Consider the following 144179-nt stretch of genomic DNA (forward strand, 5'->3'; position numbering starts at 1 on the left):
GGTTGCATGCCTTCTCCATTTTTCTTATTGTCTACAAGTAGATTGCATAGGAAGTACAAAAGATTCGATCTTATCATTTTAATCCTTTGAGATTCATCATATGTCAGCCATGAAAATAGTTTACATCTGAATTAGTAAAGTTACAAAATCATATGTACATTTTGTGTTACTTAGCACTTACTCATTCCTGATGCTCGACACATATAATAAACTAGCTTACTCGGCTCTTGTTGCATTTCTATTTTTCTCAACATCGTCTATGACTCTACAGTTAAATATCACTCGGCTCCTGTATCATGCTCAGCACCTAAAGTCACTCAACACTTGATCTTCACTTGAAACTTGATCTTCACTCGGCACTTGAAGGCTGCTCGGCACCAGAAGATCACTAGGCACCTGTTGGATTTCCTAACTCAACACATATTATGGATCGGCATACATAGTGTGCTTGGCTTCAATGTAGAAAATGGTTAAGTGTATTGGCACTCAAATGTCAAAACCATTTTGAGACAAACTATAAGATGTGACCCTATTAAAGGATTTAAGAACATTCAACTTAGAATGTCACCCTATTAAAGAATTTACATAGAGCTATTAGGCTCACCCAAGTCCATGGGATTTTCAGTCACCTTCTCAAAAGAATCTTTCATCCCTCTCTAAGGATCTCCTCTCTAAGGATCTATTTATCCTTCTCTTGAGGATCTCTTTATCCTTCTCTTAGGGATCTCTTTATCCTTTTCCTGAGGCTTATCCACCTAGCTGTTAAGCTAACATAGCAATGTAGGATCTCAATATCTAATACAATGGTTAGAAAGTATTTGAAGGGTTTTGACCTGATACAAATTGCAAACCTAACTATACAGATTTCAGATCACTCTTCAATTCTTTTTTTTTCTTGGCTTTCCTCCCTTGTAGTTTTGATAGATTGTTCACCCTTCAAGATCTATCTCCTTGAGTTCTTCCACTCATTATGCCAAAGCACTCTATGGTCACTTGATCAACTCAGAGTCTTGATGCTCTATTCTTACTCCTCTGGGCTTCTTCACATGATCACACTTAGGACCAATTTCCTCTCAAGCATCCACATTTGATCTCTAACCTATAATTCCCTATAAAGAAGTTATGTTCTTTATTTCCTGTTCAAATCTTAATTTGCTCTTGAGAAAATAGTATTGTTTTCCCTCCAAATTGTTTCTTCTAGAAACTTCATGATAAATCCATTAGCATTCACCTTAAAAATAGTTTTCATGGATTACATAGAATTCTGTGACATCTACTCATCATCCATATCATCCAACTAATTCACAAAATTTGATGTTACAACCTTATCAATACTGATTTGGCGAATCTTTGACTTCAACAAATAATGCAGCAACTCGACATCATTGGTTTACTGATGCTCAAATTCTTTTGTGTTACTCAGCTTCTATTCTTATTTTACTGGTGCTCAACACCTATTATTATTTTACTGGTGCTTGGCACCTAAAAAAATTTTGTGTTACTCGGCACCTAATCTTCACTCGGCACCTAAAAGCTGCTTGACACTAACTAGAACTTATTTAATCCTTACATCTTTGATGTGTCTTAGTGTGTCCATCCTCTGTGTCTTAGAGTATGTCATCAATACACTATTTCATTAGTGGCTCAACTAATCCTTATACTTCATTACAACATCATTACTTCAACCTTTCTCTAGGTACTCTAGTTACATCTTATTGATTGCCACCTCCTTATCAATCAACCAATGGATAGTATTTGGATCACTAAAGCAATTTTCATTCCTACAAGTAGCAAGTTTGACATCAATGACAAAAAAATGATCGAAACATTCTTTACCAGTTCCATTATTCATGATTTTTTCAATCATTTCTAACATTAACATGGGATGGTGTTACATCACTGGTTAAAGAAGCTCATCATAATGGAGATCCCAATGTTATGCCAATGGTTCTTGATCTAGCATATGGCTTAAGAGATACAAAGGTATGCAAAAGTTTACTAATTATCAGCCATAAATTTAATATCAACTCACAGATTGATGGAAATAATCTTAAAATGTTTGAATAATTGTAGGTCAAACACCACAAAGCTATGTATTACCATGGCCTTAAATTTTGCATAAAAAAGTTAGATGAAACAAAGAAAACTTGTGATTTTGCGATAAGTCCAATCTTTGCAGTCACCGATATTTTGTCTAGAACTAACATACATTCTCAACAATCTAAAAATTTATGCTATAAATAGTTTTCAACCTGTGTCAACTAACAAGTTGGCAAATTGTATATTTGAGGCATGTAAGAGAAATTGTGTTTTTGTGTGTGTGATAAAATCAATAAGTGAAGTGGAAGAGCTTTTGATAGATTACAATTTGAATTGTGTAGATACAAACAAATTCCCTATTATGGGACTAGCAAGTATAACATTTAAACTAGTTGTAGGTGAGTATGCACCATCTCACACACCTTCTTTAGGGAAGGTAAACCTTGATTATTGTAATTGTTCAAATTATATAGAAAAAAATGTTGTATTATTATGTTCTTTTCTTTATGGATTTGGAGTTATTTTAATGAAATTTTATTGATATTAAATTTTACTGATATTGAATTTTGTTTATAGACACATTAGTTACATGCTTGATTTAAAGGATATCCCAAACTCTCTACACGTTGAGAACACCTTTCTTAAATGATCAAAATGGTCTTCTACATTCTTTGAATACAATGTGATATCATCAAGGTAAACTAATACAAACTTTCCAATCACATTTTTTAAGGCTATCTCCATTGCCTTCTAAAATGTAGCACCCACATTGGTTAGCCCAAATGGCATCTTACAATAAGCATAGATACCCAATTTGGTAGTGAATGCAGTCTTGTACCTATTAGACTCTTTGACCAGTACTTGATTGTAGCTAGAAAATCCATTAAGAAATGAAAACCTTTTTGAACCACTAACCTTGGACAAAATTTGCTCCATGGAAGGGAGAGGATGGTGACCTTTAAGGGAAGCTTGGTTAAGGTCCCTAAAGTCCACAAACAATCTAATTTCTCCATTCTTATTCCTAACAGGGACAAGGTTTGCTACCCATGATGAGTGATTGATGGAGAAAATTATATTGGCCTCAATCAATTTGGATAGCTCCTTTCTCATTAAGGGTTCAATTTTGGGATTCACTAGCCTTTGTTTTTGTCTTACTGGTTTGACATTATCAATTAAATCTATGGTATGCTGAAACAACCTTGGGTCAAAACCCTTTAAATCATCATACATCTAGGTGAATATATCATTAAATTCTTGACATAGATGAATAAAAATTTCTTGCTCAATCTCAGAACATACCTTTCCCATGTTTAAGGATTTTCCATTAGCAATTGTGACTAGGGTGTGATAATCTTCATCAGTAGCTAAGTTCATGACTCTACCTTTTGCTTGTTCATTAGGAATAAAAATACTCTTTAAGCTAATGAGACCCTTAGGCAATTTGTTGGAACCAATATTAATGATTTGATCACCATACTGATCCTGTAGTCTTGATTGATTTCTATTTGAAAACTCTGCTTCATTCTGCAAGAAGCTTACAATTTTTTCATCAGATTCAAACACTTGCCAATGGATGTTTTTGTCAAGGATGGTAGGCCTTTCTACCATTTTGATTTTTTGCTTCTTCTTCTCCTCAAGATTCTCTGACACATCATGAGATGCACCTATTGTTGCAAGCCTATCTGCATGTCTATTTTCTTTTCTAGGGATGCTTTGAATATTAAATGCATTGAAACCCTCAAGAAAATCCCATACCCTATGTTTATAAGACTTGAGCAAACCATTCTTGGTGATATTCTAATTTCTCACTTGATTAACCACCAACTCACTATCTCCATATATGCTTAAACCCTGCATTCCTATTTTTTGATCAAGTAGGAGACCCAGAATCAAGGATTCATACTAGGCCACATTATTAGTGCGACTAAACTAAAGTATAAAGTTGAAGTAGTACATTACTTATGCAAGAAAAATCAACATTACACTATCCCCTTATCCATTCTTATTCCTTGATCCATCAAAGTACATACTCCATATCCCACTCACATCTTCTTTAGTCCCCATAAGATCGAGAACTAGAGCATCCTTCTCTAATATACAATATGTACTGAGGCTCATCTCAAGGGTTTCTAGCATAGGATCAAATTGATAAGCATTAGCCCATTCAGCTAAGAGAAAATTAGGTATCTCTGCGAAGGGAGCAATAGGCTCATTCATTATGTCATTCTCATCCATTTCTAGGATAGTGCAGTTCATGTTGATGATATTAGGGGTGCAAGGTTCAATATGATGGAGGGCTAGAGGCTCTACTTTGATTGAAGCTTTGGACCCATACATTTTCCTAAAAAACATGTATGACCAATCAAAAGATATGTAACCACTTATTTGGGTAGTGAAGTCTCTTGCCAGATAGATGGCAAAATGTGGGCTGACTTTAGCAACGGATATATCTTGAGTTATAGTACAACCACGACATGCATGTAGGGCCATCTCAACATTCCTAAGGATCTCTATAGTCTTGATAGTAATACCATCCAACTGTAATACATAACTAACAATGGGCTCATATTTTATTTCTAAGGCATCAACAACACACCTAGGCATCACTGAACTACTAGCCCCTGAATCAATCATGCAATTGTGGACTAGTTTATCCCCTATAATAAGAGAAACATAAAATTTAGGGGGTCTAACCTTTTCATTTTTTTCTTCCTCTCTTAATGGTTGTAGTAGGCTTGTGGCACCTTCCATGTTGGGTGGTTGATCCTTTGGTTCAATACTTTCAATTTCTTGTTGCAGCAACCTCTTTTGCATGGGTATAGTAGCATCAACATCCCATATGGAAATATTCACATTTGTCTTCTTCATTTTTTCCTTCACATTGAATGGTACAGTAGGTACTTTGGTAGAAGCCTTGGTAGCTACATTTGTAGGAGGTGGAGATGGAAAAACCTGAGGATCACTTACATCTTTTCTCCCATTATTTTGCCTCTGCTGCTGAGAAGTATTTGATTGATCATTTACTACTTGTTCATGAGGTATTGCATTTGAAGTTGAGTCCTCATTAGGAGGAGGAGGTGTAGAATCTTCAATAGCTCTTCTTTTCCTCCTAGTGTTGTGAGCAATGGAATCCTAGTTTACATTAAAATGTTCCTCCACCTGATGATTCATAAGGGAGCAATCACCTTGTCCTTGCATGTATGAGGCATTTTTAAATTGGTCCTCCTTGTATGATTGTCTTGTTGTAGGCTCTTGGATGGTCAAGGCCAAATAAGATTCAGCCTTTTAACATATGCAATGGGCATAGGAGGAGTTACTAGAGGGCAAAAATTCTGATCTTGGGCCATGTTGTTTTGAGAAACTATGGCCCCACTTTGGTCTACATTTGAGGTTGAAGCATGGCTATTCTACCTATTCTGATCAAAAGAATTATTCCCATAATTATGATTTGGAGGCCTACCACTCTTTAGAGTTTAATGTTGTGATTGATGAGCCTTACTACCTTGAGCTTGCTATCTCTCTAAAGTCACCATCTTGTTGCTCACTTTTTGCATCAAAGAGAAGCTATCTTCAAGCTTCTTCTCTTGGCCCTATAATCTTTTATCTATGTTTACGATCATAGATTACATCATCTCCTTGATCTCATATATTCAATTTGTAGATGTGGAAGCTTGAGGGACTAGGGAAAGGGATTGTGATGTGGAAGTTTTGGGGAGAGGAGCCATTGCTGGTTGGTGATTTGGAACATTAGGGACGAAAGGAATAGGAGGCCTTAGAGCTAGCTTACCTCCCTGTAGTAGGATGTTTTCTAACTTTATTTCTATGTCAGAAGCATTAGGTAAGGTGTCTCCTCCCATAGTTTGGATTGTAGTGGAAATGTCACTGTTAAAAGCTTTGTGGTAATGCAAGAAGGCATTACCAGGGGTAGGTTTTACTGAAATAGGTATTCTATCCCATGTCTTTTGAAATCTATAGTTGAAATTAGTCATACATCCATGGGGGATGTTTTTATAATATTCAATTGTTCTAAAAGTGACAAATGGTCACTTTTGTCTTCAAAGTGTTTACATAGTCCTACTCCTAATCCATCCCAATCTACTATAAAACCATCAGCCAAACCTCTATACCATTGTAGTGCTTTTCCTTTCAAGGATGAGGCTATAAGTCTAACTGCAACATCATCCTCTGTAATACCATGGATATTACATACATTTGCAACTTCTTGAATGTGTTCTAATGGAGAGATAGAAGTTTCATCAATAAACTCCGGTATATTTGTGAGTGTAGTTATTCGTATGTCATGTCTTTGGGCCAATAAAAGAGGACTCCCACCATTAAAGGTGGGAAAAGTATGGGCTCTAGGCTGTGCCATATAGACAAGTGATCTATTGAGATGTGTTGATGGCAATCTAGGATGAGATCTAATAGCAGGAGGAGTAGGGATGGATCTTCTAGGTGTATTTGTTACTGTCGCACTCCTAACTGGTGATAAAGATACTCTAGCCTTCCTTCTTTTAGGATTTAAAAATGAATTCTCTTGGTACTAAAATTTACCTCTAGAAGATGCCCTTGTTTCAACTTTGGGCATGAATTACTGCAACTTTAGTCTAGAACCAAATGAATTTGAAGCTTAGAGTTGCCAAGTACTTGAAGAATTAGCCTCTTGAAGGCTTGAACACTGAATCTGGTACTATCTCCTCAATATTAATCTTGAAATCTTCCTTTTTACACTAGTAGACTTGAAATTTTTTGAATATTGTCCCACCAAGCGTGCCAAAAATTATTGTCACAAGGGTTTGCACCCTTATCCAAAGTTTTTACCTAAGGATAACCTTGTAAAACATGGAAACAACCTCCAAGCTATGGGACTTGAACTATGAGGTTGAGTCTCTAGAGAAGGCCAGCTTGTCTTACTATCAGGGCGCACCTAGCTACTCTTGGAGAGGAAAAGGGAGAAGGAATGCATGAAAGAAAATGTACCTACTCTAACCTAAAGGGGGTGATGCACCAAAATAGAGTGTTAAAACCAATCTCTGCCCATACATGCACTATTGAACCATCATAACACCAAATATATACATATCTAAACTTGCTTTAGTCTAACAATCACATGTAGATCAGAAAAACCCAAATGAATGACACAAGGAAAGAGGGGATTCACTTATATATCATTCATAGGCCAAAAGAGATACAGTCATGCAAGATTGCAGATCCCTATAATACACCAATGAGAGGCAAATAGTTCTTGCACTTTACATCAATGGCTAGAGGATATAAGGAAAAATGTCATATAATTCAAAGGCAAAAGGAATTTACACATGAAATTGTAGAGCAATATCAGAGAAGTCAGAGAAGAGTCAACTAGTAAAAAATCTACAAAAATTTCCTTTATAGCTTAGGCATAACTAAGGTATTTTCTCCCTAAAGTTACTCCACAACCACTACCATTAAGTCCTTAGAAAGATCTGGAGAAAATATGATATTTTGTTAAAATAGGGTCCTGATAGAAAGGGTGCCATTAAACCATTTTGACCAAGTAGAGTGATAAACTAGGGTGGTGGAGTGTTATCCTTCATTCACTAAGTTTAGCATTCATCCAAGAGTGGTTGGCATTGATCACAGGGATTAGATCGCATGAAAAAATTTGATCTCCTTCATTTTTGGCTCATGAATCAGCAAAATCAGTAGGTCAAACTGAATACTGTAACTAGAACGGGCTAAATGGACCAATAGCCTTTCATTTTTTTGCCACCTCACAAGGTCTCCACACAGTTGACCAACTAACTGAGCCACCTTGCAACTCCCTAACCATGATGTCACATAACTGCTAGTCTTTACTGCCAATGCTAACTATAGCATTGTCTCCCTGGGCCTACAAGGACACGTATCACTGAATCGCTATCTCACTATACATAACTTTTGATCACTTTTCTATAGTGAGTTAGTGACAATCATTTTTCTTTGATCTTTTGGATGAAATTTGATACAACCCAATAAGAACAGTGGTGGGTCCCTCACTCACTACCTCACTATACATATCTTTTGCACATCTTTTCATAGCGAGTTATCGAGTATCATCAATTGATAAAAAAATCCTACGATCATGGGAAACAGAGAAAAACAACCTGGCATTCCTCTTGACAAGCTGGCTAGTCAATCTAATGAAAACTTCCCACGTACCCTTTTCTTCACTATTGGCATTTTTGAACTGGACCCACAAAATTTTGAGGACACGTGTCACTGAATCACTATCTCACTATACATATCCTCTGAGCAACTCTTCATGGTGAGATAGCGACAATTGTAGATCCAAGATTGATCTAACTACATAAAGTATTTAGAAGAGTGGTGGCTCCCATACTTGCTATGTCACTATGAGTAAACAACATGCAACTTTCCATAGTGAGATTGTGAGGATCGTTGATTCCAAGCTTGATCTAATGATCAAAACTCCTTATGTATTTTATAAATGGGCATGGGTCCAGGGCACTAATGAAGAAGAAAATATGCACTGTTGGCATAACATGTTGGCACACATAATGACATTATTTTTTGACCTTGTCGTGTTTGTCATTTTCAGGCATGTCACTATCTCACTATCGGTGAAAATTACAAATTTCCCAATAGCGACATAGCAAGCACCAATGGTTTCAAAACTGTCAGACTATAAATGTTGAGTAGGATGTTGCCATGTCTTTTAGTCTACACAACTCATTCTTGATTAATCATCTGCCTAAGGCCCACCATTATCTAAAATGTTGCTGCAAGATTACTTTTCATCAAGGCGCTATGTCACTAATGGTGAGAAACACAAATTTTCTGATAGTGACATAGCAAGCTCTAGCGAGTTACCAAAAATTAGTGCCAGACTTCATTTCTTAGTACCATAGTAGAATTTTGGTTGTTGCTATATCACTATGGCAAACAACCGCACAACTTTTCATTGCGAGAATGTGACATCTGTAGATTTTAAGAAGATCCAGCAGAGGGAACGTTTCAGGCCAGCGAAAAATTAAAAAAGAAATATCATAAGGTTTAATCATTTTATTGTATTTCCAGGGCATTAAAAATAATACTAAAGATGGGAAGTGGCCATTGGGTGGGTCAAGTATTCAAAATTCAAATTTTTGCAAGGGTAAAATTGGGTAACATTTATGGAAACTCAGAGGGGATGGAAGCCAGCTATGTGTGTGACCAGTGACCTTATGCATCTATTGGGGTATAGAGCTGAAAAAGATTTGGATCAGTGCACTATGAAACCCTAACCTTACCTTTGTGGGAAAAAAACTCTGAAAACTTGCCCTCTGCCTCTGGAACTGGAACTAGAGACCAAAAACCTTTCTGCAACCTTCAAAACATAGAAAAAATAGCTGGCTATCTCACAGAGAGAAACTTGTGCTCATGGACTTCTTGGTAAGTAGGAAACCAATAGAAAGAAAACTAAGCTACATATGTACATGAAACCTCAAACCCTTTTAGAAACATGGTTTGAGCTAGATCCCATTGACTGGGATAGGAAAAATTTCACCACCAGGCTTGCTTAATTGAAAAGCATTGGCCTGCTTGCAACTGACAATCAGATAGGGACCACGCCATAGTGCATCAAATTTTGAGTGTCTCCCTAGTTTTTCCCTGTGTACATCCCATTTCAAAACTAAATCACCTTCTCTAAAGGTTCTAAACCTAGCCTTCTTTTCAAAGCTCCTTTTCACCTGATGTTGATGTATTTCTAGGGTCTTCATGGCCTAACTTCTTTTCTCTTCTAGCTCCATCAGCTCTACCATTCTTACTATCATGGCATCATCTTCAATTAGCTCCAACTAATGAGCTAGTTCTAGGGATGGAAATTTTAATGAAATTGAAAGCCTTGCTTCTCTACCATATACCAACATAAATGGTAAATTTCCTATTTACCTCTTAGGTTTTATTCTGTTAGCCCACAGTGTAGTCCTCAACTTTTGATGCAAACACCTCTGGTCATCCTCTATAGTTCTTTTCATAGTCATAATAAAGTTTTTGTTGGATGACTCAGCCAAACCATTGCCTTGAGGATAGTAGTTTGAGGATGTGCTTAAGTAGATATTATGGTCAACTGCCCATGCACAAATCTAAGCTCCGAAAAAATATTTTTTATTATATGAAATAATGGTTGAAGGGGCACCAAACCTAGTCACAATTCCATCAAGGAACTCAATGAATGAATATTTTGTGGTGTCCTTCAATGTAACTACCTCTGTCCATCTAGTAAAGTAATCTATAGCAGCTAAAATCCATTTGTGACCAGAACTAGAAGAAGGATTGATAGGGCCTATGAAATCCAATCCCCATTGAGAAAAAGGTTGGTCCACCTGAGTGGAATGAAGAGGAAGAGCTGCAATCTTTTGCTTATCGGAAAAGAAGGCACATTTTTCACATTTCCTCACATACCTATGACAATCATGGAATAGGGATATCCAATAGTAACCAACCGTCATGACCTTCATTGCAATTGTCCTTGTTGAGAAGTGACCACCATCAGGACCATCATGAAGCTCTTTGATCATTCTTTTAGCTTGGTCTATGTCAATGCATCTTAATAAGGCTCCATTAAAAATTTTCTCTGTAATCTATACTATCTCCTTTTAGTTTTATCTAATCCTTGATGGTATCCTTTTCCTAATAAGAAATTCCTCATATCATCCATCCAATTCCTTCATCATTTCTTGCTTCTTGTTGTTCTGTTAGTATTATAGCAACTTCCTCATCTAATTCCTGAGATGATATCATCTGTTTACACAACCCCTTCCCTCTTACTAGCTTGTTGATCTGGATGTCAACATTATATTCCATTACTTTAGTAATCCAACCAGCTCTCTTGTCACTAATATTTTTACTCAAAAGGAAATCCTTCACACTAGCATGAGGTACTAACAAATGAATTTTATTATGAGATAGGAGGTGTCTAAATTTCTTTAAAGCTCTGATGACTGCAATGACTTTCTTCTCTACATAGTTGTATTTGTCTTCATACTCTTTAAGACCTTCACTAAAGAAGGCTATGGGCTACTCTTCATCTTTATCATTTGTTTGAGTCAAGACAATAGAAATACTTGACTCACCACCTAGGGTATAAAGGATGAAATCCTTTTCAAAATTTGGATTAATGAGAGTGGGGGCCGAGGCTATGGCTACCTTGATCTCTTCAAAACTTTCCTTCCCTTCGTTGGTCCATGCAAAGACCATACTTTTCTTGAGCATAGCTGTAAGGGGTTCTATAATGGTAGCAAGATAAGGGATAAATCTTCTCAAAAAATTTATCCTACCAAGGAAACTTTGCAAGCCTTTCTTATGTTTAGGAAGAGGGAGAGCAAGTATTTCTTTTTTCCTTTTTAGATCAATGGCTAAACCATCCTTAGATATAATGTGTCCTAATAATTTTCCTTAATTGGTAGCAAAGACACACTTGCTTGGCTTAAGGGATATCCCAAACTCACTACACCTTGAGAACACCCATCTTAAATGACCAAAATGTTCTTCTACATTCTTTGAATACACTGTGATATCATCAAGGTAAACTAATACAAACTTTCCAATCACATTTTTTAAGGCCATCTCCATTGCCTTCTAAAATGTAGCACCTACATTGGTTAGCCCAAATGGAATCTTAAAATAAGCAAAGGTACCCTATTTGGTAGTGAATGTAGTCTTGTACCTATAAAACTCTTTGACCAATACTTGATTGTAGCTAGAAAATACATCAAGAAATGAAAAACTCTTTGAACCATTGACCTTGGAAAAAATCTACTCCATGGAAGGGAGAGGATGTTGATCTCTAAGGGAAGCTTTTTTAAGGTCCCTAAAGTCCACACACAATCTAATTTCTCCATTCTTCTTCCTAACAGGGACAAGGTTTGCTACCCATGATGATTGCTTGATGGGGAAAATTATATTGGCCTCAATAAATTTGGATAGCTCCTTTCTCATTAAGGGTTCAATTTTGGGATTCATTGGCCTCTATTTTTGTCTTACTGGTTTGACATTATCAATTAAATCTATGGTATGCTAAAACAACCTTGGGTCAAAACCCATTTAAATCATCTTATGCCCAAGTGAATATATCATTAAATTCTTGACATAGATGAATAAAATTTTCTTGCTCAATCTCAAAACATACCTTCCCCATGTTTAAGGATTTCCCATTAGCAATTGTGACTGGGGTATGGTCATCTTTGTCAGTAGCTAAGTTCATGAATCTGCCTCTTGGTTAGTCATCAAGATTAAAAACACTCTCTAAGGTAATGAGACCCTTAGGAAATTTTTTCGAATCAAGATTAATGATTTAATCTGGTCTAGTCTCGACTAATTTCTATTTGAAAACTTTGCTTCATTCTACAAGAAGCTTACAATTTGTTCATCAGATTCAAACACTTTCCAATGGATGTTGCTATCAAGGATGGTGAGCCTTACAACCATTTTTATTTCTTACTTCTTCTTCTATTCAAGATTCCCTGGCACATCGTGAGATGCACCTATTGTTGCAAGTCTACCAACATGTCTATTTTCTTTTCTAGGGATACTCTGAATATTAAATGCATTGAAGCCCTCAAGAAAATCCCATACCCTATGTTTATAAGACTTGAGAAAATTGTTCTTGGTGATATTCTGATTTCTCACTTGATTAACAACCAACTCACTATCTCCATATCTGCTTAAAGCATGAATTCCTCTTTTCTAAGCAAGTAGGAGACCCTGAATCTAGGATTCATACTCAACCACATTAGTTCAACTAAACTGAAGCCTAAAGGAGAAGTAGTACCTTACTTGTGTAGGAGAAATCAACATCACACTAGCCCCTAATCAATTCTTATTCCTTGATCCATCAAAGCACATACTCCATATCCCACTCACATCTTCTCTAGTCCCCATAAGATTTTGGAACTAGAGCATCCTTCTCTAATATACAATATGTACTAAGGCTTGTCTCAAGGGTTTCTGGAATAGGATCAAATTGATATGCATTAGCCCATTCATATAAGATAAAATTAGGTATCTCTGCTAAGGGAGTAATAGGCTCATTCATTATGTCATTCTCATCCTTTTCTAGGATAGTATAGTTCATGTTGATGAGATTAGGGGTGTAGGGTTTAGTATGATGGAGGGCTAGGGGCTCTGTTCTGATTAAAGCTTTGTTCCCATACATTTTCCTAAAAAACATGTATGACTAATTAGAAGATATGTAACCACCTATTCAGGTAGTGAAGTCTCTTGATAGACAAATGGAAAAATATGGCCCGACTTCTACAATAGATATATCTTGAGTTATAGTACAACTAGGGAATGCATGTAGGGCCATCTCCATATTCTTAAGGATCCCTATAGCCTTGATAGTACTACCATCCAACTATAATACATCCCTAAAAATGGGCTCATATTTCATTTCTAATGCATCAACAACACACCTAGGCATCACTGAACTACTAGCCCCTGAATAAATCATGCAATTGTGGACTAGTTTATCTCCTATAATTAGATAAACATAAAATGGAGGGAGTCTAACCTTTTTAGTTTTTTCTTCCTCCCTTGATGTACTATGCTAGGCTTGTGGCACCTTCCATACTGGGTGGCTAATCCTTTGGTTCAATACTTTCCAATTCTTACTGCAGCAACCTCTTTTGCATGGGTATAGTAGCAACAACATACCACATGGAAATATTCACATTTTTCTTCTTCATTTGTTCTACCACACTGAATGGCATAGTAGGTACTTTGGGAGAAGCCTTGGGAGCTACATTTGTAGGAGGTTGATATGGAAGAACCTGAGGATCACTTACATCTTTTCTCCAAATATTTCAGCTCTACTGCTGAGAAGTATTTGATTGATCATTTACTGCTTGTTCATGAGGTATTGCATTTGAAGTTGAGGCCTAATTAGGAGGAGGAGGGGTAGAATCTTCAATAGCTCTTCTTTTTCTCCTAGTGTTGTGAGCAACGGAATCCTAGTTTATATTACAATGTTCCTCCACCTGATGATTCATAAGGGAGAAATCAGCTTGTTCTTGCATATATGAGGCATCTTTAAATTGGTCCTCCTTATATGATTGTCTTGTTGCAGGCTCTTGGATGATCAATGAAAAATAAGATTCATCCTTTTGACACATGTAACAAGCATAGGAGTAGTTATAGGAGGGAAAAAAATCCTAATCTTGGGCCATGTTCTTTTGAGGAACTATGGCCTAGCTTTGGTTTACATTTGAGGTTGAAGCATGACTATTCTTCCTATTCAAATCAAAATAATTTTTCCCATAATTATGATTTGGAGACCTACCACTATTCAGAGTTTGATGTTGCAATTAATGAGCCTTACTACCTTGAGCTTGCTATCTCTCTAAAGTCACCACCTTGTTGCTCACTTTCTGCATCATAGAGAAGCTATCCCTCAACTTCTTCTCCTAGCCCTACAATATTTTATCTATGTTCAACATCTTAGATTGCATCATCTCCTTGATCTCATATATTCCATTTTAAGATGTGGAAGCTTGAGGGACTAGGGCAAGGGATTGTGATGTGGAAGTTGTGGGGAGATGAACCATTGCTGGTTGGTGATTTGGAACATTAGGGAAGTAAGGCATAGTAGGCCTTGGAGCTAGCTTACCTCCCTATATTAGGATATTTTCTAACTTTATTGTTATGTCATAAGCATTAGGTAAGGTGTCTCCTCCCATAGTTTGGATTGTAGTGGCAATGTCACTATTAAAAGCTCGAAGGTAATGCAAGAAGGCATTACCAAGGGAAGGTTTTACTAAAATAGGTATTCTATCCCATGTCTTTTGAAATATATAGTTGAAATAAGTCATACATTCATTGGGGGCTCTTTTTATAGTAGTCAACTATTCTAAAAGTGACAAATTGTCACTTTTGTCTTCAAAGTGTTTACATAGTCCTGCTCCTAATCCATCCCAATCTATTGTAGAACCATGAACCAAACCTCTATAACATTTTAGTTCTTTTTCTTTCAAGGATGAGGCTAGAAGTTGTAGTACAACATCATCCTCTATAATACCATGGATATTACAAACATTTGCAACTTCTTGAATGTGTTATACTGGAGAGATAGAAGTTTCACCAGTAAACTCTGGTATACTTTTGAGTGCATCTATTGGTATTTCATGTCTCTGGGCCAATAAAAGAGGACTCCCATCATTAAAGGCAGGAAAAGTATGGGCTCTAGGCTATGCCATATAGAAAAGTGATCTATTGAGATGTGTTGATGGCAATCTAGGTTGAGATCTAATAGCAAGAGGAGTAGAGATGGATCTTGCACGTGTATTTTTTACTGTTGCACTCTTAACTGGTGACAAAGATACTCTAGCCTTCCTTCCTCTAGGATTTGACAATGAAAGCTCTTGGTACTAAAATTTACTTCTAGAAAATGCCCTTGTTTCAGCTTTGGGCATGAATTACTACAACTTTGGTCTGGAACCAGATGTATTTGAAGCTTAGAGTCACCAAGTACTTAAAGAATGAGCCTCTTGAAGACTTGAACACCAAAGCCAGTACTATCTCCTCAATATTAATGTTGAAATCTTCCTTTTGACACTAGTAGACTTGAAATTTTTTAAATATTGTCCCACTGGGCATGCCAAAAACTATTGTCACAAAGGTTTGCACCCTTGTCCAAAGTTTTTACCTAAGGAAAACCTTGTGAAACATGGAAACAACCTCCAAGATGTGGGACTTGAAGTATGAGGTTGAGTCTTTGGAGAAGGCCGACTTGTTTTACTATCAAGGTGCACCTAACTACTCTTGGAGAGGAAAAGGGAGAAAGAATGCATGAAAGAAAATGTACCTACTCTAACCTAAAGGGGTTGATGCACCAAAATAGAGTGGTCAAACCAATCTCTTCCCATACATGCACTATTGAACCATCATGACACCAAAGATATACACATCCAGACTTACTTTAGTCTAACAATCACATACAGATTAGAAAACCCAAATGAATGACACAAGGAAAGAGGGGATTCACTTATATATCATTCATGGGCCAAAAGAGATACAGTCATGCAAGATTACAGATCCCTACAATACACCAATGAGAGGCAAATATTTCTTGCACTTTACATCAATGGCTAGAGGAGATAAGGAAAAATGTCATACAATTTAGAGGCAAAGGGAATTTACACATGAAATTTTAGAGCAATATTAGAGAAGTCAGAGAAGAGTCGACCAATAAAAAAATCTACAAAAATTGCCTTTATAGCTTAGGCATAACTGAGATAATTTTTCCTTTAAGTTATTCCACAACCACTGCCATTAATTCCTGATAAAGATCTAGAGAAAATTTGATAATTTTTTTAAAATAGGTTCCTGACAGAAATAGCTCCATTAAACCATTTTGACCAAGTAGATGGATAAACTGGAGTGGTGGAGTGTTCTCCCTCATTCACTAAGTTTAACATTCATCCAAGAGTGGTTGGCATTGATCATAGGGGTTAGATCATGCAAGGAAATCTGATCTCCTTCATTTTCAGCTCATGAATTAGCAAAATCAGCAGGTTAACCAAATATTGCAACCAAAAAGGGCCACGTGGACCAATAGCCTTTTATTTTTTCACCACCTTGCAAGGTCTCCACACGGTTGACCAACTAACTGAGCCACCTTGCAACTCCCTAACCGAGATGTCACATAACTACTAGTCTTCACTACTAATGCTAATTGTAGCATTATCTCCCCAGGCCTGCAAGGACACGTGTCTTTGAATTGCTATCTCGCTATACATAACTTTTGAGCACCTTTCTATAGTGAGTTAGTGATGGCCATTGATTTTTCTTTGATCCTATGGATGAAATTTGATACAACCCAATGAGAACAATGTTGGGTCCCTCACTCACTACCTCACTATACATATCTTTCACACATCTTTCCATAGTGAGTTAGTGAGTGTCGTCGATTGATAAAAAATCCTAAGATCATGGGATACAGAGAAAAAAAACCTAGCATTCCTCTTGACAAGTTGGCCAATCAATCCAGTTAAAACTACCCACGTACCCTTTCCTTCACTGTTGGCATTTTTGAACTAGACCCACATAATTCTGAGGACACATGTTGCTAAATCACTATCTTTCTATACATATCCTCCAAGAAACTCTTCATGGCCAAATAGCGATGACTATAGATTTGAGATTGATCTAACTACACAAAGTATTCGAAGGAGTGGTGGGTCTCATACTCGCTATGTCACTATGAGTAAACAACATGCAACTATCCATAGTGAGATAGTGAGGATTGTTGATTCCAAGATTGATCTGATGATTAGAACTCCTTATGTATTTTATGAATGGGCATGGGTCCAAGTCACTAATGATGCAAAAAAGTATGCACTGTTGGCATAACATGTTTGCACACATAATGTAATCATTTTTTGAGCCTATCATGTTTGTCATTTTTAGGCATGTCACTATCTCCCTATCGATGAAAATTACAAATTTCCCAATAGTGACATAACAAGCACTGGTAGTTTCAAAACTTTTGGCCTATACATGCTAAGTAGGATGTTGCTGTGTCTTTTAGTCTACACAACTCATTCCTAATGAATCATCTACATGAGGCCCACCATCATCTAAAATGTTGCCGCAGAATTACTATGTCGCTAATGGCAAGAAACACAAATTTTCCAATAGCAACATAGCAAGCTCTGGCGTGTTACCGAAAATCCATGCCAAACTTCATTTTTCAGTATTGCAAAAAAATTCCAATGGTTTCTATCTTGCTATGGCAAAAAACCTTGCAATTTTTTATAGCGAGAATGCGACATCCGTAGATTTTAGCAAGATCCAACGACAGGGAATCTTGCAGGCTAGCAAAAAATTTAAAAAAAATATATCATAAGGTTTAATCATTTTATTGTATTTCTAGGGCATTAAAAATAATACTAAATATGGGAAGTGGCCATTGGGTGGGTCAAGTATTCAAAATTCAAATTTTGGTTGGGGTAAAATTAGGTAACAATTACAACATGTCAAATACTTCCATTTTACTGTTGATTGCTAAGTATTAGTAATCTTTTTTATAGGGTGACATGGATAGACCACCATGCATAGGCCAGGATGCACCATCTCACACACCTTCTTCAATGGAGGTAAACCTTAATTATTATAATTGTTCAAATTATATATAAACAAATGTCATATTATTATGTTCTTTTCTTTATGGCTTTGGATTTATTTTGATGGAATTCTATTGATATTTAATTTTATAGATATACACATTAGTTACACCAAATTTTTCTTTGAAAACCATATGTGCATACATAAACATTAACTACAACATGTCAAATACTTTCATTTCACTACTGATTGCTAAGAATTACTAATCTTTTTCACAGGGTGCATGGGTACACCACCATGCACAGGGGAGGATGCACGATCTCACACATCTTCTTCGTCAGAGGTAAACCCTAATTATTGTAATTATTTAAATTATATAGAAAAAAATGTCATATTATTATATTTTTTTCTTTATGGCTTTGAAGTTATTTTGATGGAATTTTACTGATATTGATGTCACAAATGATAGGAAAAAGCTAGAATGACAGTAGATCAAATGCAATCTAAATATAGGCTTCATTTTTACATCACACGACCCTTAGTGTTGGCCCTATGTTAATAGCCTAGTAACTCAAAGAAAGATACAGTGATGAAATTGTTAATGTTATCATCGAGTGTGGCACAGGTGAGGAGAAAGAGGTACTGAAAAAAGAATTGGGCCATAGGGTCAATTCTTTGAAGGTAAGTAGTAATTAATCAAAAGTAATAATAGAAGTTCAATAGATGTTTATATTTTATAGTATCTTATGGATTATGATAAAAAATATTATGTGTCCTACAGAAATATGTGACAGCTGTGACATTTCATGGTGAATACGGTGAGAGTTGTAGCACATAATCTTCATGTAAGTAACACTTTATTTTTACTTATAATTATAGTATTATTACACCATTGAGTTTATTTAAGGTAATTACTAAGTGTTTAAATAGGAAATCTAATGTTGAAAGTGAAACTGGTGCAATAATTTTTTGTTTTCATCAACATTATAACACTTAACTTTTATTTTTGGACACTTCTAGCTAGTATCCCATTTGATCTTTATCCATTGCAAATGTCTTTTTTAATAATATTGTATTCTTTAGCTCATGATGAGGTGCTTACACCTCCTTTGGTCAGCAGTATAATATTGTCGAGTGCATTATCATCAACAATGAGCATGAAAATATCCTCGTCTGCACCCACTGCAGCTAGTAAAACCTTGTTTTGCTATATTTTGTAATGTTCCAATCATGCATTTTTTTTCTTGTTGGGTGGATTTTATACTCATGTACATATTTTTTGTACTAATAGATAGACCTTCAGTTGATAGAGCAATAGAGACCAATACTACTGAAGCTGATCTGTTTCCTAGAGAAGTCCATGTGACTAGTACTAGTTAATTTGTAGGGATGTTATTGTTGAACAAGAAAACTATGTTTTCATTAAAATTATGAAAGCTTCCAAGTGCTTTAAAATTGTTATTATTTAAAGTGCAATTTTAGTTTATTTAGACATAACTCATTTTGTATTGATAATCCCTTTATGTTTTTGTAAGAAATAATATTTTATTTGATCATATTTTTTGATATCGCATTGAGGCTATTTGCAGCCACCATACATAAAAGGTATATAGTTTCATATCATTGCTACAATATTTTTATTTTCTTCCATTTATTGTACTATATTAAAGTTATTGATCTAAAAATTTAGTTATTTAAAAAAAAGGTAAACTGAACAATGTTCTAAATTAAAAAATTGGTTGATTACATCTTTTGAGGACCTATTTGGAAAAAACATTTTTGACACTGCCCTACTTCTCAAAAGAACATCAAGACATATAAATATGATGGGGGATCAATATGGAATGGGTATAAAGAAGAACCCAAAGTATGATTTCCCTCCTATGATTCCACCGATGGATTGGAAAAAAATAATAGAAGATGCAAAGGAGAAAAGGCTACATGATAATAAAGGAAATGAACCAACATAAGGAAAAAGAAGGTATATCATGATAGTATTAGGTAAAATGTAATTATGCACTAATTAGTGATCTTTCTAAATATATAATCTAGCATGTTTTAAACTGTTCATATATTGTAGGACACATCAGTGGCTATAAAAGTGAGACTAGAAAAGGTTGGCTAACACAAACTTGGCTATAGTGGCTATATGAATCTTTAGTCTTGACTTGTAAGTAGTAACAATGGAATTTCCTATAATTTTTTAAATATAATGTTGCAAAAAAAAGTTTAATCAAACCATACATGAAAAATTGTCAATATTAAGCAAAAAATATTGGGCACAAAATTCAATATGGAGCTCATGGATGAAGATAAAAAAAATTGCCTTGAAAGAAGGCTATAAAGTCATGGCTGCATGCTTACACCAAGAATCTAAAAGCCCTTGCCCAAGATTCTGGTGCACTACATGAGACACATGTAAATTGGTCAAATGAAAAGTAAATGAAATTGAATAGTTGAGAAATTTCTTTTTTGGTGTTAGTTTTGAACATAAATTGACTACATAATATTTTACTGCAGCTTTCGTATCCTATCACAAAACTTGCTCATGATGAAGGCCATGATGTGCATTATGGTGGTGGAGGTATTAATTTTCTATTGGAAATTAATTATGCAGTTATGAATACAATTTATCATCTTCAATTATAATTTGACATGTAACCTTTTTTTGAATATTTTAGAGCATGTTGAACATCATGATGAAGGACTGGAGCATGTTCAATGTGTTCAACATGTTGAAATGGTAGTGGATCAAAATGTTAATGTACATGATCTGGCATTTTCTGGTGAGAAAAATGCATGTTATGTTGTACTACTTAATTAAACACTTGTAACAGTTTAAAAAAAGAAAAAGAGTATGTCAATTAAACCCATTTACTTGTTCTTGCAACAAAGCCCCCTTTAGTGCAGTAGCCTCCTATTCCTCCAAATAGGAGGTGGCATCATAATTTGATATTACATGTACTACAAGAGGAGGAGAATGAGGAAGATATTGCTGCTCCTACTAGCCTTTTTCTTAACAAATCTAAGAAAAAAAAAATGAAGAAATGATTTTTTTAAAGTGCTCTTTGATAAACCTTGTTTGATAGACTTTGTTGGATAATGAAAGAAATTTGTTTAGAGTAATTATCTATGAACTTTGCATATCAATAATGATTTTTATTTCATGTTAATGAATACTATTATTTGTTAATGAATTCTTGATTAGTATTGTGTATTAATGAATTTTATATCATATTAATGAATGTTATGTGATTATATTGATTGAATGTTATAGTTCATAAATGGATGAATGAATGAATGAAGTATGCAATTAGATGATAATGGGTAATTTAGATTGATGGTAGGGGGAGCGGGTTGAGGCTAGATGAGCTTCCACCTTCATGTGGTTGGCCATTTTAAGTAGAGAATATTAAATTATTCTCGAAACCAAGTGAAGCTCAAACTGACATACCAAGGAATCTTAAACACAATCCATATACCTCTCATCTTCTCATCCCTGTAAGTCATCTTTTCCACCACTTTTTGCATATTCAATATTTTATTATTCATAATCTTGATAATGGAAGCCTCCATCTCATTGGTATGTTGTTCCATCCTATCCTTTTATTTTTAAAAATGCATCTATTCCTCTCCTACCTTAACTCCCATATGACAATAGATGGTGTTGCAGTCCACAAGCCACCATACAAATAGTCCTTATTTTGAATAGGCCAAATTTGAAACATGCTTAGGATTGACCTTGGTATTGCTGAGTTCCATCCAAGTTTGCTATGTAACTAGCTCCAACATTGGTGAGAGTATTTGCAGGTTCATAATATGCACCTTCTTGGACCTACATATCCTTTTTCTCTATATGTATTAGCTATAAGGATTTTATTTTTTAGTGTAGCCATGAGAACAATCTTGCCTTAGGTAAGAACATTTTATCCCAATATAGTCACAATTAAATGTTTTTCCTTGGCCTTAGTTGTTTTCTAATTAGGTAATTATAGCCCTCCTTAGTGTTCTAGTTTCCAATAGTCATTTGACACTTGCCCTGAACACCTGACATCCTCCATAAACACCATTAACCTTGATCCCAACAAAAAATTTCAAACCATAGCTGACAAGGACTGCTAGAGCAACCTTCATTACTACATCTAAACCAAGGTAACCTATTTAATTTTTATTTTTACACCATGGAAAGACATGTAAACTTATATCCATATTCCAATTTTATTAAACTAATTTCCCCTCTTTCTCTTTTGGTGCTCAGAATTGGTACTGTTATTCAAAGACAATGGCAAAGAAAACAACATTAAGTATGAAAAGTTTAAAGGTAGCCTTCATTTGATAACATTTTAAATTTATTTTAATTTGAATAATGAGCATATTAACCTATAATTGGGTGACAATTTTTTTACTAATGTTGTTCTTGAAACTAGATTTATATGAGGCCATAATATGTCATCAAATCTTGAACATCATCTCTTAAATGGAGGCCATAATTATTTGCAAAAAAATAGGGCTCTATCACTACTAACTCTTCAATATTCTTCTAAGAGAGGTGGCATTATATTATCAATCAACTAAAAGTCTAGTCCAAAAAACTATTCTTTATTGCATTTTCCATTCAATGTGTTTGTAAAATGAATGAAAATAAAAATCACATCGCATTTTAGGGGTTTATTCACCTTTTATATGTTTGGAAGAGCAGAAAAAGGTCATGATATGTGTGATGGTCTAAATTCAGATCCAATTTGGAAATTTTCATTCTTGGGTTTAGTAGGTAAAACATCTGATTTGGCAACATAGGATACTTGTAGTCATTTATGAATATTTAGAAATTTCTTGAATTTGGGGCAATATAATTTTTTCCTAAATTGAGCTAAAAGGTGGGCAAAAGGTAAAGAATGGAAGCTTTATTTTCATCAAAGGGAATAACTATGGAAAAAAAATATAATATATAGAAATTAGTCAAGATTTTAACTTTGGCAATATACTAATGAAACTGAACTTTCAGTCTGAATAATTTTTAGGAGCTAAGTGAAGACTTGATTAGTGGGAATAATATTGTAGGAATTTACTTTTAGGAGCTGAGTCAAGTTATCTATCAAGATGTATTGTAGGAATAACACTAGTGTCAATATTTGTAAAGTACAAGACTAGATATGATTATATTCTTTCCTCTATCACAAAGAAATCACTCAATTCCAACAAAGTTCACATGTTAACAATTAAAAATATCAAAATGTCAAAAACTTCATCCTAGCTAACAAGGATGGGTTTCCTAACTTACTAAATTCAACCAAGTTCAAGATCATTCCTTGTTAAGTCACTACCATACTACAATCATCATCAAACTTAAGATGAATCAATATGCATTTATGTTTCATTATGTCTAACGTGGAAATGAATTAGTGTAGTGAAAAAATATATTCTAATCAAACAAGAAAGATTCAACATAGAAGTTCAACAAGTTTAATAGTATTTGGTAAAAATACTCAACAAGTTTCAGGAGGAATTCTCATATTCAATTATAGATGGGATGTTTGGAAGGTAGTCTGTAAGTATAATTAAATTTTCCATCAAAGAGTATTGTTATCCTATAGATGATTGTTGTTCTTCTAAAGAAGAATTCCCTCAATACCATTATAGTTACATAGTCAAGAAGAAAACCATTTTATTTTTATCTCATCTTAACCATATATTTAACAACACAGAGTTAACTACCTAGATTCCACTACCTCAAACTAATGTGTTAGCTCAAGTGTTTTTTAATTCAGAAAGGAAGATATCTTATGTTCCTTTGGAGTCCTTTACCTTCAAGGACATCGACGAACGTTCAATTAGTGGTATAGTTGAAATAAAAGGTAGAGATATGGTCTAGCAAAAGAATATGAATTTTCAAGCATCCAATCATTATAATACATTCAACGTGAATAAGAATACTTAAAATCTCATGAAAAGTTTGATGGAGAAGAATCATTGGGATGAGAAGCATAGAGAGCCATATAGGAACCATTGAATGGTTTGGACATAAAATATATGGATGTATCAATAAATGTCCTTATTTGAATGCAACCATAATCTATATTTTGTGGAACATTTAAAGTTTGAATCAATTTTGTTTTTGAACCCTCTGATCAAGTAGACACCCCTATTTTGTAGGATATTTTTGGGAAATATATCAATAATGAATAATGGAAATAATATAATGAAGGAATCCAATGAAGTTAACTATCATGATGACCATATCCCAAGCTAGTACTTGAAATCATTAGATGATGATCTTCTCTATTAAAAAGGTGTCTACCTCAGCTCTTTGTTTTTACAATACAGTTCTAAAAACTAGAAAGGATTCCAAGGTTAAAAAAATTCTTTGTTCTTCAATTTGATTTCCAATTGAGAAATAAGTTTGAAGTTTCATTAATAAAAGAAGAAAAGATTAGAACAAAGAATGATCCTATGTTCTGGGAAGCTGATAATTAGAAACTAGACTCATTATTTACATTAATACAAAATTCTCCATATCATGAATTATATGACGGATGCCCAATTTGTGGTTTGATTTCTTCCTATCCAAATAATGAAACTAATATTGAAATAGAGGATATTGGTATGCTTGAAAAGATTCTAGAAATTAAGATCAATAATGTTCAAGGTGGTACTAATGTGATCCAACAGATCTTAGAGGTTTAGGATGAGATATGTTGTGTGATCTATTATTAATAAATCCCTCTTATCTCACATAGGTCAATTGTTATAAATAGTGATTACTAAGGGTGGGGGGGGGGGGAGGGGGTGAATCAGTAATCTACAAATTTTAGTTACCAACTAGATATTATTACTTACTTTAAATCATGCATAACAAAGTAATAAAGTAATGCTGACAAGTAATAATAACAATGTACAAAGATAACTTGGGACACCACAATTTGTTAACTAGGGAAACCTTGGCCAAGCGAAAAACTAGTGGGGATGATACCCACTTGATAATATACTGATATATATGTTCCTTGCTAGAAGATGGACCCTGTTAGGAGTCAATGAGAAATTTAGTATAACAATTCCTATTAGGAGACTTTGAATCCCTGTTAGGAGATTCCAACCTTGTTAGGAGTTGTGGAGTAATGTATGCAAGATGAGCCTACTGACCAAACATGAAATTTCAACTACAAGAAGAGCTCACTGCTCAAACAAGTAATCTACTATTATTTTCCTTCCTTTTTTTTATCTATGACCTTTGGATTAATCTCAAATCACTAGATAGTTCATAAAAAAATTCGCATATATGTCTTACACAAAAGGTTTCTTACTTCATAATCTTACTTGATAGCACTTTAATACAAGCACTACACAATCACTCTTCTTATCACAAGAAGTTCTTTACATAAATACCATGCCTTTAAATAAAATACTACTGGGTCGGCTAAGACCACAATTCACTTTTCCAAGTTAGAGTAAACATCTAGGATGTCAACCCTAATTGGACAAGTAATTGTTTTGCAACCAAAACAATCATTTCCTTCAATTCCATTGTCTTGCTTTATTAAAACATGATTAACTCTATTTTGTATAGTCCATACAAACTTTCAAGGTTATATGCATCATCACCAACATGTACATCATGTGTTTCCATTAATGGCAACAATTACATATGACAATTAGCCTATTGTCAATTCCCCCTTTGGCATTGATGGCAATAAAATAGGTGACATAGTGCAAGGTAGGAATATCCCCAAAGGAGATGTCCTATCCCCTAGGCATATAACCATGTAGCGAAAACACAAAAACAAGAAGCAATAATGCAAGATCTGATACCAAATTACAATAATATATTCATAGAATATAACTTATTACATGCAATGTGTTGGGATGTAAGGCCTTCCCAGTTACAGCCAAATACAAAGCAAGTAATAGTTTTTTAAGATCCCTAGGGACCTAATCCAAATCCTAGCTAGTCTAGATCCACACTCTAATAGAAACCCCAACGAAGATCTCAACTTGTGCTCACAAGCCCATCAAGCAATCTCCTTGTTTTCCAAGCTGCAACTACTAGCTCTTCTCAAAATTTGTTCTTCCAAGCTCTTCCACTTCTCCAAGCTAGATGAATCATGACTTAAGACTTCCCCACAACCCCCACTTATACCAATATAAGCCACAAGTCAGGCTATAATAAAAATTAAATACAAATACATAAATTAAATGCCACAAGTTAGCCAACAACAACAATTAAATGACCAAAATTGATGTCTTAAGAAAATTGTGATATCTCCTAACTCCAAATGAATTACAACTCATGCTTCAAATTTTAGTTGGTACTCTATACCCTCTTCAATCCCTAAAATTTACATCCTCTAACTCATTGCAAAAAATTAGTTATACAGCCTACAACAAGCACCAAATTCCTAAGCAAGGCCAAGCTTCTCCTAGACCATGTTGAGCAACCAAAGACCATTTCGAGTAAACCAAATACCACACCGAGTCCCAAGACCATGTTGAGCAACCAAATACCATGTTGAGTAACCAAAGAGCATGTTGAGTCCCAAGACCATGCCGAGCAATCATAGACCATGTCAAGAAACCAAAGACTATGCCGAGTCCCAAGACCATGCCGAGTAACCAAAGACCATGCCAAGCTCCATAGACCATGTCAAGCTCCCAATGTATGCTAAGCTCCTAGTGTATCTTGAGCACTAGTACCTACCAAGCTCCACAACAGTTAACCAAAATCCTTCCAAACATGTAAGATTACAAGCAAACACAAGATTCTCTTGCATCAGACACTCCATGTTTGAAAAGATGTTCTAGTAATTGGAAGAACATCTTCTCAAATATAGCACCTAAATCCCAAACTAGTTCTTCACATACATGTCCTCCATGTCTTCAACTTGCACACTCTTTCCCCTATTTTTTTCTTCTTCTTCATATCCACCATAGGTGTTCCATAGGTCTTATTTCCATGCTGATCTCCAACCTTCTCAAAATCTTCCAACTTAACTCGGCAACCAATACTTAGGTTCCTCCTATCAAGCTCTTGATTCTGCAAAGGAATCAAGGAAAACTTCCTACCACCTTTGTCAATAGTAAACACATTTCTAACACAATCATTCATATCCCTACAATCATACTGCAAAGGTCTACCAAGAAACACATGACAACTGTTCATATCCACAATATCACACAACACTTCATCCTTATATTGCCCAATCTGGAAATCAAAAAGGCATTGCTCCTTCACTTCCAAAGCATGCTCCCCTTACAACCAGCCAATCCTATAAGGATAAGGATGTCTCATTCTCTTCACACCAAGTTTCTAAACCATCTCTTCAGAGACAAGGTTATTAGTACTACCACCATCCACAATCACTTTGCAAACTTTACCATGAGACTTACAATGAGTTTTGAACAAACTAGTCCTTTGACAAGAATCCAATGTCCTCTCACCAACTAGTACTCACTGAGCTAGAAAACTTTCTCCTTGCTCAAGCTGACTATCCTAGGCTTCAACCTCACCCACAACCACAACTGTCCTACCAATCAGACATTCAAAAGATCTATTCCCTTCTTGACCACACTTGAAACAATTTCCACTAAACCCACCTCTACCTGTCCTCCTTTTTTTATCAACAAGTTTTGGTTCATCCTCTACTTTTGGTTTAGCTTGTGCTGAAATATCTTGCTTTTCCTTCCCTCAGGAACTACCTTGATTCTTCCTCTTCAGCTTCTCCTCTACTCTCAAAGAATACTAATAAGCATCCTCCACTAAAGAAATATTCAACATACCAACATCATCCTAAATCTTGAATCTCAAACCATTAATATACTGAGCTACCTTCTCTTTTAACAATTCTCAATGCCCATACTGAATAGTCAACCTGTAGAACTCCTATGTATAATCTTTCACAATCATATGCTTCTATTTTAGATTCTACAACCTTTTAAACAACTCAAGTTCATAATTAGTAGGAATGAACTTAGCCTTCAACTTAGTCACCATCAATTGCCATCTAGTGATCTTCATTTCACCTTCCTCTTCTCTATCTCTTTGTAGTTCCCTTTAGCTTAGTCTGTGCCAACCTTACTCTGAGTGGATCCTTAATATCCTCAAGCTCAAAGTAGTCTTCCAATTCACCAATCTAGTTAATTAGGTCTTTAGGATTCAAAGTGCCCAAAAAATTAGAAACCTCCATCTTATGCTTCAGCTTCAACTAAGATCCAAGTTGAGAAAATTGGCCATCCCTAATTCGAATAGCTCTCTCCATATGATCAGATCTATCCTCACCACTAGATCTAGCAACTTCAAAGTCTTCAACAACTTCCTCATAACTACCCTTAGTACTCACATTCCTAGGTACACCACCTAAAGCACTCACAATTTCAGCAATCATAACACTCTTCATTGATGTTATTTGAGATCTAAACTCTGCTCTAACATCCTCAAACTCAGATCTAAAATTTGCTTTAACCTTCTCTGAAATCTCTCTTCTATAAGATGAGTAACATCAGTAATTTCCCTATGGTCCAACTGTTTTGGAGGCATCTTCCAAAATTTTAGCAAATGCTAAGCAAAAAATCCACCAATCAAAAGAACAATCAGCCACGAGATCAACCTTCATCAACCCAAGTCTTGGTGCAAACTACCTCAGCTTCGGCAATCTGTATACACACTCAGGAATAACCTTCACTTTGATACCACTTGACATAGTGCAAAGTAGGAATATCCCTAAAGGAGATGTACTAGCCCCCAACTATATAACCATGCAACAAAAACACAACAACAAGAAGCAATGATGCAAGATTTGATACCAAATCAAATTAATGTATTCATAAAATATAATTGATTGCATGCAATGTGTTACGCTATAAGGCCTTCTCAGTTATGGCCAAATTCAAAGCAAGTAAAAGTTATACAGATCCCTCAATACCCAATCCAAACCTTGGCTAGTCTAGATCCATACTTTGATAGAAACCCCCAAGGAAGATCTCAACTTGTGCTTGCAAGCCCCCCAAGCAATCTCCTTGTTTTTTGAGCCACCGCTACTAGCTCTTCTCCAAATTAGATCTTCCAAGCTCTTCCACTTCTCCATGATGGATGAATCATGATTAAAGACTTCCCTATAATCCCTACTTATACCAATCCAAGCCAAAATTTGGCCTAGAACACAAATTAAATACAAATACAGAAATTAAATGCAACAAATCGGCCAACAACAATAATTAAATGCCCAAAATTGATGTCTTAGTAGATTGTGGTATCTCCTAGCTTTGAATGAATTAGAAACCATGCTTTGAATTGAATTTGTTACTCTAGGCCCTCTTTAATCCCTAAAATTTATATCCTCTAATTCACTATAGAAAATTAGTTATATGGCCTAAAACAAGCACAAAATTCCTAAGCAAGGCTAAGCTCCTCCCAAACCATGCCAAGCAACCAAAGACCATGCTGAGCAACCAAAGACCACACCAAGCCCCAAGACCATGCCAAGAAACCAAAGACCATGATGAGTAACCAAAGAGCATGCCAAGTCCCAAAACAATGCCAAGAAACCATAGACCATGTCGAGCAAGCAAAGACCTTGCTAAGTCCCAAGACCATGTCGAGTAACCAAAGACCATGCCGAGCTCCTAGTGTATGTTGAGCTCCCAGTGTATGCCAAGCACTAGTACCTACCAAGCTCCACAAAACTTGACCAAAATTCCTCCAAACATGTAGGATTGCAAGAAAATCCAAGGTGCTCTTGTATTAATAGGGAAAATTGGCTAAGTGACAAAAAACAAAGTAAATAACACCTTACATTAATAGTTAAATTTTTATACATGCTCCCCCTTACAATATACTTCATACTACTCATGTATTTCTCCCAATAATCTTCTTCACATTTTTGTCTGCTATTACTCCTCCTTTGACATCAATGCCAATGGTCACAAAATGTTAAGATTCTGTCCAAAACTGTCAAAATAGATGTCCTTGCCTTTATGCTGAAATAATATTCATACAATCTTCAAAAATAGTTTTCAAGTTGTCCATGTCTCTTTTGTAGAATCTACTAATGAGAGAAGTGCACATAATGCATATGATGTAATCTCAACTGCATTTATATCTAAATAAAAAAAATTAGTATATGAGTCCTTGGCCTTGACACATTCTTCTAGCTACTTCTCAACAAATGATAACTTCAGAGAAATGGATTCTCTAAAATCAGATGTTCTCTTTAATATCCTCTCTTTCCAAAGTTCTAGTTTCCTAATCTCTCTATGAACATTGGCAACTTGATTCTCAATATCATCAAATTTACTAGATGGGTGTTGGATTAGGCTAGATAAAGCCTCTAACTCATTCAACTTTTCCTCTAACTAACTATCCAAATCCTTAGTTACTTTGTATGATAAGCTACAAAGCTTTCCCTTCCTACTGGCATCTCTAAAGTTCTTTTATGCAAGTATCAAGATTGACTAAGTCATTCTTGATATTCTAGCAGATGGTGCTAAACAATTTAACATCATGGGAAATTTGAGCTTTTGCCTCTGTAACTCTAGGAAATTTGTAAACTCTTTATCAAAAGACTTTAGCACTACGTGTGCTCTCTATTCAGGATCTGGTTCTAAGTGATGAACTATTAATTTACTATTTAGCCTATTTGTCACTACCACCAGTGTTCTTTATAAACTCTTTACTTTCCTATCTTTTTCAATTAGCTTGGTCAACGATGAGATCAAATCTATTTGATCATCATCATCAGAAGATAAACTAGCAAGAGAGAGTGGAGTAGATGAACTAGATAATTTAGATTCATCCTACCTCTATTTCTTTGCTACTTCCTTTTCTTTCCTTTCTTCCTCTTCTTTCCTTTCTTTTTCTTCTCTTTCCTTCTTCTCTTCTAATCTTTTGCTTTCATTCTCAAGAAATTGTTGCTTGGCTTCCTCTATCTTTTGCTTTTCAATTTCTATAAGCCTCTTCTCTTCCTCAATTTACTTTAGCTTATCTTTAACATCCTTAGTATTAGGTACACATGGTTTGGAGCCACCAAATGGATTTGTATCATCAATGTTCAAAGTAACATTGGTTTGATCATTCTTCATGGTATGACCACTTATTGATATTTCTATGGTTCTAGGGGTTGGAGGAGTTATTGTCTATGATTCTGACAACATCATGTTGATAGCTACTATTGTCTCTTTCCTCAACTTATCCTTTTCACCAACCATGAACAAAAATGGCCTTAATTTGTTCGTCAAATATGGTGTGAGGTTATTTAGTAATCTCTTAATCTCATCTTCATCGTTAGTCTTACAGATGGTCCTTAGCATAGACATCCGAAGTTCAAGGTCTTATTTCCTTGCTAGAGTCTTCTTCTCAATAACTCTCTCATAGACCTTTTTGTTCACTAGTCCTTTGGTATCTTTCATACTTAGATAATTTTATATGATATATCTTATAGCAGGTATATCAATTTTATCCTTCTTGAAATTATTATAAAGATCATAAAACTTGTTCATTTGAACAAAATTTTCCTCATTTGCAATAGCTTTTTTTATCTTTTCAATATTTGGCTTCCATGGATGCCAAGCTTTTCCTACTGCTTGTTTAGGTCGAGCCACCTTCTTAGCTTTCTTGATTTCCTATTTCTCAACTTCCTCATCACTACTAGATTCAATTGTTAACAATGCCTTTGCTTCTTTCTAGGTCCTAAAGCCATCTGTTTGACTCTTTTTTCCTTTGTAGGCACCACTTTAGCTAATCTTTCTAATTTTCTCTTATGTTGAAGGGGCTAAACATTGGATACTATTGCATAAGGTATAATCTATCTCAAAATTGTCTCAACAACTAAAACTAACAAGGGTTGAATATTCAATACACCTTATTTCAATGTTTGTCTTATAGCCTTAGATTCAGTCTTTGACATTCTAGCCTCAGATAGTACCTTCTTCATAATTGATTCAACCTTCTTTTTAGATGCCTTTTCCAAGGTTTCTTGATGAGAGCACTATGTGATCTCATCAAATGTACCAAATCTATACTTAGCTTTATCTATCTTATAGATGAACAATAAATCATTGTAACAAACTACAACATCATCACTCAACTCATAGCTCAAAGGATCCAAAAATGTTTTCCAAGGTTCCTCTACTTGAATGTATGTATAGTTAGTATAAACTAAAATACATATGTCCTCCTTGAATCTATCCAAAATTGCAAGTGAGATCCTAAATCTTTGTTTCATCTCATTTTGGAATGTTCTCATAATTAGATTACCATTATCCAATACCTTATGTACAAGGTGTCTTCTACGTACCTCTGATATCTTTTCCATAGTGCATCTATCACTACTCATAATATCTATTACTAACAAGTAAGGAAATATCTTCATTACATGAAAGAACATGTGATTAATCAATGATTGGAACCCAAAGACACCATTCTTTGTCCTTTTAATCTTCTCAATCAGAATTTCACTCAAATTCACATGTTCTTTCTCGACACAAATCTTGTAAGCTACACAAATAAATCTAGCTGAGAGTTCATCTATCTTAGAACTTGCACATACTGAATAAGCTATTAATCTCACATCATCCTACTTGATGGAGCTATTTAACATAGCTTTTCCATTTTAAATTACCTTAGTGTAGATTTCTACTTTCTTCTTGACCAGTTTATCTCAGGTATGGGTATACTACTTGTTTGCTAAGACCAGTTACCTCATTTATAAGGTCAATAGAAATGTCTACTAATATTATCTTGCATCCATAACTTTCCATCATGTATTCTACATAGTTTAATTTGTGTCCATTCATCTATATCTATTTCATGGTAAAAAAGATACTTAAACAAGTCCAATTCACTAAATTGTTCAATTCTAGGCTTCACTATCATGTCATGGTTAAAAACTATTCCCATATCCTTATTCATATATTAACTTCCAATGGACTCAAACTTGCAATTACAATAGTTTTTGACATCTTCAAAATAGACTAAGTTGTTTGGGGTGATAGACAATTTAGAATTAGGGTTTCTATCACTAGGTTTTACTAAAACTACCCTAAACATAGGTCTATTATTATTCTCAACACTGTGAGGAACATACATATTCATAATTCTTATCAATAATATCCTTTACCAAACAAATATTATAGAAAAATAATAAAATACCTCTTCCAAAAAATAGTGTTTTCTTCAAAATCACTATGACAAGTCACTTTTGAATGCACTTTGCTTCAAATGTGTTCATAATGAAGTAAAAAAAAATTCTTACTCCATTTATTCATCAACTTGAGCTTGCATTAATTGTGTACTTCACAAATATGAAAAATTTTCTATTTGCCTTCTGTAGTTAAATAACTACACAAACTAATCTATCTGATCTTTAGATGTCACTCAAGGTTTACCACAACCTCCTTTCATCACGAAAATCATCCTTAAAACTTTACATCATGAAATTCTCTTCAAAAATGTACTTTTCATCTTTCGTTACAGAATCAACTCTTACTATAATACCAGTAACTCTAAAATTCATCATAAATTATTTCTATGAGCTCTAACAAACAAGTGAGCTTAGGTACCATCTAAACATGACTATATACACCTTTTCCCAACTTTGCTACCTCTACTTTGGTCTCTACATGAATTTGAAAAATTTTGATGCTGTTAACAAGCTTAATTCAACTTAATTGAATCAAACTCAACAACTAACTTCAACTTTTTGTTTCATCATCTCACTTTTCTTTTGAGATATTTGTTCCTTTCATAAATGCTTCATTAAGTTCTTCTCAAAGTTCACTCACAATGTTTCTTTGTTCTTCATTGTTAGATCTAAAGTTCCTTCTATCGTTCCTTCTATTTCCAAAGTTTGTTCCTTCAATCGCTAAAGTTTCTATCCAGGTGTTGTGCTTCTAGGATTCTACTAATCATCAAGTGCATGACAATTCTAAGCAATTTGTCCTAAGTTGTTACACTTATAGCACACAATCTATCTTCGATCATCATAAGATTTTTTTTTCTCTTGATGTCCTTTAATTAGATCTTCTTCTATCTATAGGGTTAGTATTTCTAGGCATTCTACTATTTTTTCCACCATTATCATACTTAGGTTTCCTACAATTAATTGTATTATGACCCATACCATGATAATTATGAAAATAAAAGTCCTTGACATGATTAAATGACTTATTAGTACAATCTCTTTTCATATGACCTATTTCATTATATAAAAAAGACTTACCTCTAAATTCATACTTGGTTGTCTTGGAAGTCTCCACTTTCTTCGGTTCATCCAAGATTTCAAATTCATTAGGTTTCTTAGAAGAATGACTAGATTCAATCTTATCATTAGATTTGTCTTTTGTTTTTGGATCTGATCTAATCTCAAGTTTCTTTATAGACATGTTAACTAGATAACCAAGACTAGTCTTATCATAAGAAGGTCTCTGTATGGACATTGAACCATCAAGCTTTTCTCTGCTAGAATAAAGCTTCTCATGTTGTTACTTGCATTGTGTCAATTCACCTTTTACAATAGTATTGTACTTATGGAGTTCTTCACGATCTTCTTTCAATGTTTCAAGTTTGAATTTTTTATTTGGTAGACTTGCTCTTAGATCTGTATTTTTAGCTTTCAAATCAGATTCAATTTTGTTATGATCATTTCTCAAAGTTAACTTTAGATTTGTTATCTTCAATTCATGCTTCAAGATCTTGTATGATGTCTTCAACTTTGAATAGTCGTCATTAGTGGTTCTAGATTCAGTAGATTTAGGATTAGATTTTAGATGTTCAATCTTTTCTTTCAACTGACTAATATATACTTTGGATTCTTCATATCTATCCTTCAGCTTATCTCTTTCTTTAGTAAGGAGATCAATTTGTCCAAGAGCTTCTTCAAGGTTCTTTCTCAACTGTTCCATATCTAGAGGGATCTTACTTAAGTTATTAAGCCTCTTCAAAGTAACTAGGCTCTGATATCAATTTTTAGAAATAGGGATTACTGAGAGGGGGGGGGGGGGTGTTGGTTGAATTAGTAATCTACAAACTTTAGTTGCCAACTAGATATTATTACTTGCTTTAAACCATGCATAAAAAAGAAATAAAGCAATGCTAAATAGTAATAGTAACATTGCACAAAGATAACTCATGACACCATATTTTGTTAACTAGAGAAACCCTGGCCAAGGGAAAACCCCAATGGGGATAATACTCACTAGATAAGATACTGATATATATTTTCCTTGTTAGAGGATGGACCCTGTTAGGAGTCAATGAGAAAATTTAGTATAACAGTTCCTATTAGGAGACTTTGAATTCCTATTAGGAGATTCCAACCCTATTAGGAGTTGTGGAGTAATGTATGAAAGATGAGCCCATTGCCCAAATATGAAATTTAAACTACAAGAAGAGCTCACTTCTCAAACAAGTAATCTACTATTATTTTCCTTCCTTGTTTGATCTCTAATCTTTAGCTCAATCTCAGATCACCAGATAGTTAATACAAAACTTTGCATATAATACTTACACAAAAGTTCACTTACTTCAGAATCTTACTTGATAGCACTTCAATACAAGCACTACACAATCACTCTTCTTATTGCAAGAAGTATTTTACATAAAATACTTTTGGGTCAGCTAAGACCACAATTCACTTTTCCATGTTAGATTAAAAATATAGGATGTCAGCCCTAATTGGAAAAGTAATTATTTTGCAACCAAAACAATTCTTTCCTTTAATTCCATTATCCTACTTCATCAAAATGTGATTAAATCTATTTTGTATAGTCTATACAAACTTTTGAGGTTATACATGTCATCACTAACATGTATACCATCTCCATGTAAGTTTTCTTGCCATAATATGACATCTACAACATGCTATAAACAAAACAATACACTGCTATAAACCAAATTCTATAATTAGATAATTTTCTAATAACCAAACACTAAGTATCTTTATTTTTAAGGTTTCCTATCAACATGCAAATCATGTTCTGCCATTAATGACAGCAATTACATATCACTATTATCCAATTGTCAATAATTTAGTCAGTCTATTGAGTTTGCAGGTGCTACACAAATACATCATTTTTTTGCATAGGTGTCTATTTCTCTTAGCCTATTGATGGAACTTTATGATCATTTTGCAGAAGCCAAAGGTATGGATACTTAACATGTGCATATTTGAGGTAGAAGTTTTTACTCTTTTTTTTCTTGGATTTTGCATTTCTTTTTTGGCTTGTCTCTATTTTCTCTAATCAATCTATTTTCTTGATTCACCTTGCACTTATTGCCCAATAGGTAAGCCACTAATCTTTATAGACACTCTAAATCTTTGTAATAATCTTTCTTCCATTCAAAGAAGAGCATGCAATGTTAATAAAACAACTAACACATGTATCTTAAGGAAGGTAAAGAGACCTTTTGGAAGACATGAATAAAGGATGTAGAACCGAATGCATGGTATTAATGTAAGAAGTGACTAATTGTACACTTACCCAAAATTAAAATAGAAAGTATTCTACATGTCCCTTTTATTTGCAAATGGTGCAATTGGCTTTGGCAACATTTAATAATTTGGATCTTAATGTTGAGGCTAGATATCAATCTATATATCTTTGAAATGAACCCAGTAACTCAATTCCTATAGTCTCTTTCCTCTTTCTTCATTCATTTTTAGCCTTCATGACTTCTATCACATTTACTTTGAATTATTTCCTTATTTACCTTAATAGCCTCACATGTTGAAATGGACTCTTGTTTAGTTAAAATAACATTTCCCCTTCCATAGGGCTCCTGTAATCAAAAATACTCTTTGCATTTTCCAGTAGTGGATCCCTTGTAATAGCACTGGCACTCTCCTAAAGAACAACTTGAGCACCACAATTTCCCTAAGATCTTGAAGAGAACATAGAGCTATTCAAACTAGAATTAGATGGTGTTGAAGAGAACATAGATCTATTCATCCAATTAGGAATTCCTTTCACTTTTTTGGTCTCCTTTATTTCATCAATGGTTGTTACTTCATGCATTGGTGGATAAATTAATCCCAAAAATAAGACATTGTGATCTTATTTTTCTTCCAATTTGACATAGTGATATAGATCATATGTGTCCCACCAATTGGTTCTTCTGCTACACTCAAATTCATCATCACACTATTAAAACAAGAGTGTTTTCAAATTTCATTCAAGGAGTAAATCTTAATAAGGTTTTTAGTACCTATTTGTAGAATGCAATAAGTGCCAGATTAATGTTTCTCTTCCAATTTACTTAACTCGTACCTTGGGAACTTTCAATCCAATAACATAGGTTATGTTTGGTGATTAGTGAACATGAACTACCAAGTTGTGATTAAGAGGAGAATTGGTGGCCATCACAAATGTACTAGCAATAACTATGACTCTATCCTTTGTTTGAACATGGTTTTCCTCAACCTCAAACACATAGTAACTTTTATATATGATACTAGAGGATAGTGTCCACTCTCTACCAAAAATTTATTTAGTAAATATGTTTAGCCACTTATATTGATGGCAAATATCTTAGGTTTATCTAAATCTCTCAACTCCTAGTAGCTCTTTTTCACTATATATTCTGAACTACTACTAAGAAGTAATCCATTGTTGTCTTTTTTGGTTGATATTTAATTTCTTTTGCACATTTAAAAATTTGACTATGAATAATCTAAATAGTAAAATTAAGAGAAGGTTTTCCTATCATTAATTTGATGTATGCAAAAATCTGCTTTTGAAACATTTACATTCCAAAGAGTATGGAAAAAATATATTTATTGCAATCATGTATTTAATCTTTAGCCAAAGTACAAAAGTTGAAGTGTAGATAATGTCAAGTTACATGCAAAGGACAAGTGTAGACACTAGGAGGACATTTTGGATTTTGTTACACTTAAATACTTTGTATTTTTTATTCAACTCACATATGATTAACATGTTGCAATGATAATTGAGTTTTCTAGAGAGATGGTACTTGTATCAGGGCCAACACATAAGAAATAATTAGGTTGTGGTGAGAACATTTAAAAAGAATGGACAGTGATGGATAGGATTTGTAAATTGCTATACTACTACCTACCTATCAAATTGTCTATTGGCATAGCCATTGTAATGCTCATGATGCGATTATTAGTATTGAATAAACCCAACTTCACCTACAGATTAATGACTTATCAAAAATAACTTATATTATGAAAATAAAAGATAGGTGGAAGCTTTTTGGAATTAGCTTTAATGATTAGCTAAACCATTACCTCTGATCCTTTATCAAGAGCTTATGCTTCTCTATATTGAAAATATAAAGCATATATTGATTGTGGACAATAAAGTTTTGTGGCAAGGAAGGATTATGTTGCTCTCAAGATTAAATTAAATTTTTAATGATAATTATGTTTTAAGTCTAAAGTGTTTTTGCACTATCTGCAAATTGATGTTGATGGAGAATGGAGAACTTGTCTTGAAAATGGTGGGCCAATCTAGTTTCCTGGCTTCAATGGTATTATCAATTATGTTATATCTTAGATTCTCTCTCATGTCTATCCAAGTATTTTGCTTTTTGTTTCATCAATTTTTTTTTGTATATTTGAAATAAAAGAAATCCTTTTCTCACAAGGACTAACACTAGCTTATCCCTATTCTAGATCCACTTAATCTTCTTTTCAAGGGAGTTGATTTTCCCTCTTTATCATGAAATTTTTCATGACATATCCTTAGATTTTTGTGGTTGATGTCCCAATTCTTGTAATTTTAATAGGAATTGTATTGATGGAAAGTGTGATTGTTTTCTTGGATACAAAGACGACGATTTTGTCACACATAAGTAATAATGCTCTTTTATGTTTTCTACAAAAAAGGGTCTTTCATCCATTCCAAACTTAAACCTATAAGGCTATCCCATAAATTTCCATCATTGATGTTTGTTTTGTATAATCTTATCCATTATAAAGTAGACTTGCTTTAGGAACTTGTCTTGTTAGTTTTAGTGGTCGTGGCCATGCAAGTGATATGGGCTTTGGATGTCTCTTGTTTCTTGTATTGATGGAGTGATAAACTGGACGTATTGGTGTTCTTTCATGTGGATGCTCTCATTTGCATTTTCTTAGTGTGATCCCTCCTTGGTGTCCAACTATGATAGTCACTATAACTAATTCTGACTAGTCACCATAACATTACTAATTTGATAAATCTTTTTCTTTCCATCCTTTGGAAAAATCTTAAGGCTTCTCCATAAACACTATTAAGATCACCAAACTTTTACAAAGTACTCCAATAAATAGATCACATCCTGACTAGTAAGTCATTACCTATCACAGTTTGAGATCATATTTCTAAACTTTTCAAATCAAATTTCAAGTGTATTTTAATAGAAACCATAAGATGTATTTAATACCTAAGGTAAGGTAACTTTGTATCTTTGATGTAAGTTTTGAATGTGATTTTCCTAATAGTGAAATAACACTTTTTGGTGAATAATGAAAGTCCCATGACTAACTATGATAATTACATGTTTCGAATTGAAAGTTTGGGGATTCATACCTTGGGGCATATTTTTACTAGTGTATACACTAAAATATTAGATATCATTTATACATGAAGAAATGATTTCATTAAATATTTATCCTTTAATCAAACTTGTGGATTTTTTTGTGTTTTGATTATTTTATCACTTGAATCTTTAAAGTATATATGGATTTCTTACATCAATGAACAAAGCATTTATATCTAGTGTACATACTTTAGGACAATGATAGGTATTTAGATCTAAACGAGTTACCAAAATTTTGATCTTTCCACATTGTTCACTCTCCCTATATGAATTCTAGTTTCTACTTGTTCTTGTTGGTATCAAGGTTGTCTCATTTTTTCCATCTTTAGGTTTTTTTATATGCAAATTAATTATAGATGTAACTGAAATAGAGTTTTCAATCCTCACTTGGAATCTCCAATTAGTTTAGTGGGTCTATATGGTTCAATATTTTCCAGCAGAACTCCATAAAAAAAAAATTGGAAGAGGAAATCGTTGATGAATAGTATTAAAATATCTACAACATTAATCTTATTTTCTTAGCAGCATAGAGATCATGTAGGTTTTAAACATCTTCCAAATGACTACTCATGTCAAAATCAAGTTATTGTTGTTGATTGGTAAAGTCAGGTATAGAGTAGCATCAATTCTTTCAACATCACTAGCAAAACTATCTTCAAAAATATGTTCAAGAAATTTGACATAAAGTACAACAAAATTAGATTTCTTAGAATTTAGAGAAGCCAAGATTATCTTACATCTAATTCTACATCTATTAGAAAATATATATGTACAATGTGATCGTCTTGCATTTATGAAATTGAAATTATATTATCCAAAATCACAAGGATTTTCTCATTTATTAGCCTTTGAAATAGTGTCCATGGCCCTTAGAAGGTAGCACTAGCATCAGGTAGAAAAAAGGGCATTCTCTAATGAGCATATATACTCTATTTTTTTGTACATACTATCTTATATCAATCATCCTCTCTTACCAAAGTTTGATTAAATACAAATTATCCACCAAATATGGAAAACATCTTCGAGTATAATTATTATTTCAAGTCTTTTGTCCATTGGTAGGAATAGGTAATGATCTTTCAATTATTCTATGCTAAGATCCTAGAAGCCAACAATGGTCGGTCACAATTCTTCTTCCTAACTCGATCTAGGTTAGCTACCTAGAGAATGTTTGATTGGGAATATGGTATCCACTTTTATATTACATTTAGGAAGCTTTTCTTGCATAAAGGATCCTATCATAGATTTTCCAACCTAAGTTTGTATAATGGGTTAGCTTCAACTTCCAACTTAAAAGTATATTGGATAATGTTGCATTTATAATCCTAGAGTTCCTTATATGATGCAAAAGAATCCTAGTCCTGCAAACTATGTGCCTATCAATAGACAACTAAGAGTGATCTAGGTACTAGGTACTGTAGACACCTAAAAATCCTTTAAAAAATAAAGTATTTTTATTTTTTGAAAAAATCCCTGATCACATCATCATTTATTAATTAATTATTTAATTAATTAATTAATTAATTTTTATGCCATTAAATCCCTTTATCTTAATTAAAAATATTTAATTAAGGAATCCCTCCCAAAAATGTTTAAATCTTATTTAAACATTATTTCTTTATTTATTAATTATTTAATTAATAAATTGACCAAAAATCCTAAAATAAATAAAAAAATTATTTTTTGCCCAAAACTTGGCCAATTTCCTTATGACCAATAACCTCTTCCAAAATCTTCTAATCCTTCTTTAATTTCGATTAAAGGCTAATCCCATCATTTCCTACCCCTAATCCCAACTCAAAATATTTAATTAAGATTAAATATTAATCCTCATGTTTATTAAAAAAGTTTTAATAAATATCTCCTCAACCCAAACCCTTAAAATAAATAAAACTTTATTTATTTCCTAAAAATCTAATTTATCCTCATCCAAAGTCTAGACTCTTCTAGAAGATTTCTTTAAACCTAATCCTAATCCCCTCCTAACCTTGTCACATTCCCTAAACATGGGTTAAAACTTACTAACCCAAGCCAAAGTTAACAAATATCTCCTCCTTCACCCACCCTCATTAAATGCCATCCACTTGCCTATCCCTAAGCTAATCCTAAACCATCCTAATCCATCCTCTAATCATTTGCACAAGCCTAAACAAGCTTAAAACCTTCCTAATCAAGTCCAAGTTGAAATTGCTCTCATCACCCTCGAAATATCTCAACCATTAAACTTTATGAAGTCCACTAGGTCATAAATGACTCTTACAAGCCCTTTTATTGCTCTTACAAGTCATTATGAGGGTCTTTATGAAGATTTTATCCCTTGAGCCTCCTTTGTTGACTCATCCTTCCCCTTTCCTCCATCCTCTCACCATGTGACATGTGTCACTCCTTGATTGGCTATAAGGAAGCACAATCCATGTGTTCTCTTCTCATGCAATCTGAGCCCTCCATGAGCTTTTTCCCATCCTTGCATCTTAGCCCTCAATCCCTCAAGCCTCTTGCCTATAAATTGGATGCTTCCCCTTTGCAAAATAACACAATCCATGAAGTAAAGTCATAATGCCATTTTGAGAAGCCATTTTACATCAAAACCATACACTCACACCCAAATTCCAACTCCATTTGAAGCCCTTTTTGAAGCATAAGTTTGAGCATACATCCTATCTATTTAGACAAAGCTACTCAACAAGAGAGCTTCTCATTGAGAGAGCCCATTAATGGCTCATATTCTCAATTGAGAGCTCATCTTAGTCTATCTTGAAGTTTATGATTTTTTTTTAGTTTGTAGAAGCTTTATTTAAATTTAGTTTCTATTAGCATACTAACATTGCTCATATACATTTTGGCACGCCCGGTGGGACCCCGCATGGGTCATCTTCATTAGCTTTTTTAGTCAAATTTTGTATGTCATTTTCTGATTTTGGCTAATTTTTCTTGTTTTTGTGATTGGTAGGATTGTATAAATTGGTTTTGTAGGTCCACATGAGCATGAAGAAGACAAAGGAACTCATAGTCTATCTCATAGTATTTGCAAATTTTTCAAGCTTATAGGTGGACAAAGCACTTGGAATTCTTCTTCATCTTCTTGTCTATATTCTTCTTATTCCATCTACTTCTTCTTCTTCTTCTTGTGGGAGATCTTGGCCATTTTTTTTTAAGGAAGCAAAATCATACACACTTCTTTTTAGTGCTTAAAATGAATCCCCAAATCATACTTAAATCGATTAAAAAATTAAAAATTTGCAAAAAAGAAAAAATCTTTTAACAAGTGAAGTTAAACCAATATAATCATTTGTATCCTTGCAACATCAAGGTTTTAGATGCATTCATGCAAAATTAGGAACACTTCATTTTTGGGAATTTAAAAAGAACTTCAAGTTTCCATTTCAAAAGGTTCAAAATCAACACTAAGTGCACACTAAAGTTCTTTTAAAAAAATCTCATGAAAACTAAGAGTCCTAAATGGTTGCCAAAAATTGTCCTAAAAGCTTTGTTATTTGTTCCAAACAAATGTCTTATTGCAAAATCTTGAATGTTTCTTAGGTTTTTCATGCATCAAAACAATCTAGGAATATCATTTTTGGGCTTAAAATATGCAAACTAGAACACAAAATCTTGAATGAATACCAAAGTCCAAAGAGTCATTTTCACTTTTGAGTCCAAAACAATCTTGAATGATCTAAGGTTAAAACAAAGCACTTCAAAGTTCTTAAAACAACACACAAAATCTCAATCTTGAATGCTCAAAAGAAAACACTTGAATGTTTAACCACTTGTCTTTGAATGCATGTTGCTAAAATCACTCTTGAATGCCATGGATTAAAATCAAATTTTCCTTGAATGCATGATTAAAACAACAAATCCAATCTTGAATTCTAAGGATCAACTAACCATTTCAATATCAAACACTTCATTTGGAGCTTCTAAAAATTGAACAAAACAAATCTCTTTTCCACATGCAATCTAGGTAAAGTTTGATTTTTGGACATTTAAAAAACCTTGTTAAGTTAAAATACAAATTTGCAAAAATCAATTTGAGTAGTTCCTTGGACTCACCTCTTTTCTAATCACCCATCAAATATTAACCATTGGTTGCAATCTCAGCGCCATTTATGGGGATGGGTCTACTTGAAAAAGGTGTTAAATGTTCCACAATCTAACTTACTCACTTGGTCTTTGAATGTTTGCTTTAACTTTATCAAAATTCTTAAATGATCAAAACTCTAGATTAAATTGATCACACTTCAAGTTTGGGCAATAAAATTGAACAACAACTGATGTGGAGAGCCTCCGGGCGCGCGCTTGAAATCGAATCTCACACACTTTTGTTTTGGGCTTAAAACAAACTCACACTCAATCTTGAATGCCTTAAAGAAAATTAATCGATACTTGATGTTGAGGGCCTCTGGGTGCACGAGTTTGCTTTTGTTGACCCTAACTCTTCTTATTGTTTGTATTCTTTGATCGATTTACTTTTTTTGGTGCTTCAAGTTGGAATTAAACATTGTCTCTTAAGCATGAGTGCTTGTAAAGTCTAGATTAGCACACATAAGAGTCAGTTGGTAAAAGAACAAGCGTGTTTTTTAGCCCAAGGTCATCCAAGTCTTCTCTCCCCTTGTTGTCTTTTGAGGCCATCTTGGGTGCATAAGATTAGGATCCAAAACCTTGTTTCTTTTTAGGAGGCCTGCTTGGGCATTTCATCACCCCTTGGACAACCTCAACTCCAGCATTCTGGCAGAGTATAAGAATCGGGAGGTGAATCGAAAGACACCTCTCTTGGGATCAAGATTTTGTCACTTGGGCTAAGCCTCAAGGAACTTTATACCCTTGAGAAGTGAAAGAGGAGAAGTGGGTTACCGCTCCTCTCGGCTGTGTGACATCTTTTTGGTCTCATCTACAGATTTGGGCCTCACGTACCTTGGGTATATCGAGGACTCCTTAGCTAAACCAACTGTCAGCCTTGTAGACAACCATCTAGGATGTTAATGTGTTTGAGGTGACTGAACGAAACATTTGTAGAACATACACACTCCTTGGTGCAAGTATCACTTTCTGAGAATCAAAAACTTCTATCTGGTTGTTTCTATCTATTGCTTGATCTTTTATTTTCTGAATGAATGTTTGCCAAACTTGGTCAATCCTAGCTTAGGGCATACTTAGCATAGTCACTGCCTATTTCAGAAGTTGAATGAGTTGAAGCAAAACAACCAAGATCTCTCAAAGCCAAGTAGATTCAGGAATTGATGTCAGAGCAACCCAAACCCAAATAGAAGTTCCACAAAGTTAAACTCAAACCATCTCTAGCATACCAAGAACTTTCAGCCAAGAGAAAAAAAATAACACCAAGCCCACGAATTGCCAAACTCCACAAAGCAGAGGACAAAGCTATCGACGAAGCACTTCAAGAGGCCTGGTTAGAGCGCAACATCAAATTTAGCTAACATCCAGGAGTTAATCCTGCTTATGCCTTACCAACTAGGCATGATTTCTATGATTAGACACCCTTGTTTCTCCACATCTTCTTGGATAAGCTTCACTTTAGAGTCATCTTTGTAGAAAAGCCAGCCATCTTAGGTTATCCCCTTAAGCATTATTAGCTCATCCATCTCATTTAGAATCAAACCATCTAGCCAACAATCAAAACCTCACATCCAAGCCTTCAAAGTTGTTGTCACTTTTGCCAAAAGTTTGCCACTCGTAAAATCTTCTGAATCCATCAATCTCACCAAGGTTATCCCTTTGACAGAGCTTTGTCTAGGGTAATCCAGCTTTGTCACTTGTTATCCCTCATCACCTTGAGCTAAAGGTTGGGATCCACAAGTGGTCAATCTCATGTTCTTCCTAAAGGATCATCAGTCTATCTTTAAGTTGACACAATCACCACCAAGCTTGCACATAGGAAAGCAGACCTTTCATGCTTTGGCAACATATCTTTGAAGTTAGAATCTCCAACCCAATCCTCCTTAGGTTTTGTCATATAGCTTTGCCTTAACCTAGGAAATCATTTGCATAGAGAAGCCTTCCCCCTTTTGCATCCATCAACATTATTGCATGTCATCCCTAGGAGCATTTTTCATGCCACCCGTCACTCGCTTAGCCAAGAAGAAAGAAACAATGGAGTCCTATCATTTGGATCGAACAGCCTCACCCCCCTTGAGCGCTCAGCCATCCTTCAGCCCAGAGAAATCTATGCCATCATGTACTGACATTGAAGCTTTCATGAACCAACCAGGAAATGTAGTATTGGTAAATGTCATTATAGACAAGAACAAAGAGACAATCATGGCTAATTTTTGAAGGGAAAATGTAGGAACCTTTGACTTTGGAAGACCCCCTCCATTATCAGATCCATCTCACCCATTTTTTGGGCAGCTACCACCACCCATAGGCTCTTATGATCCAAATTATCCTTAATATATGCCAAAAGAAGAGCCTCCAGCCAATCCATATGATCCAACAGACCCAAACATACCATCATCCACCCAAGTTGAAATCTCCATGCCGCAAGCCAACCCAGCCACCACCACTCCATCCTTGGTTCATAACTCTCCGCTCCAAACCCCCTTTACCCAAAACAGCTCACCGTTCACCCCCTTCACTATTGTTGCTACTGCTCCCCAACCCAGCCTTCTAAATCCACTCATCTTCCAAATCAGTGCTAGCATCTTTGGCCAACCTCAGCAATATACAACAGGGATGCCACCCATGGGGCCAAGTAATTAACGTTTCATCACCCCCAGCTTGTTCACTGTAGCCCAAAGCACAATCCCATCATTTCCATTAGGTCTTGGGAGCTCAATACCATTAGCCACCAATCTACAAGTTACTACCCTCACTCCACAAAGCTATCAAATCCCACAAGCTACTACCAATTTTCTACCAAGCTCCCAAGTGACCCCAACCCCTGCCACCACTCTGTCAAGCTTCCAAATCCAACCACAAAGCTATCAAACCCCATCAGTTCCATTCCCAAGCTTTCAATTCCCACCACCTCCACCACCAACTAATCCATTACCTCCAATTACCAACTACTTTTCAATGCCACTTCTAGGAGGTAATCCACCACCCCAGCCAACCACCAATTATTTGCAGATACCATCCCAAATGGGGGCACAACCCACATATATTGGTCAAACCCCACAAGCCCCCCGATCCTTTCCCCAAGCCTTTCAACCATCTTATACCTTACCTCCACAAAGCAATCCATTCATCCCACAGCCAGCTTATGTTCCTCAATCCCAACCTCAAATCCCATATCAACAGCAAGCCTCGCAGCACATGCAGCAATATGCGCCACCTCCCCCTCAGCAACCTGTCATCCACCATGCAGCTGCCCAAACAATGTACAATCCCTATCAACAAATCCCTCATAGCCATCCATATTCAGTGGCCCCATCTAGCACATACCTACCTCAAGGAACTCCTACATTGGGGGCACCCTGGCCATCACCTATCAATTTAGAATGGGAGCAAATGAAGATAGCTCTGAAAGCCATCCAAGAAGAGAATGATCCGAAGACATTCAAGTTTGAGAATGTGTGTCCTTACCCATTTGACAGAGCCATTACCATGACACCATTTCCCGAACACTTTGAGGTACCCAAATTTGACAAATTCAGAGGAAAAGGAGACCCTGTCACACATATCAAAGAATTTTACATGCACTGCCAGGATGTAGCATACAATGATGTCTTCCTCTTGCACCTTTTTCCCAAAAGCTTGTCTGGACCAGCTCTTGAATGGTTTTATAGAATCCCCTATGGCACAATTAAAAACTTTGCTGAATTATCTGAGGCATTTGTAGCCCAATATGTCCATCTTGTTGAAACAGAGCTATCAATAGTTGATCTTGTCCACACCAAGCAAAAAGGTGGAGAAAGCCTTGCCGAATACCTGCAAAGATGGCAAACCCTTACCACCCGCATATCCTGCACCTTGCCAGAACGCCATGTGGTGAAAATGTTTATTGATAATGCCCATCCTAGCTTGGCTCACAACATGACCATAAACTGTTTGCAGACCTACAAAGATATCAAAGAGAAAGGAATGATCCTTGAGCAAGGACTCATTAAAGATGGTGTGGTCAAGATTTACAAGGAAGCCAACCAAAATCAATCACATTCCAATGACAAGTCTAGGTATTGGAACAAAAACAAGCATGTTGCAACAGATGGCGTCACTGACACCAGACATGTGAATATTGTTGGTCCTTCTCACAACCAGTCCAACCCACCATATCAACCAAACAATCAACAAGCTATCAACTACCAACAACAGAATAACCAAAGCTATCAAAACCACAATCCAAGACCCAACTTCCAAGGGTCTAGCAATCAAGCTAATGCCATCAATGTAGCTACAGGACAAAAGCCTAGATTCCAACCTACACCTAGAAACTATACACCCCTTGGTGAGCCATTGGATGTCATTTTTGAGAAATTAGTCAAGGAAAACCTCATCAAATTTCCTCCTACCCAGCAAATTGACCCAAGCCAATCCAAAGCTGCATGGTACAAAGATAATGAGTACTGCAAATTTCATAGGGTAAAAGGTCACACTACCCTCAGATGCATGAAACTAAAAGACTATGTGCAGGACCTCATTGATAGGAAGGAAATCACTGTTGGTGCCCAAACCTCTCCCAATGCAGACTTACAGATCTATCAAAATGCTTTTCCTCCACACCACAACCAAAATCCTGGAAAATCACCTATCCAAACCAACAACAACAACACCAAAAACCGTCAGCCAAACCAACAGCATGGGAAGAACAATGACCACACTTCATCCTATATAGACTATGGTAGCCTTATAGGTTGTATATCCAAGAAAGAGCCTTCCGTCAATGTTATCAATATCCAAGGACCAAACAATGAGTGTGCAGTCACCACTCGAAGAGCGCGATTTAACATCGCAGGCCCACCTATTACACCAACACCATCAGCTCCATCAAAAAGTGAGTACAATATCTTGGAACACCTTGGGAACATGCCAGCCCAAATCTCCTTTTTAGACCTTCTTCGCACTAGTCCTATGTACAAGAACATCCTTGACAGTGCTCTCATAGAATCCCGTGTCCCTTCTAATATCAATGCTACTAATTTTCGTAATCTTGTTGGACACCTCTCATCCTCATGTGCCCTATCGTTCAAACCCACCAACATACCCGTGGTCGAGCCAGATCACACCCTTCTGCTTCGCATAGCCATCATGGTATCCAACTTTGCTGTGAAAAGAGTAATGATAGATAATGGATCAGCCTTGACTATTTACACCCTAAAATTCATAAAACAAGCTGGGTATACTGAGGCAGATATCATTAGTGAGGTTATCACCATCAAAGCTTATGAAAACTTGGAAAGAACCATAGAAGGAACTATTTTGCTGCCAATCAAGGTTGGGCTAGTCATCCAAGAGACACTCTACCATCTTATTGATCTAAACCTACCATTTAACATCCTCCTCGGTCGCCCATGGATTCATTCCATGAAAGTCGTTCCATCCACTTACCATCAGTGCATCAAATTTCCGCATCAAGGCACTAAGGTAACCATCCATGCCGATCCAGAACCCTTTGCTTACTGCAATGCGGTTGAAGCTTCATATACAAACCATTTCCCTGGAATTGATATCGGCACATCCATCGCCAGCTCATCCCACACTTATAATGACCCAGAAACCATCCTTGCCTCTACCCTGTCTACCGTGAAGATCAATAACAAAGGTTGTGGAGAGTATAGTCTATCAGATGCATTTGCTGTCGGGGCACTCCCACTTGATCCACATGCCCATGGACGACTGACATATCACAAAGCTAAGGAGATTCCACCTCCTTGATACAAATAGTTTGGCCCAACAACCTTTGTATCCTCAAAAATCCCTCTTCATGAGGAGCTCACTCCAAATATCAACAAATGGTTACATAAAGATGCACCTCAAATAAATCAAGCATGCCTTGATCACTTCAGCCAAAAGTATCCCCAAGAACATAAGCTCATCACTGACAAATGGAACTATCAAGGTGGTGGTCTAGGACCAGAAGAAAGAGGCATGCAGTGCCCCATCGACGCAAACAAGTGGGAATCGAAGTCAGGTCTTGGCTTTGACATACCCACAACTAGGGGCACCAATGAGAATGGTCACGCTTTTTTGAACATTCACTGCAACCTTGTCAAAATTGAAGACATTCCTCAGGAAGTTGAAAAGAGAGCCTACGATGATATCCTAGACCAAATCTCCCTCGGAGACTCTGTTCTCCAAGAACTATCCATCCACCTCATTGACCTACCACTCGCCCATCCACAACTCATAGATTGGGACCAACCAAGTGTCATACACATCGATGAGTTCACATCAGAGGAGGCACTTCTAAGATTCATGGGTGCTGAAACTCCTCACAAGAAAATAAAGCCAGATTCTACCTATATCTACAAGCTAGATCCCAAGGGTTATTTTGGAGAAAATCCCCAACCTAGTTCCGATACACCCAAAACTGGAACTAAGGTGAATCTGAGACTAGCTAAGGCAACGAAGAGAACCCCTCAGCAAGAAAATCCATAGCCACAAGAAGAACATGAGGATTTAGCATTGCCTCCTCAAGATAATCGACCAGAGGTGTCTTCTATTCTAATTGAGGATACTCGAGAAGTCAACATTGGTTCTTCAGAGATCCCCAGACTTGTTCACATTGCTATATCCCTATCCCAAGACCAAGCTGACCTTTTCTTTGAGGTCTTAAGAGAGAACATTGGCCGATTTGCATGGTCATATCAGGACATGCCAGGACTTGATCCAAAGCTTGTAGTTCATCATCTTGCAGTTGATCCAAAGAACAAGCCCGTCAGACAAAAGCTTAGAAAAATGCACCCCAAGGTGGCATTATTGGTCAAAGTTGAATTAGAAAGAATGTTAGCTGCTAAGGTTATCCGACCTATCAACTACTCAGAGTGGATATCCAACATGGTCCCTGTCACTAAACCTTCCGGTGACATCAGAATCTGCACTAATTTTAGAGATCTTAACAAAGCTTGTCCAAAAGATGATTTTCCCTTGCCCAACATAGATATGATTGTAGATCTTACAGCTAGACATGAAATTTTGTCCCTCATGGATGGATTTTCTAGGTATAATCAAATTAAGATTGCAGAAGAGGATTAGCATAAGACAGCATTCACTACCCCTTGGGGAACCTTTTGCTACAACATGATGCCTTTTGGCCTAAAGAATGCTAGGGCTACCTATGAAAGAGCTATGCCAGCCATTTTTCATGATCTCATCCATAGCATTTTGGAGGATTATGTGGATGATATCTTGGTCAAGTCTCATATCTTCATGGATCATCTTGCTGACCTGGAGAAAGTCTTTGATAGGTTAGCCAAATATCATCTCATGTTGAATCCCAAGAAATGTGTCTTTGGGGTCACATCTGGCAAGCTTCTAGGCTTCATAGTTTCTAAACGAGGTATAGAGATCAACCCCAAGAAGGTCAAGGCTATCTTAGACATGCCTCCTCCCCAGACACTGCGACAACTTTGCTCTCTTCAAGGAAAGCTCCAATCTGTTTGGTGCTTCATCTCCCAGCTTGCAGATAAGTGTACACCATTTTCACATTTACTGAAGAAGGATGAGAACTTCAAGTTGGATCCTTTATGTCAGTGCAACTTTGACCATCTCAAGCAGTATCTCATTAGTCCCCCTATCTTGGTTCCACCAGTTCCTGGTCGTCCCCTGATTTTGTACATATCAACAACACGTACTGCTCTAGGGGCACTTCTAGCATAGCTTGATGACTACAACAGAGAAAGAGCCATCTACTACATCAGTAGAACCCTAGTTGGTTAGGAACTCAATTACACTCCTATGGAAAAAGCTTGTTTGGTAGTTGTTTTCTCAACTCAAAAGCTTTGCCATTACATGCTAAGTCATACCATCCAACTAGTCTCCAAGATTGACCCTCTCAAGTATATGCTCTCTAGAACAGCACTTACAGGCCATTTGGCCAAATGGGTTATGCTCCTTAGTGAATTTGACATCCAGTATGTGGATAGAAAGGCAATCAAAGGGAAAGCTATAGCAGATCACCTAGTTGATGCACCTCTAATAGATGCTTATCCATTGATCATAGAATTTCCAGATGAGCATATCTGTCTAATTGAAGAACAACCCCCATGGAAACTTTATTTTGATGGCTCATACACATCTCATGGATCAGGGGCAGGAATATTGTTGGTCACACCTCAAGGATATTACATTCCAAAAGCCTTCAAGCTACAATTCCCTAGCACCAACAATATAGTTGAATATGAGGCCCTCATAGCAGGATTAAAGATAGCTGCAGAATGGAACATTGTTGAGCTACAAATCTTTGGCGATTCTCAGCTCATCATCAAGCAAGCCCTAAATGAATATCAAACCAAAGATGAAAAATTATTACCCTACAAAGAGCTAGTTGATCAGCTAACCCAACATTTTACAAAGCTTTAGTTTACACAAGTGCCTCGAATATAGAACAAAGCAGCAAATGCTATGGCTACTATAGGCTCGCTCTTGGAAATTCCCCAAGCAGCTACACAGTATGTGTTTTTAGTGGAGCAGCTCCTCACACCTGCCTATGCGAATGAGGATTCAAACTGTGTTTGTATCTTGGTTGGTCCCCAATCCCCTTGGTACCATGAGATTCACGCTTACCTTAATGATGGTATCATATCCCCTCACCTCACATGTACCCAACGCCAGAACCTCATCCAAAAATCATCCCGCTATGTTATCATAGCCAATACCCTATATCATCAGGGTTATCACGATACTCTCTCTCGATGTTTAGACCAAAATGAGGCCGCGATGGTGTTAAAGGAAGTACACTCTGGACTTTGCGGTGCCCACACGAGTGGTATTGTCCTAGCGTGAAAAATCCTTAGAGCAGGCTACTATTGGCCTACCATTGAAGAAGACTCCTGTGACTTTGTCAGAAAGTGTCTCCCATGTCAGCAGCATGCAAATCTTGTGCACGCTCCGGCATAGGATCTACAGCCTATTGCACCACCTTGGCCTTTCGCTTGTTGGGGCCTTGATCTAGTTGGAACTATCACACCCCTCTCATCTAATGGACATAAATGGATAATAACAGCTACAGACTATTTCACTAAATGGGTGGAAGTAGTCCCCCTAGTCTCAGCTATAGGAGTTCAGGTCTCCAAGTTCATCTTGTACCACATTGTTTGCCGCTTCGGCATCCCATCCACCATCTTCACCGACCATGGAGGTAAATTTGAAAATCTCAACATGGAAGAATTATACACTTCCCTCTGCATCCATCACCGCTTTTCTATCCCATATTTCCCACAAAGTAACAGCTAGGCAGAGGCAACTAACAAAACCCTTCTCAAAATTCTAAAGAAAGTTGTCAATGATTCCGGCCGTGATTGGCACCTACAAATAAATCCAGCCCTATGGGCCTATTGAACTTCCTTCCGTACATCCATAGGCACAACTCCATACTCCCTAGTCTATGGTGCCAAAGCAGTACTACCTATAGAGGTTGAACTTCCCTCCTTGCACATATCTTTGCAAGGGAAAATATCAGATGAAGAATATAGAGTAGCTCGACTCACCCAGCTAGATGTCTTAGACGAGAAGCGACAACAAGCCTATGATCATCTCACAGTCTATCAAACTCATCTCAAAAGAAATTTCAACAAGAAGGTGCTTCCACGACACTTTCAGCCAGGTGACATGGTCCTCAAAGAAAACATGAAAGTCCAAGTAGATCGAGAAAAGAAAGGCAAGTTTGAACCTACATGGCTTGGTCCTTATGTTGTCACTGCTTCCTTTGGCTCCGGAGCCTATCAGCTATCTACACCGGAAGGAGAACTCTTGAATGATCCTACTAACATCATTCATCTCAATAAGTTCTATGCTTGAAGATCCTTGGTATACCTAGCTTTTGAAAAATACAAAAAACAAATAGTAAAGAGAAATAAGCGTCCAATGGTGAAAACTTGGCAATTCAAGCGCCTTGGATAGGTACCTTGGTGAAAACCTGACAATTTAGGCACCTTGTGTACTAAAGACTAATCCATTATCTATCACTATCCTATCCCTCATCCATTCACCCACCATCCCATAAGACACACTTGCTTGTTCCCTTGGTGTTCCAACCAAATATCCAAAATCTGATGAAGCTTGTAAATACCTCCTGTACAGCTTGTAAATCTTGTACCAAAGCTTGTATTATACCTTGTAAATCTTGTACCGTACCTTGTCTATCCGAATCTTGTCCAAGGTTTGTACCATATTCCAGCCTATAAATAATCATGTATCATAGCTTGTATACTATCACGTGCACACACAAAACCCCATTTTCACTTAAGCTTTTCGCAAACCATCTACCTATCCACCTATCACCTATTATAGACATCCCATCCTTCACAAACATTTCCATCTCAAAAAAACCAAAACATGAACAAACTTGTACATTTGTAACATATCTTGGTCCATCAGCTTGTACATCCTCTTTAGCTTAGTACCATTGTATCTATCTAGCGTTTGTTTCCGTTCGTCCTTGATCAGCATCTTGCACCCATCACACATCTTGGTTAGCTATTGCAACACATCCTTTAGCTAGATTTCCTGTCACCAAAGTGTTATCTTTCTTAGTTTAGCTTGCCAAACGCATCACTCATCCAAATCCACCAGCTTAGGTGCTCTCCGATAGGTCCTTCCAGGATATAGCTTTCCTCATGTCTGATCTTGGTTCGTTAGTACCTTGTCCTACCCATCTAGTTGGCAAACGGTTCTCTTTTGGATTTTCGCTTTCTTTTGATTTGGACTCTTCCCTATTGGGTCTTGAAATATCTTTTCCAAGCAATCTCCTTGTTCCCTCCTCAAGGTTGCCATGATCTTCCATATCATGGTATACTGTGAATGGGGCAATCAGAGCGTAAGGTCTTGATCATGTCTTTTGCTTGTTTTCTTTTTTGCTTGTGGGTTACCCAGTGTCGGTTCTGCACTACTTCTTTTGGGATTCATGTGTGATGCTCGGGCAACCCTTGTGTGTTTGTTTTGAGTTAGTTTGTCAGTCCTCTGGACAGTTGGTGAATAGGCCTTGATGTTCTTGGTAACCTTGGCAATTAACCAACAATCCTATAGCAAATCTAGTGCTCAACTACATGGTGGTACTTCTCTTTGAAGTATCCCCCCGCTCAAAAAGCTTCAATGGTTTTCCTTCATCTCCATTATCCCCCATCCATATCCAGCATCTGTCTCTCCTACCCCAGCTTATGCATCAGTGTCTCTTTGAATCACTCATCACTCTTAGCTTTAGGGATCCACAATCCTAGTCTTAGGGATCCACCAATCCAAATCAATCCACCAAGCCTCATCTTTCAAGATCCACAATCCTAGTCCTAGGGATATCCGAAACCCATCTTCCACCAATTTGACTCTTTGAAATCCTATTGCATCAACTTTTTAATCCCCTCATCCATCTCCCTATCCTGGATTCTTTTTTACAGCGCTCCGCTCCTTCATCCTCTGCAATCCCTGAGATCTTAAGCTTGCTTCCTCTTGTGCCTCTGATTCTCCCTTTATCATTCTCCCATATTAAGATTTTGAGCTAACTAAACTTCTTCTCTTAATCCAATCTGAGTCTCCTTGCTCATCCCAGATTCTTGTATTTTTCAAGAAGCCACCGAGCCTCGCTTTCTCTCCTCGCTGCCTTCTTGATGGGGCATCTCACAGTCCATTCTCTCCTCTTCTGCTCTAGCCTTGGGCATCTTATTTTCTTATCTTTGATGCCATGCCACTTGCGGCATCACATCAAAGAGGGGCAAAATGTAGACACCTAAAAATCTTTTAAAAAATAAAGTATTTTTATTTTTTGAAAAAATCCCTGATCACATCATTATTTATTAATTAATTAATTTTTATGCCATTAAATCCCTTTATCTTAATTAAAAATATTTAATTAAGGAATCCCTCCCAAAAATGTTTAAATCTTATTTAAACATTATTTCCTTATTTATTAATTATTTAATTAATAAATTGACCAAAAATCCTAAAATAAATAAAAAATTTATTTTTTGCCCAAAACTTGGCCAATTTCCTTATGACCAATAACCTCTTCCAAAATCTTCTAATCCTTCTTTAATATCGATTAAAGGCTAATCCCATCATTTCCTACCCTTAATCCCAACTCAAAATATTTAATTAAGATTAAATATTAATCCTCATGTTTATTAAAAAAGTTTTAATAAATATCTCCTCAACCCAAACCCTTGAAATAAATAAAACTTTATTTATTTCCTAAAAATCTAATTTATCCTCATCCTAGGAAATTCTAGACTATTCTAGAAAGTCTTTATCCTCATCCAAAGTCTAGAGTCTTCTAGAAGATGTCTTTAAACCTAATCCTAATCCCCTCCTAACCTTGTCACATTCCCTAAACATGGGTTAAAACTTACTAACCCAAGCCAAAGTTAACAAATATCTCCTCCTTCACCCACCCTCATTAAATGATATCCACTTGCCTATCCCTAAGCTAATCCTAAACCATCCTAATCCATCCTCTAATCATTTGCACAAGCTTAAACAAGCTTAAAACCTTCCTAATCAATTCCAAGTCGAAATTGCTCTCATCACCCTCAAAATATCTCAACCATAAAACTTTATGAAGTCCACTAGGTCATAAATGACTCTTACAAGCCCTTTTATTGCTCTTACAAGTCATTATGAGGGCCTTTATGAAGATTTTATCCCTTGAGCCTCCTTTGTTGACTCATCCTTCCCCTTTCCTCGATCCTCTCACCATGTGACATGTGTCACTCCTTGATTGGCTATAAGGAAGCACAATCCATGTGCTCTCTTCTCATGCAATCCAAGCCCTCCATGAGCTTTTTCCCATCCTTGCATCTTAGCCCTCAATCCCTCAAGCCTCTTGCCTATAAATTGGATGCTTCCCCTTTGCAAAATAACACAATCCATGAAGTAAAGTCATAATACCATTTTGAGAAGCCATTTTACATCAAAACCATACACTCACACCCAAATTCCAACTCCATTTGAAGCCCTTTTTGAAGCATAAGTTTGAGCATACATCCTATCTATTTAGACAAAGCTACTCAAAAAGAGAGCTTCTCATTGAGAGAGCCCATTAATGGCTCATATTCTCAATTGAGAGCTCATCTTAGTCTATCTTGAAGTTTATGAATTTTTCTTAGTTTGTAGAAGCTTTATTTAAATTTGGTTTCTATTAGCATACTAACATTGCTCATATACAGGTACTACTTTCTATGTTTGATATAGAATTGATAATAGGCACACCATTATAACAATAATAATATACTCTAAATACTATGGTAGGTTGTTTGATATGACAATATTATTATGCTATTAAATAGTACCAAAGGTGTGATGTAAGGACGAGGTGATGATCTTGTTTCTTGTTACCAAAATCTCAAGCTACTAGGCTAGGCTTCTTCCAACCTTACCTAATCATATCATATGCCATCCCTTAGGATTCTACAAGATTAGAGACCAAGTGATTGGCCTATTCCTTATACCACCTCACCTATTCCAAATGCCTCTATCTATACCTTCACCAAAACCCAAACTACTTCCAAAGGCTTAAATTCATCACCAATAACGAGATTCCAAACATGCATAAAGTTTTATACGCATTAGTGTGCTTCAGAACATCAATTCTCAAAAACTCTTCCTATTTGGACTCTCCCTTACAACTCTACCTTGGGAATAGGGTAATAAATCCAACTCTACCAAAACAAAAGGTAGAATGAGATACCCATTACTGAAACAACTTAATTCCTAAATTATAGATTTCCAACTATCAAATAAGGTATATAACCTAAAGGCCCTATTCTAGTTAATAGGCCTAAAACTCATACTCATATTACAAACTCTTAAAACTCTCAAATAACACCATCAATGAACTTTAAGTTATCATTACCTTATTAAGAATATTCAAACTATTGATTCTTGGGCTCCTTGTCTTTGAGTATATGATGAAACTTTCAAACCCATCCTTGTTGAGGATTTCATTGTTGACTCAAAAATTCAATATCTCAGCTATCCCATACTTTAAAAAAAAATTCTTAACATCCCATGGATGCCTATCAACCTTCGAATACTATGCAGCTCTCATAAAACTTTTGTAACAGTTTCTTTAGAATATTGATTCACTACTTTTATTTACAACATCATTTACTTGTTGATTTTGAGTTCATAACTTTATGAGGGATTGAGTTATGGTGTAGACTCCTCCTATTACCATCTTAACAATACAAAAACCTTTCACCATCTTCTCTACTTCCATGTGAACAAAAAAATAAGCATTCACTATCACACCATATTCTGAAAATATATGAAATTTATTGTCCAAATAGCAAGTAATGCATACTTGGTAATAACATAATGATAAAAAAAAAATGTTCAATCAACCATAGAAGTATTATTCTCTTCACCATGAATAGGAAGCTTTAAATAATCACAACTATGAATTCCAAAAGAAGATAGAAGGACTATAAATTAAATGCCAATACAACAACAATATTACACCAAAATGTTGATTTCTCAAACATATACAAAACACTATGTTCCTCTTCTCCACACATTCTCCCCCTATCTTCTACATGAATATTTAATGTTTTATAACCAAAAACAAGAAATTTCACCTCCTCTAAGAGGTCATTCAAGTGCATGATTGTTCACCTTCTAACACTTTCCATTTTGCACAAATTGTTGATTATAATTTTTTACAATTTTACATGTTTTGTATTTTTTTATTTTATGATTTCTCATGCTTCCTAGACACCCTAAATAGGTTTGAAAGATTACTAAGACCTTTTAATACTAAATTATACCCCATTCATTCCCTTGCATGGAATTTTCCTACTTTTGACTCACTATGAACCATAATGCTTAAACAAGAAATTGGTCAACATGACCTTAATTTGAACATGATATGAAATAACTAAATCTCTAAACTAACATGACATAAGAAGCGACTAATCATGACCCAAAATTTCATGGAGATGATTAGGGTTCCCTTTTTTGGTGTTTGAAAACCCTGGAGGGTTTTCAATTATCCCACTGAGAAAGTGACATGTCTAGGGGAAGCTAACTCCCATTTTCAACATGCCATTTCTAACAATAGGCCAACTATAAGGCATGACCCTTCTTCTACTTCAGGCTCTGCTGAACCTAGGCGGGTAGAACTCAGATTCAATTGATATTGTACCAGTGCAAAAACATATCCCTGAATCTATTAAGCAGATGAAACCCTTATATCTCCTAGTAACTCATGAAATGACATAGATCTGCGGTAGCTAAATGCAGATCTAGAATATTCACAAGCTAAGTGAGGGCATTCTATTTTGGTCCTTCAACATGAAAGGTGAAAATAAGGTTTGATTAATAATGTTGATTTCAACAAACCCTCAGATATGCAACAGTAAGAAATTAATGATCCTATAGCTGATCAGTGCCTAATCCATTAGGTAAATCCATGAGTCATAAACACACATATGGATATCTGATACTTGTTTATATACTCAAATATCTGATCTATCTATTTAACTTGTAAATAGACATCAATGCTCAATCTGAACCTCATTCTTACATGATATCCCCATTAGCAAACTTGCAACCTTGTTAATTCCTTGAAGCATTTACATAACTTCTTGTGTCATAAGCAACAATGAAATAACATACAGCCTTAAGGGACTGCAACTATGACCTAGGCTCTTTGTTCAAAGGCCATAAAACATTGAAACTTGTTGATAAAGGAGACCAAATTCAAGATGAAACTCAATTATATGCTCTTTGTATTAGCTTGTTTGAAACTATACAACCAAATGCATGAAATTAACTCATAAAGAACCTAATAGATCTGGACTATCTGTATTTATCTTTCCTATTGTTGTTCATACAAGAGAGAATATGCTGAAAGAAATGTGGTTTCACAGTAAAACACTAGAACCCTGCTGGCATTACCCAGAGAAAATTGCTAACCACTTGGTTTCTCAGTGACCAAGATTGGAACCCGCACAATGAAAGAAAGAATGAAAGATATATGAGAAGATGAAATTCCTGGATCTGATATGCAATTGCCATTTGTCCACTTGAAATTCAATCTTTTAGCAATTGAAAAACCTCTTTCTTCTTTCCTCCCATCTGATCTGATTAGGTTTCATCATTATTCTATTACTGATTTGCAAATATCCTTGTTCAATGATGAGAACTTGTCGAGTCATTCAAAATATCTAAAAACTCCATTGAAATGCTTGGTAAATTTCACATTTTATTGAGTGAATGTGATCAGAAATCGACCCAAACTGAGTCTTTACTGCCCTTTAACCATACTCAGGTCATCACCTCATTAGAAATCAGTTCTAAACTTTGATACCTGAATGCAGTCATAATAAGGAAACCTGAGAGAAAACCTCACATAGCTCAAACAAACTGCTACCTGTGTAAAAACTAACTACAGAATCAAAAAATTTAGAATCTCACGATTCCAATAGTATATGATAAGGCATATTTGGCCTTCAGGAAACCCCTTGAATCTCATTTTGAAAAATGTCCCTCTATTATAAATGTTTAGATCTGCACTTTGAATTTTAAATTTCAAAATTTTTAAATATCTAATGTTTGAACATTAGAATGGATCCCTTTTATGATTTAAAAGAATTTCTGAATGTGCATATGAGAGAAATAATTTTAAAAATATCAATTTAAAAAACTATTTACTTTTTCCTTATTTCTCCTCTCCAATCAACTAGTCTTTGACTGACTTTTTGCCACATGACAGAATCAAAAAATTTAGAATCTCACGATTCCAATAGTATATGATAAGGCATATTTGGCCTTCAGGAAACCCCTTGAATCTCATTTTGAAAAATGTCCCTCTATTATAAATGTTTAGATCTGCACTTTGAATTTTAAATTTCAAAAATTTTAAATATCTAATGTTTGAACATTAGAATGGATCCCTTTTATGATTTAAAAGAATTTCTGAATGTGCATATGAGAGAAATAATTTTAAAAATATCAATTTAAAAAACTATTTACTTTTTCCTTATTTCTCCCCTTCAATCAACTAGTCTTTGACTGACTTTTTGCCACGTGACAGAATCAAAAAATTTAGAATCTCACGATTTCAATAGTATATGATAAGGCATATTTGGCCTTCAGGAAACCCCTTGAATCTCATTTTGAAAAAATGTCCCTCTATTATAAATGTTTAGATCTGCACTTTGAATTTTAAATTTCAAAAATTTTAAATATCTAATGTTTGAACATTAGAATGGATCCCTTTTATGATTTAAAAGAATATCTGAATGTGCATATGAGAGAAATAATTTTAAAAATATCAATTTAAAAAACTATTTACTTTTTCCTTATTTCTCCCCTCCAATCAACTAGTCTTTGACTGACTTTTTGCCACGTGACAGTGTCTGAATGGTCCACCTCTACTTCATCTGCCACATCACCATCTACTCTAGACCTAGTGACACATGGTAAAATCTTGCTTTCCTGCATTGTTTAACTAACGTGCATCTTATTTTTGCAGGTATGCAAGGGACTGCTCACTTGTGCCACCTCATCAACAGGTAGGACCCACCACCACATGTTGGAATATGTTGGAATCTCACTTTCTCGCAATATTTATCTACCCTTGCAACTTTATTTTGCCATCGTAGCCTCCACTGACTCATTAGCGTGCTCATCTCTTCTCTTCATTCACGTCTCTTCTCTTCGTTCAAATTTATGCCTGCATCATGCTGATGTCAGGTTGGATTGTATGGGGGGCCCTACCACATGGGCTTGGCTTTCCAAAAGCCTTTTATTAATTCGCAAAGTTTTTGTGTAAAAAGATATTTAAAGTTTTAGAAAACTCTCAATCGGGTGAATGTGGGATATAGGTTATTTGACTATTTCTCCCTCTCATCTCTGCACTCTGCCTTTGTCATTTGAAAGCGTGGGCTTCTTCTCTGTATGCTGACTCCCTCCATAATCGACCTCTCTAAGAGATGTGTACAATATCCATCTGCCCTTTACATAGTCAACGTGGATCTGCAAGCCGTGGATGTAGTCTTCTGATGGACGCTGCACGTTGCCTGCCTTTGCTTCCCCTGCGTGAGCGCCTTCTTTTGTGATATGATTTTGTTTGTTGTTGACTGCGATCTGTTTACTGCATGGATGACTCTTCATACTACTTTGGACTTTCTTGTTGTGCACAAACTACTTGCTGCCGCCCTTTGTGTTTGGTGCTCGAAGGACGTTCTTCCTTTTATTTGCATGTTTTCCTGCACTTAAGGCGTGAGAGGCCTTTGTTTCTTTGAACATAATGCTGACTGTTGATTTGACTGCGTTGAATGTCTTCTTTTAACATTGTAGTAGCTTGCCTTGTCATGCTCACGGGCTTCCTTTTATTATCTGTGGCTAGCTCTTTTCTTTTAAAAGGCGTGGGCTGTATCTTTTAATGCGGTTTTTCTATTCTCATATGCCCATTGCTCTATGCCGCAGCTTTAACTTTCAGAACTCTCTTATTATTGTCGCTTCCAAACTCAATAGCACTGCCCTGTTTGGCGTGGCAATCTCCATGTGAGGGCGACTTTTAACACATATGTTGCGGGTTGCTTGGCGGTTCAGTGTCTTCTCAAGCATGGGTTTACTGGTGGATTCATGCTTGACTGCTCTGTTTCTTGGTTGAAGACTCATTCCCCTGCTGTGATCAGTTTTGACTGTCCTTTTTATATTTGGATATCCCCTTTGGCATGACTTTAACAGTAGGGCATCTATTTCCAGGGCATCTATTTTGCTTTAAAAAGCATTTTTATGCTTCAATGCGTGAGGTTTTTATTTGACTGCACCGGATTACTAAAACGTGAGTCCTCTTTTTTTAACTGATGTGATGCTCTGTAGTTTCCTATGTGAATGCTCACTGCTCTGCCACCGTCTGCTATGTTCAACGCCTCCCCTGCTTTGATTCTTCTCTGCATTTTTTTTATGACTTGCATGAGGTCTGGTCTTTTGTGCGATAAGGAAGAATCTTGGAAGGTGTCAAAAATTGAGGAACAATTTCTGGTGACAAGTCAGCATCTACTTGTGAAGAGCCATATGCTGAGCAATCAGTAAATTGAGTAATCAATCCATCCAATTGATGGTCACATCTTACTTCAAACTGTGGTTCATTTGGAGGATGGTTCGAATCTGTTTGATTAACTTCAATGTCAGAGTTATCAAGAGAATCTATTCCTTTTGCATTTACCAGATCAACTTTCCCATATTCACTTGATGTGTCCAAAGGTAGTGTTGGAGTTTTATTCTTTGCTTTTATTTCAAAAATATCACTTATCTCCACCATAAAAACATATATATTTTAAAATGCCATTCAGATACATCTCAACAATCATATACAAAAAGTAGGCCACGAGTACCATGATTGCAATTATAGATCCATTTGTACGTTGACCCCTATAAACAATTTCATACCCCCCTATACATCCTATGAACCTTTATATGAAGATTAATAATACTTCGTTATCCATCAACTTTATTCCTCCTTCAAAATTTTGATTTGCACATATACTTTTATTAGTTTGACGGAATCAATCGGGTCCTAAAGTGGGTCCGGCTAAAAAAAAAATTCATTTCCAAATAACTAAACCTTCAAATTGATCCACCAACCTTCTCGGACTGATTGGAATCCAATCCAAGCACTGACTGATCCTTAAAAAACTCATTTTTCACCTCTTCTTGCAAACTGTCAATTTCATGCCAGGAGGTCCTTTGACCGGCCTCAAAAATTGATCCAAACCTTTGACCGGGTCCTAAAAATTGACCCACTAATTCTCTGTTCTGTCTACTTCTACCTCATCAAATCTCATCTCCTAACGACATCAGGGTTAGAAAATATTAGCTGTCAAAGTTGCCTTCTTCGAATCACCTGCAAGCAAACACTTCAGAAGACTATAAACTGGGTTCAGATTTGGCATCATGAGGACATTATGAATCTGTGATTTGGGCTCATGATGAAAAATAGGACACATTTGGCGAGTAGTCAAAGTGAGCTACTTGGATTTTGATAACTGGAAACAATGGCAAAAAATGACTTTTGCAAATGGAAATGACCTGGAAAAGTGTGCAAATTGATTCATCAAGACATGCAAACTGGCACACTTAGAATATTTTTAGTGGACAACACGATGGTACAATTCATTTGATCTCACCAATCACAGATTAGGAGTTATAATGCCATGAAAAGGGGTACCAAACAATCTGCAAATGCTGACACCAGTAAAAAGATAGAAATTGTGTTTGGAATCACGTTTGAAAACTAATCAAATAGTCATGAGCTGAAACTTGAAACATAACAAGTTTCTGACGTCTACTATGCAACACAATAAGAAATTCAACATTTGGGTCAATTGGGTCAAAGTTATAGCACGTCAAACAGGGCTTCCCAAAATTATATGCAATGTGCATTAGCATGACAAATTTAAAAGATCAACTTTGAGGAATTCAAAACCTAGTCAAACGGACTCAAAACAACTCAAAATCTGAAACATAGGCTCTCAAATATGGACTCTAGACACTCTTAAAGCAATCTATCATACAATATTTCTGGGTGCGAGATATTCGATTGTAAACATGCCCTCCTGTCACTGTTTGACACTAATGTGAAAATGCAAATTTGAAAATTACTCTAAATGAGACTTCACAAAATGGCTCGGAGTGTCAATTTATCATCATGGAACGCTTAGACAGGCTGAATGTAGGGTTTTAGAAGCATTAGACACCTTAGGGGCTCAAATGGATAGCCGGGTACATATGCACTTAAAAGCATTTATAGGGCTCAAATTCTTCAATGGTGCTGAAAATTGACCATGCAATTTTTAGCGCCAACACCCTTCACCAAGTTGTCTCTGATATGACAATATTTATATGCTTCAATGGTGATGCCCTCTTCGGCTAATCCTTATATGTTGCACCAATGGTTTCCAAAGGCAATATGCTCTAATGTAGAGGGCATCTATAAGAAGGGAAAGTGTTCATGTTTCCATACTATGGTGTTTGTTTGTTATTAGTTATAGTTATGGTGATGGAAGTGGCACTAACATTGTTGTCTTGTAGGTGGCAAGCTGCCTTTTCTGGACCAGTTTTGGTCCAACAATTGAAGTGGCTATTCAATTTTAAGGACAAAGAATTTGTGGATGTGGTGATGGAATTTATTGGAGGGGAGTTTGTTGATGCCAAACATAGGTACAAGTCAAATGTGGATGTAATTTCCATGGTTTTGGCTTGGGTTTTGGAATTGGTCAAAAGTGTAGAGGTGATCAATTGGGCTATGCAGTCAATTGTAGTGGTAGATATGATAATGTACATACAATTAGCATTATGTGATAAATATTACAAGAGCTTCATGTCCTAATAGGATATTAATTATTATTAGGACTCTCACACACTCCTTGAACCATTGATTTGGCTCATTCAATCATTGACTCTGCAAGTTTTTCTTCTTTGTTATATGACTACTCCTAGTGAGGTTACCATTCAACTCACCTAGAACATAGTCTTAAAATTCACTGCTTAAACCAAAATAAAGTACATTTCCTCCTCTACAAAACTTCCAAAGGCCATTATGAACCAACAACGGAGATATCTATTCATATTACCATTTCCAACCTCTAACATATTACCATTTCCAACCTCTAACATATCTAGATCTCATGGGTATGGTATATAATTTGGTGGTAAGAGAAACAAAATAGATAGCCAATAACTATTACTCATACTTTTCATTTGAGTGAAGTTTGACCCATTATAAATGTTGCAAGTACATGATCAAATGATACTATTGACAACAAAGAACATTGGTGAATATGATAAAAAGATTTACAAATACGAAACATAAACAACAACTTAAGGGGAACAATACCATGGTAAATAGTGACTTAAATTCCAACCTAAATGAGATTCTTGACATCTATAGAAAATTACAATGACGAGAATTTTTTGTTAGGATCATTGGGGTGGCTATTTCAATAGCCATGTTTGTTGCACCCTTATCTATAATGGTGATTAAAAGATGATTCATTCTTTCATTATTTTCTAATGATTCCTTAATTTTCATATTTTCTCCTTGATATGGAAAAATGTTCCATGCATGTGATTAAATGAGTGTATTGTGTTGTATGTATGGCGGAATGATGCAATTAATATCATAATAAACTAAACCATAGAAATGGTGGTGTAATTTTCTATGTTGGTTTATTAGTATATGTCTAATATAGTTTTGGGAATATAATGTAGGATTGACACATGGGATTTGTTTTACTCAAATTTCTCTATTTGTGTATCGCAATTAGTGTTTTCCCAAGCACATGCACTTGTATATTTTTCATGCACTTCTTTTGTGGGCTTCTTTTAGATGGTTTATACTCTCCTATTGCTTGGCGTAATTGTAGACATTTATTGCCCTAGATATTGAACATTATTTAGCAAATATATTTAGTATTTATCATATTCCTTATGGTATACGTGGTTCACTTTAAATTTGATCATGAGGAGTATATTATGGAAAACTTAAATTTCCACCCAAGTACCCATATAAGCCTCCTGGCATCAAGTATCTCTCTTATCTTCTCCTATGAAATGTGACATCCTTGCATATGAAAATTAGTTTTTGATGAATGTAATTTAATAAGAGTTGGTTTCTTTTTTCAAGTTTTATGAATTCACAATAATTCTCAATAAATTGATGCATTAATTACAACATTTATGTTCATCTCCCTTGCAACATGATTACACCAAGTGGGTGCTTTGCAACTCAAATGAGGATATGCATGTCTATGAGTGATTGTAAGTTTTTATAATAGTTTTTTGCTTGATCTGATTTGTTACAAACTTTTCTTATTATTATGCTTTCTAGAATGTTACTAATTTATTTGTAAATTTTATTATTGTCTTGTGTATTGTCGAGTTCATCTAGAAACATGGAATCCCATGTGGTTTGTCTCAAGGTATATATTAATTTTGATTCAATATTATTAAATGATTATGTTCACATGAATTTTTTACATGTCTGATTTAGGGAATCAAGTATAGTTCATTTATGTGCCAATATTGTGATTAACTTATTATTGTTTACTATGCACACATGGGTGCATCATTCTAATAGGACTTCTTTATTTCATGGTAAGTTTAAACTTGGTTTTTAATTTTTGCATGGTATTTATGCTCCTACTTTGGAGTTTATAGAGATGTGCTTAAATGTTGTTAATCCTTAATATTGTCCTGAGTGCATTGAGAAAATATAATCTTTTGAAATTGAATGCATTTTGTTGTTTATTATCCTATGGTTGTATCCTTCTGTAAAGCTCAAAGATTTTTTTCTTTTTATGTTTGAACTAAAATATTGATCAAGATTATTCTATCCTAATTGAAATATCATTTTACTTCCTCTTAATAGGGAAAGTCTAGAAGTGATTTTCATATTGATTTGTAGGACAATGAATCCCCATGTGATGGGGAAGTATTGCAGGTTCTTTTTAGCCTACAGGTTGGCAAGATCATGCAGATGGATAATGCTCTCAAGATATGAAGATGGCTTTAAAAAATAGCTAAATAGATGAGGGGATGTGCTTACATTCCTACTGTACAAATGTTTAATGTTCTCCTATATTGTTTAGTTCAAAAGAAGTAGGTAAGTTCCCATTCACCTTTGATTATTTGGGACCAAATGGTGTTAGAGTGTAATATAGTGAACCTTCAATTCAAGATATAGAAAACAAGTACCAGATATTTACATAATTGAGTATTGATATTTTCTCTTGTAATGCAAGAGACAAACAATTCATATTATATTTAGGATTTCCACAACTTTCCTCTTTTGTTTCAAATAGTCAAGTAATTAAATTTCCTTTGATAGATCATTGAAATTATATTTCAAAGTAGATGGATAATACTCTCAATATTATTAACAATATGTCATTGTCCATGGTATCTCCAAATGAGAATACATACATCACTATAATGCAAGGTTATGTGTAGATGTCGGTGAGATTGGTAGAGCTTTTGAATATTCTACAAAGATGAAGAGTGAGGGTTTGAAGCTTGATGAAATACCATGTGCAACCTTGCTTAAGGCATGGTACGTGACAAGGAAGATGCAAAGTGCTCTAACAATCACAAAGGAAATGAATGTGGTTGAAATCAAGAAAAATGCCTATATTTAGAATATTATGATTGATGGGTACTTAATCTTTATTCCTTGTAGTCCTTATTATTCTAAATCTGATTTTGTTAGGTTACTAGAAAGACAATGACATTCAATTTGCATTGTTCTAGATAGTACTTTATAAAATTCTTATAATATGATCAAATTTTGTTATATATATTTTTGTGAGGAGTGTATTATAATGTCAACTAGGACTTGTTCTTTTGAAGAAGTTTTTCTTGGTGAAAAAGCATTTAGACTATGGTAGTATGGGAAAATAATAGATGTTTATAGTATCATTTTTTTTAACTACATTTTTTTGATTTCATTGGTAGCATTCACTTGATATTAGTTGGGCATCTATGGTTTATGAAGGTTTCATTTAGTCTTGTTCCAAGTTCCATTGACGTGATTTCATATCAGTTGTTTCCATGTTTTTATAGTAGGAAAGAGTTAAGGTTCTTTTAGGGCCATTTGTAGTGCCTAAGGAAAATAATTAGGAAGCATCTATGAATAGGAAGAAAATACTTTATTGTAAATCCTTTTAATGAACTTCTTAAATGTTAGCATGATAAATTATTGACATTGTAATGCACCTTTATCAACAAGATGAGCTCTTATTGCAATCAAGTGAAAGCCTACAACATATAAGAACAATAGTCCCATGAAGACACATGTCTTGTAGATACATTAGCTCAATGAAGACACCTGACCTATGGATTCAGTGATCCAATAATAGTCTGAATTTTGGTGATTGTCACAATAATGATTCCATTTATGTTGAAACCTTATGGTCATGGAAGAACTTCATGTGCATCCTCATGGTGGTTGAGTCTTTGAAGGGCCTCCCTAAGAATATCAAACTTGACACCACTAATGGTTTGTGGATTTAGACTCTGCTCTTAAAGATTCATCTATGTTTGGTGATGGTGCCAATAGATCTACTCTATCTGACCAGGCTTGCCCAATAGAAGCTCGCCTACTCACTTGCACAAACATTTGAATGCTAGATACAAGCTTCAACCTTAGCATCACTTTCTAGATCACCACAATGACACACTGGAACAACCACTATTGAGCCACACTCCAAAATTTGTGCCAATGGAGTGAGAAAGAAAAGCATATTTAGGGAGTCATGCATAGCAAATGAGTTGTTGCTTTATTATGCTCTTATAGATATAATGTCATTGATTTTATTTGGAATCCAATACTACATTCATGCTTTTCTCATTCTTGGAAATGGCTTCGTTCGATGGCCATGGGGAGCTTCTGATAACAAAATCTCCCTTGTCACTCGTGATAAGAAGCCCAACTTCTATATGATGGCTCGCCCTTCAAATCTCTTTCTAGGAAACCAAAAAGATAGATTGGAATGACAACTGCTACCAAACCATTCAGCAAATTATGCCAATGAAGTTTCGTAGAGACAACTTTGGGGAGCCCTCACATAGAAATAAGGATGCTTCACGACCCTCCAATAGAAAGGATGCTAATACCAATATTTGAAATCTAGAAAACATGTATTTTTTGAACAACAACACTGATTCTATTAGAGAGTTAGTGGCAGCTTTATTATCAAATCTCCCACTAGCCACAATAGGTTAATAGAAAATTGTTAGAGTGCCAAGCAACCACCTAATGCTAGATGAGGGCTCACCATTAGATCAACTTCAAAAATTTTGAATAGACACATTATAGAATGGCAACTATTGCCAAGCCACTTTCAATATTATGCTAGTTGAGTGATTGAAAAAGATGATCTAAGAGAGAGTCCATGAGCAGGCATGCACTGGGGAATTCACTCACACACATAGAAAATTTCTATAGTAGCTACATAGCATTTTGATGGTAATCAATATCATTGCAACCCACTCTATGTTTTTTAAAATAATTTAGTTTGGTCAAAATTTTGACCAACTCTTCAAGATTTTCCACCAAGATTTGGTCAAAATTTTGACCAATCCTTTAGTCATGGCCATGGTATCCTAGTCATGAGATGGCCTAGAATTGATCAAAATTCTAATCAATTCTTGGAAATTTTCCACCAAGATTTGGTCAAGATTTCAACCAATCCTTTGGTCATGAAAATGGTATCTTGGTTGTGGAATGGGCAAGAATTGGTCAAAATTTTGATGAATTCTTGAAATTTTTCCACCAAGAATTGGTCAAAACTTTGACCAATCCTTTGGTCATGACCATGGAATCCTAATCATGGGATGGGCTAGAATTGGTCAAAATTTTAACCATTTCTTGGAAATTTTGCACCAAGATTTGGTCAAAATTTAGACCAATAATGACAAATTAGGCTCAGAAGAAATAACAAATTTTTGAACAAAGTGTTGGTCAAAATTTCAACCAATTGGAAGGTTGGTCAAAATTTTGATAAGAAAAATTGTGATGTACTGCTTGTTCACACTTTTGACTAACATGGATCAAAATTTTGACCAAAATTCATCGAAAATTAGGTCAAAATTTAATAGTGTCCAATAGATATGATATCTTAGATATAATAGAATACAAACATGTCCAAACATTGTGAGGGAATATAATAGAGTTAGTGTTAGTACTAACCTTGAACCAAGATGGATAACCATTGGTAAATCTTGTTCTTCATATGAGAAGGAAAAGCTAAAATAGTTATTACTTGAATACATAGATGTTTTTGCTTGGGGATATGAAGATCTAGAAGTTTTTTGAGATGGTCATTTCAAAGACCACATCCTTTTGAAACCAGATGTTGTACCCTTCCAACATAAATTTAGGAATTATAACCCTAAAGTATTTGAGACCATCATGAAGGAAGTTGAAAAAATGCTAAAGACACAAATTATTTACCTAATTCATCATTCAATCTAGATAGCCAACATTGTGTTGGTAAGGATGAAGAATGGAAAAATTACAAATTGTGTGGATATTTATAATCTAAATTAAGACATTTTAAAGATAACTATGCTCTACCTACTAACCTTATAGTCAAACTAGTTGTCAATTGGTGCCAAAACACTTAGTCATTTTTGTTGGTTACATTGTTGCCAAGCATCACAGAGTAAATCTTGTAGACAATGTAAACTAAGCCAGTAATGAAATGTAAATTGAGCAGAGTAGAAATAAGTGGTGACCAAGTGACAATAATAATTGAGTTTTTATAGTGTCAATTGAGTTATTTAATGCTTGTTTATTCATTAGTGTTAAGTGAGTTCAATGCCAACTCTTGAGTGATCAATGTGGATCAAGCACTAATGTTGACTGAGTGCCAGAGATTTTTGAGTTCACTATGTTGTCGAGTATTAATATATCACCTGAGTGGTCTTCTAAACTTGAGTGTTGGCATTGAGCCAAGTTGGTGAAATTTTTTTAATATGAACTTGTGGCTAACTTCAAAAGGTAATTATTTGGATTGGTACAAATGTGAGATATCTTGTCAAAATTTAATTATGAGAAAAACATGTGAAGAAGCATAGTAAGAAGACTAGTTAACATGAAGAGTGACTAAAGGCTACAAGAAGTATAAGAGGAAAAGAAAAGCCTCATCCATCACATTTAGGTGATCATTCTACATTAAAGGAATCTCATTTAGTAAACCAAGTTGCATAGAAGAGATCAAATGTTGGTTCATCCTAATAGATGCATTATCCAAATCCTCTAACAAGGTGGACTTAACAATCTTATGAAAAACCTCCTAACCGAGTACATACTTTATTGTGTTATATAAATTCTTTTACAAGGAGGATCTAATAGTCCTTATTGCTCCTAATAGGGAAGATCACTAGAAGTGATCAATCGTAAGCCTTAACAGGAGACCTTTATATTGTAATAATAAAGCTTGTGGGTATTATCCCCACCCTATTTTTAATTTCTATTTGGAAGGTTTTTGGGTTACCAAATATTGTGTCAAGTGTTATGAATGTTTTATTGTTTTCACTCTTTCATGCATGCATTAGATCATATTAGTTTATAAACTATTAAATGGTGAATTGAAGTAAAGGTTTTATTGGTTCCTGATTCACCTTCCTCTCCTAGTCACCTAGCCTACTCTACCTTTCCAATAATTGGTATCAAATCTTATGGTTCTAATATCAGAAGTTTAGCATCTTGAAAAAAGATTAGAGGCAATGGAAGTGTGCAAACTAGAGAAAGCTATTGAAAATGAAAATTTGGATCTACATATGACCATGGAAGAATTCAAGAAATTGAAGAAGCAACTCTCTCAATCCTTGCAAAGAAGGAAAGAACTAGCAACACAACTAAATGGAAACCTCTACATAGAATAAAGAATTGAAGACATTTTCGAAGACAAAAGTTTAGATGAAGCTGATGTAGCAATTAAAGATCTACCTCAAAATAATCTCAATCTACATGAAGAAGTAAGAAAACAAAAAAGAGAAAAAGAAATTCAGTCAGTCAGAATGTGTAAAACCATGGAACAAAAGGACATGGTAGAAGAAGAGAAAAGACTGCTTGTTAGAGTAGTTAGATATTTCCTAATTAACTCTAGTTTGTTAAGCTAAACTTTAGGCATCTAATAATTAATTCTTTTATTAATTATTTTGATTCAACCTAGGTTAGACCTTTTTGGGGCTTCAATCTCCTTTATAAGGATGATCTCTCATTGTAAAAATTATTATTGATATTAATTCATTGTTGATAATAGTAATCCAACTTTTCGCACATCAAGAATGTCTCATCTATGGACCTGGGATTTCTTGCCTCCATACCTTTTTGCTTCTCTCTTTTGTAATAAATGTTTGCATGCAGGTGATTCTTGGGAGCTATGGGGTTGATCATTCATCAACTTCAACATGGTATCAGAGCTCTAGACCTTCATGGCCATGTTATGTTCTTGAGCAATTTGGCATCAATGTTTGGATCTATGGCTTTCAAAGGTTTCTTGTATTGGATCTGGGGAGGACCTATTTTTTAGAGCACTTTGAGCTCAAATGGACATCACCATTGAGCTAAAAGTGGTCAAAAACTCTCATTTCCATATAAAATACGTCCAGTTTGGATGCTATTGAAATCTGAGACATAAAGTCATTTTGACCTAGGCACACAAAACAAGGTAACAATATTTATTTTATTAAAAAATAATTTCAAATTTTTTAAAATTTTTTTAACTAAGATTTTTGTGGACATGATTTTTAGACCTCTTAGAGATTTCTTTTCTCAAAAAGGTGGTTTTCATTGGTGGACAATGTTGTTAGCATGGGTTTTTGCAATTTCACGTCTACCTACAAAAATTTCAAAGAGGAGCACCATCTTGGTTTTTTAGAGAAAGCAAGCAACCTTTTTTCTTTGAAATCACATTCGACCTCCTCCTAGGACCTTGCTCTCATCCTTTGGTACAAGTTTGTTTTGAAGCTTTGGATCTTGTGTTGCAAACCATACCTTCTCCCCTTGGGATATGCCAAATCTTGAAGCATGCACATTGGGATTTGTAAATGTTTCCAATGATTTTGTTAGTTTCAATGAGATCACTGATAATTTTTTGGCTTTCACTCCCAGTTTGAAAAAGCTCATCACTCACAAGATTCCCACAACACAAAGCAGAGTTTCATGGAGAGTAGCCTAGTTAACCTCACAAACTCTGCATCTCTCTTGGATTTTTTGTGTCCACACATGTGGGGAAGGCCCCTTTGTTACCATTTGAAGGTGATTCATAGAAAATTAAACTTGTTTGGTGCCTTTACCTATGCCTTGGTTTGAAAATTTGGGGCGGTGTTATTATTTTTGGAGGCTCGTAGACTGCTTAATTAGTGTCATTGCTAGTGCCATTGTCAATGATTTTCACCTTGTGCAAGATGTGAAGGCTCATGTACTTGAACAATACAAGGGATGAAAATAATCAGGCTATTAATCCAGGGTTATTTGATGCTATGATTTTATTGCATACAACAATTTTTTATGGCAACTTCCACCTCATATGCATTGCTTCCTTGTAATGAGGAAATTGAGCATGAGATTGGGTGCCAAAATTTTGCAGACTTTGATGGTATATTTGATGATTAGGAATCCACAATTTCTTTGGTGGAATGAATATGCTCTCTTTCCATTACATGGGCTTATCAATAGTTTGGCTTTATGTGAACAAGGATTGGAGAGGAATGAGTAGTGAGCAATCAATGATTTGGCTAGTTTTGTGGTGATTCATTGGGTATTGGAGCTCCACCAACATGCCCTCGCTCGAGTCCCATGCACCTTTTTTAGCATATTATTTTCAAGCTCTTTTAGTAGTTTTGGTTTTTTTGAAAGGCATCTTTATATTGAACATGTTATTTCTCCACCCATGCACATATGTCTCCTTGAAAGATGAACTTAGACTTCATGATATTTTTTAGAGGGTGAATCTTCTTGTAATTGTAACAAGTAGTTTTCAAGAGTGGTGTTTGTTTGGAATTTTATAGAGGGGATTGCATGTCTTAGACTCCACTTTGTTAATGCATATAAGATCTATTCAATGTCACCTCTACCAAACATTCCTACCACTAATTAAGCCATGTCAATAGGGTGTCTTTAACATTTCTTTGTGATCTTTGTGCCTTGGAGCTCACACATGTACCATGGTTTGATGACACTCTTTCAAAGGCTCTTTGCCATCTTTTTTGAAGATCACCATCCATTGGTTCATGTCACGCATGTCATATATTTCATCCTTTCTCACTACATGGTTATCGACAAGACTTATTTCACATCTTGTTGACTACACTTCTTTAAGATTTGGCAAGTTTTTTCTTTGGCCTTAGCTAGTGGTTTTCCAAATTGGCCCATGGTATTCTTTTTGGCAATTTCATATATTTCTTGAAACAATTTTTTAGGAGGCAAGAACATTTAATTGGTATTTGCTCATTCTTGTACTCTTTGGAGGTTTATTCCATCTCTGAACTTGTTTTTTTGGGCTTCCACCTTGAATTCATGCACAAAAAATCTCATGTGCCTAGTCAAATGACTATAAACATGCTCTCTTGGCCATTGGATTTTAATCTAGCACTAGCCCTTTGCCTGGCATACTATTTTTGACGATCAAAATTTTCCTGATAGGGGTCATTTTGAAGGCATTTTTTTGCCTTGATGTTCATTTGACCATCAAATTTGGGCTTGTCATTGGCTAACATCAGCTCCATGTCAGCACTGCATTAGAATTCTAGTCACCTCTTCAGGCTCCTTTTTGGCCTACCTTTGTATTTTTGCTCATATCTTGAGTATACATATTTAGTTTTCCAAAAGTGAGATATTGTCAAAAAGTTGGTTCTGAGCCCATCATAGTGGTATAATTAGTTTTGAGTTTTGATGCATTTTTAATGGCTTTTTCTTCTATCAAAGCTAGGGGTACAATTTTGCACTCTAAGAGAAACATCTTGAGGATCTAATCTCCGATTTGAAATTTCTTTATATCATTGGAAATATCTTTCTAAGCTCTTTCTAGTGATGCTGGTTGTTTTTCTATATTTTTCTCTATGAACATTCTATTCAATCTTTTGCATTTTGATGAATAATTTGGTTATTTTAGGTTTGCGGATCAATTTCATTGCTTTAGATGATTCCTCATGACTTGTACTATCTATTGATTAGTCTTATGTCTCTTCTAGTCTATTTTAGACATCATTTTTATGCATTCCTACAAATGCACTAAAATAAAGTTTCATACTACATCTATATTTTCATTTTAGTTGTTTGACTTGTTTTTCCTTTTGATTCAAGTAGTTTCATTTGAGGACACTTGTACAAATTATTGTATTCTTGGGATTCAACATATCTTTTTCCTTATTGTACATGCACTACTCTGATTAAGTGCCATGGGGGTTGATGTTTTTCCTTTATTTTCCATCTTCCTTTGTCAAATGAGTGTCCCTTCCATGATATTAGTCTCATGACATGTCTAAGATTGATCACCTTAGTACACACATATGTACTCTTTTGTGTATCTTGATCACGATTAACATGAATCAATTGAACAAGAAAATTAAATTTAGACACAAAGTAAAAGTTAGATTAGGCTACACAGATGAAGGTGAATCTTCACAGCAAAGAACTTAGAAGAACATGTTGGTCTGGTTTTTACCCTTTGCGACAAATTATTCCTCATAGTGAAAAACCTAGGGTTGTAGTTTAAAATTTTATTTTATTGCTAAAACCCTAGATATTTTTTTTAAAAGTTTCATAAACCCTCATTTGTGTGCCCTAGCCATCAAAAGTAATTAAATATAATTTTTAAATAAAGTGCGCAGGACACAATTATCCTAAATCTTATTTTCCCTAAGTTTATTTTATTTCTTTTTGTGATTTAAACCTTTTGTAAGCATGCTCTTACTATGGTTACTTTTCGTTAAGCCCTTTTGCATAGCATCTTAACTGTGGTGTTTTGTTTTGATCGATCATTGATCTTTCTAAGACCAATGGTAGACACATCCTCGTAAGACAAATATGTTCAAATTTTAAGAAAAGTAGGCAAGTGCCTTTGATACACGTAGCACTTGGTGACGTGGGTTTTAACTTTACTACAAAGACTAGATTTTGTCAGAGCTTGTCAGTACTTTTGCAAAATTGTCAGAACATCTTCCATTTCTTAGCAATATCATTGGTTAGCCCATACAGTGGAGTTGTTTTACTATCATATCAATAGAGTTGTTGATCTTAGGAAGATCAATGGTGGGTGCATTACCACTTGATAAAGATGCAAGGATTTTAACCAAAGTGGTAAAATGCCTTGGTGATAGTTGTCTTAGATGATGTCATGAGGGATGTTTCACACTGTGCAAAGGATGCAGGTTGTACAACATTGATCTTGACAAGATCGAGGGCTAGCACATGCCTACAATATGAAAGTGAAAGGATTTTAACTAAAGTAGGCAAGTACCTCATTGACATCTTGCATATGATGATGTCGTGGATGAAACTTTTAAAAGGTATTACACAATCTATATTGTTGGCAGTTGTCAAAAATGTTGGCACAAAAAGGAAGCACTTTATTGGTTGGTTTGACTGACTGGGTCTCAAAAGGATACAAATTTATAACACTGTTGATCTTTGTAAGATCAACGGGAAGCACTTACCCACGTTATGAAAATGACTTAAGTTTAAGAAAAGTGGGGAAGCACCCACACACCATGTGGCAAGGTAGGACATGTTGTAAAGAGACTATCAAGTCAAGCCAGGGTGGAAAAGTATGATGAATTGGAGCATAGTAATTGGTGAAGTATGACATTTACATGCTAGGCTAGAGATGAGTGTTCCAATGGGGGCCGCTTTTAAAAGCTTTATTCACAAAGCAATGTGATTTTCCATGATCTTTGATCTTTGGAAGATTGATGATTGGCATTTCACCACATTATGAAAGTGCTCAATGTTTAAGTATTGTGAGATGCACCTATTTGACATGTGGCACATTTTATAAAGCTTTATTGTAACTCTTTAGATTTCAAAGAAGGTTTTCTAATGCTTGAGAATCAATGGTTAGAATTTAAATTTCACAGTATGGCCTAAATTTGAACTATGCAGTATTAATCCTGATCAATGCTACTTCATGCAGGTTTAATGCTATAGTATAATTTGAAATTCACCATTACTGAGCTACAAAGTTGTAAAATTCTTAGAGCGCAAGGTTTTCTAGAGCTAGGGCACAAGATTCTCCAAGGTTTTCACTATATTACAGAGTAGTTCACAAAGAAAATAAAGTAGGAATTGGCAGGTAAGTGGTATGTAACTCTCAAAATTTGAGAAAGTGTAATTGTGCTAGGTCAAATTGATAAGATACCTCCTCGAATAGAATTTTTTTGTATGACGGATTACCTAAAAAGATCCGTTCATGATGACTTTCTTGAACAAATGCCTCTATCTCCAAATGAATTAAAAAGGGTAGAGAGTTCATCCCCAGAAACCCTAGGTTGGTGGTTAGCGAGGGTTTTAATGACAAGGCCAATTATTCAAGAGATGCACATGTTTTAGTGGGGGTTTATAATTATTCAAAAAATAGTTTGCAAAATGAAACTTGGACACTCCAATGAGAAATGTGTGGGAATTTGATATAGAAAAATTGGTTGTTCCTGGAGTATTTTTAGATAGTGACATGTTGACTGAGATGGCTAAGAAATATGACCCCATTACCAAAATTGTAGGATGACCTCTTTAGGGTTTCACCTACAATAATCAGGGAAGTGTTCAAGCTCAACCCTAATCATGTCATCCATGAAAAAATTGACATGGAATAATTCTAGGCAAGGTATGATGCACAGAGGGTATACTTGAGGGTAGGACCATTGCAACAACATATTGTCAAAATTGGGTCACTGCCTTTTGTTACACCGAATACCCAAAAGCCTTTGATGAAGAAATATTTTGATCTTAGGGCACAAGACCTATATTTTTCTCTCTACAAAATATTTAGAATAGATGAGGAAGACTATATTCAAGGTTCTATTGTCCTCATCATTGCTCAAACCCTGTAGTTTAGAATGAGCTCAATTCTTGATCTTGCCACCTACCTAATTGTGGAAATTCATAATGGTCTGATAGGAATAGCTCACACTAATATTAATAGGCCTTTCTACTAGTATTTCATACTAATGTATATATGTCTATATAAAGGAGTTACCTTTTTCTCCAAGGAAATGAAGTTGGAATTAGAGAGGGATGGAGAGAAACTCTCGGTTCAGTTATGGAGCGCTGACATAACATGGGAAATCACAAATGCCAATTGTGTTAGATTTGGCACGTATTTTGCTTCGAGGCTTAGATTAATTTTGAAAGGGGATAGTCCAAGAATACCACAACCTTTTTTAGAATTAACAAGATCCAAGGACCATGCTAAGGGGCTATTGGTCAGTCATAATTGGGGGGATATCATCCCATACCTTTTTTCCATTATGTTTAGAGTTTATGGCTTTTTGGGAAAACCCCATGTACTACCCTACCATGTGCCTTTAACAATAGGAATTATAGAGCTATTGTAGCAGATCAGATCAATTGATGAAAGGGGCATGCTATGAATTTGTCTTTGTTAAGAAAGGATGGAGAGGTTTGAAGAAGTTCTTGGATAAATATCAAATGACCCAATCACATGCTCACTACATTGATCTAGAGGGATTCTATGATCTCCTTAGGGAAAGAACTAAAGATAAAGCTCATAAGAAGACTATATATTTCCTAGAGGATATCATCATAAATATATTCTCAATACAAGAGCAAGAAATTAGAAAAGAAAAATGGATAGTTTATAACAAAGTTTTAGATTTCATTAATGCCTTTGAGCCCAATTATGATCCCTTGGAAAACAATAAATATTGGGGATCCAAAATGAACATGTTGATGAACAGTTTTCTTAGGATAATGTAAACTTTGAATCAAAAGAAAGACATTTTGGCAAAGCCACGTCCAAATAAAGTTCCTAAGGTGGAAAGGAGAATAAATGTCAGAATGGTTGTGACTCAGGCTAGTATATGCTATAGAGGAGGGCTGGATATATCGTGACTCAAAATGTACAACACATTCCCTCTTACAAAAGGCCAAGATCAGAGAGCCCATCTAATATCAATGCTCCCAAGAAACAAAAGTTGGAACAAGGGTCATCTTCTCAAGAAAGAGAATACTCACCTTCCCAGACCCCACTCAAAATAGATGATCAAGCATATCTAAGAGAACAACTAAGACAAATCAGAGGGGAGGGATATATAATTGTTACTACTACTGACATTGAAGAGGGAGTGCCTAAGGAGCCTCCTATGCCATCCTTTGATCTCACTGTTGCTGATTATAGAGGTAGGAAGATAGATCCCATAATTGCACAAGCATCTCAAAAGTTTATAGATGATGAAAAAGTCTATGGCCTTTGCACAATTTCTATGGAGAAAAAATATAGGCAATGTTGAGGCAAAATGGAAGGCAATAAAAATAGAGTAACCAAGTAAGTTGGAATCTGATATTGAGGAAGAGGTAAAGGCCAATTTCTTAGATGAATTCGCAAAATTGACCCCTAAAGAGGGAAGAAAACTATCGAAAGAGTCAAGTATTTTGATATTACCTGAGTGGGACATAACTAATGGTAAGATATTTGACTCTATTAGAAAGGAAAATGATGTGTAGTATAAGAGTGAAGAAGAAATATTACAAGCACATAGAGGTATGAAATTCAGCAATGATCACCAATCTTTGGTGATTTGGTCTATTGAAAAGAGAAATAAGACTAGAATACAAGAGATTTCAAGTGTTGAGCATACTGGTACTCTCACAGTGTATAGAGCAGATGAAGTTGATAGTGTGGAAATCAATAAAATGACTCAGGAAATGCTAGATGTTGAGACGGTTGTGGCTGGAAGAGAGAAAAGAAAATTCCTAGAGCTCAATGGAAAATTTGAAGAAATATTAAATGTATATGAGGAGAGAGGAAAGAGGATACATCTTCTAGAGAATCAAGTGTCTCAAATGAATAAATAACTTGGAAAGACGAAAGTGGGAGAGTCAGGTGGAATAGACCTAAGATTATATATCCTTGCCCCCCAATTGTAGAATTTCCTGATACCCCACAAAGGAACAAATTTTATACTATAGAATAGTTTGAAGAAGAAAAGAATAAGCTATGGGAAATGCATGTTGAATTAAATAATCATTATGAAGAAAAACTCAGGAAAGAAATATTATACTTAGTAGATAAAATTGATTGGCCAACATTCTATGATCAATTGGTGGGGATCTTAGACATGTGAAATGAGATAAAAGGAGATCAAGACACTCTGAAGCCCATTGGACAAAAATGGAGTAAAAGAGATAAGGATATCACACTTTTATGCACTTCAATTATTGACTGATCTTATGAAAAAATAGAGAAGACCTTTGATATAACCAATAATTTGACAGAATTTGATGAAAAAAGGGTTTCTATCCAAAAAAAGAATAATCTTTTTTTTTTCTAGAAATATATAGGAGAAAAAATTGATCTTTTATGAAAGGACTGATAAGGTAAAAGAAAAGGAAGAGTGGGGGAAGGAATTGGATGATTTACTTTGTCATAGAATGAATGAGGTTATTAATAGAAAAGGACATGTGTTGTGGGCTGTGAGTAATTAAGAATATGTCAAAATACAACTGTTCTACAATGCCATCATAAAAGAATTTGTTGAAATAGACAAATTAGGAAGCTTTGTATTCAAAAAGTAGTGTGAAATTCTAAAATTTGATTGTCCTGATGATATTGTTTTCAATAAATGGAAGGAAGATCTTATGTCTTTAGAATAGATGGAAATACAAGAAGAGGGTATGGGATAGAGAAAGGATCAAGTAAATGACACCCTAGTAGAAGGTGGAAAAATCACCCTTAGTAATAGAATCATAACAACCAATGATAACTACTAGTTTCGGGGGAAAAATTGATGATGTGTCAGCTAAGGACTTAGAAATAACTGTTGTCTTAATAGCTCATGATGATGAAAGAGGAGATATTCTAGTTGAAGTGAACTTATAGAGATCAGAGCTAGAGACATCATTAGCAAACCTAATGACTACATATTCCAAGGATTCAGAATAGTTAAAAGCCAATCATGGAATTTGTAGCTCTTGAAGACGTAACAGAAAACGGGCACACCAAGATAATATTTTGATGTAAAGTTTTTTTGTTGCACAAAATTTTGTCTTTTGTGACAAAAAAAATGTAAACATATTTTTTCTAAAGTGTAGGAGTTGATAAAATCCAACTCTACAGTGCGCCAAGATCACATGCATGCAAATAGCTTACTGAAGAAAAACCTGAGCACTTGAGCTTAAAGTGAACAATGCAAGAGAAAATATTTCACAATAGGAAAAATGAAATTGCTATGTGAATGAATAAATTTACAATGAGAGAGAGACTGAATATAAAGGCCTCAAGGAAGCTTGTAGAACAAGCTGGAAAGTGCTAGAAGATAAGGTTGACAACTAAGTATACTTCCACAAAAAGGTGGAATACACTAGAAGGGAACAAACTCCCGTGTTGTCAACAGCTCATCAACTACAACAATTAACTAATGCATTAACCTAAGTAAACTTAAGTAATATAATAAATGATTAATAAATAATTATTTACTCTAAGACCCCCCTTAAGTGCAACTTAGGGGAATGCCTTAAGCTCACAAAACCTAAGAGAAAATGCATAATGGGTCTCGACAACAAGGCCATGTTTGGCACCCATGAACAATGCAAAGAAATGAAACCTCTAAAAATGGAGAAAGAGGGAAAACCTCATGGGATAAACCCTCCCAAAAAAAGAGGTAAAAAACATGGTGAAAAAAATATGAAGTGAAGGAAGGAAGGCCTCAACTAGTCCCCCCAAGGAAAACTTTCATAACCCCAAGCATAGACCAAAATTGAAGATAGCGTGGTGATGCAAAAGGTTTAGTGAAGATGTCAGCAACCTATGTGTCGGTGGGAATGTACTCCAATGCAATGACACCATCCTGGATTAACTGATGGATGAAGTGCATATGCAACTCAATGTGCTTGGTATGTTGATGCTCCACCTAGTTGCAAGAAATGTGGATGGCACTTTGATTATTGCACCACAAAATAGTGGGATGATCAGGAGGAAAACCAAACTTAGTCATCAACTGGTAAAGACATAAAGTGTGGTAATCAGCCTTTGTAGATGAAAGTGCTTAGGCATACTACTTCTTGCATGACCATGTGATAGGACCAGAGCCAAGATAAAATACAAAGTGAAAAGTAGACTTTCAATCATTGACATCATCAACCCAATTTGAGTCAGTGTAGCCAACAATGTGTGCAATCCCCATGGTGTAATGAATGCCATACATGAGTGTGCCCTGAATGTATCTTAAAATATGCCTAGCAACTTGCCAGTGACTCTAATGAGGGTCATGAGAAAATTGAGTGACAAGGCCAATGGCAAAGGAGAGATCAGGATGAGTGTATTTCAAGTACAAAAAGTTGCCAATCAATTGTCAATACAACAAGAGTAGGAGGTAGACAAAGTGACACTTGATTGGAAAGGTGGGGGAGTGGGCTTGTAACCACACATGTTAAAGAGGCAAAGCATGTCAAGAGCATACTTCTATTGATACACAAAAATCCCAGTAGAAGACTGAACAATCTGAAGACCAAGAAAATAGTGTAGCAAACCAAGACTAGTCATCTCAAACTGGTCCATCAATGCATGCTTAACATCCTAAATCATAGATGATGAGCTACCTATGAGATAAGATCATCAACATATAGAAAAAGAATCAAAATCTCATCTCCAAGATGCTAAATGTATAGTGTGGGATCAGAATGGCAATGAGTGAGGCCTATAGAAAGAAGAAAAGAGTCCATCTTCTCATTCCAAGCCCTAGGGGCTTGCTTGAGACCATACAATGAGCATCAAAGTCTACAAACCAAGGAGGAATCCTACACAAATCCTAGAGGCTACTCCATATAAATCTCCTTAGTGATATCACTGTGTAGGAAGGCACTCTTCACATCCATCTGATAAATATACCATCCCTATGAAGCTACGAGGGATAAGACAAGGCAAATACAATTCATCTTGGTGATAGGGGCAAATGTCTAGGTGTAGTCAATACCCTCAACCTATGGAATCCCCTTCACAACAAGATGAGCCTTATGCTTATCAATCGAACCATTAGAAACATACTTAGTATGATAGATCCATTTGCATCACACTAGCTTTCTCCCTTAGGAAGAGGACAAAGATCCCATGTGTGATTCTTCATCAAAGAAGAATATTCCTCCTGCATTGCACTATCCCATTCAGAATGTCTGATAACTTCTGTAAATGCCTAAGGATCATCACTGATAACATGACTAAGAAGACTGGAACCCATAGTATGAGAACGGGTGCGGCGAGAAGTGGAAGGGTCACCAGCTAGAGATCTTGTAGCCTCAACTATAGCTCAAGCCCATTTAGGCATTTGGAGAGGATCCTATGGTAGAGCTAAGTGGGGATCACCATGATCATCATCATCATCATCTATGGGAAAAATTGGAAAAGAGGAGGGAGTAGTGGGAGGTGAAGGAGGTGCTAGAGGTGAGGTATGAATTGCAGGAGGGCTCTCATCAAATTGGACATCCCATCAAAATAGGATCTTTCTAGAATTAAGATCAAACAAAATATATGCCTTAACATCCTTGTAGTAGCCAAAAAAAATGAGTAGTTGGCTCTTTCATTCCATTGCTTTCCTCTGAGAATTAGGTACAAATGCCCATGCTGCACTCCCAAAAACTCGAAATGATGATACATTAGGCTTGACATGAGACTAAGCCTCCTTAGGATTCATATGTCAAACTACCTTATGAGGCATTTGATTTTGAATATAGTTGGCACAATTGACTACCTCTACCTAAAAACACAAATCCATGGACCTAAACTAAATCATTCAATTAGCCATCTCCTGGAGTGTTTTATTCTTTCTCTCAACCACATCATTTTGTTGAGGAGTATAAGGCACTAAAAATTGATGCTAAAGACCATGTTCAGAACAAAAATCCTGCCCATTGTTCACGTGTATCTATCAAATAGAAAGACTAGACTGCTTCTCTACAAATGCCTTAAAGAATTGAAATGGATAAAAGACATCAATAAATGTAAACACATATCTAGCACCCAAAAAAGGAGTGGGAAATGACATGAGGTCACTATGAATCAACTCCAAAGGAAAAAAAGCATGAGTGGCTTGTCCATGTGGAAAAAAATCACTTTGTTGCTTGCCAAGTGTATAACCTTGACAAACACCATCTAGACAAGAAATCTGGGGAAGCCCAAGAGCAAGTGCCTATGTGCACATCTACTGAAGATATCTTTAATTAACGTGCCCAAAATGTTCATGTCAAATTTTTCTTACTAAATCTACATGTGCAACTAAACATGAACTTGTGTCATCAGACAACTCAAATCCATCAAATTAGTAGAGGCGAGATGTAGAGTCAACAATCCCAGTAGCCACAATCATCTCAGAATTATATAAGTCCTAGATAACTACATCATATGGTGAGAGCTCAACTATATTACCAAATCCAGAGTGGCAAATCTGATAGATAGATAATAGGTTCATAAAAATATTAGGGACACAAAGAACATCCTAAAGAGAGCCCCCCACTAATGTAATAGAACCAGAACCTAGAATAGAAAGTTGTGATGAGTTCCCAATATAAATCTATATTGTAGCACAAGGAGCAAGTGAAGTAAGCAACATAGGAGTGTTTTTCATATGGTGAGAGGTGCCAGAATCAAGAATCCATGTAGGCCTTGAAGTCGTAGCTTGAGTAAAAAGAGCATTACCTTTCCCTGTAGGGGGGGATGAAGACTATGGGGCTGAAATATGATGCTCCTTCATGGCTTCCTCTAAAGCCTCCAAATGCTTCCCACACTTGGAAATAGGATGTCCATCATTGCCACAAAAACTAATGGTCTCATTGGATTTCTTCTTGATCTTGGAGGTAGACTCAACAGACTTTGAAGAATCTTTACCCTTTGGAGGGTTTGCTAGAGGAGTAGCTAGAGGCTAAGGATTAGATTTTGATGTGTCTTTCTTTGATTTCCCCTTAGAATTTTGAGCAACCAATGCTTGGGTAGAAGAGCCAAAGGCATCCACCTATTGGATCTTTTCCTATTCCCATGTCAATTGATCACAAAATGTTGTAAATGTAGGCATTCTATGTCTATCACCAAGGGCATCCATAGTGGAGTAGAAAGTAGAAGAAAAAATCTAATACTATCCCTGCAACTTTGAGAGCATAAAAAAAATGTACTTATCATCTATTTTGGTTTTCCCAGATCCCTATAAAGCTGCACATAGAGATTTGAACTTCATTAAGAAATCTTCAATAGTGGAAAAACTAGCTGGTGACAAAGAAGTCAACTCTACATTAAGCTAAAGTGCCTAGAACTCATTTATTGTGCCAAAAAAAGTCTAAAATTTGAGCCAACAAGCCCATGGAGTGGTTAAACCATCCAAGTGAAATAGTAGACTATCTAAAATGTTTAGTGCAATCAATCCCATGGCCTCATCCATTTTGTTCTTGTACTAAAGAACCCCAAAAGGGCATGTAAGAATAGGTTGATTCTCATGAAAACATGACCATAAGACCCTTGACATGAGAAGCCTAGTCATTTGTGCCTTCCAAGTGTGATAGTTGTGTGGTGTGAGATGGATCATAAATGGATTCACCATTGAGGGAAGAAGATGGAAGTAGAAGGGTCTTATTCTAAATTGAATTATAGAAAAGAAAATGCCCCCCCAAAACATATTTTGATATCCCTTAAATACCACAAAAAAAAACTATAGAAAGCAAGAAAATTTGAAAAAGAACCTAGATTTTAGATCTGGAGAAGGAGGAAACAAAATACTCTAATTTGATGCCAAAAACAAGATCTCAAATAAACTTAGAATATGATGAAACCAACACCATTGTCTATGTCTTTGAGTCAACTTTGTGGTGCTTCTTTCGGATTGGAAAAATACCTCTATTTGCTCAAGTTATGGCCAAAAAACCAAGTACTGCTCCAAAAGACAACCTTGCTGGAAGAATACAATCATTGGAAAAAATTTGATAGCCATACAAAAATCAACTAGATGTCATCAAAAAAAAGTTCCAATCACCAATTTTCTAATGTCAACAACTAGAAAGATGATGTCACCTGACCAAAAAATGATGTTAGCACGGGGCTGACGGTGATGACATTGATGACCAAAAAAGTGTGATGTGGCACCTAGAAGCTACCAACCAACTATCAATACAAAGTAGCATCCACAATGCACCAAGATCACTTGCATGCAAATAGCTTGTTGAAGAGAAACCAAAGGAGCAAGAGCTTGAAGTAAACAATGCAAGAGAAAATATTTCACAATAGTGCATTAACCTAAGTAAACTTAAGTAATAGAATAAGTAATTAATAAATAATTATTTACTCTAACACCCCCCCTTAAGTGAAACTTAGGGGAATGCCTTAAGCTCACAAGAACTAAGAGAAAATGCAAAATGGGTCTTGGCAACAAGGCCATGTTAGGTAACCATGAACAATGCAAAGAAATACAACCTCTGAAAATAGAGAAAGGGGGAAAACCTCATGGGAAAAACTGTCCCCCAAAAATAGGTAAAAAAACATGCTAAAAAAAAACATGAAGTGAAGCTTCGGGAGATGGCTAATTGTATGATTCAATCCAGGTTGATGGATTCATGTTTTTGGGTAGAGGCAGTCAATTGTGACAACTATATTCAAAATTGGATGCCTCACAAGTCAATTTGACATATGACTCCTAAGGAGGCTCAGTCTCATGTCAAGTTGGATGTATCATCATTTTAAGTTTTTGGGAGTGCAGCATGGGCATTTGTACCTAATGCTTAGAAGAAAGAAATGGAATAGAAGGGCTGACCACTCATTTTTGTTAGTTACTGCAAGGATGTTAGGGCTTGTAGGTTGTTTGATCCTAATTCCAAAGAGATCTTATTTTGATAGGATGTCCAGTTTGATGAGAGCCCTCGTATAGTTCATACCTCACCTCTAGCACCTCCTTCAAAATCAAACTCCATAGTGTGCCAAGATCACCTACATGCAAAGAGCTTGCTGAGGAGAAACTAAATGAGTAAGAGCTTGACGCGAATAATGCAAGAGAAAATATTTCACAATAGGAAAAATGAAATTTCTATGTGAATGAATGAATTTACAATGAGAGAGAGAGACTGAATATAAAGTCCTCAAGGAAGCTTGCAGAACAAGTTGGAAAGTGTTAGAAGATAAGTTTGACAACTAAGCATACTTCCACAAAGAGGTGGAATACACTAGAAGGGAACAAACTCCTATGTTGTCAACAACTCATCAACTACAACAATTAACTAATGCATTAACCTAAGTAAACTTAAGTAATAGAATAAATAATTAATAAATAATTATTTATTCTAACATAAAGGATAATTGTCAGTTCTCTATGCCTGAAGTTTGTTGCATCTTACCTTTTATAAGTGAGATTCCAGGGCTAGAGAAAGGGTCTAAATTATTGCATAATTTTGGTTTTGGCTAAGTTTTTTTGGTGTAGTTTCTTGATGAAAACTTTATGATGTCTTTCTCTACAAATATCTAAGAATACATTGTTCTTGTAGGATCTTGAAGTCTTATCTATAGTCATTCTGAATTTTGTTCAATTGTATACAATTTTGAAAGGAAATTAATATGAAGATGAACTATCCCCATATCTATTTTTGTTGAATCTTGTCTCCATTTTATTACCTTTTTATTTTGAATTTGTATGGGAAAATCTTGTTCAGTTGAATGCAATTAAATCAAGTTGTATGTCAATTCACTATTGCTTTTAATTCAATGGATTAAGTAAATGTTTTAGTGATATTGATAGGGTTTCCATGGTAATAGGAAGGATATCTGTAAGAATGATTTTTAGTGAGAACTACTAATAGTATTGATTGTAATGTAGTCAATTGGATTTAGAAATTGAATGGACTCTAAATCTCAATGGATGAGGCACTGATCTATTGATTCAGTCTACAGATGGAAAAAACATGAACAAGCATCAAGCTTAATTTCAAAATCAATTTTTCTTTACTATTTGAAGAATGTCAATGCTGGTCAACACTTGTTTGCATTTAATCCATGTGTCTTAGTTAGCTTCTATTGCCTAGAATTATTATAAATTTAAAGAATAACTGTAACCAAATATGCTATAAGGGATGTGTGTTGTTCTAAAATATCATGAAATTGATAAAATGAATATATAATATCAGATTGAAAGTCTTTCATCCATCAGGTGCACTCACCTTGATTTTACAGAGCCTAAAGAGTAGAAAATTGCTTATGATTTTATTAAAGTTGGGTTCAAATTTAAAGAACAAGTAACTATTTATGGGAAGTAGCTGATCCTTAGGTAATTGTATTCTTTATTATCTTGATATTAAGTATTTTGTTTCTTAATAGTTGAAAAATACTACCAAAACAAAAGGCCTACATGAAATCATTGTGGAAAGAAGGGATATACATCAAACAATTATTTGAGTAATGGTAAATTAAAATTCAATGGAAAATGTTATAGTTGTAACAAGAAAGGACATAGAGTAAGTGAATGGACAAAGAAAATCAAGTTTGAAAGAAAATGTTTGAAATGTAACAATCAAGGGCACACATCTTTAGAATGAAAAATGGAGAAGTGAAATCCAACAGAATAAATGGTGAAAGTTATCTTTGGTTAGGATTATAACACATGGGACATATGTCACTTGTGTTGTGAGCATGGATACATTGGAGAAATTTTCATAAGAACTCACATGAGGAAGAGAGACCCCATAAAGAGATGTTTTGTATGCAAAGAACATGGCCATCTAGCCCAAAACTATATGAACCAAGCTACAGTTGAAGATGAAAAGAAATAAAAAGATGACAATAAAAAAAATCAAATGAGACAACAATGGGTAAAGAAATCTCTAGAAAATACAAGTCAAAGTCATGAAAGTGTTCACACCAAAGTCAATGAGTTGGGTAATTCAACCACTTCAATCTAATTATCCATGGAGATCAATGGAACTATGATTCAAAAGAAAAATCTTATATCATTTCTAGTCAAGATAGAAAGAAGATATAAATAAACATTAAAGATGCATTGGAATCACTAAGTTGAATGTTAGTTTGAACCAAGTGTCATGGACCTAACTGAGAAAAAGTCAAGTTGCATGACCTAACTGAGAGAAGTTGAGTTCTATCAAAATTTAGTTCTAACCAAGCTTGGATGTAAATGATATATACCAAGTTCTAAGAGCTTGTGTGTACTGAGTTGAAGACTAAATAGTTGCCAAAGGTATTAGCCAAGCATCTCATATCTTCTGAGTTAAACATGCTATCACCAAGTTGTCTATCATATAATGCATTTATGGAACCTTAAACAAAAATTTTGACTAAGGAGGAATCAAACATTTTCATTCTTCACTATAAATTTAGAGTGAACAAAGCAAGGAAACCTTGAGCCCCCAAGAAAATTTGTCAAGAATTATCCTTCCATCACTAAGCATTATGGCATCCTGAACTAGTAACAAGGTTAAGAAGGGATTCAAGATTTTGGTAAGGAACACTATGTCTAAAGCCCCAAAATTCAAGCTTTGTCTTGTAATTGTAGAGGAATTGGATCTAGTTGGTGTGGACTAAAAAAATCCACCAAAGGTACTATGAATTCATGACATACGATCCTTTTATCGCTGTTCAATTCAAGAATTGGGAACACTAGAATTAATCAAGCATATGAGGTATTATGTGTCAATGGGAACCTCAAACCCGAGAAAAAACACCTAGAAGTGAAAGCCTTAACCCATATTCTTCGTATGCCAAAGAATTTTCAAATCAAATGGATTAGGCTCATCTTGAGTCATGTTCATGATATGCAATTTTGGCCCAACCAACCCATTCAGATCATGAAGAAAATGATTCACAATGTTATTAGGTTTCTCATGCTTGATAGACCCAAGACAACAAAAACCCTAGGTCAGTTTTATCTAGCAAAGTATAGTCTTTTAGAGTGGGATGGCACAGGAATGAATCAAAACCTTAAGATGAAGAGTTACAAGGTTGACCCTTTCTTGTACCACCAAATCAAGAAGAGAGTTCAAACTTGGTGATGAAGAAGAAGATAAGGAAGAATAGAAAAAAGGGTCATTCAAGAAGCCAACTTTGAAGAAAGACTAAATCTCCTGAAAGAAGGTGGAGGTATGACAAATTTCAAATTTCTTGAATACGAAACAAGAAATAGAGAAGAGCATATGTAGATAGAAGAAGCTAGTTCCAAACCTATCAGACAAAAAAGTGAATAAGGCATTGAAAAAGTATGAACAAATCTTAACTCCTAAGTTATATGGATTCCTAATTTTGTCAAATAATATTGAATCTTTTGTGAAATTGAATACAAATGCATGGAAAAACATCTATAGATCAAATGTCTTAAAGGCCATTGAGGAAGTAGTGAATATATATGATGTGAATGGTCATGAAGAGGACAAGGATGATCAAATAGTTAGTGAGGATCTAAATAAAATTTATAATATTAAAGATTTACATCTAGAAAATATTGCAGCAGAGGTAATGGCCTCCCTCCCTAACTCTCTGAGCAAAGCCATAGTAACATCAACCTCAAAGAAGGTTGCAACTGAGTCTCAAACCATTGGTTTAAACACAGTTCAACCATGCACTCAATTGGTTGTTGGATCTATCTTACCAAGTACAAAGATGAGTACTATTGTCACCACTCTATTTACCAAGCTATAGGCTCCACTCATTTCAAAATCAAGTCAGACTAAGTTATAGAAAGGCATTGTAAGTGCTTCTGAAATTGTTGTTGTTTCTCCAATTAGTCACATTGTTACTATTGTGAGTGATTCCATAGAGAATAAAATGACAGTTGAAGTCAAGCCTCAACTAGGCACTAAAGACATGAGTAAAGGTGAGAAAATCATTCCTTCGCCTATTCCAAAAGTTAAATTAAAAGAAATTGAAATCTCCAATGATGAAAGTGATCTAGATGAAGACATGGTGATTCTAGATTAGGATCTCTCCAATATTACTTTTTATCAAATGGACACACTCAGAGAATTTTGGAAGAAAAGAACCAAGTAATAGAAGCTTAGAGGAGAGAAGAAGAAAAGAAATCAATTGCTAGAAGATATCAAAGGTATATTACTTGATGCATTGAGTATTGAAATTGATGAAAAGAACTCTATTTTGGACCAACTTGTTGACATAGTTTACAAGTTCAATGAAGATTTAAATGGTCAGGAGAAACTACTATAGAGAGAAGAGAGGAAATTTAATAATAAGGTTTTAGAAAATGTGGCACAAAAGATTGCCATAGACCAAGTGGAACTATCCACTATTATTATATCTTTTGAAAGAACTATTAATAATGTTGTATCCTTGTTTTTAAAATTAAGTGATACCACAAATGTTACCAAAGAAATCAAAGAAAAGTTGTCAAAGATTGATATTGATATGAAGGCAAGTACAAACTAGTTGCCACTTGACCCTAGCACTACATTTTGTCAATATTAGGTATTTGATAGACTTACAGGCAGAGTTATTGATTGAAGAAGCAAGAATTAGGGCTACACTATCAGATATTCAAAGTATGATAATTGCAAACATGGATTCAATGTAGAAACACATTGTTTATGCAAAGACATTAATCCATGATATCAACTTTTCTATTACAAACCGCATGATGGAGTTATTAATTGAAGTTCAAATAGCTTTACATACTTCTAAAATTTTGCAAGAAAATTGTTACAAAACCATGTCTCTAATTTTGAAGCTACATAGTGATTTCCTCTCACATTTTGGTATTATATTGCAAATATGCCTTTATTTTGGGAATTTGTGTCAAAACCAAGGGGAAATATAGTTATACAATACAAAAAGGAGAAAATATAACATATGAGGGGATTTATGTACAAGGAAGAAGGAATCTATGATATAGAAAAGCTACAAAAAAATTTTAAAAAAAATAAAAAATAGTGTTAGTATCAATTGAGTATCAACAAATTAGTCAAAACTAAGCTACATTGATAGGGAGAGTTTTGACTCATAATTTTGAGCGTTTAGAATATTTATGGTATGATAAGTATTTTTGTCACTATGCCAGAGGGGGAGATTGTTGACCTTATGTCTAGACTAGTTGTCAATTAGTGATAAAACACTTAGTCATTTTTGTTAGTTATATTATCACCGAGAAATACAGAGTAAACCTTGCACATTATGTAAACCAAACTAGTTATGAAATGTAAACCAAGAAGAGGAGAAGTGTTGAACAAGCTACAATAACAATCAAGTTTTTACAATGCCAACCAAGTTCTTCAATGTTTGTTGATTCATCAGCATTAACCAAGTTCGATGAAAACTTCTAAGTGATCAATGTGGATTGGGAACTACTGTCAACCAAGTGCTAGATATTGCCGAGTTCACTATGTTTCCAAGTATCAGTATATCACCTAAGTGGTCTTTTGAACTCAAGTGTTAGCACTAAAATGACTTGGTGAAGATTTCTTTTTATGGTATTGTGGCTGAATTTAGGTGGTAATTATTTGGATTGTAATAAATGTGAGATATCTTATCAAAATAGAAATGTGAGTAGAACATGTGAATAAGCATAGTAAGAATAAGACTAGAGAATATGAAGAGTGACTAAATGCTACAAGTAGTATAAGAGAAAAAGTAGAGTCTCATCCATCACATTTAGGTGATCATTCTAAATTTAAGGAATCTCATTCATCAAACTAAGTTGCATAGTAGAGATCAACTACTAGTTCATCCTAATAGGTGCATCAACCAAATCCTCTAAAAAGGTGGACTTAATTGTATTATGAAAATCCTCCTAAATGAGTACATACTTTATTGTATTGTATAAATCCATTTACAAGGTGGACCTAATAGTCCTTATTGGTCCTAATAGGATAGGTCACTAGAAGTGAACAATTTTAAGTTTTAACAAGACAACTTTATATTGCAGTAATAAAGCTTGTGGGTATCATGCCCACCCTAGTTTTACATTCTATTTGGAAGGTTTATGGATAACCAAATATTTTATCAAGTGTTATGAATATTTGATTTCTTTCAATCTTTCATGTATGAAATTAGATCATATTAGTTTATAAAGGATTAAATGGTGAATTGAAGTAAAGGATTTATTGGTTCCTAGTTTAACCCCCCTCTCAGTCAACCAACCTACTCTACATTTACAATACTACCACCCATGAAGCATGTCCTTCATACTATGGCTAGCTTTGAGATGAATTCTATGTTTGACAACTTTTTTAGTTATAATTAGATAATTATGGCCAAGGAAGATCAACACAAAATGACCTTAATAACCCCTTGGGGAATGTATGCATACAAGAGGATGTTGTTCAGTCTGATTAAATTAGGAGCTATGTTCTAGAGAGATTTGAATTCATCATTCCAAGACCTAAGAAATAAGATTATAGCACTATATATTTACAATATCACCATGCTCTCAAGGTGAATAAAACATCACCTAAGAGATCTTTGAGTGATGCTATAGAGATACACAGAGCACAATATATCTCTCAACTCGAAGAAATCAATCTTTTTCATTGAAGAAGGAAAAATTATAGGACACAAGATCTCAATGGAAGGAATTAAAATATATTAAGAAAGGGTAAGGTTCATTAAACAATTAAACTTTCCAGCAAGCAGGAATAAAGTGAAATTGTTTTTTCCTTGATTTCAAAAAAATAACCAAACATATTATTGATATGATGAATGAAAATGAACATTTTAGATGGAATGAGGAAGGAAAAAGAGATTTTGATGAGATAAATATTTCCATAATTAATACACCTATGCCGACTAGCCCTGACTATAAGAAGGATTTTATTATATTATTTTATGCTTCTGAACATACCCTCTTTGGGATCCTCATCCAAAAAAATGAGCAAGAAATGGAAGCCCCTATCATGTTCATGAGCATCCCACTAAAGAAGCATGAACTCAAATACCCTTTGATCCAAAAGAAAGTATATGTCATACTTAAAGTCATTAATTTTTTTAATGTATTATATCTTGCACCCTCACTCAATATTATATGTTCCAAATCTAGCACTCAAAAGTATCCTCACTCAACAAGAAGTCAGAGAAAATCAAAAGAAGATCTTGGGAAGAAAAGATAAATGAATGGGATATTACCTTGAAACCAACCAAGTTGGTTAGGGATAGAGGACTTTGCAATTTGATGGTAGAAAATAAAAACTCAGTTGGGGATGAGATTAAACAAGAATCCAAAGTGATTTTAGTAAGCCTTATTAACCAATGGTTTTCTATTATTACACACTTTTCAACCTATGGAGAATGTTGTGAACATTTAACTTCTCAAGAAAAAAGAGATTTGAGACTAAAGGAAAAAAAAAATTTAATTTCTCAATGAACCCTATGTAAAAGAGGTCTAGATATAATTTTCTTAAGATGCATGGATAGAGTTAAAAAATGGGAGCTCCTAAAAGCATTCCATGAAGAGTGCTATGGAGGAAGTTTCTCATCTATCATAACAATGTTAAAAATCTTAAGGAATTATTTCTACTAGCCATGTATGTTTCGAGACAACTATGTATATGGAAAATATTGTGAGAAGTGTAAACTTCTCATGGGTAAAGCTCAACTAGTCACTTTACTGTTAAAACCCATTGTGATCATATAACTTTTTAAGAAGTGGACTTGGGATTTTATAGGTCTAATAAACCCAACCTCAAGTGTGGGTCATTCTTACATTGCAACAACTACTTATTATTTCACTAAATCAATTAAGGCCATCCCCATTAAGAAAAGTAATTCTCAAGTAGTGTGTTATTTCCTAAAAGAACATATTTTGTCTCATTTTGGTGTACCCCAAAAAGTGGTTGTTGATAAGGCCACTTACTTTTCATCCGAGTAATTAACCTCATTTTGTTATGACAATGGTTTTATCTTGGCTCATTCTTCAAATTATTTTCCTCAAGGAAATGGATAGGGAAAATAAAGCAATAAGAACTTGATATCTATTATGAAGAAGCTAGTAAGTGGAAATGCTAAGTACTAGCACAAGAAACACTTTGAAGTGCTCTGGGCTAATAGAACTATCCCGTAAAGGGAAATACATATGGTGTTGCTGGAGATAGTATAAAAATTATGTGCCTAATTGTATTTACCTTTGGAACTAGCATCAAAAAAATTATAGTCTATGATCGAGGATGAGCAATTCTAGAGTTTATTAGAGAAGAGAATTTTTAACTTGACTAAACTAGAGGAAGAAAGGGACAAGTTAACTTGATCACATTATAGAACATTAGATGAGGGTTAAAGAAATATTCAAAATTTGATAATCACTAGGTTTAGTTTATTTTATTTCTTTATTAGGTTGAAGATTAAGGTTAAATTTTATTTACACTTAGGAAAAATTTGGTTTAGAGTTATTGTTTATTTATCTTGGTGTTTATTTATTTTAATGCTTAGGATTAAAATTAATTTAGGGTTTTGATTACAATTTGATTTGATTTGGGTTTTTTTTTTTTAATGGTTAAGGGACTAAGTTTCAAGTTCTTATGTTTTATGGGTAAGGTTTAATTTCAATTATGTTTTAGGTTTAATTTTGTTTACTATAAAACTTGAGATTCAATTTGGTCTATTTTTAGTTTTAAGATAGATATTTTAGTTTAAAGATTGTAATCAAACTAGGTTGAAAGTCAAGATTATTATTTACTTAAGCTTATGTCCGAGTGAGGTTAAGATGTATAACAATTTTTAAGATTATGTTTAAGAAGGGTTATGTTAGTTTGTGTTTTCTTTGGTAGAGTCAAATTTTTGTTTTGATTCCCATTTCTCTAGACACCATTGGCTTTGATCTCACCCTAGGCCTAATCTTACCAATTTTAGTGTTTGTGAAAGAATTTTCCAGTATTAGCACTCACTTTCTTCTTCACCAAGTCATGATCCTTCTATCTTAGCAGGGTGTGAACTATTGAACTTTGTGTGCTGTTGAACTCCTTAAACCAGTTTTAACTAGTTGAACCATTTTGGTACCAAGTTCAAATCAGTTCAATAGGTTTGACACTTTAACAAGTATCCTAGAAAACTAAAGGAGGGACTCGATACCTATATACGTCAGAATCAAATGACAAGATATTATGAATTTGAAGATGAGATCTAAATGCATCTTCATGAAATGAGTGAAGAAATAGGTGGTATGTTAGTCCTCTAGAAAAGAAAGTTACTTATGACAAAGATCTATGTGTTCTAATATCATTAAATGAAGAGCTTTCATAGATTGAGGCCCATAAAATCAAACACACTAGGAATGTGTCAAGGAAATCATGACAAGGTAAAAGATGAAGAGATGAAAAGATTCCTATTCACAATAGTTATTGCTTTGAACCTCATCATACCCTATTTTTAGTGAAACAAATATGACCACTATCCCTCCACTCATATTCATCATCTTTAAGTTTCTTTAAATTTGACTCATTCTAGATGGTAATTCTACTAAAAAATTAGCTATGGGGAAATGTATAATAGAAAATTTAGGAGGTTCAATAGATTCACTAGTATAGGCTAAAGGGAATTTATGTGAGCTCTATTAGGAGCCAAGTCAGTTAAAGGTTACAATACACACTGTTAAATGTGATCTAGTTAGAGGGTTTAATCACCCTATTAGGAGTGGCCTTGGACTTGAGGACTTTGATCATTCCATTTAGAATTTCACCTTGCTAAAGGATTTACATAGACTACTAAGCCCTTTAATGACTATTAGGTCAACCTGTGATTAAAAAGATTTCAATACAAAATATTTACAATTAGTAGAAAGAAAGTAGTAGAGATTGATCTGTATGATTACAAATCACTTTGCAAGTTTAGATCACCATTCAATTCATTTGCCAATTATCTAATAAGTCTCCATTGTCAACTCTTTCTCTTATTTGGTTGGAAACCCTTCAAGAAATCATCCCTCTTCACATCAAACTTTAGCCTTCTTCTCAGATTCACTTATCAACTTTTAGGAGCATCTATGCAAGAATTCTCTTTTTTCTTGCTTCACTCTCCCATTTTCTCTTTAACTCTATGCCTCCTTAAATAGGGAATTATGGATTTTCCATTTTTCATGATTATCATAGATCTTAGGGTTTACAATTTGGTTCATTAGGTTCACTGTATCTATCCATCTTCTTCATTTGAAGAAAACTTTCTTTGAATAATTTCATTAGGTATTATACCTAATTCTCACCTTGAATTAAATGATCCAACTCATCAATCTTATCTTCACCATAGTTTCCATATCCCAAGAAATTAACTAATTTGGTTGGAAATCATGATTCTTCTTATGCATTCAAAATATTGTTACTCATCCATAACAAAGTTTTGGTACTTGGTCATCACTAAATTTTCTCGATCACTGTAAAGCCAGGCACCAACTATCACTCAGTTGATATTGATGCTCAGTCAATAGTAAATTTTCTCAACACTTATTGTGTCTCACTTGACACTAACATCCCTCAATAATCCTTAGTCTTTCAATCTATTTCTTAGTTAGGCTTATGATATATCTTGATTTATACTACAAAGACTTGAACATTGACATGATATAAATAATCACTTTGATTTGTCAAAGTCTAACTAATTAAATGTCTATTGTAACTTCCTTTTCATAACTCAACATTTTCTCTAGGTGCTTTTGTTATGAGAAATCTCTCAAATCCCCTTCATCAAACAAAATGGATTTGACATTTAGATCAGATAGTACCATGTCTCCTTAGTGGATTTGACATCAATGAAAAAACAATTATTATTCTAATTGTAGCTTCCAATAATATCCCTCTCTTGCATTGATGACAACACCTCAATACAACTTACCATATATATCTTTGTGGGAATAAAATATCCCTCTTTGTTACCATGAAATCCAAAGGATTTTACTATCATGAGTGACCAATATCCTTAGTTTCATTATGATTCTCATGTATCAAATTTCAGAAGATGCCCTCTATCATTTTGTGTCATTCTTCATATTAAAATCTCTCTCTCTCTCTCTCTCTCTCTCTCTCTCTCTCTCTCTCTCTCTCTCTCTCTCTCTCTCTCTCTCATCTCTCTCTCTAGCATATCTGATGATTCTGTCCCTCTAAGGTTTATCTCTTCCTCCTTGCTAATTCTCACCATCTTTAACAAAAATGCCAAAGACACTTAAAATTTTAGACTTCTTTATCTTCATACATCTTGATCATGTAGATAGTTGATGTTTGGCTGATTTCTATCATCTTTTTGTGACTGATCCCAAAGTAAAACTGTCTGCATCCATATGTATGATATTTGGATTGCCACATTTGATTCAATGCACCAGATCTCTTTAAGTTTCTTTTCTTAGGGGATCCACCCCTAATTTACCTCTAAGATATTCATAAGAATCTTTAGGTAAGGCTGTAATGAATATATCAACAATTGTTTCTTTAGTGTGCACATATTCCAAGTTCACTTCTTTATGTTGAACTAGTTCTCTCAAGTAGTGATACTTGATAACAATGTTCTTTGTTCTAGTGTGCATTACTAGATTCTTTGATATGTTGATAGAACTTGTATTATCACAATAGATAACTACTAGATTGTTAGCGAAAAATTTTTCTTCCAAAAAAATACTTACAAATTAACTCTAAAATGCCCAAATAGGAAGACCAGATCAACGCTAACAGTTGGGTAACTTCGCTATTGAAATAAGACACACATATGCATACTTTTACTAGAAATTACTTAATGTTCTCTCAACATACTCTAAGGTATGGAGGAATGCTTTTGGAGATTACAACAAAAATTAAGGAAAATCAAGAAACACAAAGTTTTTTGAATTCTTTAGATTTGAAATAAAAAGAAATCAAAGGAAACCAAAGTACATTCTAAGAAAAAATGATAATCCAAAATAAATAATAACCAATATCACTTAACAACAGACGTAACAATATACAAGGTGAAAATTACATCAAAGTTTCAACATGCAACCTTAAACTATCCAATCCACACACACACACACACACACACACACACACACACACACACACACACACACACACATATATATATATGTTTTTCCATTAGGTTCAAAGTCCAAAAAAAAACTTAGATTACAAAATCCCCCTCTTCCTTATGATTTTACCCATTTAAAAATATATATATTTTCTCTACTACACCACCTAGTCTCCATTTTAGAAAAATGGAAACATGTTTCTTGGATTTCTTATGAATATTTATATTCCTCACTTGATGATACTCATCATTTATTATAGCTAATTCTTGGAAGTATCTCCAATTAAACTCTTCAATCTTTTTCCTTCCTTCTAATAGCATTCCTTACCTTTTTAATCTAATATCTTCATAAACTATTTTATGCAAAGTTTATAAGGATATACATCAACATTTTAAATGATATTTGGATACATGACATATCAATTTATTAATCTAAAATAAAAATATTGTTGATGTTTGGTAGATTAAGAATAATTCTGACAGAAAAAATAGTCTTTGTGTGGGGGACATAAGTTTTTATTTCACCATTGGATTTTTTTGATTGTAGGATATGTTCTTGAAACCCTAGTCATCCACTTTCTCACTGAAGAAATTTTGAAAATAATATCTAAGTCAAAAGTTATTCATTATTTTTTGAAGGTTTGTCAAACTATCATAAATTATAATTGTTAAGACAATGTTACCAACATCAACCTTGTATTTCCCATCTTTGCTTCCATCCATTTCATAGATTTATGGATTTTTGTAGCCACATTCTCATTCTTGTGTTTCTTGAATCATTTTATTTAACTCTTATTTACTATAACCATATCATATCCATGAACTGGTGAACTTGACTAAATTGTTGAACCACATAAAACTTGTTGAGTTGAAAAACTAGTGAACCTTTTCAAATCATTCTAAAAATGTTTGTACTTTCATTAACTTGAATGAATAAATTTTAAACTTGAAACTATTCCTCTAAATTGATGAGTAAAGCTCTAAACTTTGAACTTCTGATCTTGGACCTATGAATCATTTTTGAAGCAATTTGAACTTTCCTAAACCAATGAAATCTAATGTGGTGCAGGAGAACCTAGGTAGGCTAAAACTATACCTAGGGCTTCTTTGTTAATTTTTGTCTTTTATTGATTCTAGCCACATCACTAAGGGATTAATAGGACTTACTAGGTCATTGGAGGTGGTTAGATAGAGTGTCAACTTTGTTTGAGCCCAATTGAGCTCCTAAATTGCTAAATTTGCCTAAAGTTGTAAAATAGGGAATTTTTTGACCAAATAGGTGGAAGGGTTGACCAAGGGTCAAAAATAATTTAAAACATCATTTTCCACCTAATCATACCTCATACCAAGTTTGGTGGCCTCATCTTGTCAAATTTCTAAGATATGGTAAAAGTTGTCAAAAATTGCAAAGTTGCATTTTGACAAGTTTGAATTTTTTTTTGCCAAATGAGAAACCTGGTTGGAAAAGGTAGCTAGAGCCTATAAACCACCAATCCAAGGCTGGAAAAACCTATTTAAGTCTATTTTTGTATTTTTCTAAGGGTTGGCAAGTTCAGTAGTCACACATGTACGAATTTTGTGTGCATTTTTTTTATTGCAACCAATTGGTAAATGAGCATTTTGGTGTTGAAGATGGTTTGAAGTCTAGTTTTTCTTTTTTGGAAGACTTAGATGAATTAGTATTAGTCTTTTCCATGTTATCAAGTTGATAGTTACAATCTCTTTAAATACTGTACATAAGTTTTTGAAGTTTTTGCTAGTTCTCTAGTTTATAGAAGTAGTTTGAATTAAATGGACTCTTTCTCCATTTTCCACCGTTGAAACCTAATGATGCTGTGGGATTTGGAGGAATACACAATGAAAATTATGTTCCAAAAATAAAGGCTCTTAAATATGAAGCCAAATAATTGTTTGTTGATGGCTTAGGCAAGAAAAGTGTCTTGGCTAGTGGAAATATGCTTGTAACCATCAACATAACATGTGTTGGGTGATTGAAAATGTGAAAAAAAGTATGGGACATGGTAGGTAATGTTCCTATAGTACTCTTGGTGCAATTTGAGGTGATGATGTTCTCTAGAAAGAATTTTATGCAAGATTTTACAAAACCGGGTTCAAAACCCCCTTCTAGCTTTGGTTTTTAGCCTTTTTGTGTTTTGGATGTTTGGTATATGGTGGAGGCCTAAAACTGATGGAATAATATCTATTTTTGAAAAGATTATTCATATCCCTAATTTTTTTTAGGCTTTTTATGTGGGTTTTGTGAGCAGCACACAATTCCAAGTGTTAAAATCCTCTTTTCTTGGTTGTATGACAGAAACACTTGTAAAGGTCTTTGTGTGAACTTGTAAAATATTCTATTGAAACTTTTTTCTTGGATTGATCATATCTATATGAAAATTTTAAGGTAGTGTAAAGGTCTTCAAGAATGAAAGGAAGTTGGAAAAACAAAAGGGCTCTGTTCTAGCCTTGTTTTCCCAACCTTATAGCAGCACTTTGCCAACTTGTTTGTAAAGTTGGAAAATCTTTCTAAATTGTTTTGTTTTGGTTTGAACATGATTAAAAAAGCTTGATGAAGCATGGCATGAAAACAAAGAACCTCAAGAAATTTTGGAGAACATATTGCAGCCAATTACCTAAGAAACAACCAGCAAGCCATGTGGTGAATGAAAATTGCAGCCACCTATGAATTTGTACTTTGTTTCAATTGGTGTCACAAGGTGAATGAAGTGGATCTTGGATTGATCCAAGGTTTGTGAGTGGGTAGTAACCATGAAAGTTAGAGGAATGAAATATAAGCCCTAGGAAAGGACTAGGAAGTAAGATCAAACCTTGTGGTTACATTAGAGTGGTATCAGAGCTGGTCAAAGATTTGGGATACTTGGTTAGATGTTGCGTACTGAGGAATCCAATGGAGAGGTATAAATGGTGACCAATTCCAAGCTAGTTAAAGAAGTGAATGAAAAAAATACAAGAAATAGACACTTAGAAGAGGTCAAATTAGAAGAAATTTTTGATACAACCAAGAACAAAGAAGAAGCCGAGGATAAGGGAAAATAAGTGGTAGAAGAAGACCTTATACCTACTCCAAACCTTGTTGTAAATGAAGAACCATTCTTAAAAGCCATCAAAGCACTAGGTGGCAAAGCTTTGGAAGGAATACCTCTTTTTATAGGAAAGATGGACTTAGATGTTGTTTTAGATTGGATTGAAGGCATGGAGAACCATTTTGAGTGTGAAGGGGTAATAGAGGCTCAAAAGGTGAAAGTGGATACCTCTAGACTTAGAGGAACAATAGTAACTTGGTGGAAATATGTCCAATGTGAGAGAGTTATGATGGATAAAGCACCTATTGCAAATTGGAAAGCTATGATGAAGAAGATTCAAGAAAACTTTCTACTTGAAGACTTTGAGATTTAGCTCCATCAAATAAGGCAAGGACTAAAAAAAATGACATCAATGTAGCTTCCTATATAGAATAATTTCAAAGATTATGCTTGAGATCCAAGAAGCAAGAGGAGTAACTAATCAAAGTTGCTAGATACCTAAGTGGTTTAAAGTGGAGTATCCGAGAAGAACTAAGCTTTTTGACTCCTACCATAGTCCAAAGGTGTCATCAACTAGCCTTGAAGGTAGAAGAGAAGCACAAGAAGAGAAATGATTCAAATTTTAGAGGAAAGGGTAAAAAATAAAGAGGACAATGAGGAGGTTACCAAGGAAGAGGTGGTGAACCAAAAGGTCAAGCTGAAATTAAGACCAATGAGTAGCCAAATGAAACCTCATAAAAGAGGAGGTTATAATAGAGAAAGAGGCAATCATAGCAGCTATCAAAGAGGAAGAGGAGTAGATATATGGAATTATTATTTTGAAACCATGAAGTGGTACAATTATGGCTAGCTTGGACACCCTTCTTATAGGTGTCCTGAGAAGCCTTCTTCTTTGAATCTAAGAAAGAAAGTGGCATTTGTACCAGAGGATTGTTCAAATAGAAAGGATGCTGATATAGATCATCTTGAGTCTAAAAAAGGAGAGAGTTTGATGCATAGGAGGATGCTAATTAAATAACCTACTCCTAATGAACCCAAACAAAGAAGGTCATTGTTTAGAATCAAATGCAAGATTCTAGGAAAAGTATGCAAGGTGGTAGTGGACTCAAGATCCATTGATAATATTATCTCTAAAGAGGTTATTATTAAACTAAAATTGACAAGGATACCTCATGAGAATCGCTAAAAAGTTACTTGGTTAAATAAGGGGCAAAGTATCTTGGTTAATGAGCAAGCTTGGGTGAATTTCTCCATAGTTGGTTACAAGGATAGATTATTGTGTGATATCTTGCCCATGGATGCTTGCAAGTTCCACAAGGACCTAGAACCTAAAGTTTAAACAAAAAGATAGACATAAAAATAGAACTAGAAAAACAACACGAACCAGCAACCAGTACACTAGCACCCATGATCAAAACCTACAATAACTCTTTTATTATCTTCTCAACCTCCTTATCTAACTTTGTAGTACTCTAGATAATATCAACCATGGTAGAATCAAGAAGTCTAGGTGTATCAATAGTCTTTTTCCTCATACTATGCCTAGTTCTCTTACTTGGTCCTCCTGGACTCTTCACACCAACAATATCTGGAGACATAATCTCCTCATTGCTTTTCTTTCCAAATTAGTCACTGCTATACATAAACTGGAAGTAACTAGCTCCATCCTTTTCCTACTATCCTTGATTAATTGGTGGAGTTCCATCTCATACTCCTTAATTTTTTTAGGAAAGTTACCATATTGACTTTCTAGATGGGCTCTTATATTAGATTCATGATCTAGCTCTTTCTGAGTATCCTTGACTTTTTTCTTAAGCACCATTATCTCATTGCATATCCATGAATCACCTTGAAGGGATGCCTCATTTTTGAGCTTGGTAGTGTGAAGAAAAGATAACTTCACCTGATGAGACTCATATTTGCACCCATTGTATACCCTATTCATAATTCAATAGTGGTATCCTTATTCTCCTTTATATTGATCTAGAGCTCAGTTTTGGCATCCTTCTTATCATTATGCTCATGTTTATTCTCCTTTCTCAAGTTGTGTTCTTTTATGAAAAGTACAATACCCTCATTTTTTTCTTTTAGTATCCATGTCCATTTTCTCCATTTCTTGATTCAAGTGAACATTTCTATTGGTTCAAGGTCTTATTGTTGATTGAATGGAAAGATAAATTCTTCATTAACTTATTCTACCATTTCCATATTGTATGGAGAATTATAAGATTCCAACAACATAACATTGAACTGCATAGGGGGCTCATTATTAGCACATTATGAATTCTAGTTTACTTCTTGATTTCCATTGAAATATAGGATACCATCATTGGGTATGTTTTGACTAGTGTCAAGTTGATTGATCTCCACAAATTAATTATTGTTATGGTTACTTGTGGGGATACTTCCATTGTTTAGATGGGTATTCCATTGTTGATATTGTCTTTGAAAATCATTGTTGCAATATGTAGGGTTGAAATTATTCCCTATATTGTTATTTCCTCTCAAATTCTTGTTGTAATTTTGACCATAGTTGTTGTTGTAAGGACCTACATTCATTCTCTAGATATTTTTTCTGCCCTTGTGACAACCTCAAATGAATTAACTCATTGTTATTTGAGCCATGGTCTTTTTCATTTGATCTATCTTAGTTGTGACATTATTTTATGCCTTACTAGATGGTGCTACCTTTCGCTCAAAGAATACAACTTTTAGGGGTTCATATCATGGGTAAGTGATAGATGGAATTGGCACAACTAGTACCTATTGTAGTGGGATTCAATTTAATGGAAATAATTGACTTGGAATCACTAGTACTCTGGTAGGATATGTTGGTACTATCATATTTACATGAATTGGAACCGTCATTCCTCCTCCATTCAAGTTGCCTTATTTGGTATAAGTGATAGCTTCTTCAAAGACTTTGTCCAGTGTATCAATATCTCTAGCAGGAAGTCACCTTAGGAATATAGTAGTTAGTTGATCCATAGTGTTTAGATAAATCTGAATTGCAGCCCCAAATAGTATAGTGTAAGGTGTTTCCAACTTGCAATATTGCATGTGAGAGTGATGATTGAAATGTGCAATGGTCTCTTTTGGATCCCTCTTGATAGATATGAACTGGTGGTGTATCAAAGTCAAATTAATAAACTTTTTGAATTGATCCAATAATTTTTTTTTAAAGTGACCTAGTTTTGGATGGATCTTAGTGGCATGTTCACATACCAATTAAATTCAACCTCTCCCAATGTATATGGGAATAGAAAAAACACCACATTTTCTTGTTGATTTTTTTTTTGATTGCATATTTCTTTGAAAACCTTAATGTGACCCTTAGTTGTCTGTGTTTCTCTATAGATGAACCTTGCATAGAATTTCTAAGGGTTCTTGGGAAGGTTATTGAGTGGACCTTGCAAATTGATTGGTAAATAAACTACATTGGCAAAGAAGGCCATTGGAGGATTAGGTGGAATGATAAGCGGAGGTAAGTTTAGAGGTTGAACTAAAGAAGATGATTGTTGTCCCAACTTTTTTTCTCCACATGTTAAAACAAACGAACCTTAGATGTCGAGTTAAAATTGTTTTTTATTTTGATTACATGTTGATTAGTCTAGGTCTAGTTTTCCTTAGGCTAAGAGATCTTTATCAAGTTTTCCTCATTTACCTTCTCTTTTGGTGAACCTAGTGGATTATTCTGAATTCATGTCTCTTAATGGGTAAGTTTAGTACCTAATTTGATAGAGATCATATTTCATTCATTCAAAATATAATTCATTTCTTTGAAAATGAAATTCAAATTTCTAGTCTTCATATTACAATTCCTATAGGAATTTCTAATTTTCCTTCTCCTTAGTGAGTTTTGACCCATGAAGGTATATTTTTTGATCAAATATAGAGGAGGTAGAAAAATATTTTAGATATGTGCAATTTGCTTAATAATTGTGAAATAATCTAGTCAAAGGTGGTATGACTCTCTTTGAAAACTAATCAATAGCTTGTATTTAATTTGCACATCTACATTGTAAAGTTGACAAGTCAAATGGCTCAAAGATTAACTCTAGATTGTTAGATCTTACCAAATCAACTCTTATCACATGTTTGATGGTGATTAAAGTTAACCCAGAGTTATCATTACAAAGTAGCAAAAACTAGAGATCACACCATTGTAGGTGATTAAAGATAACTTGAGGTTAGTGTCACAACAAAGAAAAAAGCATGTGTTCACATCTTCGTAGGGTTCTTTTATGAGCTATGTTTCCAACTTGCAAAATGGAAATAAAGAATTAAAGAAGTAAACTTTGAACAATGATACTATCATGGATAGTTTAAGTTAATCATGAATTAAGCCAGTGATAGAGTGAAAAGCTTATATTCATAGCTTTGTAGGGTTAGACCGCGAGTTAAGATTTTAGGTTGTGAAGCTATGAAAGGAAACCATGCTGAAAAATTTTAAGTAGTTGCAACATTGCACAAGGTTAATCCTAATCTCTAGTCTGGGCAACGAAGTGATGAATTAATGCCATCACTTGGTCATAGGAGATTAAAAGTAACCCAAAGTTATCATTGCGAAGCAATGAAAGCCAGTGATCACATGGTTGTTCGGAGTTTAAATTAAATTGATATTAACATTGCAACACTTTGTAAATAGTCTTCTAGCCAATGATCATATCCTTCCAGGTAATCATATAGTCAAAGGTTTTTAGGTTGTGAAATTGCAAAAGCTAAGGTGACATGATCACGACTCAGTTCTAGTCTAAAGAAATTCAAGTTGTGATCTAGTGAAAGAGATAATAATTAAAAATTAAATAATGATGGAATCATTGCATATAGTTAGCTAAACTATCATATTAAGTTGCAAACTAGCAATGAGAAAGTCAAATTGAATGAGTAAGGTGATTGAAGGAAGCAGTATCTTGTTACTTTGATAAAGTGGCAAAATAGTTAAGAGTTTCTAAGTTGTGAGGATGTGAAAAATGAAAAGGATAGTTAAAGATCAAAGAAGATCACATCATCACATGTAGTTAACCCTGAATTGAAGTCAAGGTAGCGAAACTACAAAATATAGAAAAAGTTAAGGTTAAAGCCTATCCTTGCAACATCACATGGTTAGAACAAGTTATGTGTCTGATGGTTGCATAGTTGCGATAAGTTTACAATGAAGGTATTCACACTATCGCAAGTTCAAATGATGAGTTAAAGTTTCAAGCTAGAACATTGCAAAAAAAGGAAACAATTAAGTTCAAATGGATATCATGAGGTCACAGGATAAAAAAATTGATGACATTTTAATGTTTTGAAGTGGTGAATAAAAGGAATTGTAGCATTTTAGGTTAAAAAGCATTTTAGACATTTCAAGTCGCGAAGCTACGAATAACATCCTAGATCATTAATGCATCATGACTGTCCATCAAGTAATAAGGAGAGATATACCAATGATGGTAATTCATACCTATAGTGACTATTGGAATATGAAATACAAGCTTTGGCACCAAGACGACTGTTATAGATCAGAGAGCAATATGAACCATTTTTTAAAGTTTCTAATCATTTCTAATTTCTTTCTCTGATATATTGAATTGTAATCAATGAATTTTGGATTTTTGAATCATTCAATGCCCCAAAATGTAATAATGAATTGTAATGGCTAGGTATCTAAAGGGCTATAAATGTGACTTTCATAGTTAATGCAAAGTTCAATTTTTTTGTGTAAAATACTCTTTGTTGTAGAGACAAGAGTAGAAGTGTTTGATACCATTGATTTACTAATCCCATGCATCTATTAGTCTATGTATTTATTTTGAATTATATTAGAAATTTGAAGACAAATAGATTTTTTTTTCTCTTTTCAATTTATCAAACTGATAAGAAATTAGAGAATTACTAAGGTTAAAAGAAGTACATCTATTGTGATGTGCAAATCATAATATTGCATCTTAGCATCATACCATTTCACCTGTCATTTCATTCATATTACAAGTTTTCACAATTGCATTATTAATTGTGTAGATTCATTAGATGTATGAACTTTTAAAATTGATCTCATCCCAAGGCCAATCCATTTCCTAAGTTAGTTCTTCCAACACCAAACTTACTTTACCTCTTTTGTTCTTTGGTCAAGAACATACCACAATAGAATTAGAAACAAACAAATTCTTTGAAAATCATAGGCAAGGGAGTTGTACCTATAATTAAGGAGGAAATTAGTTATCAAATAACAATTTCTCAAATTTTTGTATTCAATTGTTCTTTATACATTTGGGAACTTTAAGATTTATTATAAGAAACAACAATTTGTTTACCAAAAAATGACAAAATCTGGAATGGAAGAATTCTTGGTATCCCCTTATCACTACAAGGCTTGAAAAAATGACTAAGTTTTAGGAACTCATGACCACTGGGTGAAGACCTTAAAGCTCACTAAAATAGAGATGGTGGATCAAGGTCTTCTAGATTGTATTAACTCTAGAAAAAAACACCTTTGAGAACCACACCTCTTCAAAAAAAAACACACTTGGGAACCTTATGATAGTGACAGTATTGGAAAATTTTCTAAATATTTGAAAACTGTAGAATCTTCAAATAGAAACTTGGGTCTTTGGGTAGAATGGTTATGGGCCCTCCTAGCAGCACTTCTATTGAGTTGTCATTTTTCACAATTTTGAATGGCAAAGATCCTTTTGAATTTCTCTCTTAAAATTTTTATCAATGACCAACTTCAAGGTTTTGAATGGTTTTTTTCAACCTACTAGTTAACTCAATTGAAGATAAATTTGTTTGTTCACGAGAAGGCCTTTGTTGGTCCCAACCAATCTATACACCTATTGCTGAAATATAATCACAAAGAGATATATCATTTTGTATTTTATGTTTTATGATGAATACAATTTACCAATGCAACTATACAAATTCCTATCATAACCAAGTTTTTGAAAACAAATAACAAAGATAGAGTAACATGTGATTTTAAGCAAATAAGTAAAAGGGAAATTCGTAATGGATATAAACCAAAGTAACAACATGTCTATGAATTAAATTATCAAAAGGATCTTGGTGGGAAACCAATAAAATTAGTGGCAGTGCTTCCTCAATTCTACTGATGCAATTGTTAATGGTAACTTCAATAACTACCAAAAGATATTTCATGTTTCATCAAATCACAAGGCCTCAAAAAGTGAAATCACATGAGACAAAATGCTATGCAACAACAATAGTGATCCTTTCTCCAATTTGTCACAATAAGAAAATTCCTTAACATAAGGAAAACACTAAAATTAAAATATCACACAATCATAAAAACACAATAAACCCATTAGCTCCATTATTAATCATGAACATGCATTCACAAAAACTAACGCATACTAACAAGATTTACTACACTCAAAATGAGAGCACCAACAGTTTATCTTATTGCATCAAAATAAGGGCCTAGAGTACATATTACATCCAAGTATTTAATAGAAAATATCTCCTCCCTTTGTGTTAGGAGTGAGAGCTCTTTAAATGTAAACTCGTGCTAAAAACTAATAAAATAAGCCATTTAATATACAAATTAACTCTCTAAATGGTGCTAAGTAGGTCTTCACCCTTATTTATATAAATTAATGGGTGAACAAGCCTTTACATGAATTAAAAGATTAAACTAATGAGAAAATAAGAAGATAAAAGTCATGAGATGATTTGGAAGTCTCTAGGAGCTCTAAAAATGGAATCTCTAGGCATTTATAAGAGTTGAATTGTCATCAAAATGTGTTTTTGATGCATGGAATACTCTAAAATAGCACTGGTAGTTAACTCTTGGCACACTACGTCTTCAATTTTTTGGTGCACCTTTGAGTAAAGCACACCTATGCACCTTGGAGACAACTTCCAAAAATCCAAAAAGTCATCTAAGAGTTAAAACGGGATTTCGAGCATGTAGGATTTCTTCCCCTTTATACCAAAATGATTTCTAGATGTTTGTTCTTAAGCTTCTCTATTATTTTTACAACTTCACTAGCCTCCAATAAATTTAATGAGTCATACTTATTCTTAACTACTCATTAGTAGTTTCTTACTTCTATCTTCGTTTCTACAAAAACCTCAAGTTTGGTCTCTAGTTCCAACAATGCTTCTTTTTTGAATCCTTGTCATTCATCATCTTCTAATGAAGCATTTTTTAATGTGTCTCTGAATTTTTGAACTATTGATTGCACCAAGGAAAGATTGGTCTTTGACTCATTTTCAAAAATCTCAAGGTCAACGAAATTATAGTACTTTTTTGCTTCCAAAAATTGCTCTTAAGTTTTTTCCTTTATTTTTTGGATTCCCTCATGTAATCCCTCCATAACCTTACTCCTTGAGGATATATTCTCTACCCAATCATCTAGCTTATCTAGTTCCTATGTTGATTATATTTCCATCAGCGTCTAGTACCTTTGCCCCTTAATAAATCTAAGTGCTTGAAAATCATTAGCCCAAGTACACACTTCATCCATCAACACAAAACCTTGGTTTATATTGGAAACCAATTTGTCGGCTTTAGTCTAGACATGGTGCAATAGGTTCAAATTGCCCTATATTATTTTCACTCCTCTTTCTTCAAAATTGTCACACCATTGCTGACATGTGTGCAAAAATGAATCCATTTGCGATCATGCCTGCTTCCTTTCAAGTACAACTATGAGAGTGATCTTAGGATTATCTAGGTCAATGGGTCGCACCACTTCATTTAGGTAGCCTCTTAATAACTCATTCTTTTGTAGAATTATCAGCTTTGACTCATCCTGATCCAATTTTTAAACACTTGCTTGAGGATTTTAGTGATCAACACTTTTGGCGTGTCCACCGTGGACTTTTCCAATGAGATCTCCTTCATTTGGTAATTCTTAGGAGTCAATTATTTAGTGTTTCCACAAGGATGAGGAATGCTAATATGGGCTAGAAGGTCCCGATATTGATTCTTCATAATGAAGGAATTTTTTCTAGAATCACCTTTAGGTGGCTCAAGCTTCTTCATCACTTTTATCAAATTTATCATTCCCTCCTCTTTTGTTAGTTCCATTTTCTTCTTTTATCAAAACATGACCTCCTTCTTTAGCCATGATGGTGTAGTCCCCATTGGTGACATGTATTTAGCTAAAGAATTTGGTTCAAAAATAACCTCCTTTCCCTTATTACTCCTCTTCAGAGTCTTCTCATGTCAAGGGAGTTCTTTGGAGGGATTTTATGTGCTCTATTTAGATAAGGATCTAGCCTTTAGTTTGGAGGAACTTGTGGATTTTCTTTTGTTATCTGTCCTTCTTAATATACTTCATCATCTTGCAACTATTTATATTCTCCTTACTCGATGTTTTGAGTTTCTTCTTCTGCTTGGGTTTCCTAAGGAGGTGGAGCTACTAACCCTTTATCCATTACTATAGCCATGTCCTATGGTGGTGGTGAAGAAATGTAAAGAGGTCCTTGAGGTAGAGGAGGTAATTGATTCCAATGCTCTCCTAATGTCTTAGTGCCCACTAACATGAAATCAAAATATAAGATGTTAAAAATATCAACTACTTCAACTTCCATCTTATTTATTCACTTATGATGTTCATCTTCTAAAGATTCCACCTAGATAGGCTCCCTTAGGCATATGGATGTGTTTGAGTGGAGCTTCTCCTTCTCTCCTCATCTATTGCCTTAGTCAAACAAGATCACTTATTCAAGAGGAAAAATTCAATTTGTTTCCCTTCTTCCTCATCCTCTTTTTCATAAACGGTTTCTAACACTAGTGGTGAGGGAGTCATTTTTCCCTTTAATTTCCTCCTTTTCACACCTATCATTATTTTTTCTATTCTAGCTCTTTTCATTACTGATAGGGATGCTTCTTCTTCTGAGGCTCTTGGTGGTAGAACTCCTTTCTCTTCTAGTGCTTCTACCTCTTGTTTCTCTAACTATTTCTCTTGTGGTTTCTTTGTTGGTTGCTCTAATTGAGCTTGCTTTTCTAGCTCTCGCTCTTGATGGGCTTATGTTGCTTGGGTGTCAACCACTTGCTTCCTTTCCCTAGGGATTTCCCTTTTCCTCTAACCCTTTCTTATTAGTCTTGAAATACTCAACCTCCTACTTATGTTGATGTATCATTTATGTTCTCATTAGTTATTTAGAAGGGTAGGTTGGTATTTTAACTTTGGTTCCTTTTCCTTTGTGAGGCCTAGTTGTAGCTTGTAGAGGTATAGCCTTAGGAACTAGATCCATCTGAACTGGCTTCCTAATCCATTCCTTTTTCATTTCTACTACATGTCTTCCCTAATGATAAATGTCATCATTCTCCTCACATCCTATTTCTTCATTCATAATGGGCCTATCATAGATTTTATCCCTATTTTACAAGGGATCCATCACATCCTTTTCTAAGGCCTTTAGGGGTATCTCCATGTTTAACACCTTTTCTATCAGATGTAGACTCGTCCTACAATAGTCCCTAATGTGGATATCATAGTCATCTAATGCATTCATCCATTGATCCATGTCTCTAGGTGTTCTACTATAGGAAGGCCCATGGTCTTGTTGAGGAGAACAATTAAATACCCAATATCATGCTTCATGTACCCTCAATTTATCTCCACCTTTCCTACTCTTTGGCCCAAAGGTGTCTTGTAAATCAAGAATGTGGATTGTACCAATTTTTTGGCCTCTTTCTTGTTTTCTCTTTACCATCTGTCTACCCCTTCATAGGATATTTGTAGGTATTGGTCTTCCCTCAAAAGGTGTATAGCTTTCTCAATATTCCAAGGTCTAAGGTCAACAACTATCTCTCTAGTCACACTCTTTACGACCTTCTCATCTTGTATGTAATGTTGGGCCAATTTCATGATTAATTTAAAGGATTGGATAACTATAGGGTGTGATGCAACATTTATCAATATAGGATAGGTCTCCTACTATGGGCAGGCCCATAACTCTACTAAGGAGAAAAATTTAATACCTAATATCATCCTTCATGTACCCGTAGGTCATGCTCACCTTTCCTACTATCTAGCCTAATGGTGTCTTATCAATCAAGAATGTGGATTTTACCAATTCCTTAATGTCTTTCTCATTTTCCTTGTACCATTTGTCTTCCCCTTCATAGGATATTTTTAGGTATTGGTCTACCCTTAGGAGGTGGAAATCCTTCTCAATATTCCAAGGTCTAAGGTCAATGACTATCTCTCCAATCACACTCCTTATGGCCTTCTCATCTAGCATGTAGTTTTGGGAAAGTATCATGATTAATTTAGAGGATTGGATAGATGTAAGGTGTGACACAAAATTCGCCAACCCACTTTAGATTATAGATGACACCATTGTTGATCCCTCCTTCAATTTATTGCAGTGTCAAGAAAGAATTCTAGTCAATATGGTTAAGTTTTGTATGTCAGATTTTTGTGTGTTTTCCCTAGAATCTAAACTTTTTAGGAGTTCCTTAGTATTTGAATGCTATAGGTTTAGGTGTCATTTAGCTACCATTGAGGATGATGATTATGTTAGAAATAATAGTCCACAAAGATAATTGAGAGGGGGGTGAATCAATTATCCAATTAAAATAATTATTGACCTTAATTAATCTTAACCATTCAATCAAAGTAAACAACAACCATACCAAGATGCACATGCACAATTACATCAGATTTGATAACTAGTGAAACCCTTGATCAGAGGGAAAGCCCCACTGGGAATGATGTCCACAAGATGATGTACTAATATAAATATTTTTTTTTACAGGATGGACCATGTTAAGAATCTATTACAACATTTAGTACATATGAGTCCATCTTAGGAGACTTTGAAGCCTTGTTAGGAGTTGTAGAAGGACCCACTGTCCAAATAGCTTTTGAGGCAAGACCATTGAACTCACTTTCCAATTGATCTCTCAACTATTCCTTGTAGAATAATTGTTTGTAATGTACTTTAACCTCTTTCCTCTACCCTATCAATTTAACCAATAACTTTTAGACCTTTTAGACTAGGTCACAAGGCTTGAATCCAAATGTCAAAACTCAGATCTCACAGTAAAACCTTAGCAATGAAGTTTTCTTCACCTTTTCTCTCCTCTTCTTATCTATGCATTCTACTCTTCATGATTCTTACACTAAATCATTACATTCTTTACATGATAAAGGAAAATTTCCTTCCTTTATACTGTATCCATAAGACAATTTCCTAAGTTAGCTATTACACCTTCTCAATTAATTATTATAGGACCTCATTAAGAAAATGTTATACTTAGCGATGACATTGTTCTTTTTCCTTGTAATGTGAATAACTTTCCATACATGTGACATTATGATGAACAAGGTTAGCTATATCATCTCCAAAATGTCTTCTTCACATCTTTAACTTCAACTTCTCATAATAACAACTCTACTAAGAGATATGACAAGTTTACTAGAACATGCTTCTATAAAGTCTATCTCATAATAGTCTTCACAAAAACTTGCATAACTTCTTCTAGACTTAATATCTTATGATTCTAAGATGAGCTTCATATACTAGACACTTAGTATCATCTCCCTTTAATCTCTCTTAGTGAGAATTCTCAATGATCTATCTATACCAACTTGATCTTTACCATTGTTCTTCATTCAGATACCATAAAAAACTACTATGTTGACATCAGTGACAAACATAGTCATGAATCTAACATATCTTCATGATAATAATCTAATCATGTTCATACAATACTCCCCATATAGGTATCATCAGCATCATGTTTCCAACAATCTCCCCCTTCGGCATTGATGGCAACATAGATGAAAAATATCTAGTTCCAAAAAATACCAACTAAAAAAGACTGTTATTCTTTCTTTTCAAATCCTCTTCATCAATCATCATTCTCCCTGTTGATATACCTTAATGTACTCTATATAAAATTGTTTTACATGTTGTAATATATCCCCCATTGACATCAATGTCAAAGGTTTTAGCAACCATCAACAATTTTCTTTGACATGCTTAGGTGTCCAAAGACACTATTCAAAATAACATCCAACAAGAGTCCTAGATGACTCTATCCATCACAAATACTCCCCCATATAGGAACTATCAACATTTAGTCTAGACAAACAATAGCATTTGGTTACACTAGATTGATGCACTCTTGCATCATCTAGTCTAATGTAGGAAGAGGCATGACCCCTAGCATACCTCACAAATACTCAAAAGTCTCTTTGGTAAGAGGCTTGGTGAAAATATCTACAATCTACTCTTTGGTGCTTACATACTCCAAACTAATTTACTTTTCTACAACTTTCCCGCTCAACATGTGATATTTGATAGAAATGTGCTTAGTCTTAGAATGCAACACTAGATTCTTAGACATATTCAATGTGTTTGTGTTATCACAATGTATGACAATAGGTTCACTGAACTCTATCTTTATATCTTTCAGCATCTACTTCATCCAAACAACTTTATTGCAATTGTTTTTTTCTGCGACATAAGCTCCTTTTGTTGTACTTTGTGAGGTACAATCTTGCTTCTTGCTTAACCAATAAACCAATCCTTCTCTAAGAAAGAAGGCTCCACCATTGGTGTTTTTTTGTCATCCATACTACTTGCCTAATTAGCATCAGTATAAGCATATAAAGTGCAATCATTATATGTTTCATACCATAATTCAAACTTTGGTGTTCCTTTAAGGTATCTAAATATCATTTTGACTGTTACAAATTGTACTTCTTTGGGATCAACTTAAAATCTTGCAATAACTTCAACAACATTTTCTATATCTAGTCTTCTATGATTCAGATATTTCAACTCTCCAATCATAGATCTGTACTTCTTCTACTCAATAGTAGGTGTCTCATCCTTTGTAGATAAATTGTGTCTAGTTAACATGGGTGTTCCAAGTGATTTACATGTTTCCAAGCCAAACATTTTTAGTAGATCTTTCAAATATATAATCTTAGTAAGTATTTCATCTCTCCTATTATGCTCATTTAAAATTCCTTCTTCATTTCTTCTACAAACTTGCCACTCTCATCATCATTGTTGGATACAATTGTTAATTGTGTATTGTCTTTGATGTTACACAAATGTCATATCAGTCATCAGAAAGAGTTTATCAAGCTCAGATGGTTAGCAATGCAATTTATAGTGACTACAGAGCATTCCTGAACATAGCAAAGGCAAGTTAAGTTTTACCGAGCTCACTCGGTAAGCAAAGGCAAGTTAACTTTTACCGAGCTCACTTGGTAAGCAAAGGCAAGTTAAATTTTACTGAGCTCACTCGGTAAGTAAAGGCAAGTTAGCTTTTACCGAGCTCACTCAATAAGTGAAGAAAAATTAGCTTTTATCGAGATCACTCGGTAAACAAAGGAAGGTTAATATTTACCAAGTTAACTCAATCTCCGAAGGAAGTTGTAAGGTTTGTAGTGTTTACCGAGCTTCACTTGGTTAACATGGGGAAACCATTTTGAAGTAGTGGTCACTGAGCTAGGTCAGGCAGCAAAGAATTTTATGGTTCCAAAGAATTAAGTTTAATTGTTTTGTGCAGCCAACCAATTTATGTTTTTTTAGTTGTTGTAAACTTGTAATTGAGGCGACTTGACAATCTGTAAGGTATATATGAAAAGTCAAGTTGTGAATTCAAAAGAAAGGAAGTGAATGGATGCAAAAAGTGTGAGAGAATACATGAGAAAGTGTTGAGAAAGAATTTGTCATCCCTATGAAGCTATAGAGTTGCATTTGATCAGTAAGGATTTAATGAAGTAGAACAGAGATTTGTATTCAACAAAGATAAGTTGCATATATCTCATATCATTTCATTGTTGCTTTCTAATAATTGTAACAGTGATTCAAAATCTCTTAACAAAGTTGGTTTGATATCCATTTTGTAAATCCTCTAACAAGGTGACAATTCAATTGATTTTTTTTAAAGACCTCTCACAAGGCCTCTTCTAATAAGGTGATCAAATCCTCTAACAAGCTCACAGCTAACAGTGTGTTTTGTAACCTTTAACAGGGTTGGCTCCTAATAGGGCTCACTTCAGAAAAGTGAAAATTGGTAACTAGTTACTTGGTGGTTTTTTCCAAATTGGGTTTCCACGTTAAATCTAGTGTCTCTTGTGTCCATGTTATTTCTTTATGCATGCATGTTAATCACTTTAAATGCTTAATAAAGTTAACAGGACATCTATCTAGTTTTAGCATTTATTTGAGTCAGCAACAGCTATATTTTAAGACATCTAAGGATCTATAAGGAAATTTTTGTGGTAACTGATTCACCCCTCCCCTCTCAGTTACTTCATCTCTATTTCCAACAATCGGTATCAGAGCTTTTGGTGCTTGTAGGATAAGATTTCAAGGATCTAAGCCAAAGATCAAGATGTCTTACAAAAGGGAAATCCCAAGACTTAACAAAAATAACTTCTCAGCATGGCAAGGACTGATGAGACTTCACCTAGCATCCATTGGTGATACAAGACTGAAGTACCTTGATGAAAAGTATGCAGAACTAGCTGGTACACTATATGTCAATGATATTGCTGAAAAGAAGACTCACAACATTATGATGATAGATATAGAATCTACTCTAAGTTATGAAGAATTTTCTGATATCAAGGATTACAAAACTACCTTTGAAATGTGGGAAAAGCTGAAAGAGATATATGGAGGAGATGATAATGTTAGAAGAGCCAAAGCAGAAAGTCTGATAGGACAATTTGATCAAATGAGGATGAGAGAGGATGAAAAAATTGCAAAATATGTTGAAAGAGTTAAAGCATGTGTCAGTGCAATAAAAGCTTCTGGAGGAGATATCAGTGAAGAGACAGTTATAAGCAAAGTTCTCAGAACTCTCCTTCCCATTTATGCAATCAGAGTCTCTGCAATTCAGGAAAGAAGATGTAAAGAAAATCATAAGATAAATCTAGAGGCTATAGTTGGAAGATTGACTACTTTTGAACTAGACAACTTTGATAACTATATTCCAGCTTCCAAAAAAATTGAATCAGCATTTGAAGCCAAACTTTCACTCAACGAAAAAGGAAAAAAGAAATCTCAGTCAGAAAGTGAAAATGAATCAAACCAAAGTTCAGACAGTGATCTTGAAGTAATTGAAGCCCTTCTAGCAAGGAAATATTCTAGAGGCAGACGCAAATACAAAGGTAAAGTACCCCTAATCTATTTTTCATGTGAAGAAGTTGGTCATATTGCTACTGGATGTCCAAACAAGAAGAATAAAGATGAAAAGAAAGATAAAAAATGGAATGGCAAGAAAGATTTCAAATAATTCAAGGATAAAGGTAAGAAAACATGTTTTATGGCTAAAGATTCTAATGACTCTAATGATGAAGAAGAAGATGAAATTGTCTATATTGCTATAAAAGATGAATCTGATGATGATGAAGAAATGGCACTTATTTCTCATATGAGAAAAAATGATACATGGATCATAGATAGTGGTTGCTCTCATCACATGACTGGCAACAAAACTAAGTTTGAATACTTTGAAGACTATGATGGTGGCAGTGTAATATTTGGTAACAATGAACCTTGTTGTATAAAAGGAAGAGGAAGAATCCCTCTAACCAAAGAAATTATATGTGATAATGCCTATTGGGTAGAAGGACTAAAGCATAATCTGTTAAGTGTGGCATAGCTACTCAATAATGGAATCAAAGTAGAATTCATGCATGGTAAAACAAGACTGCTGGATGGGAAAGGAAAGCTAATTGGATAAGGAACTCAAACCAAAGGTAACTTGTTCTATCTTGAGCTAGGTGAATGTTCATGTTTTATTGCTCAAGTTGAAGAAAGTTGGTTATGGCATAAAAGGTTGTGTCATGTAAACTTTGATAATCTGGTAAAGATAAGAAAATTCAAAAAAGTAAAAGGCATTCCCAACATAAAGAAATCTGAAGTCGGTCTACGCAAAAATTGTCAAATTGGAAAGATGGGAAAGACTAGTTTTAAAACTATAAACTATCAGTCTGAAGACATATTAGAAATTGTGCATACTGATTTATGTGGACCTATTGGAATTGAAAGCTATACTGGAGAAAAGTTCTTCATTCTTTTTGTTGATGATTACTCAAGAATGATGACAGTCATGTATCTAAGAAATAAATCAAAAGCATTTGAAAAGTTCAAATGGTATTTGGCCAAAGTAGAAAAGGAAACAGGAAAAGGATTAAAATGCTTGAGGTCAGACAAAGGTGGAGAATTTATTTCACAAGAATTCAATAACTTTTTCATTGAAAGAAGAATCAAAAGACAAGTATTAGCACCTGGAACACCCCAACAAAATGGAATAGCTGAAAGAAGAAATAGATCCATCATGGATTGTGCAAGAACATTAATGATTGAAAAGAGCATTGCTATCAAATATTGAAAGGAAGCAATCAGCACTGCAGTCTATACCTTGAATCGAGTAAAGCTGAAGAAAGACTCATTCAAAACCCTCTATGAGTTATGGTATGGCTATAAACCTAATGTAAGTTATCTTAAAGTATTTGGAAGTAAATGTTATATTTTGAAAGAATCTAGAATAGGTAAATTTGATGTAAAAGGTGATGAAGGCATATTCCTTGGATACTCATGCACAAGTAAGGCATATAGATGTTTGAACTTGTCTACTCACAAAGTCATAGAAAGTGTACATGTGAAAGTTGATGAGTTAGCAGAAAGGACTAAAGAAGAAAGCAAAAGGGAACCAGAAGATTATAAAAGGTTTATCTTTAGTGAACCTGATACAGTACAAGTTACATCAGAGAATCAGGAAACTTCTACTCCCAAGTCATCTGTAACCAAGTTACAAGAAGTTCAAACCGAGCCACAACAAACCAAATTAAATTCAGTATCTACCGAGAAAGTATTTACTGAGCAAACATCTACCAAGCCAGAATAGAAAGAACTTGAAGTTGAAATGCAAAAGGATAATAATGAAATCCATTCAAAAGGCAAGGAACCTATATTAGCCAAATATGTCAGAAGACATCATTTAGCAGATCAGATCATTGGAGATAAATTTGAAGGAGCCATGACAAGGAATAAGCTGAAAGGTACTTGTTTACTTGCTGATTTTGAACCTAGAAATGTTAAAGATGCATTGGAAAATGATAGTTGGATTGAGGCTATGAATGAAGAAATAGAGAAAATAGAGAAAAACAAGACATGGACTCTTGTACCCAGACCTAAAGACAAAAATGTAATTGCAACTAAGTGGGTATTCAAAAAAAAGTTGGATGAAGATGGTAAGGTATCAAGAAATAAAGCTAGACTAGTATGCAAAGGATATGCTCAAGAAGAAGGAATAGACTATGGAGAAACTTTTTCTCATGTTGCAAGATTGGAAGGAGTCAGAACCTTACTAGCATATGCTGCTCACAAGGGTTTCAAAGTTTATCAGATGGATGTCAAATCAACATTCCTCAATGGTATACTAGATGAAGAGGTTTACATTGAACAACCTGAAGGTTTTGTTAATCCAGATAAGAAGAATATGGTCTTCAAATTACACAAGGCATTGTACGGTCTGAAACAAGCCCATAGAGCATGGTATGAATGATTGCATAATTATCTTATTCAAATTGATTTTCAAAGAACTAATGATAACAGTAGCTTGTATATTAAGGAAGGACCAGATAATAAGATTGTCTTGGCAGAGATATTTTTAGATGATACTGTTTTCATAGGGAATGATAATCTGTGCAAAGAATTCTCAAAAAAAATGAACAAGGAATTTGAAATGTCCATGTTTGGTGAGATCAAATTCTTTGTTGGTCTTCAAATTCAATAGAATAAAAATGGTATCTACATTACTCAATCAAAGTACATCAAAGAGAAATTGAAAAAGTTTGGAATGGAAGATTGTAAACCAGTTGGGACTCCTATGTGTACTGGATTAAAACTTACCAAGGAAGATGAATCAAAGGAAGTAGATCAAACATTGTATAGATCTATGATTGGAAACTTGTAGTATGTAGTTCATACAAGGCCAGATATTGCTCTTGTAGTTGGTATTGTAGCAAGATTTTCAGCAAAACCAAGAGAAAACTACTTGATGGAAATCAAAAGAATAATGAGATATTTAAAAGGAATTGAAGAGTATGGTTTATGGTATAAGTTTGGAGGAAATTTGGATTTGAAAGTATTTACTGATGCTGATTGGGTAGGAAACCTTGATGACAAAAAAAAGTACAAGTGGAGGTGCATTCTTTCTTGGAAAAAAGTTGGTTTCTCGGACAAGCAAAAAGAAAAATTGTACATCTCAATCAACAACAGAGGTAGAGTATGTTGCTGCAGCAGTAAACTGCTCTAACATTGTTTGGTTTAAACAATTATTGGAAGGCATGAAGATGGAAATCAAAGAACCTATTGTTATGTTATGTGACAATACAAGTGCAATCAACATATCTAAAAATCTAGTGATGCATTCCAAAACCAAGCACATTGCAATAAAATATCATTTTGTCAGAGAATTGGTGCAAGATAAGGAGATTAGATTGGAATATATTCATACAAAGGACCAAATTGCTGACATATTCACAAAACCATTACCTAAGAATGCATTCTTGTATCTAAGAGGTAAGTTAGGGGTCACTCCCCTATCTGAAGTTCACTAAAATAAAGTTTTAGTAATGCATCAACTCATACCAGATTCAAGATCTATCAGTTGATGAAACATAATTAAGAAACATTGCATATGAATTAGTACTAAAGGTACACTAAAATTCATTTGAGTTTGAATTGTCTTTGGCATGTGTTGTCAAAGAGGGAGAGTTTATTACTGTCATATCTCTCTGAAATTTGTTCAAAATAGAAGGAGATTACTGTAAGAGGAAGGATTTTCTATCTTAGAGGGAGAATTGTTATATTGACATGTTGTGTTGCCATATAAGTAAAAGACTTGTTTTCAAATTTCATTTCTGCTATGACATGTTGTGTTGCCATCAATGCGAAAGAGGGAGATTGTTGGATATAATTGTTAATTGTGTATTGTCTTTGATGTTACACAAATGTCATATCAGTCATCAAACAGAGTCTATCGAGCTCAGATGGTTAGCAATGCAATTTATAGTGACTACCGAGCATTCCTGAACATAGCAAAGGTAAGTTAACTTTTATCAAGCTCACTCAATAAGCTAAGGCAAGTTAACTTTTACCGAGCTCACTTGGTAAGAAAAGGTAAGTTAACATTTACTGAGCTCACTTGGTAAGAAAAGGCAAGTTAGCTTTTACCGAGCTCACTCAATAAGCGAAGAAAAATTAGCTTTTACTGAGCTCACTCAGTAAAAAAAGGAAGGTTAGTATTTATCGAGTTAACTCGATCTCTGAAGGAAGTTGCAAGGTTTGCAGTGTTTACTGAGCTTCACTTGGTTAACACGGGGAAACAATTTTGAAGCAATGGTCACTGAGCTAGGTTGAGTAGCAAAGAATTTTATGATTCCAAAGAATTAAGTTTAATTTTTTTGTGCAGCCGACTGATTTATGTTTTTTTAGTTGTTGTAAACTTGTAATTGAGCAGACATGATAATTTGTAAGGTATATATGAAAAGTCAAGTTGTGAATTCAAAAGAAAGGAAGTGAATGGATGCAAAAAGTGCGAGAAAATACATGAGCAAGTGTTGAGAAAGAATTTGTCATCCATATGAAGCTACAGAGTTGCATTCGATCAGTAAGGATTTAATGAAGCAGAATAGAGATCTGTATTCAGCAAATATAAGTTGCATATATCTCAGATCATTTCATTGTTGCTTTCTAACAATTGTAAGAGTGATTCAAAATCTCTTAACAGAGTTGGTCTGATAGCCATTTTGTAAATCCTGTAACAAGGTGACAATTCAGTTGAATTGTTTTAAAGACCTCTCAAAAGGCCACTTCTAACAAGGTGATCAAATCCTCTAATAGGGTCACATCTAATAGTGTGTTTTGTAACCTTTAACAGGGTTGGCGCCTAACAGAGCTCACTTCAAAAGAGTGAAAATTAGTAACTACTTACTTGGTGGTTTTTCCCAAATTGGGTTTCCACGTTAAATCAAGTGTCTCTTGTGTTCATGTTATTTCTTTATGCATGCATGTTAATCACTTTGAATGCTTAAAAAAGTTAACAACACATCTATCTAGTTTCAACATTTATTTGAGTCAGCAACAGCTGTATTTTAAGACAACCAAGGATCTGTAAGGAAATTTTTGTGGTAACTAATTGACCCCTCCCCTCTCAGTTACTTCATCTCTATTTCCAACAATCATTTCATCCAAATATGATATCATCAACAAAATTTACTAAAATCATCAATCCATCATCTATTTCTTTCCAGTATAGGTTATTATCTATCATACCTTTGTTGGAAGGATGAGTGTTGATGATATTCCAATGGGGGAGCATTGTAGATATATTACTATGATGGTATGTTACATTCATGATTATTTGTCATTGATGTCAACATAGCAGTTCTCTATGGTATCTGGCAAAGGAACAATGGTAAGATCAAGTTGGTATGGAAGGCTAGTTGAGTATTCTCACTATCCAAAGTTATGAGAGATTCTTCTAATTATCTAGTATATGTAGATAATGTTGAATGAAGAAATATTAAGTCTAGAAGAAGTTTTGTAAGTTTTGGTGATGTTTATTCTGAGATAGATTTTACAAAGGCATGTTCTGGTAAACTTGGTATATTTGTTAGAAAAATTGTTGTTCTAAGAATTGAGGTTGAGGGTGTGAATAAGACATGTTGTTGATGATGTGGATAAGTTTTCTAATCATAATATTACATGTATGGAAAGATATTCAAGTTTCAAGGCAAAAGATTAATGTTATCGCTAAGTGTAACATGTTCTTAATGTGGTCCTATAATAATTAATTGAGAAGTTTTAATAACTAACTCAAGGAATTTTTTTATGGATTTGATATAAAGGAAGGACATTTTTCTTTATTATGGAAGTGAATATCTAGGAATTTTTTGGTAAACAGATTGTCCTTTCAACTAATTTACCAAGTTTCCTCTATGCCCAAAATGATGAAAGTACAAGAAATGCTCACAACAATTGAGAAAGTTTCATGTTATTTAACTCTCTCTCTAAATTTTTAAAGGTATAGCTCCCTTATGTGATTTGTAATGAATTTAAAATTGTTTTTACACTTTTCCCTAAAAGTGCATAAGGATCTCTTGACTACTCTTAGGCAGTGAGGTGAATATCAATACAACTTTCTCAAATAAACATTCATTCAAATCCACTCATGCTGAAAAATCACTTCAAAGAATGAATTATACCAAAAATTGACATAAATCATTTATTCATCAGAACTAAAACAAACTTACAAAGTGAATGGCAGCCAAGATCTTGAATCGTCAAATCAACATTCACAAAGTAATGATGATTGAACACTCTAAACACAAAGTTCCAAAGTAGAATCCAAGACTATTTATATATGTAAATTAAATAGTTCCATGCACAAAGTCATTTGAAATCCAAAAATCCATATATCATCCTTGATTACTATTTTAAAATTATCTATTCTAGCCCAATTTTTCTACTACTATCTATCTTCTAGCTATCTATGCTAACCTTAAACTAGTTCAATGCCCCAACATTTATAGTTTTTCCAAATATGAAAGGCCTCCATCAAAACCTTTCCATTTCAGATGATATAAGAAATAGTTATAAAATGAAAAAAGTAGTTATCTAAAAGGAGCACCAAAAGGTAACTAAAGCAATAGTTCAGTTTCAAGTATCTTCACTAGTTTTTTCCTCCTCACCAATGATCTAATAGGCCAACTTCCAACTTCAGAATGTACTCATAAACTCTTGTGTCACTTGGGAGTGAGGGTTCTTCAGGCTCAGCATCTGGACCCTACATGCATCTTTTTGCCACCTGTATTCCTTTACTTTCAAACTTCAACACGGTATTAAGTTCTTGTTTAGATGCAATATTGATTCAACACCTACCAATGCAGAGAAGTCATTGGCATTTGGTGATTCACTATCCCTAATTCATTCCATAGCTTTTTTGAAACTCTTGATCAGCATCTCAACATCCATGTTCCCTTCATCAAATAGCAAGTTCCATGTGGGGTTTACAATCTTCATATCCTTTAAGGTCTCCTTGTGCATCTCTATGATCTTACTTTCGATACCTTGCACTTCTTGGATGGTCTCCTTGTAGATTGCTTCTTTCCAGCCCATATTGTTCTTCAAAATAAATAACATACAAGGATCCACATTTTTCATTGGATTCTTTCTTAACAACTTGAGGACCCTAAACTTTTCAACCTCTGTCACCTACAAAATGATTGCTTGACAACGACCTAATTATATTTCCCAAATTGGAACCAAGGTCTAAATTTCTCCTAGCAATGTCTCCCCCTCAGCGTAAACACTAGTAAACTTAGAGATGAACTTGCTACCTTCCTTTATTATGATATCTACCCAGTTGCTCACAGCATCAACTAACAACATTCCCTTCTGCATTTGCTTCATCAATTACTAACTTTGTACTAAATTGGGATCAAATGGCTATGGAACCTAAACAATTGGCAAAGCTCCAAGATTCATTAAGGAATCCATGTATGTAGCCATTATTGTTATCATGCCCTTCAATTCTTTCTTTTCTTTACTATCCTTTTTAGATTACATAAGCATATGATTAGGAAAGAATTTTTAGAAATGGTTGTCAATGCTTTTATTGATAATTCCTAGTTTAACCAAGGTTACTTTAAATCTGTCATCATCAATATCCTTGAACTCCTTCTTCTACTTGTAGGTAGCTATTTTGGCAGTGATTTTTCCTATTTTTGGGTCCTTAGTGAGGTGAGAATCTATTTTCAACTTCTTTTCCTTTGAACCTCTAGCTAAATATTTGGTGATGATGTCTTTCACTGGTGTAGACACTGGTTGAAAATTTCTATTCTCATTGATTGTGTTTGTTAACCAAGAAGGAACAATAGGGCTCACAAACATTTCCTAGGCATCCCTGGTAGGAGTAAGAAACCTAGGTTGGTCTACGTTGGGAACCTTAATGAATTGAACATTACCATCTGCACTGTCAGAGAAATTGAGGCCATCACCTAAATCTTGCCCCTGAGAAGGCATTCTCTCTTTCTAAACTTTATGCTACTTCAAGGCTTCTGACTTGGATTGAGACCTTGTTCTTGGAGCCATAGTTTTTAAGTGAGGAGATGACTTCTTTTGTTTATGTTGACCCAATATATTACCTACAATAGGAGAAAGTGGGATGTCAGATGGAAGTGATTCAAGGAAAAAAAAATCACCTATGTAGAAGGTTCATTGATGGTTTTTGTGTTCTTTCTCTATAACCAGTCATCTGTGAGTGTCAGTATGAACCTACCCCTTAAATTGATATCATCCTCTTCATCCTTACTCCAGTCAACTAATAGGGACCTTAGTTCACGAGATTCCTCCCAACCAGGTTCAACTATATCCGAGCCATCATCAACTACTCCCTCTATTTTGAACTTCAACTTGAAAGATTCAATTTGTTGCAATGTTAGTCTTTAATGATCCCTTCTCAAAACTTCTCCTTCATCCCTTCAATCTAGCCAAAGGTCTTCAAGCTATGGAGTGGCTAATGGGTTAACTTCAACACCAAGGATTTGGGCTGCATACCCTTTACTATCAAAGTTCCTCTTGCTATGATAAAAGCCAAGGTTGAACCCAAGTAAATTACTTCTAATAATGGAAGTGCCATCCATGTTATTGCAAATCAATAAACCCAACTTAATAGGGAAGGATGTTTCCAAATCTTCTTGTGGTAGATTATCTTTTACAACAGAGAAGAGTTGTCTGCATATTTTGGCTAGTAAAAAAATAATCTAAGGCATACTAAGGCAACTTCATGGGTTCATCTTAAAACCTACCAATTCTCAAATATGTGAACCTAGGGAGCTAAATAAAGTAGCTTTTGAATTACTGAATCAACCTTTGAGCCTCAGAGGATAGTCTAGGCATGGGCACTTCCTTTAGAGACATATAAACCTTTTCCATTAGTAAGTCATGAACCTTTTTGAAATCCTCTAAGACCTTATCCTTTTGTAGTAGTGGATAATACTGAAAAACTATCATTTTAGGAAATATAGTAAGTTAAATAAGATGCCATATTAAAATCCTCTCAAAATTCCTTAGCATGTCTGAGTTGAGACCTTATTGAACTGAAAATTATCTCTACCTAATCCATCCATTTCTCACCTTTCAAAATGATTTCTATATACCTAGACATCCATTCTTCAAAAAGAAGTACATCAGTTGAACCCTATATGGGGCTTTAGATGATCCTTAGTGATGACCTTGGGTAGCCTAGAACCTTTGCCACACATGGTTTTGGTCCATTTCCTAGCCATGGTATTATAGAATTGATTTGGGGTTTCCTGGTACTTAACCTAAGCTTGAATAGGGGAGAATGTAGTGATGGAATTCTCTAGTAAATGCAACATAGAGGCGATTGTGTCTCTTGAGATTGTGAGTATCACATTACCATTTTTTCTTATAATAGTCTTCATTTTAATATCATAGTGATTGACACAAATTTGTAAGAGTTCAAGAATCACAAAGGCTAAGGGGAAAGCAGAAACCTCAATCAAACCATTAGTTAAGACTTCCATACATTCATTCACTTCATTAATATATTCAATAAAAATTTCCTATAAATTATCCAACTTCACCCCATGCAAATTCGTATCATAGATGACTGGTTTTCTACATTCTAGGCTTGAGATGTTACTGAAGAAATGCAAACTTGACCTCATTCTCAACCAAACAACAAGGCTTCAAATAGATAAATCTTGGAAAATACATAGATTTGTAGAACAAAACAAGGATTTTTGAATTCTCATCTATATTCCGCTAAGAAATCAACAATTTTCTCTATCTTCCTTAATAGCTCCTCCTCCACACTTTCAATTCTTTGCATGGTAATTAAAAGGGAAACTGAATAAGTTTTCTTAAAAGAAAGTGCTTATGTATGGAAGTACAAGATGATTAGTAGGAATTAATGATGCATCACCTCTTGTTAACCTTCACACATTTGAAAGCCATGTTGCATTAATTTCTATTTCATGATTTCTTTTTTGGATGTATCAATAATGATTAACTTAATGTGACATACAATCACTTTATTGGCTGAAGATTTCCCACTTTCTCAATAATAATGACTTCCCTTCTTGGAAATAGAAATGCCATTTATTATTATTATCTTCTAACAAGATCATTAACTGTCTCACAAGATGATGGTGCACTGTACTTTAGGATTTGAAATGGACAAATACCTCTTTCATTGAACCACTTTGAACTACTTCGAACTGAGGTTCAAAGTGATTCAAAAGAAAGCTCCATCAGGAAGATGCACATTACCTACCAAAAGATCATTAGTACAAACCTTTGATTGAACTGCTTTGAACTACTTTAAACCAAGGTTCGAAGTGGTTCAAAGTGGTTGAAGGGAATGGACCATGACTGTTAGCAATAGTTACTTCAACCATTCACTTCAAGAGATGGTAAATACATGGGCAAAAAGTAAAGAACTTCAATAACTAAAATGGGCAAACATTTGAAGGAAAAACCTTTGGAAAATGGTGACTCTACTAGGGAGAGTCCCTTTGAAAAAGAACCTAGGTTTTGGAAAAGTAATGTATAAAAATGGTTCTTCCACATAATGAGGTCTTCCTTGTAGTACAACCTAACCTTCAATTTGAAGATACTCAAGAAGACATAATCTCAGACCTGGTATCAGCTACTTGGGCATTGCATAGAAGTAATTAGCAATATCAACAAGTGTTAATTATTTTAGAAAGAGAAGAAGAAAGGGTAGAATTGTTGGGAGGGATACAAGAAGTTTAAGAAGAAGTAGTTGTAAATAGACTTGCTTAGGCTCCTACAAGACCTTGAGCTTGTAATCAGAATTAGAGTTGGCTACCCATAGATACACAAGAGGGGAAAGAGAGAAAACAATTCTTGATGAAAACTTTGAGCCATTGAAAAATTTAAGGTTCTTGGTAGATTTTAATGATCCTAAGAAGAAGAGTATTACATCCCAAAGTAGACCTAGTTCACCACCTAAACAATCTCCTTTTTCACCTTTAGTGCAATCTCTACTCCCTTTGAATACTCTTATCCCTGCTGTTATAAATGCCCAACTTCTGCAAGTTATACCACCAAACATGGCTATAAACCAACCATGGGGACAAACCATAGGGCCACTAAACTTAGGTGTAAACCCTAGGCCATTACCCAAATTTAGTGGGGATGGCAAGGTCTCAATGGAGGAACACTTAACATTCCTTTCATTTATCCTATGCTATAATAAGTGTTCCCACACATGAAGTTGTTGTAAGATTGTTTATGTGGACATTAATTGATACTACTACAGATTCGTTTAATCATTTGCCTCATCATTCTATCACCAGTTGGAATGATATGAAAAATGCTTTTGAAGATAGATTCGAGACTCCTAAAAATGGAAGTTCTCTATTTTTCCAACTTAGTCAGATAAAGAACAAGATGCATGAACCTATGAGGGAGTTTGTAGCTAAATTTAATAGGCTCATTCAAAGAATCCCTACTGCATCCAAGCCTAATGAAAAGAATTAGAAGTCTTTTTTCATTAATGCCATTCATCTAGACATAAGTTTTCATCTTATAAAAGATGCATGTGCTGATTTGGCTATTGCCCAGAGACTGTCTATTCAGTTAGAGGATGCATTTATTAATGTAGGTAAATGGAAGCAAAAGGTTCAAACTCTGGGAACACCTTCCTCTTCAAATTCTACTGATCTTGTTTTACAAAAAATAACAAATGATGTAGCAATGATGAAGAGGAAACAAAACAAAATCCATGGCTCTTACCAAATTCCTTACCAAGATATTCATAGATAGCAACAATCCCAAAACTTCGGTAAGAACCCCACATTGACCCCTCCACCAATGACGTTACAAATTGAAGAAGCTCCCAAGGAGGCAATGTGTTTGTTCCATATGACTTCTGATCATGATGAACGAGATTGTCCTAAATGGCTCAATTATATTCAATTAGTTAAGAGTGCCCTTACATATGAGAAAACACCTAAAGGTCAAAATGTGGAAAATGAAAATTTGAGTGCTTATTTCCTTGAATATGAATCTGATTCAAAAAGAGGAGGTATTGTGTACACAACTCTCCAAGACCCTGCTTGTATGGTGATGACTAGAGGATAGAGAAATCAAAAACCTTATCTGGGAGTAAGTTCAAATATGCTAACTTCCAAAGGTAAAGAACATATGTGTACTATTTCAACAAAATCTAGGGAACCAAGGATCTTGTCCAAAATAGAAACAAGGGCCAATACTTCAGCTTTTGATATTGTTGAATTTTGCAAATCCTCTTCCATATCTATTTCTCTAGCTGAGTACCTAAGGCTTAATCCTAAAGAATTGGTTAAACTAGTTCAATATGTAAATGGAAGTTATACTAATAATGCACAATTTGTGAGTGATGCATCTGACAGTTTTAAAGTTCAGGATGAACCTATTTTTATTTTTGAAAGAAGCAGAGTAGATATTCCTAATGGTGAAGTAGTCACTAATTCTGTTGGAAAGGAGGCAGAAGAGAAGAAGCCTAATCCATTCTATTTCTAACTATTACTAAATTGTCAAAAACTTAGTAATTGCATTATTGATTCTGGGGCATCAGATAACATCATGCCTAAGGTCATTGCACAAGCTATTGGCCTAGAGCTTACCAAAACTTTTAGGTGTTTCTATTCTATGGATGGAAAACAAGTACCTTTAGTTAGTCAAGTAAAGGATATGTAGGCTATCCTCTATGCTTTCCCTAAGAAGAGAGTGAGGCTCACAATTCTTTTAGCTAATATACTAGCCAGTTATAGAATGTTACTCAGTAGGACTTTTTGTAAAGATATGGGTGGAGAGTTTAAATTGGACTAGTCTAAAGCATACATCCCAGTGGGAAAGAAGCAGGTAAAGTTGGAACCTGAACCAAAGGACAAGTATACAGTGGTACCTTTAGACAACCCCAAAGAACAAATATTATTTGAGAAATGTCAATTTGGGAATTATTTAATATTACCGGAAGAGCAATGTAAAAAGGATGAAGTAATAAGCTATGAAGAAGCCCTCTGGACTCTTGAATTTGATGGAAGTTGTCAAGTAAAGTGAGGGGCCTTCATCAAGACCTTTGCAAGATTTGTTTTGAGGCACACTATCCGCAAATTATGCATCATAACCTTTATAAGTTGGGTCACAATTTTTATATATATATTCTGTACAATAGTCATAATTAATGTATAACACCATATTTTTAGTGTGAAATTTTATAAATATTATAAATTTTGATTGATTTTGATTTTATATTACAATGATATGAATCTAGTTATCAATTTATCCTTGTATTGGATTGTTTTTATAGACATAGTCATTATTTTTAGAAAGATGATGTTTCAAAATTAATTCTAGATACATGTCCAATCATTTCTAACTTGCTGCTACTTCTCAACTTTAACATAAAACTAGATTTGTAGGAGTTGGATATATGATGGCACCTTTCAGGTGAGGGATTTTTTGATGTTGATCTTAAATTAAAACTCCTTTTCAATTAATATTATAATTATGATTCTTTAAGCTAGGAGTGGATCCATAACCCAAGGCAAGATATGGTGTGATTTTCTACAATCCTAAAGGACAATCAATTTTCTCAAAAAATCACCAAAAGAGCTTGAGATGTCATGAGAAGAATATTTATTATTAAAACTCAATAGCCATTATTATATATTAGCTTTATCATCAAGAATGAAAAAGGTCTCTGTCTTGGCTCTCTATGCATGTCATTTGGTTTCTCTAGTAGCCTTACCGAGGAGAGGAAGGAAGTTGTGGATGATTTAGTGATTGAGCTTGGTGATGATGAAGCTATGGAGAATGCCAACACTTGGATTGAGCCATCTAGAATCAAAGATTTTATCAGGAAGGAAAAAGTCACGTGGACATACTTGAGGGAAGGGGGTTTAATTCCTTTATGGAATGCATTGAAGGTCAAGATGAGAGAGACTTGTGGTAATTTATAAACTCTTGGAAGAATTGTTGGGTGACTATGAATGTAGTCTCATTTGAAGTTACAGAGGAGTTTATTATGAATGCCATCGATCAGGTTCTCAAAATAAAAAACTAGAGAAAGCAACTCAGGGTTGTGGACCAGACAAGCCTAGGGAATATTTCTGACCCAATGAGGCTTGTGTTCATTTTTGTGGGGTTTTTCACATGAGAATTTTTTGGAACCTTAGGATATGGTTTGTTATGTGACTATGAGGTACAAATAACCATAGGAGATAGGTATAAGGTGATTTACTATTATTATTTTCACATTCTCAACCACTTTAGGAATAGGGAAATTATTTCATTTCCTTACCTGCTTATGGACTTTATGGAGGATTAGGTTTGGAATGTGTGAAAAAAGAAGGAAGAAGGAAAGATCTTCACCATATAATGTCAAGCCTTAACCCTCAGATTTTTAGCCTGGTCCTTTCCCCACCCAATATCACTAATGCTTCCCAAACTTCATCCCATTTTGAAAAAACTTGGGATGATAAGGAGCCCTCTACCACTATTAGAAAGATTAAAATAGAGAAAATGGAGGGTTTTATATGTGGAATGTGTGGGAGCTATGGCTAGTCAGGGAGCCTATAGCTTTAGCAAGAGACAGATAGATAAGAATCCCTCAACCCCTCTTGAAAAAGAAACACTGATTAGTTCTGATTCTATGGAGAATTATGGAAAAAAAGGAGGCCCTAGACCTAAAAGAAAAGACACTAGGAGAAACTATGGTGAATAGGATGATGAGGAGATGGCTATTGAGGACAAGAATGAGGAGACCATTAGAGAGGGTTAGGAAAACCCAATGCCTTCTTGGGTTTCAGATACTTTCAAGACTGAGGCCAACACCCCTTATTCTAAGAAAGAGGGTAATATGGGTGATCAGGTGATGGTTACCTCCCCTATTAGGATTTTAAACTTGGAAGTTCAAAATGAGGGGACTAAGAATAAAAAGAAGGTCTAGGCCGACAAGCCCATGGGAATTGACAACCAAAAGGAGGAGAAGACTATGCCATAGGAAATTACTGACAACCATCCCCCTTTTAATTAGGATTTTTCCATGTTGGAGGAGTCCATTATTAGCCTGATAAAAAGGAATGAGGGCCTAGAGGACAAGTTTGACATAGTGGAATTTTTTTTTGTTTGGATGATGCATTCTATTGTGACCACCCTCCATCTTTTTTAGGTTTGGCAGAGGAGAGCAAGGAAACCAAGAACATGGAGACTACCCATTTAATGTATTCTTTGTAGATTATTGGATCTGGCTTCTACAGGAGAACCCAAATAGCTAGAAGGAGTGTTAGCTCCTAATCCCTTGTCATTTTTTTTTTGTTTATGTTTACTAGTTACTCTTTTGCCCATGGGGCTTATCATGTTATTAATCACTGGACTTGGTTTATGCCCAAAAATGTTAAGACCGCAATTGTTTTGTATAATTATGACAAGATGTTAGCTGATAGTTATAGTAAGTTTAGATATAGGAATATTTTAGTGTGGGGTTTTTTATATTAAGAAAAATGGGTTGGTTAATTGTATGGTAATGACTTCCAAATGATCTTTAGCCTTGTTTTAATGTCTTTGGGTCCACCCCCATTTTGGTTTCTTTTTAATATAAAAAATTTTAACATAAAATATTTAAAGTTTTGTTATGACTTGTTGATTAAAGAGAAAAACCCCAAGATTTTATGATTGGAGATCAAGAATCTAGGTCAATGAGCATTGAAGTGTGATATTAAATAGCCAAGAGTTAAAGTTGCACTACTTGACTCTAGTCTATAATCTAAGTTAATGAGAATTGAAGGGTAAGTGCACCAAGATGGTGTACAAAAAAGTGTACACCTCCCCAAAAAAGAAAAATTTTCAATAGCCTGATCAGGTTATATGAAATTTCAAAAAGCAGCAAGCCTAGCAAAAATACATAGAAAAAAAACCTGATCATGTTTCTAGGATGAAAAATCTATTCAAAACTTGATTGGGTTTTGAAGAAATAAAAATAGGCTCTACTCTGGAAGCCATAACTTTCACATCCAAACTCGAATTGACTCTATTCAAAATGCATTGAAAAGATATTAAAAAGATCTACACCATTGTGCAACTAAAATAATAGTAAGAAATCAATACTTTCTTTTCCATCCATTATAACCAATCATGGTCTAAAATAAGTAGTCATTATTTTCCAAACATGGGGTGAATAGGTAGGTAAGAGTATTATGATAGTTTTTATCTTTATATCATCTCTTTCACTCCCTTTATCCCTTTCTCACACACAAAATCACTTGCTCATTCACTCACTAACTCCTAATCTCTCTCTTACTAAATCTTATTTTTTCTTATTCTCACACCAACTCCTAACCTCTATATATATATATATATATATATCCTCTCACTCTCATTATCGTATCCACCCCCCCCCCCCCCCTCTCTCTCTCTCTCTCTCTCTCTCTCTCTCTCTCTCTCTCTCTCTCTCTCTCTCTCTCCTATTCTCCCCCCCCCCCCTCTCTCTCACATACACAAAAACACACACACACACACACACACACACACACATCCTATCCCCCCCACTCTTTCAAAATCTTATTTTCCCCCTTTCTCTCTCTAATTCCTAACCATTATCTCCATATTTCTCACTCTCTCCATCCTATCTTGCTATCTCTTGATCTCTTGATCTCTCTTTCTCACTCTCTCTTATCCTATCCCCCTCTCTTTCTTCCTATCCCCTACTCTCTCTCTCTCACATCATCTCCCCCCCTCTCTCTCTCTCTAATCCCTAATCCCTAACCCCCCCCCCCCCCCCCCCCCACCTCTCCTTGACCTCTAATCCTTGAAATGGGAACTTCACATAGAGAGAGAGAGAGAGAGAGAGAGAGAGAGAGAGAGAGAGAGAGAGAGAGAGAGAGAGAATGGAATAAGAGAGAGTGAGAGAGAGATGGAGAGAGTAAGAGAGAGATGAAGTGATGGAGAGATGAAATAGCAGAGAGAGAGAGATTAGGGAATATGATAGAGAGATAGAGTTAGAGAGATGAATTGATGGAGAGTGAGAGAGATGAATTGGTGGAGAGAGAGGGACATAGGAGAGAGATATTAGAGGATAGGATGGAGAGAGAGAGAGAGAGAGAGAGAGAGAAAGAGAGAGAGAGAGAGAGAGAGAGAGAGAGAGAGAGAGAGAATGAGATAGGATGGAGAGAGAGATGGGGGTGATAATATTGTGTGTGTGTGTGTGTGTGTGAGAGAGAGAGAGAGAGAGGATAGGAGTTAGTTAAAGAATGTGAGATGTTAGGAAAAGTAAGAGATATATCTTAGGATTTATTTACTAGTGAGTGATTGTGTATATGTTTCTAAGAAAGAAAGAATTAACACGATGTTAGCATTCATATTTAAACATTTAAAAAACAATGAATACCTATTTTAGATTATGCTTAATTCAAATTCATGGAAAATGAAATTTTGATGACATAGGATTGATTTATCTATGTCATGTTGTAGATCTCTTCAATATATTTCTAACACATTTTAATTGGAGTCAATTGAACTCCATATGTGAAAGTTATGGCCTTTGAAGTAAAGCCTTCTTTTAGTTCTTCAAAACCCGATTGGGTTTTGAATAACTTGATTAGGTTTTGAATGCACTTTTTCATTTCATAACCCGATTGGGTTATTTGAATCATAAAAACCCAATCGGGTTATGGCTTGGCGATAGCATAGGGAAACAGCCCAAAGGCATGTGAAACTATTTTCCCTATAAATTTTCCCTTCAAACATTTTTTCATCTTCTAAGATGAATTCTTGTATTTTCCTTCATCAGGTTTTCTAATGGTGAAGTGGATATCTCTAAAACTACTTCTTCTAACCATATATATTTTTCTATTTTAAGATGATATTAACAATGTAAACTTTGTGATATTGCTATCAAGATTTAACTGTGTGATTTGACTTGTTGTGGAAATTATCTCCTACTTATCAATGAAAACTTTAACTACTTTCACCAATGCCTTGACATTCCTCAAAGACATATGTCTACTATTTTTTAATAACTTTTTATATACTAAAAAAAATTCAAAATAAATTATATATTATTGTTCTACACTTGATTCTATACACATTTTTTTTTTAAAATTTGTTTTCAATTATTTTGATGCAAGTTATGCTTAACACACGAACCGATACCAAAATTTTAGGATATAGTCAGTTCAATAATTCATTTAAAAAAAAAAATTCATCATTATATTACAAAAAAATACACAATTTCTAAATATAACTCTTAACTATCATCCTACCAAAGGTGTTGGAAATGATTGAAGAGCTCATGAATGAAGAATAATGGAACTAGTAAAGAATGTTTTCAATGATTGTTTTGTCATTGATGTCAAACTTGCTACTTGTAGGAATGACAATCACCTTAGTGATCCAAATACTATCAATTGGTTGATCGAGAAGGAGGTGGCAATCAATAAGATATAACTAGAACACCTAGAGAAAGGTTGAAATTATGATGTTGTAATGAAGTACAAGGATCAGCTAAGGCATTAATGAAATAGTGTATTGATGACATATTCTAAGACACAAAGAATGGATACACTGAAACACATCAAAGATGTAAGGTTTAGCTAAGTCATTTGTAAAGCCTAACTAAGTTCATAAGAGAGTGTTAAGCAAGCTAGTTAGTGCCGAACATATTCTTAGTTAAAGCCAAGCAAGTTTAATTTTAGAGTGTGTCAAGTGATCTTCAGGTGCCGAGCAAGAAGCAAGTGCCGACCAAGAAATAGGTGCCAAGCAAGAAACAAGTGCCAAGTGAAGATCAGATGCCGAGTAGAATACAAAAGCTGAGTAATACAGAATGTGTCGAGCATCAATAAATCAATAATGCCAAATTGCTGCATTATTTTGAAAATTGAAGATTCGCCAGATTTGAGCTGACATAGTCGTTATCTAGAAGTCTGTGAATAAAATAGAAGATAAGAGTGATGAGCTAGTGGCACAGAACACCATGTAAAACATTTTTTGCGAATACAATTGAACTCTAGATGGAGTTTCTAGATAAGAGAAAGATATGGGGTAGATACATGGTATCCTACCTAATCCATTTGAAACCCTAAAGTTTGAGAGGGAGAATCAAGTGGGAAAGGTATTCCAAATTTCTATTTAAGGAGTCATAAGGTCACAAAACAAGTGGTTGGTTAAGCATGAAAGCATGAACTGCTGAAGAAGGTGCTAAGAAGGAAGAAAGCATAGAAACTCTGTTTTGATGGATGACCACAAAGATAATTGCATTGGTATGATGAGTAAGAAGAATCAAGGAGATGAAGATTGAGATGACAAGCTATCAGAGCAGAAGTGATTAAAGCCAAGCAAAGGATTGAACTGAAGTGTGATCTGAAATCTCCAAGATATGTTGTAAGTTGTATTAGATAAAAAGCCATTGTTTTTACTCTCTAGCAATTGTAACAATTAAGATAAATCTTATGGACTTAGGTTGGTTTAATAGCCATGTGATAAATCCTTTAATAGGGTGACATTCCAAGTGAATGTTCCAAAGTCCTTTGACTAGGCCCATTCCTAACAGTATGGTGAAATCCTCTAACAAGGTCACATCTAACAGTGTGTTGTAAGCCTTTAATAGCACAAGCTTTTAACAGGGCATCACTTTAGAAGAGTGACAATAAAGTAGCATGTTACTTTTGGTTTTTCCCAAATTGGGTTTCCATGTAAATCACTGTGTCATGTGTTGTTCTGGCATGTTTTATTCCTGCATGTTGATTTACTGTAACTTGTTGGGATGATTGATTTACTCTTTGTATGGATGAATAGTTTAATAGACTCATTGTAATTAATGCAAAAGTATTATTAGGGAATTTAGACCTTGGATAAATGATTTACCCCCCCCCCCCCCCCTCTCAATTATTCTAAATAATTCTAACAATTGGTATCAGAGCCATACAGTTGATTTAATTTAAAGAGGCTAGAAGCAGAAATGATCAAAATGCCTAAGAGAGAAGTTCCCAAGCTCAACAAAGACAACTTTGTTGGATGGAAATGTTTGATGAAGCTACATCTTGGATCCATAGGAGATTATGCTCAAAATTCAATTGTTACTGAACATGTTGATCTAATTGGTACTCTTACTGTAGAAGATTTGGAAAACAAATAGGAACACAATCAAACAATGCTGAAAATTGCTTCTACACTCAACTAGGCTAAATTTTATGATATCAAAGGATGTGACACTACATTCAAAATGTGGAAAGCCCTATCATAAATCTATGGAGGAGATCAGAATGTCCAAAGAGAAAAAAGAGAAAGCCTTAGAGGAAAGTTTGATGATATGAAAATGGAGGAAAGTGAGAATGTTTCTCAGTATGCCACTAGAATAAAGGAAGTGGTAAGTTTAATAAGATGTTTGAGTGGTCAATTGGATGAAAATATTGTTAATAGTAAGTTCTTAAGAACCTTGCTCCCTATCTATGTTGTTAGAGTATCAGAAATACAAGAGCTAAGATGTATACCAGGAAATAATCTAAGTTTTGAAAGAATAGTGGGTAGACTCACTACATTTGAGTTATCTAACTTTGACAACTACAGACCTGCGAATGTTGAATCTGCTTTCAAGGCCAAGCTATTATCGAAAGATGCTGAATAGGTGAAATCAAAGAAAGGAAAAAAAATGAAATATGTATCCAATGACAGTAGCACTGATGAGGAAGATGTGGAACAATTGGAAGCATTTCTAGCTAGAAGATTTCACAGAGGCAAAAGAAAATTCAAAGGTAAGTTGCCTATCATTTTTTTCAATTGTACATAGAAAAATGAATACAAGGAAGGTAACAAGTACAAATATAGAAGAGAAGATGATAAGAAAGATTACAAAGACAAAGGCAAGAAGTGCTATATTGTTAAAGAAGATTCTAAACATAATGATGATGAAGTTGTTTATGTGGCCATGAAGGACCAATCTAATGAAGAAGAGCCTATAGCACTGGTAACATGTATGAAAAAGAATGACAGATGGATCATAGATAGTGGATGCTCACATCACATGGTAGGAGACAAAAGTAAGTTTGTTAACCTTACTCAGTATGATGGAAATAGTGTTAGATTTGGTAATGATGCTCCCTGTCAAATCAAAGGAAAAGGTTCCATTAAGCTTACAGAAAAAATTTCATGTGATAATGCATACTATGTTGAAGGCCTAAACTACAATTTGCTAAGTGTCTCACAATTAGGAAATGTAGGATGCAGAGTAGAATATGGAAACAAAATTGCAAAAATCTATGATACTGATGGTAAATTGATAGGAAAAGGAGATCAAATAAGAAGCAATCTATTTTATCTTGATATGGAAAATACTTATTGTTTTGTTGCAAAATTGGATGATGAATGGTTATGGCATAAAAGGCTATGTCATGTCAACTTTGATAATCTAGTCAATATCAGTAAAATGAAGAAAGTCAGAGGTTTACCTAAACTAAAAAAGCCTGACAATATCATGTGCAAACAATGTCGGCTAGGAAAGATGACAAAGTCAAGTTTCAAAAGTAAAAACTATACATCTAAAGAAGTACTTGAGTTAGTCCATACTAACTTATGTGGTCCAATAGAAGTATAAAGCTACAAAGGAGATAAATATATAATGTTGTTTGTTGATGACTATTCTAGGATGATGACTGTTATGTAATTAAAGCAAAAATTTGATGCTTTTCAAATGTTTAAGTGGTATGTGGCTAGAGTTGAAAAGGAAACATGAAAGAGTTTGAAATACTTGAGATCAGGCAAAGGTAGTGAATTCACATCAAATGAATTTGAGATATTTTGTAATGACAAAGGAATCAAGAGACAAATGTCAGCTCCTAGAACTCCCCCATAGAATGGAATTGCTGAAAGAAGAAATAGATTTGTGATTGATTGTGCCAAAACATTAATGATTGAAAAGACTGTTGCTCTGAAATATTGGAGAGAAGCTATAAGTGTGGCCATTCATACACTAAACCGAGTACAAGTCAAGAAAGGTATGAGTGCAACACCTTTTGAATTATGGTATGGTCACTCACCCAATGTAAAGTATTTCAAATATTTGGCTGCAAATGTTTTATCCTTAAAGATGTTAGGAATGAAAAAATTGATGCAAAAAGTGATGAATGTATATTTCTTGGTTACTCCACAAGAAGTAAAGCACACAAGTGTTTGAATACTAACACTAACAAAATTGTGGAAAGTGCAAATGTAAACTTTGATGAGAATACAAAAGTCCAATTGAAGAACCAAAGAGAATGGATGAATACAGAACCTTTGTGTATTCTCATGAAGGAATACCTATTGAAGAGACTATTATCAATCAAATTAGGATTCAAAAAGAAGTTTTAGTTTCAGATGAATCACAACCAATGAATGCCAAGTTACATTCAGAAGCTGAGTTGTAGAATGAAGGAAATACACATTCTAGCTCTGAAGCTAGTACACATGAAAGAGATATAGAACTACTTAACAATGAAGTGCATAGTGGTCCTGAATCTGAAAGATCAAACATGGAAACAAGGACAGAACCAAGATTATCCAAATATGTAAAAAGATATCACCCTGCTGGACAGATAATTGGTGACAAAGATGCAAGACCAATGACAAGGAATAGACTAAGAAATGAATCATGTCTAATCAAAAAAATTGAACCTAAGATAGTATGTGGTGCATTACAGGATGATGACTGATATAAAGCTAAGGAAGAAGAGATTGATCAAATAAAGAAGAATAAAACCTAGAGTTTGGTTCCTAGACCAGTTGACAAGAATGTGATTGGCACCAAGTGGGTATTTAGAAACAAGCTAGATGAGAATGGTGAGATTACTAGAAACAAAGCTAGACTAGTATGTAAGGGTTATGCTAAAGAAGAAGGATTAGACTATGGGGAAAAATTTTCCCCTATTGCTAGAATGGAAGGAGTAAGAACTTTACTTGCATGTGCTGCATATAAAGGTTTAAAAGTCTATCAGATGGATGTAAAGTCTACTTTTTTGAATGGCATATTGGAAGAGGAAGTCTATATTTAACAGCCAGAGGGATTTGTTGATGAGAACAATAGATATATGGTTTGCAAACTACATAAAGCAATCTATGGTCTAAAAAAGGCACTAGAGCATGGTATGAGAGACTTCACAAGTATCTAGTGCAAATAGGATTTGAAAGAACTAATGATAATAGCAACATGTACATCAAATTAGAAGAAGGTAAGGATATTATTGTATCTGAAATCTTTGTGGATGACATAGTTTTTGGAGGAAAGGAAGTGCTTTGCAAAATTTTTGTTGACAAAATGAAACATGAGTTTGAGATGTCTATGTTTGGAAAGATCAAATTTTTTTTTGGATTGCAAGTACATCAACTAACACATGATATATTTGTGACACAATAAAAGTACATCAAAGAGATACTTAAAATGTTTGAATTGGAGGAATCCAAACCAATCAACACACCAATGGCAATAGGACATAAGCTCTCCAAAAATGATGTATTAGCTGAAGTCAATCAAACAATGTACAGATCCATGATTGAAAAACTACAATATGTTGTACATAGCAGACCAAACATAGCATTAGCAGTTGGAATAGTGGCTAGATTATTTGCTAATCTCAAAGAAAATCATCTCATAGTAGTAAAAAGAATAATGAGGTATCTCAAAGGAACTGATAACTTTGGTCTATATTACAAAAAGAATGAGAAGTTTGAGCTCAATCCTTATACAGGTGCAGATTGGGGAGGCAACATTGATGATAGAAAAAGCACAAGTGGAGGTGCATTATTTTTAGGTAAAAGGCTAGTTACTTGGACTAGCAAGAAATAAACATGCACATCTCAGTCCACTGCAGAATCAAAATATGTGGTAGCAGCAGTCAATTACACAAACATTGTATGGCTTACACATTTATTAAAAGGAATGAAAGAAGAAGTAACCAAACCTATGATATTGCATTGTAATAATACAAGTGCTATAAACATAACCAAGAATCCAGTTATGCATGCAAAAACCAAGCATATTGCAATCAAGTATCACTATGTCAGAGAATTGGTAGAAGATAAACAAGTGAGGATGGAATATATCAATACAAAAGAACAAACTATTGACATCTTCACCAAACCATTGCCAAAAGATGCTTTTGAATATCGTAGAGGCAAGTTGGGCGTAATACACCTAATTCAAGTAGTTTAAAGAAACAAAGATGTTGCCCTGCATCTACAAGAACAAATCATTGAAATATTAGAAGAATGATCCAGAGGATGAAAATAGGAGTAGGAACCCCAAATCAGTCACAAGCATGGTGATAGAGGGAGAAAACATGAGATACAAAGTTTATATTTGGCATGTTAAAGATGTTACATCTTTGGCATTTATGTCAAAGAGGGAGATTAAAACTGATCAATACAAAGCAAGAGGGAGATATATATGAAAGAGAGAGATATATGAGATCAGTACTAAGGATGCAGCAGTAAAGAGGGAGAGGTAGAAAGTAGCAGAAAATGTATGTAATTTTTGTGGTAACTAAGTTGATCAATTGATCAGTTTGGTTTGCCATCAATGCCAAAGAGGGAGATTGTTGAAAATGATTGAAAAGCTCATGAATGAAGAATAATGGAACTAGTAAAGAATGTTTTCAATCATTTTTTTGTCATTGATGTCAAACTTCCTACTTGTAGGAATGACAATCGCCTTACTGATCCAAATACTATCAATTGGTTGATTGACAAGGAGGTGGCAATCAATAAGATATAACTAGAACACCTAGAGAAAGGTTGAAGTTATGATGTTTTAATGAAGTACAAGGATCAACTAAGCCATTGATGAAATAGTGTATTGATGACATATTCTAAGACATAGTGAATGGATACACTAAAACACATCAAAGATGTAAGGTTTAGCTAAGTCATTTGTAAAGCCTAACTAAGTTCATAAGAGAGTGCTAAGCAAGCTAGTTAGTGCCGAATAGATTCTTAGTTGAAGCTGAGAAAGTTCAATTTTAGAGTGTACCGAGTGATCTTCAAGTGTCGAGCAAGAAACAAGTGCCGAGGAAGAAACAGGTGCCGAGTAAGAAATAAGTGCTAAGCAAGAAATAGGTGTTGAGCAAGAAACAAGTGTCGAGCAAGAAACAAGTGCTGAGCAAGAAATAGGTGCCGAGTAAGAAACAAGTGCCGAGCAAGAAACAAGTGCCGAGCAAAGATCAGATGCTGAGTAGAATATAGAAGCTAAGTAATACAGAAGGTGTTGAGCATCAGTAAATCAATAATGCTGAATTGTTGTATTATTCTAAAAATCAAAGATTCACCAGATCTAAGCCAACATAGTCATTATCTAGAAGTTTGTGAATCAAATAAAAGATAGGAGTGATGAGCTGGTGGCACAGAACACCATGTAAAACATTTTTGGAGAATACAACTGAACTCTAGACAAAGTTTCTAGATAAGAGCAAGATATGGGATAGATACATGGTATCCTACCTAATCCATTTGAAACCCTAAAGTTGGAGAGGGAGAATCAAGTGGGAAAGGTATTCCAAATTTCTATTTAAGGAGTCATAAGGTCATGAAACAAGTGGTTGGTCAAGCATGAAAGCATGAAGTGTTGAAGAACGTGCTAAGAAGAAAGAAAGTACAAAAACTCTATTTCGATAGATGATCACAAAGATAATTGCATTGGTATGATGAGTAAGAAGACTCAAGGAGATGAAGCTT

The sequence above is a fragment of the Cupressus sempervirens genome, chromosome 2, assembly GCF_028749045.1.
Source record: "Cupressus sempervirens isolate cs-2001-9-10 chromosome 2, ASM2874904v1, whole genome shotgun sequence".
NCBI lineage: Eukaryota > Viridiplantae > Streptophyta > Pinopsida > Cupressales > Cupressaceae > Cupressus > Cupressus sempervirens.